At 36.5% G+C, this 121,896-nt stretch overlaps 4 protein-coding genes, 6 long non-coding RNA genes and 3 pseudogenes across 24 annotated transcripts in view; 5 read left to right on the plus strand and 8 right to left on the minus strand.

Moving 5' to 3' along the window:
- LOC137491529 (uncharacterized) overlaps nucleotides 1-2,819 on the minus strand; it is a 5,376-nt gene extending 2,557 nt beyond the window's left edge. Inside the window, exons 1-2 of the long non-coding RNA XR_015482892.1 lie at nucleotides 2,575-2,819; nucleotides 1,499-1,582 (exon numbers count right to left, since the gene is read on the minus strand). This is a non-coding gene — a long non-coding RNA (uncharacterized LOC137491529). The remainder of the gene's footprint in view (nucleotides 1-1,498; nucleotides 1,583-2,574) is intronic.
- Nucleotides 1-10,372, plus strand: part of LOC100536109 (pseudouridylate synthase PUS7L-like) — a 13,149-nt pseudogene extending 2,777 nt beyond the window's left edge. Inside the window, exons 2-9 of the transcript XR_015482889.1 lie at nucleotides 7,165-7,599; nucleotides 7,672-7,831; nucleotides 8,376-8,571; nucleotides 8,662-8,756; nucleotides 8,830-8,911; nucleotides 9,158-9,450; nucleotides 9,827-9,880; nucleotides 9,975-10,372. The product of XR_015482889.1 is annotated as a pseudouridylate synthase PUS7L-like (transcript). The remainder of the gene's footprint in view (nucleotides 1-7,164; nucleotides 7,600-7,671; nucleotides 7,832-8,375; nucleotides 8,572-8,661; nucleotides 8,757-8,829; nucleotides 8,912-9,157; nucleotides 9,451-9,826; nucleotides 9,881-9,974) is intronic.
- LOC141381602 (uncharacterized) lies at nucleotides 6,827-8,858 on the minus strand. The gene is made up of 2 exons (XR_015482914.1): nucleotides 7,979-8,858; nucleotides 6,827-7,934 (listed from the first exon to the last, which is right to left on the minus strand). It is a non-coding gene; the product is annotated as an uncharacterized LOC141381602 (long non-coding RNA).
- LOC137491528 (uncharacterized) lies at nucleotides 9,691-11,587 on the minus strand. 2 transcript variants are annotated; one of them, XR_015482897.1, is made up of 3 exons: nucleotides 10,397-11,587; nucleotides 9,935-10,131; nucleotides 9,691-9,839 (listed from the first exon to the last, which is right to left on the minus strand). It is a non-coding gene; the product is annotated as an uncharacterized LOC137491528 (long non-coding RNA). The 2 variants fall into 2 exon arrangements; XR_015482898.1 differs by having other exon boundaries at nucleotides 9,935-9,984; nucleotides 10,397-10,581.
- An 880-nt stretch (nucleotides 11,588-12,467) lies between these two features.
- On the plus strand, nucleotides 12,468-20,914 carry LOC147844668 (uncharacterized). The gene is made up of 6 exons (XM_087247693.1): nucleotides 12,468-12,616; nucleotides 14,610-14,799; nucleotides 14,929-15,002; nucleotides 15,343-15,371; nucleotides 15,711-15,778; nucleotides 19,480-20,914. The coding sequence occupies exons 1-6, from the start codon at nucleotides 12,468-12,470 to the stop codon at nucleotides 19,594-19,596; spliced, it is 627 nt and encodes a 208-aa protein (XP_087103819.1). The 3' UTR covers nucleotides 19,597-20,914.
- A 19,065-nt stretch (nucleotides 20,915-39,979) lies between these two features.
- Nucleotides 39,980-52,989, minus strand: LOC147844669 (uncharacterized). Of its 3 annotated transcripts, none has more exons than XM_087248131.1 (5): nucleotides 52,763-52,989; nucleotides 52,394-52,422; nucleotides 51,978-52,048; nucleotides 48,550-50,303; nucleotides 39,980-40,844 (listed from the first exon to the last, which is right to left on the minus strand). In XM_087248131.1, exons 1-4 carry the CDS (start codon nucleotides 52,873-52,875, stop codon nucleotides 50,187-50,189), a joined length of 330 nt encoding a protein of 109 aa, XP_087104257.1. In that variant the 5' UTR covers nucleotides 52,876-52,989; the 3' UTR covers nucleotides 39,980-40,844; nucleotides 48,550-50,186. The 3 variants fall into 3 exon arrangements, 2 of the variants coding, with proteins under 2 accessions (XP_087104257.1, XP_087104258.1); XM_087248132.1 differs by lacking the exon at nucleotides 39,980-40,844 and having other exon boundaries at nucleotides 48,680-49,751; nucleotides 50,133-50,303; XR_015482881.1 differs by lacking the exons at nucleotides 39,980-40,844; nucleotides 51,978-52,048 and having other exon boundaries at nucleotides 48,680-49,751; nucleotides 50,133-50,303; nucleotides 52,763-52,826.
- Nucleotides 52,990-53,053: 64 nt separating this feature from the next.
- LOC110439357 (uncharacterized) lies at nucleotides 53,054-59,458 on the plus strand. 5 transcript variants are annotated; one of them, XR_015482886.1, is made up of 6 exons: nucleotides 53,054-53,276; nucleotides 53,973-54,037; nucleotides 54,933-55,087; nucleotides 57,486-57,633; nucleotides 58,046-58,095; nucleotides 58,191-58,339. It is a non-coding gene; the product is annotated as an uncharacterized LOC110439357 (long non-coding RNA). The 5 variants fall into 5 exon arrangements; XR_015482883.1 differs by having other exon boundaries at nucleotides 55,004-55,087; nucleotides 57,899-58,095; XR_015482884.1 differs by having other exon boundaries at nucleotides 55,004-55,087.
- On the minus strand, nucleotides 57,664-63,634 carry LOC797403 (pseudouridylate synthase PUS7L-like; annotated as a pseudogene). The gene is made up of 10 exons (XR_015482878.1): nucleotides 63,571-63,634; nucleotides 61,755-61,857; nucleotides 60,415-61,441; nucleotides 60,183-60,342; nucleotides 59,452-59,640; nucleotides 59,274-59,372; nucleotides 59,119-59,200; nucleotides 58,580-58,872; nucleotides 58,150-58,203; nucleotides 57,664-58,055 (listed from the first exon to the last, which is right to left on the minus strand). The product of XR_015482878.1 is annotated as a pseudouridylate synthase PUS7L-like (transcript).
- A 2,464-nt stretch (nucleotides 63,635-66,098) lies between these two features.
- On the plus strand, nucleotides 66,099-67,818 carry LOC137491530 (uncharacterized). The gene is made up of 3 exons (XR_015482900.1): nucleotides 66,099-67,112; nucleotides 67,525-67,574; nucleotides 67,670-67,818. It is a non-coding gene; the product is annotated as an uncharacterized LOC137491530 (long non-coding RNA).
- On the minus strand, nucleotides 67,143-75,715 carry LOC100537541 (pseudouridylate synthase PUS7L-like; annotated as a pseudogene). The gene is made up of 10 exons (XR_015482875.1): nucleotides 75,658-75,715; nucleotides 72,287-72,389; nucleotides 69,822-71,980; nucleotides 69,590-69,749; nucleotides 68,905-69,100; nucleotides 68,731-68,825; nucleotides 68,576-68,657; nucleotides 68,059-68,351; nucleotides 67,629-67,682; nucleotides 67,143-67,534 (listed from the first exon to the last, which is right to left on the minus strand). The product of XR_015482875.1 is annotated as a pseudouridylate synthase PUS7L-like (transcript).
- Nucleotides 75,716-75,946: 231 nt separating this feature from the next.
- Nucleotides 75,947-111,804, plus strand: LOC103910420 (uncharacterized). Of its 4 annotated transcripts, XR_015482895.1 has the most exons (7): nucleotides 75,947-76,174; nucleotides 77,177-77,253; nucleotides 79,038-79,185; nucleotides 87,275-87,394; nucleotides 103,021-103,226; nucleotides 103,312-105,082; nucleotides 105,136-107,557. It is a non-coding gene; the product is annotated as an uncharacterized LOC103910420 (long non-coding RNA). The 4 variants fall into 4 exon arrangements; XR_015482896.1 differs by lacking the exons at nucleotides 103,021-103,226; nucleotides 103,312-105,082; nucleotides 105,136-107,557 and adding an exon at nucleotides 111,387-111,804; XR_015482894.1 differs by lacking the exons at nucleotides 87,275-87,394; nucleotides 103,021-103,226; nucleotides 103,312-105,082; nucleotides 105,136-107,557 and having other exon boundaries at nucleotides 77,146-77,253; nucleotides 79,038-79,891.
- On the minus strand, nucleotides 79,038-82,965 carry pus7l (pseudouridine synthase 7 like). Its single transcript, NM_001044957.2, has 9 exons — nucleotides 82,933-82,965; nucleotides 81,941-82,694; nucleotides 81,709-81,868; nucleotides 81,002-81,197; nucleotides 80,826-80,924; nucleotides 80,671-80,752; nucleotides 80,132-80,424; nucleotides 79,702-79,755; nucleotides 79,038-79,607 (listed from the first exon to the last, which is right to left on the minus strand). Exons 2-9 carry the CDS (start codon nucleotides 82,683-82,685, stop codon nucleotides 79,305-79,307), a joined length of 1,932 nt encoding a protein of 643 aa, NP_001038422.1. The 5' UTR covers nucleotides 82,686-82,694; nucleotides 82,933-82,965; the 3' UTR covers nucleotides 79,038-79,304.
- On the minus strand, nucleotides 83,791-98,209 carry twf1b (twinfilin actin-binding protein 1b). Of its 2 annotated transcripts, none has more exon segments than NM_001002304.1 (9): nucleotides 83,791-85,373; nucleotides 87,044-87,165; nucleotides 88,628-88,778; nucleotides 89,012-89,137; nucleotides 93,388-93,492; nucleotides 93,586-93,681; nucleotides 95,892-96,070; nucleotides 97,343-97,420; nucleotides 98,105-98,177. In NM_001002304.1, coding segments are annotated over 9 exon segments (1,050 nt in total). In that variant the 5' UTR covers nucleotides 98,130-98,177; the 3' UTR covers nucleotides 83,791-85,205.
- Nucleotides 111,805-121,896: the final 10,092 nt, after the last annotated feature.

Below are 121,896 nucleotides of genomic sequence, written 5' to 3' on the forward strand. Positions count from 1 at the left end.
GAATGAGAGGAGTTTCAAATGCAACGATTGCTGTGTATAAGAAGCTGTGGCCTAGTGGTTAGGGATTTGGACTTGAAATCGAAAGGTTGCATTCTCAATCCCTGCAGAGCTTGGATAAATCAAAAGCAGGTTTGAGTATGAGTAATCACTTGAAAGTACTCCACTTCATATATGTGCGTTATCAAACAAACAAACACAAATAAAACAAAACTTAACTTAATAAAATCTCAGACTCAATAGCTCAGCAAGAGTGGGATTTGAACCCGGGTCTCAAAGATTGAAAACTTGATGTGTTAATACTTGAGCTACTGAAGCTGTGAAGCTAAAAGAAGTTTTGAATGAGCATTTGTTGTTAGTTTTATAAATGTAAATGCTGTTTCTGAAAGCTGCCCATAAAAGAGAAGTCCAAAACATATGGGGAATCTGAGACTCAGTGGCTCAGAGGTAAAATCTTTGAGCTTTCATCTTGGAGACCCAGGTTCAAATCCCACAAATGCAGGTGTTTCACCCTATAATCGAAAACATTTTAACTATATAAATTAAAGCTTTCACCAAAACTCTGTCCAAAACCATATAAAGGCATCGGATTCAATAGTCTAGTGGTAAAATCTTTGACCTTTCTTCTTAAAGAAATGGGTTCAAATCTCACCATTGCAGGTATTTAACTCTGTAAACTAAACATTTTTGGTCATATAAACTAAAGCTTTCAACAAAACCCTGTCTAAATGCTTCCTAAGCTCCCAGATTCTATGGCCCAGCGGTAAAATCTTTAAATTTTCATCTTGGAGATCCGGGTTCAAACCCCACTATTACCAGTGTTAAAATCTGCAAGCTAAAATTTTTTTGTAAAATAATTTTTTTTTTATCAAAACCAGATTCAAAAGCATTGCAAGACTCCAGATTCAATGGCTCAGTGATAAGACAACTGAGCTTTCATCTTGGAGACCCGGGTTCAAATCCCACTATTGCTTTTATAAAACTCCTATACAGCTGATAAAACTGCAAAAAGAAACACATAAAGCATCAATAAACTTGTGGCTCAGTGGGAGAATATTCAGTTGTTAAACTCAACAGTATGGGTTCAACTCCCATGGAAACTATAATTTTTCTTTCTTATGCAAACTCAGAATAATGTATCACTAAATATACAGAAAAACACTTCACAAACTCCAGAGCTTCAGTGGCTCAGGATGTAAAGCACTAGGCTTTCATCTTGGAGACCCGAGTTCAAATCTCACTATTGCTTTGGTTAAATTGCCATCATTAAACGAAACAAAATGCGCCAAAAAGCAGGTGTCAATGTGAAAGCCAGGATGGCACTACTGGTAACACACGTTGGTTGCGGACAAGGTTACGGAGAGTCGTGGGTACGAAACCCACCTCGGCTGTGCGGAGTACACCAAAGACAATACCTGGGGTGGTATAACAGAACAGAGGGCGGAGCAGAGAGTGGCGACCAAAGGCACAAAGTGAAACACGGACCAGATCAGAAACATACCTGGGGTGGTAAGACAACTGAGCGGCAAAGGAAAGGACCATGCTGGGGCGGTAAGACAACACAGCGGTGATGGCTCGGACAAACCTGCGGCGGTAAAGCAGAAAGATAAGTTGGACTGAGAGGCGGAACAAGAGAAAGGTGAAGCAGGGAGAGGCGGAGCAGAGAGAGGAGTTGAAAAGAAAGACGGGAAAACTTTTTTTTTGGAAAAAAAACCCTTTTTTTTGAAAAAAATTCCCAAAACTAGTATCAGCGTGGTGATTTGAACCCTGGTCTGCTGCATCAGGCTTGGATCTCTAACCGAGAGCTCTGACCACTCAACCACCAGTTTCTCATACTAACAACTGTTCGTTTGTTGTATTTAAAGATACCACTCTTCCACAGATTTATATAAAAAAAAAAAAAGTGAAAATTGGATAAAAAATGTATGTTTTTGCAAAAAAAGTAAAACTACATATTTTCATTTTAAACATGTTCAATTGTTTAATGTAATTACAAATAAAGAGTCTAAAATATTTACAACTAATTGAACAACTTTAAATTATTTTAAGTATTTAAGTATTATATTAATAATATTTTAATAATTTAAAGACATATTCAGATTTTAAAAGTGTAACAAATGACAACTGACAAATTAATCTTCCTATAGACTGTTGAAAGTTCAATTCTAAATCATGGGAATAAATAACAGAGATTTTATATGAAAATAGCATTGCCACATAACACCATCAAATGATAACTGGTTTACAGTGCTTAATTTTAACCAATGCAGTTGTACAATTTAAACATGTATCATTATATATTTTAAAGTTTATAACATGAAACTGGACACACAAATCATTAATTCTGGATGAATCATAACTAGAAGCTTAAAAAATAAAGATGTCATGATGCTGTCATGCAGATGAAGACATGAATTCACTAGACTGCAGACAAAACAAACAGCACTACTGCTTAATATTATTATTCTACATGATAAACTTTACAGGAATCACCTCAATACAAACATAATTAACGATGAAATGCAAATGAAGCATTGCTTTATAATCCTTTAACGACACAAGTGTAAAGTTACTTACAGGTGATGGAGTGTCCAGCATTCCTGCACATTATCCAGTGATAGTCGCATTTTTTGCTTGAAAGGGCTGAAATGTGTGCTGATAAGTGACATTTAAAGGCTCTCACTGACTGTCACCTGCAGGAAATTTACTTTTATATCTTTAAAACGCTCAGAAAGGTTTGTTTTGACTGTGGTCAAGCGTCGTGTTGTTTACAGAGAGCCAAAGGTGAGCCTCGTGCTGATCGTGAGGTCTCTTGCGCCTCTAGCGGAGCGGAAGGAGAACTGCACACTTTCTACAGGACAGACTGAAAATGACTTCCAATTATCGACTGTCATTAAATATCTAGCTTGAATAGGCCCTCCTGCATATGACTGAATGTGTTTAGTGATTAACATTTTTTTCTAAGTAAATAAACAAATGAACAAGCAAACATTCTATCACTCATTGTATCTGCAGGGTCCCTCTTGTGGTCATCAAGTGTATCAATCAGTCTTCAATCAGAAGTGGCTGTCTGCTTTGCTCTGCTGCAGGTGAGTGTGCACCAATTATTTCTTCTTTATTTCTGGACTAATCTGTCAGTTTGTCGAGCATCTGAATTATTAGATGAACGTAGAAACTATCGGTGAAATATTGGTTCAGTAATGAGCTCTCAGAGGAACTGGAGTAATGGAGGTCGCTAATGGCCAGTGTTTAGAGTCATCTGGACAAACACAGACAAACAACACGAGACACAAGATCTTCAGCACTACTTTTGGGTGGTTTGTTTATTGTTGAAGTGTTGTGATTGACTTTTTGTACCCACATAAACATTGTTTTGTTTTATCTGTTTATTTATTTTTCGTTATTTTGTTTTTTCACGGCAAATGACATGACAGCGCGAAATGAAGGTAAATAAATACATTTATTTAATCGCTTACGATTGACTCAAAGCGGCAAAATGTAGCAATAATCTTGACTGGGGCCCATCTATTTAAATAATATATATATATATATATATATATATATATATATATATATATATATATATATATATATATATATATATATATATAGAGAGAGAGAGAGAGAGAGAGAGAGAGAGAGAGAGAGAGAGAGAGAGAGGTGTTGAACACTGATCTGTCACCAGCATGTGGTGTTCTGAGCACTTCTGTCTGTTTACAAAGCAGCTTTTCAAGAACATCATTCACACACATCATTTCAGTAAATTCTGTTTAACAGATATTTAAAAGTTTAATAGTTTAAAATGTTATCATTAATTAATTTAGTTTATTTTATAATTTAATTGTTTCATTGTCAATAAAAAATATAAAAAAATGCTTAGACTTGAGTTAAAATGTCTATGTTGTGCGTTTGTTTTAAAGGCCACCAATGTATGTATCAGTGCAAGTGTAGCCTGTATGCAAGGAATGTGTCAGCCATGGCTAAACAGGTTAGTTGAAGTGAAGTCGTAATGGATAAACTCAATGACCACAAGAGGGAACCGAAGCTCACCTGCTGTCGATGTTAGTGGAAGATAAGTTAGATGGGAAGGAAGGTACGGTAGATTTTAACTAGTCATAGTCATGTGCTTGTCCTGACCAGCTTAAACCAGCAACAAAGCCTGTACTTTATCAACATGATTTTTTCAGCAGGGGTGATAGATAACATAGATAAATTATTTTTTTCACAAATATATAATATTTATCACACAAAAAAACTAATAAAAAATAAATAAATAAAATCACTGTCTGGGTGAGATCTCATTGTAATGCAGGCCTGTAGCCAGGGGGTGTTTAAGTAGTTTGAAAGACCCATCCCCCACTTATAAAAGGTCCATTAATGTCCCATACATGAGCTCATTAGTCTTAATTTGACTGCTCCGTTAAATGCAAACAATTATTTTAACATTAACATTGCATTAACATCCAGCTGTGCAGGAAAACATATAATATGACAGAAGTGAAGTCATCTTTCACTATCATTATATTTTATGCAGATGCACAGGAAAAGACTTGATCATCGCAGTCAATCTAAATTAGAAAAATCTTTCCAAATAGAGCTGTTCAAATCATCTGGTGAAACTATATCATTATCGCAATATATATCGCAGCAAAACAAAATATCACCATGTCAATTTTTCCAATATCATGCAGCCCTAGTTTCTACTGTTGATAGAAATTCCCACTTAATAACATCTGCAGTTTGTATAATGTCGTTTGTCATAGAAACAATACGACTATGCTAAAAATAATCAATCATAATTACAACAATTATCAGAGCAAAAAATGTGATCTATGAAAGCATCTTGTGCATCAAAACAAACATTTTATGTTGTTATTTTACTTTGACTGATATTAAGAGCAGATGAATGTATAGTGTGAGATTATGAAAGCGCTAACAGGACATTTTACAATGCTTAGAGAGATAGTTTATCCAAAAACTAATGTTTACTCTACTTACTTTCCCTCAGGTTGTTCCAAACACAAAAGAAAGTATTTTGAGGAAAGCTGGAAATCTGTAACCATCGACTTCAATAGAGGAAAACAAATACTATGAAGACAACGATTCCAGGTTTTCAGCTTTCTTCTAAATATCTTCTAATAAACAAGTGAAGGGTGAGTAAATGATGACAGATTCTTCAGTTTTAGCTGTGGTGTGGGTGATCTAAAGCTGTTTTATTCACTGTGCTGTGATTTATGAAGTTACTCCTGCAATATACGTGTCAATGTGTGGAGATTTCTCACTTGTGTTTGTGCTGTTCAACATGTCGCTTACCATCATTTGCTTTTTGGAGGGTCACTCCTCTAGAAAGGGAATAATGAGAACCAAAACAACTGGGGAAAAAGCCGGTGAAGCAATTTTTTTGTGTCTTTTGTAGGCAAAAGCAAAACCCCTTCTGGACACAGTTCTGGATCTCAGGGAGAGACACCACCATCCCGTTCTCAAACACACCACAGCATTCACTCAGTGTGGAGATGTGCAGCCTGTGCTATGAAGCCAGATTAGTGGCTGGCTGGTTCAGTTTCAGTTTAGGTTGCACCAATTCTGGGTTTTAGGTACCATGAAGGAGCTCAGCTCTGCTCGGCTGCTCCATGATGCAAACAAAGAGTGAATAAAGTCCAGCTGCCTTCATGTTACCTAAAACTAGGCCTGCACAATATATTGATTCAGCATCGATATCACAATGTGCAAATCTGCAATAGTCACATCGCAGGATCTTCTGTGTTGAGTTGGGATTGTGATTAACCAGAAGACAGAGTTCAGTTCTGAACAGTTTAACCCTCACTGAGTGAAAGACTTATCAGGTCTGTATTAGACGATGAAAGATTTCAAGTGAATTTAAACCATTTGGGCACTAGAAATGATCAAATGTGTAGCTTTAACAAAGAATAATTGCATTTAATTATTTCCACAGTGAAGACTAAAATAGTCAATGTTTGAAGTGTATCACAAAAGTGTTTCAAAATGTTCCTAGGACAGGACGGGATGTTGTTAAATAGTGTGAAGATAACTTTAATGAAAGGTTTTCAATCTTATAAAGTGATATTCTACATTTGATCTTTTAATTTCTGTCCCTCAGTCCTGTTAGACTCTCCAGAAAGCCATAAAGCACAGTTTATATAACATGTATATTTCTTCTATTTGATTAATTTATGCTTGTTGTATGTTTATTATATTTTATGCAGATTCACTCCTCGACAAAATCATCGCAATCAAACTTATTCCAAATTCAAGTTGTTAGTCGTATTGTGAAATTATATTCCTATTGCAGTTTATATCGCAGAAAAACTAAATATTGCGATGTCAGTTTTTCCCAATATCCTGCAGCCCTACCTAAAACCCAGAACTTGTGCAAACTAATCTGAAAGTTAACCGTCCAACCAGCTAATCCAGCTTCACACTACAGGCCCCTGACTGGACTGCTGATGTGTTTATTTTAATGACTCTTAGGACAGAGGTTTAGTTCAGCTTTAATTTGAGTGATTAAACTGATGTGGCAAGAAAACATAGATCAATGTATTAAAACAAGTGGCCTGAGTTATACAGCATCATGAAAATGGCCAGTAAAATATATGATCAAACTTACAAATATCAATAATTCAACAGTTGAAATAAATTGTTGTTGTTTTTAATATTATCTGTGTCATAAACAATGCAGCACATCAGTCTGGAGCTTCTAGTGATGCTGAAGGTCTTGATTAGCTGCTGCTGCTGTTTTTAATCAGGACTGAAGTATAAGAAGAATTTCTGATACATTATAAGACATTCAGAGAGATGAAAAGTCAAAGAGCAAGATATTTATATACTTTATTACAAGATTCTGGATTGATATTTAGAGAACCTGATGCTGATTCATCATTTATTTGAGTTGTTTTTATTATTGTATTTATTAATATGTATATTTTTGTATTGTTTTAATTATTGTTAATGTGGAAGGACAGATTGTCATTGTAAATTGATTATTTCAGTCTTTTGTGTAATTTAAAAGTATTAATGCATTTCTGTTATTGTTCAAACATTCTTATTGAGTAACAAAATCAGTTTTGCAGCTAAACTCAGGAGAGCGGCTCAGCAGGATCAGGGAACTGGAGCATTTTACTAATAAACTGAAGGTGAAACCCTGTTCAGATGATCAAGAAAAGGTTGAACTGTTGTTGGGAACTTTTCCTGATAAACACATGAGAGCTGTGGTCCACAGAGCGGTTCGGTTCAACTTCCCCTTCCTCCAGACTCTGACCAATCAATCTGAGATCCGGGTCAGAGAAGATCCAGACTTCCAGGAGCTCGCCGGTTTGGCTTCTGAAGGAGAAGCTGAGGACTTTTTCAGGTTTATTGATGCCAAAACACCTGGTTCTGTGTTCACGTTCCTGCCCAATGACAGCAAGGAGCACCGGACATCAGTTCATCATTTAGTTAGCAGGCGTTTCGGGAAGCTTGTGGAAACCAGGAGCTTTGTGGACCAGCAGAAGACTTGCATTACGGTGAGACTGAGGGAGAGAGGCAAACAAGCCAAGAAGAGAACGATGGCGGACTGTCAAATGCAGGAGGAGAGTTTATACACGGGTGAGTGAAGAAGAAACATCTCTTGTTGACATGTAAAACCCAGCTTAGATGACAATCCTCCTTTCCTATCAGCTTTTACTCTGCGGAAGGAGAACCTGGAGACTCTGGAGGCCATCAGCTACATGGCTGCAGTACTCGGAGTGCTTCCCTCTGATTTCACTTATGCAGGAATTAAAGACAAGAGAGCCATTACTTACCAGGCCATGGTGGTGAAAAAGATCTCTCCAGAGCGGTAAACAGACCCATCACCTGATGTCTTGATTTCCCTAATATTTGTCATTTGTTTCTTTTACTTCATCGAATTATTTAGGGATTTTTATGTTATTATGAAGTACCTGAGAAGAGCCACAAGATGGTGCCAGAAATTAATTTTTAAAACTTGCAGTGTATATAGTGCAAAATATTCATATATAGTGATGATAGCTTATATAAAGAGCCTCTGAGTATAAAGCTTTACATTTTAGTCTAAAAAATTAAAACAAAAATAAAAACAAGTTTCATTCTAGTGTATTATGTGTATGCATATGTTCACTTTACATTCACCAATTTGATAAAATTTCTATTTGCTTTCTAAAACTTTAATCGTCAAATTTATTGCAAAGTATTTATTCTGTTTCATCAACAAGAAGCAATGTGCAAGAAAAGGATATGAATTAAAGTGCATGTTTTTAAAGATAAGATGGGGATGGGGTCTTTGGGATCCTAAATGAGAGTTCACATCATGGTCAACTTCTTCTTTACATTTGTAGATGCATATAAACACATTTGTGTGTCAGGTTGCTGGAGAAAGGCTCAGAGTTTGAGAGGAGGGGAATGCAGATCTCTTGTGTCCGTCCTGCGTTTGAAGCTCTTAAGATTGGGAGACTGCAGGGAAATCACTTTGAGCTGGTCATCAGAGACCTGAAGCATCATGGGAAACATGGTCTTGCAGAGCTGCCACAGCTTATAGAGGAAGCAGTGGAAAATGTGAAGGTAAATGTGTGTATGTTCATCAGCATTTCATGAAGAGATGTACTCACAGAACTACTAAATATTAGTTTTTAGAACAGTTTTAGTTTCCAGAACAAAGGCTTTGTGAATTATTACGGTCCTCAGCGGTTTGGAAGTGGTTCGTGTGTCCAGATCAAGTAGGGCTTGCGCTGTTGAAGGAGAATATGGTAATAGAGTCATTTCCATTGATCAGTTATATGTGATGCTCCGGCTTTTGTTAGAAACACTGTGTTTGAGCAGGAGGCTTCAGTTAAGCTGTTCTTCACCCCAGAGGATGACGATGACCTCCAGAACAAAGCTAAACGTCATTTTCTGCACACAGGTGAGTGCTGGGATTTCTCTGACAGCTAAAATAGTTATAGTTCAGCCACAGATGTATATTTAATCATTCAATCTTTATTTGTAAAGCACAATTAAACAACTAATGTTGAGCAATGTGCTGTAGAAAATAGATAAACATGAAGCTAAAACATATTATTGGGGATTTTCCAATACATGCTGATCATTGTTGCTTCATTTATTTCAGTTTCAGTGCATTCAAGAACGACTAACTGTTCTCTTCGTTCAGGGAATGCCAAGGAGAGCTTGGCGCTGATGCCAGCGTATAAAGCCAGAGAGCGGCTCATGCTGCGGGCGCTCCAACGGTACGGCAGTGGACAGGAGGGTTGCACTCGTGGCTGGCTCAGTTTACCCCACAGCATGAGGGTCTTCTACCTTCACTCCTACTGCAGCAGAGTGTGGAACCAAGCAGCCAAATACAGGCTGCAAAAACTGGGCTTTAAGCCTGTTCAGGGCGATCTGGTTTGGGCTGAGCATGTAAAAGGGCTCAAAGATGCCACAGTGGAGCTCAGTGCTCCACAGGTAAGGGTCTTGATTTAGTTACTGCTAAATAATAGCCAGAAACGGTTTGTGTTTAGATTGAATTGGGTGAAATAAATCATAAGAATAAAACAAACACGCACTTTATTCAGAGTAAATTTCAATCTAATAATATCCTAACATTTACCCTGAAATACAACTTTAAGAAACATTTGTTTGATTATTTGAGTCTACTTTGTAAAGAAGTATTTTAAAAATGTATATATAAATTAAACATGCATAAATCTTTCAAATAGTTTATTAAAGAAGAGTGTGTGTACATAAATGCAGGTATGTTGAATGATTGTACATTTGTATTATTGTTTCTTGTTCTTATTTGTGGTTTTCCATTCATTTTCACTTGTTTTCTGTGCTGTAGATCCATGTTGTGACTTCAGATGAGGAGAAGAATGAGGTTTTGTCATTAGATCAGGTACTGTTTCAGATGTCTTTCATTGCTCTGTATGTCTGCTACAGTAACTCTTACCCATCAGTCTCTTATTGTGCCTCTGTGGTTTTTCATCCAGGTGATTCTTCCTATGCCAGGAAATAGTGTCAAGTATCCAGAAAACCTTTTGGGTCAATGGTATCAAGACTGATTGGCTCAAGACGGTTTGGAGTCCTGCCGATTCAGAGTGACTCCCCTTAAACTCAACGTCCCTGGATGTTATCGACCCCTGCTCGCTAAGCCACAGAACATCACATATAGCCTGCAGACGAGTTCATCAGACGAGTCTAACACACACTGTCTGTCACTAAACTTTGACCTGGAGGCGTCCTGCTACGCTACTGTGTGTCTCGGAGAGATTATGAAGACTAATCTTTCATAGGTTACTCAATGACACTGATTAAAAGTGTTTAGAGACTAAAAAACGTCAAATATGAGGAGCTGTATTTTTATTAAAAAGTTTATTTACAATTGTCATGATGATTGTGTTTTTTACCTTACCTGCAACAATATTCCACTCATTTGTTTGTGAATGAGCTGTAATTTCAGCATTGAGCACTAGATGTCTCTCTCAGGTCCAGCTCAGAAGCAGTTAGACTGATGAACCCTAAAGGATCTGCCAGCTGTGTTCAATGAATCACACACTCATCTAGAAGTGATAGAAAAATTAGGATGGAAATATTATGCTGTACATCTGTAAAGGCTTATGAGGCGAACCATGAATTAAGAAATGTAAACAAATCCTAAAGTTATAACAAAAAACATTATTTTTATAACATTTCAAAATCCTCAGTCAAACGTCACGTTTAAATTCCACAATGTTTGTCCAAATCTAATGTCAAGCTCAATATTTCAACATAAAGTGATAAAAAGTTGTTCAAATCCACTTCTGCTCATCCACTAAATATTGTACATAAACTCCTAATTGAAAAAAACATGAATGAATGAGAGGAGTTTCAAATGCAACGACTGCTGATTATAAGAGGCAGCTGTGGCATAGTGGTTAGGGATTTGGACTTGTAATCGAAAGGTTGCATTCTCAATCCTGGCCGAGCTTGGATAAATCAAAAGCAGGTTCGAGTGTTGGTAATCATACTTGAAGATAATCTACCATGTATGTGCTTTATCAAACAAATAAAACAAAACTTAGGTCTAAACAACTCTCAGACTCAATAGCTGTGCAAGAGTGGGATTTGAACCCTGATCTCAAAGATTCAAAACTTGATGTGTTAATACTTGAGCTACTGAAGCTGTGAAGCTAAAAGCAGTTTTGAATGAGCATTTGTTGTTAGTTTTATAAATGTAAATGCTGTTTCTGAAAGCTGCCCATAAAAGAGAAGTCCAAAACATATGGGGAATCTGAGACTCAGTGGCTCAGGGGTAAAATCTTTGATCATACAACTTGGAGACCCAAGTAACCCAGGTTCAAATCCCACGAATGCTGGTGTTTAACCCTATTTACTAAAGCATTTTAACCATATAAATTAAAGCTTTCACCAAAACTCTGTCCAAAACATTTTCAAACCCATACATTCAATGGCCCAGTGGTAAAAGCTTTCAGCTTTAAACTTGGAGACCCATGTTCAAATCCCACTGATGCAAGTGTCTAACAAAAATACTGAACAATTTTGGTCAAATAAATAAAAACTTTCAACAAAACTCTGACCAAAACCATATGAAGCTGCCGGATTCAATAGTCTAGTGGTAAAATCTTTGATCTTTCTTCTTAGTGACCTGGGTTCAAATCCCACTATTGCAGGTATTTAACTCTGTAAACTAAACATTTTTGGCCCTACAAAATAATTTTTTTAACAAAGCCCTGTTCAAAACAACTGTGGCTCACTGCTTCAATAGCCTGGTGGTAAAATCTTTGAGGTTGCATTTTTTGAGACCCGGGTTCAAATCCCACTATTGCAAACGTTTAACTTTGTAAACTAAAAGTTTTTATTCATATGAAGTAAAGCTTTCAACAAAACCCTGTCCAAAAGCTTTCTAACCTCACAGAATTGGTGGCCCAGTGGTAAAATTCTTTGAGTTTTCATCTTGGAGATCCGGGTTCAAATCCCACTATTGCCAGTGTTTATTTCTGTTAGTTAAAATTTTTTTGTCATATAATTTTTTTTAATCAAAACCAGATCTAAAAGCATTGCAAGACTCCAGATTCAATGGCTCAGTGATAAAACCACTGAGCATTCATCTTGGAGACCCGGGTTCAAGTCCCACTACTACTTTTATAAAATTCCTATACAGCTGATAAAACTGCAATAAGAAACATGCAATGCGTCAGTAAGCTTGTAGCTCAGTGGGAGAATATTCAGTTATTGTGCTTAACAGTATGGGTTCGAATCCTGCAAATACTATCTTCTTTCTTTCTTATGCAAACTCAGAATGATGCATCACTAAATATACAGAAAAACACCTCATAAACTCTAGAGCTTCAGTGGCTCAGGAGTTAATCACTAAGCTTTCATCTTGGAGACCTGAGTTCAAATCTCACTATTGCTTTGGTTAAATCGCCATCATTAAACGAAACAAAATGCGCCAAAAAGCAGGTGTCAATGTGAAAGCCAGGATGGCACGACTGGTAACACACGTTGGTTGCGGACAAGGCTACGGAGAGTTGTGGGTACGAAACCCACCTCAGGTGTGCGGAATACACCAAAGACAATACCTGGGGCGGTATAACAGAACAGAGGGCGGAGCAGAGGGTGGAGATCAAAGGCTCGCGAGCACACAGTGAAACACGGACCAGATCAGAAACATACCTGGGGCGGTAAGACAACTGAGCGGCAAAGGCAAGGACCATCCTGAGGCGGTAAATCAACACAGCGGTGATGGCTCGGACAAACCTGGGGCAGTAAGACAGAGACGTAGGCTGGACTGAGCGGTGGAACAATGAGAGAGGTGGAGCAAGGAGAGGCTGAACAGAGAGAGGAGAAGGAGGAGTTGAAAAGAAAGAAGGGAAAACTTTTTTTTATGGAAAAAAAACCCCTTTTTTTTGCAAAAATTCCCAAAACTAGTATCAGCGTGGTGATTTGAACCCTGGTCTGCTGCGTCAGGCTTGGATCTCTAACCGAAAGCTCTGACCACTCAACCACCAGTTTCTCATACTAACAACTGTTCGTTTGTTGTATTTAAAGATACCACTCCTCCACAGATTTATGAAAAAAAAAAAGTGAAAATTGGATAAAAAATTCATGTTATTTTCATTTTAAACCTGTTCAATTATTTAATGTAATTACAAATAAAAGGTCTAAAATAATTACAATTAATTAAATGGCTTTAAATTATATAAATAATATTATTAGAACAGTTAATACTTAAATACTTAAAATTATTTAAAGACATATTCAGAATTTAAAGGTGTAAAAAATACTACTGACAAATTAATCTCACTATAGACAAATTCTTCCTATAGAAAAATTCAATACTAAATGATGGGAATAAATAACATAAAAATATATAATAAAACAGCAAACATCCTGACAAATACAAATGTTTCAACTGCTACAATGTGAAACGAAAAGAGTAAATCATATTTATGAACGCGTGAAAAGATGAATGGACAGCTACTGAAAAGAGCGGTTCAACCCGTATGTCTTTATAAGCCTGAAGGACGTTAATCAGTGGTGAAAAAATATCCACTGTGCAGAAAAAAATGAATAAATAAAATAACTTGATGCTAAATATTTTTCCATGTTCCAATAAGAATGACATGAGGTTGAGAAAGTTATCATCACTATATTTGTGTGATCTATTCTACAACACACATTCATCGAGTCTTCAGGCTTTTTAATAACAAAAAAAAAAAAACAGAAAAGTAGAGACAAATTACCTCAGCATGATGAGCAGATGACCATAATTACAGCGACTGACTGTCCATGCGTCCAAACACAAACTCTGCAGGGAAAAACATCAATAAATAAATTATTCCACTGTATTTTTGAAGTTAAGGAGAAATACATGAATCCATAAATAAAACTAAGAATCTCTGTTTGTATATTGCATATAATTACTATTACATTTAAAGTTACATTATTATTTTAGATCTATTTCATTACTTGCATGTCTATTTTGTTATTTTCATGCAGTGAAATACATGTTAAGTATTCAAGGCTATATGTATTACATGATTTTTTATCTATAGAAATATTTATTTCTATATTCTGTGTTTTTAGTACCATTTATAACATGATTTACAAGAAGAAAATAATATTGCCACATAACACAATCAAATGGCAACTAGTTTACAGTGTTAAAGCAGTTGTGTTGATGAGGAAATGTGTACAATTTAAACATGTATCATTATATTTATATATTAAAGTTTATAACATGAAACTGGACACACAAATCATTAATTCTGGATGAATCATAACCAGAAGCTTAAAAATAAAGATGTCATGATGCTGTCATGCAGATGAAGACATGAATTCACTAACTGCAGACAAAACAAACAGCACTACTGCTTAATATTATTATTCTACATGATAAACTTTACAGTAATCACCTCAATACAAACATAATTAACGATTAAATGCAAATGAAGCATTGCTTTATAATCCTTTAACGACACAAGTGTAAAGTTACTTACAGGTGATGGAGTGTCCAGCATTCCTGCACATCATCCAGAGATAGTCGCATGTTTTTACCTGAAAGGGCTTAAATGTGTGCTGATAAGTGACATTTAAATGCTCTCACTGACTGTCACCTGCAGGAAATGTACTTTTATATCTTTAAAACGGTCAGAAAGGTTTGTTTTGACTGTGGTCAAGCGTCGTGTTGTTTACAGAGAGCCAAAGGTGAGCCTCGTGCTGATCGTGAGGTCTCTTGCGCCTCTAGCGGAGCGGAAGGAGAACTGCACACTTTCTACAGGACAGACTGAAAATGACTTCCAGTTATCGACGGTCATTAAATATCTAGCTTGAATAGGCCCTCCTGCATATGACTGAATGTGTTTAGTAATTAACATTTTTTCTAAGTAAGTAAATAAACAAATGACCAAGCAAACATTCTATCACTTATTGTATCTGCAGGGTCCCTCTTGTGGTCATCAAGTGTGTCAATCAGTCTTCAATCAGAAGTGGCTGTCTGCTTTGCTCTGCTGCAGGTGAGTGTGCACCAATTATTTCTTCTTTATTTCTGAACGAATTTGTCAGTTTGTCGAGCATCTGAATTATTAGATGAACGTAGAAACTATCGGTGAAATATTGGTTCAGTAATGAGCTCTCAGAGGAACTGGAGTAATGGAGGTCGCTAAATGGCCAGTGTTTAGAGTCATCTGGACAAACACAGACAAACAACACGAGACACAAGATCTTCAACACTACTTTTGGGTGGTTTGATTATTGTTGGAGTGTTGTGATTGACTTTTTGTACCCACATAAACATTGTTTTGTTTTATTTGTTTTGTATTTCTTTATTTTTTGTTATGTTGTTCCTCACACCAGATCTGACGACATGACAGCGCGAAATGAAGGTAAATACATTTCTTTCATTGCTTTCTATTGACTCAAAGCGGAGAGAGAGAGAGAGAGATAGAGAGAGAGAGAGAGGTGTTGAACACTGATCTGTCACCAGCATGTGGAGTTTTGAGCACTTCTGTCTGTTTACAAAGCAGCTTTTCAAGAACATCATTCACACACATCATTATTTCAGTAAATTCTGTTTAACAGATGATATTTAAAAGTTTAATAATGTAAAATGTTATTATTAATTTGGTTTATTTTATAATTTAATTGTTTCCTTGTCAATAAAAATTATAAAAAAAATGCTTAGACTTGAGTTTAAATGTCTATGTTGTGTGTTTGTTTTAAAGGCCACCAATGTATGTATCAGTGCAAGTGTAGCTTGTATGCAAGGAATGTGTCAGCCATGGCTAAACAGGTTAGTTGAAGTGAAGTCGTAATGGATGAACTCAATGACCACAAGAGGGAACTGAAGCTCACCTGCTGTCGATGTTAGTGGAAGATAGGTTAGATGGGAAGGAAGGTACGGTAGATTTTTAGTGCTGGTCCTCACCAGCTTAAACCAGCATCAAAACCTATACCTTATTAACACATTATTTTTTCAGCAGAGGTGATTGACAACATTGTTACTTTTTTCACAAATATCTAATATTTATCACAATAAATAAATAAATAAATAAATCACCGTCTGGAATTCATACATACATACATTTAAACTTGACACAAGGGTGTTATCTGGGTGTTTATGCGCACAGAGTTTACATTCATATGTAAGAGTTTATGGGTGCTTATTGCATGGATCGAGCATATAAGTATATGCGAGTGTGTATAGGTGTGTTTGCATGGTGCAAGTTTATATGTATGTGCATGTGTTAATGTGGGTGTTTATGCGAGAATCGAGTTTATATGTATGTGCAAGTGTGTATAGGTGTGTTTACATGCAGCAAGTTTATATGTATATACACAAGTTTCATCTGTGTTGTTTTGAACATTCAGTAGTAAAGGTGTATATGCGAGTAATTTATAGGTGTATAGCAAAGTTTAATTTAAATCCTACACGGCACCTCATAGTAATGGATGAACTCAATGACCACAAGAGGGAACTGAAGCTCACCTGCCGTCGATGTTAGTGGAAGATAAGTTGGATAAGAGGGAAGGTACGGGAGATTTTAGCTGGTTTATTGCTGGTCTAAATATATAATATTTATCACAAAAAATTCAAATAAAATCACTATCAGGATGAGATTGTAAGGTCCAGCCAGTTGGTCCAATGACGGTATCCAATGGTGGATGAAGGTTCACTGCATGTTCGGTCTTTCCAGTGCACAATGTTGATCTATATTAAACTTAACTCATATCTGACTCCAATTTTAGTATGAGATGGTTTAGAATATTAATATGTTTATCCTCGTTTTATCTGACTCCAATTATAAAACATTGATAAGATTATTTTGTTTCCTTTCACATTATTTTAGATTATGATTGAATATTCTTTTGATTTGTTATTATACCTTATTTTCATTTACTCAGATTCCGATAGCATCTCGAGTCTTGCACCGGCCGGGTATACAATCTCTTACTACAAGCTTGTCAGTCTTGGTCATTAAACAGAGGCGATTAACCACTCTCCTAAGAAGGCAGAACACTACTTACTCAATTTAGGAGATTTTTATGTGGTCCCCATAGATCTGTTATCTACTAATTCAAGACAGAGTATTTTAATAATAATCGCGCAGGATTATACTATTGTAGATGAAGGCCTAAATATCCACATTTAAAGTAGTTTCAACAATATTTTGTTGTTCTAAATAGTTGGCCTTTTACAGTCCAAGTATACATGAAATAATGCCAATTTGTTAGTCGGATCTCTAACAACATTGAATAGCGTGCCACGCTGCTCCGTCTAACATGTTTTAGTCCGTTACTAACCTGTACAGTGGCTTGTAGTGCTATGGACAACAACATTTATCAGTGATAATAACACGAACTCTGTTTGAATCATTCAAAACATAACAATTTGTTAGTCAGGTAAATGTATTATGCCAATTCAATCAGTCAATTCATAAATGATCAATACAAAACATCAAATTATCAAAGATAAATCCAAGATGAAAAAGATGCATTCCTGACTTTGAAATATACATAACATGGGGCAGACCCCATGTTATGGGCTGATCTGGTTAGGCAGAATCGCGCTGAGTTTTTCTCAAACCTTGCCTTAAGTAATCCAAGAATTCCCTCAAGGAAGGGGGTGTGAACAAAAGGCATTCACACTTAGTGGCACACCCCTCTCAGTGGTTCAAAAGATGCCTGAAGTTATATATTTATTGTTCTGATTATGTCTATTTCTGAGAGAATGAGACCATTGTACCAATCACACTGAGACATTTCAAATGATATCAAACATGATAGTTAAAGTCAGTTTGGTTAATTCTAGAACATTCAAACATTGAAATGACCATATGTGTGAGTTGGGGGGATGAAGCAGACTCAGATGCAAATGCAGCAGGAACTGGTTTTTCCGCATTCCCCTTGCTGAGTTGTGAAGTTACCAGTCTCTGTTTTCAGCTCATGTTTTGAATTGTCAAAGATATCAGGATATTTGCAATATTTCAATTCTTACAAGATCTCATTGATAATGATGGTGATTCATTTCCATGTAATCCAGGTCTTGCTGGATTTCCACATTATTGGTCGCAATCACACAATGACAAACCACAGTTTATTCAGCAGTCAGTCATAAATCTCTATTGTAACATGTCTGTGTTTCTCTATGAAAGCTTAAAATGTTGATAGTTAGTGTACATGGACAAGAACACTCTGTTAATTGGAGTAAAAAAAAATGAAACAAAAAAAGAGAGAATTGTGTGAGAGAATCGCAGTCTCAGTTCCCATTGAGAATAAATGTGATGTGATCTTCAAACTGCATCATATCAACACTTAAGAGCAATGCTCAGACTCTTATGTGTGCTCTTAACTCTTCATTTCTATCAGCCCCTCATTTTATTTTCTCCTTATTTGTATGAATAAGTTCTTCTCCTCACTTTTAAAAATGTTTAGGATAAAAGCAACTGCTGCAGGATTATTTACTGTTTATTTATTATTATCTGCTACATGAATATTTTACCTGGCATGTGAAAGCAAGACATTGACATGTGGGTTATTTCCAAACTGATCTAAACCATCTGATTCTTGTGTGTCACTTAATAAATAATAAAATAATCTTACATTATCCTTATAACTTTCACTTACATAATCTGACATTTTTTTGTATGTGACAATATAGACAGAACATGTCAAGCTGGCATTGATACAATGTTTCTACATTAGTTAACATTCACACATAATAATAACTGTAATTTTCATAGGCCAACTGACTCTGAAAATAATTATTACAACAGTTATCATAGCAAAAAATGTGATCTATGCCAGCATCTTGTGCATCAAAACAAACATTTTATGTCGTTATTTTACTTTGACTGATATTGAGAGCAGATGAACGTATAGTGTGAGATTATGCAAGCGCTAACAGGACATTTCACAATGCTTAGAGGGATACTTTATCCAAAAATGAACATTTTAATGCTTAAATTAATTAGACATCAACATTTAAACATTAAATTAATTTAAGATTAATGCGTAAATGTTGAATGAAAATTTACTTCATTTACTCACCCTCAAATCCTCTTTACAAGTTTCTTTATTCTGTTGAACACAAAAGAAAGTATTTTGAGGAAAGCTGGAAATCTGTAACCATCGACTTCCCTAACAGAGAAAACAAATACTATGAAGACAACGATTACAGGTATTCAGCTTTCTTCTAAATATCTTCTAATAAACAAGTGAAGGGTGAGTAAATGATGACAGATTCTTCAGTTTTAGCTGTGGTGTGAGTGATCTAAAGCTGTTTTATTCACTGTGCTGTGATTTATGAAGTTACTCCTGCAATATACGTGTCAATGTGTGGAGATTTCTCACTTGTGTTTGTGCTGTTCAACATGTCGCTTACCATCATTTGCTTTTTGGAGGGTCACTCCTCTAGAAAGGGAATAATGAGAACCAAAACAACTGGGGAAGAGGCGGCGGAGCGATTGTTTAATGCACTTTTTTTTTTTGCAGGCAAAAGCAAAACCCCTTCTGGACCCAGTTCTGGATCTCAGGGAGAGACACCACCATCCCGTTCTCAAACACACCACAGCATTCACTCAGTGTGGAGATGTGCAGCCTGTGCTATGAAGCCAGATTAGTGGCTGGCCAGTTCAGTTTCAGTTTAGGTTGCACCAGTCAATGTTTGAAGTGTATCACAAAAGTGTTTTAAAATGTTCCTAGGACAGGACGTGATGTTGTTAAATAGCTTGAGGATAACTTTAATGAAAGGTTAAAGTGATATTCTACATTTGATCTTTTAATTTCTGTCCCTCAGTCCTGTTAGACTCTCCAGAAAGCCATAAAGCACAGTTTATATAACATGTATATTTCTTCTATTTGATTAATTTATGCTTGTTGTATGTTTATTATATTTTATGCAGATTCACTCCTCGACAAAATCATCACAATCAAACTTATTCCAAATTCAAGTTGTTAGTCGTATTGTGAAATTATATTCCTATTGCAGTTTATATCGCAGAAAAACTAAATATTGCGATGTCAGTTTTTCCCAATATCCTGCAGCCCTACCTAAAACCCAGAACTTGTGCAAACTAAACTGAAAGTTAACCGTCCAACCAGCTAATCCAGCTTCACACTACAGGCCCCTGACTGGACTGCTGATGTGTTTATTTTAATGACTCTTAGGACAGAGGTTTAGTTCAGCTTTAATTTGAGTGATTAAACTGATGTGGCAAGAAAACATAGATCAATGTATTAAAACAAGTGGCCTGAGTTATACAGCATCATGAAAATGGCCAGTAAAATATATGATCAAACTTACAAATATCAATAATTCAACAGTTGAAATAAATTGTTGTTGTTTTTAATATTATCTGTGTCATAAACAATGCAGCACATCAGTCTGGAGCTTCTAGTGATGCTGAAGGTCTTGATTAGCTGCTGCTGCTGTTTTTAATCAGGACTGAAGTATAAGAAGAATTTCTGATACATTATAAGACATTCAGAGAGATGAAAAGTCAAAGAGCAAGATATTTATATACTTTATTACAAGATTCTGGATTGATATTTAGAGAACCTGATGCTGATTCATCATTTATTTGAGTTGTTTTTATTATTGTATTTATTAATGTGTATATTTTTGTATTGTTTTAATTATTGTTAATGTGGAAGGACAGATTGTTATTGTAGATTGATTAATTCAGTCTTTTGGGTAATTTAAAAGTATTAATGCATTTCTGTTATTGTTCAAGCATTCTTATTGAGTAAAGAAATCAGAGCTAAACTCAGGAGAGCGGCTCAGCAGGATCAGGATCACACAGCTGTGTTTAAAAGTCCTGCTGATGTTTTCATGTGTGAATGCAGATAGACTTATTGTCCACAAGGTGGCGCTCATTAACACACTGATCTGCTCTCGTGTGTTCCTGTTATTCATATGTTTAATCAGTCTTTCAGCTGCTTTTCAATGTAGTCTCATGACCAAACTTAAACCTCTGAGAGCCTCAATCTCAGTGGCGCAGCAGGAAAGTCATCGCCTTCAGTCAACAAGACCAGAGTTCTGCTCTCAATATTGCTGATGCTGAATTATTATCAGTGTTCGCTAAACTAGACTTACTGACAGTAATAAAGAAGTAAATAACTGAGATGTCTGTGGCTCAGTGGATGATCGCTCGTCTGCGGATCATCAAAGTCTGATCTACAATCCTGCATTTTCACATTATTGTTTATCACAACAAATCTCTGGATAAAACTGAGACAGAAGAACAGCAGAAAGTGTCAGACTCAGTGGCTCAGCTGGTCAAAGTGATGTGTGTTTATCACAGAGTCCTGAGTTCAAGTCCTGCTGATGCTCATGTTGAATTATTATCAGTGTTGAAGCTGAACTAAACATTTAAACATCAAAATATAAAATCTTTCCAACGTCCTCTGTGGTGCATGAGATAAAGAGTTTGGTTTGCAATGCTTAAGTCCAGAGTTTAATACTCCCTATGAACAAAAAGCCCATGAACTGCATTACATGCAGCAAAGTTTGTCAAACAGCAACAGTGAGTGTGAAATTCAGTGTGGCTCCACTGAATAAACACACCCTACTAGAAGGGGGGCAGTGATTGAGTGTGGGTTCAAACACTGCTGCTGTATAAGTGTTTTGCTCTGTTTTTGTGATAGAGAATTTAATGTTTAGTGTGAAAATAGTTAAGCAAGTGATGTGAGACTAAAATATATTATTAGTGACTCAATCTGAAGCAACTTTAAGTGCACAAGTCAATTATAATGAGTAAAGTGCTGTTCTTCATCCGCTCCACTAGGCGGCAAAAGCGGCTTCTGGTTCAGTCTGACTCGCAGCTTCAGGTGTTTGTTTGACAACAAGGAAGAAGCGTGTGATGACAGATGACAGTCTCCAAAACAAATCACCTGCAGTTTGTTTTAAATACATCATTTGCAGATGACAGCTTAGCGACAGACTCTTAATGTGTTTAAACAGCACATATTCCAGCTCAACAGCAGATTAAAGCAGCAGAATCTGCGATCAAGTGCAGGAATCGACTGAAGAGACTCACCTGTAAGTATCAGCTCCTATAAAGTTCTCTTTCTGCTTGTGAAATGACTGACACGGGCTCTATAAACAGCTTTTGCTCTTTATAAAGAGCGCTGATTAATAGTGTCTGCTGTTATGAATACAGCTCGTCTGTCAGTTGATGTATATTTCTGTTGTGATGGATGAAATGAGTTGAACACTGTAAGAGTCTGAGCTGATGTTGATGCTGTCTTTAATCTTCAACATGTTCAACAGTGGAGTCTGACAAACAAGCATGAATGAAGCTTTCCACAGCTTTCATGAAGTATTATCTGATTGTTTACATGTTTCTTGCTAATGTCACTGATAGAGTTTATGTTTATAGTTTATTTGAGAGAGAATATTGTGATATTTATATTATAAAGCAGCATAAATCTGCACTTATCCTTGTTTAAAAGTCAATTAGTGAGCTTTTGTAGAGCTGCAGTCTTCAATATTGTAGCTGTCAATAGACACTGTACTGTACGTTATCTTGTGTTGCTGAACTCTGATCAATTCTGCTGTTTCAGATGTGTTTTTGTATTAAAGTCTTTATTTGTGTGTTTCCTCTCCAGAATGAAGCTTGTGTTTGGACTGTACAGCCAAGAGAAGCGGAGCTCTGGGACATTTGACAGCCGTGGACTGTAAGGACGGGCATCTGCTGCTGGACAGGTGAGACCCGCATCTTGTGTTTGAGGTTTGGTGTATCGGTTATTATCCTTTTCTTTCTGGAGGGTCGTCCCTCTGGAAAGGAAATGATAGTAACCGAAACGGGAGGAGAAGGGACGAGGGTCCAAATTTTTATACAGCTAAATTTAATTTTGTGGTAAAAAGCAGCATAACCCCTGCTGTACATGGCCCCGTAGGTCAGGGTGGGACCCGACCCATCCCACCCCTTCTTTCACACCACATTCACACATATCGCAGTGATCTGGCTGGGATTGAACCAGCGACCTCTTACCCTGTGAGGCATTGCTCTACCACTGAGCCACAGATCACATGAAGAATGATGTGCTGGAACTCATATTTGACTATTCAAGTGAACATGAAAACATTTAAAGCTTGAGTGGGGTTTGAACCCAGACCTCTTTGATGACCACACAATGCTCTACCACTGAGCCACATTTCTCATGATAAATCACATGCTGGAACTCATATTTGACTATTATTTCACTGATCTCTGTGTAAAAAAGACAGCAGAGCTGAGGTTTGAACCCAAGTCTGTTCAACAAGCTTCCCCACAGAGAGCATGTGTTCATCCAGTAGCGCCACTGTGGCTCTCACACATGCATGCAGAGTTTAGCCAAGTTTGTCAATTATTATGACATGTATGTAATGTTTGCAATAGTGAGATTAGAGTCCAGGTCTTTTTTATAATAGTGCAACTCTCTAACCACTGAGCCACAGATTTCTTAACTGAATACTTGCTGGAACTTATATTTCAACCAGATTTTACAAATATCCTGCCAGAACATCATCTGAAGTAGGATTTGATCCCATAACTCCATCATAAGAGAGCACGAGTTTAACCACATGCACCACTGAGGCTTTCACGTTCTTGAGTTGTGATTTGGACACTTTGTTGGATTTATATACATCTGTTTATCACAATCAAAAGTGGGATTTGAACGCTTTCTTGTATTTATTGACATCTTTCTTCACATTTAAATGTGAGATTTGAACCCAGGAATATCAAGAGTTGTATTTAAAAGTGAGGCTCAATTTCCAGACTTCAGTAAAGACAGTAAGAGAGACTTTAATACTCTTTTTTTATTCAGTTTGTGTTTCTGCATCTTAATAATTCTTAATTTCAGCTTTAGTTTAGTCAAATAAAGGTTTTCTTATTATCTGAATCTCAGAGTTTGGCATTGAAGCTTCTTGTTTGCTGAAAGTCCTTAATTAACAGCCTCAGGTGTTTCTAATCAGGTTGCAGGTGAACTGAAGTGGCTCTTCGGGATCAGGATTGTCCTAAAGGAAAGCTCTTTGTGTTTCAGTCTTCATGTGTTGATGCAGATCCACTGATTGTCCACAAGAGAGAACTGAAACACTGATCTGATCTACAAACTTTTCATTTATTTCAGTTCAGTCTTTTAAAACTGAGACCCTCCTTTGGTAAGTTATTAAACTGGATGATGTACCACTGAAGAACCCCACAGAAAACAATGATGTTAAAATAAAATAGATATACAGTCATTTTTAAACATTTTTAACAATAACAATGTTTTGTGTTGCACCACTCCAAACAAGCTTTAAAATACTTGTTAAATCTAAAATGAAATCAGCGTTTCAGTTCCCTCTTGTGGACAATCAGTGGATCTGCATCAACACATGAAGACTGAAACACAAAGAGCTTTCCTTTAGGACAATCCTGATCCCGAAGAGCCACTTCAGTTCACCTGCAACCTGATTAGAAACACCTGAGGCTGTTAATTAAGGACTTTCAGCAAACAAGAAGCTTCAATGCCAAACTCTGAGATTCAGATAATAAGAAAACCTTTATTTGACTAAACTAAAGCTGAAATTAAAAAATTATTAAGATGCAGAAACACAAACTGAATAAAAAAAAGAGTATTAAAGTCTCCCTTACCGTCTGCTGAAGTCTGGAAACTGAGCATCACTTTTAAATGTGAAGAAAGATGTCAATAAATACAACAAAGTGTCCAAAACTCCTGCTTTCATTCTGAAAGTCACAGTGGCACATGTGGTTAAACACATGTTCTCCAACCATGAAGTTGTAGGTTTAAATCCCACTTCAGTTGAAGCTTTAACAGAATATGAGTAAAATCAGGGTGAAATATAAGTTCCAGCATGTGTTCAGTCAGGAAATCTGTGGCTCAGTGGTTAGAATATTGAACTCTTATAAAGAAGACCTGTGTTCTAATCTCACTATTGCAAACATGAAATAAATAACATAATATTTGTCATAATAACTTTGCTAAACTGCTCATGCAAGTGTGAGAGCCACAGTGGCGCTACTGGATGAACACATGCTCTCTGTGGGGAAGCTTATTGAACAGACTTGGGTTCGAACCTCAGCTCTGCTGTCTTTTTTGCACAGAGATCAGTGAAATAATAGTCAAATATGAGTTCCAGCATGTGATTTATCATGAGAAGTGTGGCTCAGTGGTAGAGCATTGTGTGCTCATCAGAGAGATCTGGGTTCAAACACCACTCAAGCTTTAAATGTTTTCATGTTCACTTGAATAGTCAAATATGAGTTCCAGCACATCATTCTTCATGTGATCTGTGGCTCAGTGGTAGAGCAATGCCTCACAGGGTAAGAGGTCGCTGGTTCAATCCCAGCCAGATCACTGCGATATGTGTGAATGTGGTGTGAAAGAAGGGGTGGGATGGGTCAGGTCCCACCCTGACCTACGGGGCCATGTACAGCAGGGGTTATGCTGCTTTTTACCACAAAATTAAATTTAGCTGTATAAAAATTCAGACCCTCGTCCCTTCTCCTCCCGTTTCGGTTACTATCATTTCCTTTCCAGAGGGACGACCCTCCAGAAAGAAAAGGATAATAACCGATACACCAAACCTCAAACACAAAGTGCGGGTCTCACCTGTCCAGCAGCAGACGTCCGTCCTTACAGTCCACGGCTGTCAAATGTTCCAGAGCTCCGCTTCTCTTGGCTGTACAGTCCAAACACAAGCTTCATTCTGGAGAGGAAACACACAAATAAAGACTTTACTACAAAAACACATCTGAAACAGCAGAACTGATCAGAGTTCAGCAACACAAGATAACGTACAGTACAGTGTCTATTGACAGCTACAATATTGAAGACTGCAGCTCTGCAAAAGCTCACTAATTGACTTTTAAACAAGGATAAGTGCAGATTTATGCTGCTTTATAATATAAATATCACAATATTCTCTCTCAAATAAACTATAAACATAAACTCTATCAGTGACATTAGCAAGAAACATGTAAACAATCAGATAATACTTCATGAAAGCTGAGGAAAGCTTCATTCATGCTTGTTTGTCAGACTCCACTGTTGAACATGTTGAAGATTAAAGACAGCATCAACATCAGCTCTGACTCTTACAGTGTTCAACTCATTTCATCCATCACAACAGAAATATACATCAACTGACAGACGAGCTGTATTCATAACAGCAGACACTATTAATCAGCGCTCTTTATAAAGAGCAAAAGCTGTTTATAGAGCCCGTGTCAGTCATTTCACAAGCAGAAAGAGAACTTTATAGGAGCTGATACTTACAGGTGAGTCTCTTCAGTCGATTCCTGCACTTGATCGCAGATTCTGCTGCTTTAATCTGCTGTTGAGCTGGAATATGTGCTGTTTAAACACATTAAGAGTCTGTCGCTAAGCTGTCATCTGCAAATGATGTATTTAAAACAAACTGCAGGTGTTTGTTTTGGAGACTGTCATCTGTCATCACACGCTTCTTCCTTGTTGTCAAACAAACACCTGAAGCTGCGAGTCAGACTGAACCAGAAGCCGCTTTTGCCGCCTAGTGGAGCGGATGAAGAACAGCACTTTACTCATTATAATTGACTTGTGCACTCAAAGATGCTTCAGATTGAGTCACTAATAATATATTTGTCACACATACTTAAACATTTTCATGCTAAAATATTAAAGATAGACTTATTGTCCACAAGGTGGTGCTCATTAACACACTGTTCTGCTCTTGTGTGTTCATGTTTAATCAGTCTTTCAGCTGCTTTTCAATGTAGTCTCATGACCAAACTTAAACCTTTGAGAGCCTCAATCTCAGTGGCGCAGCAGGAAAGTCATCGCCTTCAGTCAACAAGACCAGAGTTCTGCTCTCAATATTGCTGATGCTGAATTATTATCAGTGTTCGCTAAACTAGACTTACTAACAGTAATAAAGAAGTAAATAACTGAGATGTCTGTGGCTCAGTGGATGATCGCTCGTCTGCAGATCATCAAAGTCTGATCTACAATCCTGCATTTTCACATTATTGTTTATCACAACAAATCTCTGGATAAAACTGAGACAGAAGAACAGCAGAAAGTGTCAGACTCAGTGGCTCAGCTGGTCAAAGTGTCGTGTGTTTATCACAGAGTCCTGAGTTCAAGTCCTGCTGATGCTCATGTTGAATTATTATCAGTGTTGAAGCTGAACTAAACATTTAAACATTAAAATATAAATTATCTCCAACATCCTCTGTGGTGTGTGAGATAAAGAGTTTGCTTGAGATTCTGGCGTCTTGGGTTCAAATCCTATTATTGCTTATATTAAAACCAATAAGGTGCATTACATCCATCAAAGTGTGCTAAACTGCAGCAGTGAGTGTGTAAGTCAGTGTGGCTCCATCGTTAAAAACACCTTACTAGTAGATTAAGTTGTCATGGGTTCAAATACGATATTTCTATTGTTATTTAGTATTTTTGCTGTTTTTGGAATAGGAAATTTTATATTTTAGTGTGAAAATGTTTTGAGCATGTGTGACTATTTTAATTAGTGACCCAATCTGAAGCATCTTTGAGTGCACAAGTCAATTATGAGTGAAGTGCTGTTCTTCATCCGCTCCACTAGGCGGCGCGAGCGACTGCACGTTCAGTCTGACTCACAGCTTCAGGTGTTTGTTTGACAACAAGGAAGAAGCGTGTGATGACAGATGACAGTCTCCAAAACAAACACCTGCAGTTTGTTTTAAATACATCATTTGCAGATGACAGCTTAGCGACAGACTCTTAATGTGTTTAAACAGCACATATTCCAGCTCAACAGCAGATTAAAGCAGCAGAATCTGCGATCAAGTGCAGGAATCGACTGAAGAGACTCACCTGTAAGTATCAGCTCCTATAAAGTTCTCTTTCTGCTTGTGAAATGACTGACACGGGCTCTATAAACAGCTTCTGCTCTTTATAAAGAGCGCTGATTAATAGTGTCTGCTGTTATGAATACAGCTCGTCTGTCAGTTGATGTATATTTCTGTTGTGATGGATGAAATGAGTTGAACACTGTAAGAGTCAGAGCTGATGTTGATGCTGTCTTTAATCTTCAACATGTTCAACAGTGGAGTCTGACAAACAAGCATGAATGAAGCTTTCCACAGCTTTCATGAAGTATTATCTGATTGTTTACATGTTTCTTGCTAATGTCACTGATAGAGTTTATGTTTATAGTTTATTTGAGAGAGAATATTGTGATATTTATATTATAAAGCAGCACAAATCTGCACTTATCCTTGTTTAAAAGTCAATTAGTGAGCTTTTGTAGAGCTGCAGTCAGGCCCGGCGCTACGGGGGGGCAAAGGGTGGCATTGCCCCCTCAGAAAGAGTTTGTGCCCCCCCAGTTTTCATAAGGGATTGTTCACTCAAACTGAAAATTCTTTCTGTCATTAATTATTAACACTCCCGTCGTTCCAACCTTCAGAACACACATTTAAATATTTTAAAATATATGACATAGCAATTGAATTATGAAAATGGTGAGATTAAAGCTAGTTCTATAGTCCAGAGATCCAGTCCCCGCGTCAGGTCAGGTGCGCCCGTAAATAGCCTTTAAAACGCGCACACGGCGATGGAGGCGCACTCAACTCACAAGGGAGAAAAGTGGGTGACATGATACGAGCAGCTTAATTCATTACATGTTTTGGTTAACTAATTATTTAAACACAACTCTCTTGAGCTCTAAAAGGAAAAAACACATAAGAAATTTGCTGTTAAATTAATTTTAGCAGAGACGCAACTGCCAGTCATTTAGCTATTAGTTATTCGGGAAGATGTAGCCTAATAAAAATGTTTTAATAAAAATAAATAGTTTGCTGCACAGTGCCACAGTAGGCTACACTATAAATAATATTTTAATTTATTTATTAGTATTATTATTAATATTATTACAATTAAGCTACAATTGACAAAACGCAGAACCATTTGAAAATTGCTTTCATTTTGCTAAAAAGCGCACTTTTACAGTTGTGTAGAGAAACATCCCATTATGCAGCAGCAGTCAAGCTATAACACATAATAAATGCCTTTTGGGTTTAAAGATGATCAGCCTGCGAAGTCAAGTTTGCAGTGTTATAAATGGAATAGGTATAGTGCTTAAGTGGATTTATCGCGGATCAACCGAGAAACCTCGTGCGCTGCAGGTAGGCAGAACAATAATCTTTTAAAAATATGTAATTTAGGCTATACTGCTATTTGCTCATGCAAAATTAAACAACATAAAATATATTGTAGATCTATTTTAAGAGCTAAAATACAACATATCAAGTAGTTTTGACTTGTAACTCATGACCCTAAAATGAAAATAACCTGAAAACAAGCTATTAAAAAAGGCTCAATAAATAAAATAATTAATAAATAAAATGACGGGTAGGCCTAGTAACCTAATGGTTTATGATGGTTTACAATATCACTAAAAAAACACACTTATGATAGCATAAGATAAATCTTTGTTTTTACATTTAAAATGATAAAAAAAAAAGTTATATAGCATATTGAGTTGCGTGTTATCCGTGCCAAAATTTAACCAATTTTCACGGTAATAACTGTGAATTTTGGTATCTTTTTTAAGTATTTTTCTGGCTACACTAATGCCTTAAAATGTAACTAAGTAATTGTTTTAAATCACATTAAATTGTAACATTTAGCTTTTCCCTAACACTGATGTTGGTTGGATAATAGGCTACGTGAAGCGGGATGACTCGGTTAAGCTGATTTCACTATATTTATTTACCGGTTACGAATAGTCTGATCGTGGGTCAGCTTGCATGTGTGGGCATAATTTGACGTCTTTACCTAAAACTTTAAACATTCATAAACCTGTTATTTGAAATAAAACGGAAATAAGGAGAATAACATATGATTTAAAGCACTCGTTTGTCACTGAAGCCATGAGCCGTCTGCATTAATAAGCGGTATGCATTACCATCGTTAATAAAATTCGTAATAGCGAAACTGCATATTGCTATTAATATTAAAACGTAGCCTATATTACTGCCTTAGGTCAGTAACTTATGCAGTAATGCAAAGTAATAATAAATGTGAATAAATAGCCTAAATGAAAGAAACAAGACACCAAAATCAGTCACCAGGTCTAGTGCCCCCCTATGGATTTAAAGTGCCCCCTCAGTTTTGACTTCCTGGCGCCGGGCCTGGCTGCAGTCTTCAATATTGTACCTGTCAATAGACACTGTACGGTACGTTATCTTATGTTGATGAACTCTGATCAGTTCTGCTGTTTCAGATGTGTTTTTGTAGTAAAGTCTTTATTTGTGTGTTTCCTCTCCAGAATGAAGCTTGTGTTTGGACTGTACAGCCAAGAGAAGCGGAGCTCTGGGACATTTGACAGCCGTGGACTGTAAGGACGGGCGTCTGCTGCTGGACAGGTGAGACCCGCATCTTGTGTTTGAGGTTTGGTGTATCGGTTATTATCCTTTTCTTTCTGGAGGGTCGTCCCTCTGGAAAGGAAATGATAGTAACCGAAACGGGAGGAGAAGGGACGGGGGTCTGAATTTTTATACAGCTAAATTTAATTTTGTGGTAAAAAGCAGCATAACCCCTGCTGTACATGGCCCCGTAGGTCAGGGTGGGACCCGACCCATCCCACCCCTTCTTTCACACCACATTCACACATATCGCAGTGATCTGGCTGGGATTGAACCAGCGACCTCTTACCCTGTGAGGCATTGCTCTACCACTGAGCCACAGATCACATGAAGAATGATGTGCTGGAACTCATATTTGACTATTCAAGTGAACATGAAAACATTTAAAGCTTGAGTGGGGTTTGAACCCAGATCTCTCTGATGAGCACACAATGCTCTACCACTGAGCCACACTTCTCATGATAAATCACATGCTGGAACTCATATTTGACTATTATTTCACTGATCTCTGTGTAAAAAAAGACAGCAGAGCTGAGGTTTGAACCCAAGTCTGTTCAACAAGCTTCCCCACAGAGATCAATTGTTCATCCAGTAGCACCACTGTGGCTCTCACACTTGCATGAGCAGTTTAGCAAAGTTATTATGTCAAATATTATGTTATTTATTTCATGTTTGCAATAGTGAGATTAGAACACAGGTCTTCTTTATAAGAGTTCAACGCTCTAACCACTGAGCCACAGATTTCTTGACTGAACACATGCTGGAACTTATATTTCACCCTGATTTTACTCATATTCTGTTAAAGCTTCAACTGAAGTGGGATTTAAACCTACAACTTCATGGTTGGAGAACATGTGCTTAACCACATGTGCCACTGTGACTTTCAGAATGAAAGCAGGAGTTTTGGACACTTTGTTGTATTTATTGACATCTTTCTTCACATTTAAAAGTGATGTTCAGTTTCCAGACTTCAGCAGACGGTAAGGGAGACTTTAATACTCTTTTTTTATTCAGTTTGTGTTTCTGCATCTTAATAATTCTTAATTTCAGCTTTAGTTTAGTCAAATAAAGGTTTTCATATTATCTGAATCTCAGAGTTTGGCATTGAAGCTTCTTGTTTGCTGAAAGTTCTTAATTAACAGCCTCAGGTGTTTCTAATCAGGTTGCAGGTGAACTGGAAAGTGGCTCTTCGGGATCAGGATTGTCCTAAAGGAAAGCTCTTTGTGTTTCAGTCTTCATGTGTTGATGCAGATCCACTGATTGTCCACAAGAGGGAACTGAAACACTGATTTCATTTTAGGTTTGATAAATATTTTAAAGCTTGTTTGGAGTGGTGCAACACAAAACAATGTTATTGTTAAAAATGTTTAAAAATGACTGTATATCTATTTTATTTTAACATCATTGTTTTCTGTGGGGTTCTTCAGTGGTACATCATCCAGTTTAATAACTTACCAAAGGAGGGTCTCAGTTTTAAAAGACTGAACTGAAATAAATGAAAAGTTTGTAGATCAGATCAGTGTTTCAGTTCCCTCTTGTGGACAATCAGTGGATCTGCATCAACACATGAAGACTGAAACACAAAGAGCTTTCCTTTAGGACAATCCTGATCCCGAAGAGCCACTTTCCAGTTCACCTGCAACCTGATTAGAAACACCTGAGGCTGTTAATTAAGAACTTTCAGCAAACAAGAAGCTTCAATGCCAAACTCTGAGATTCAGATAATAAGAAAACCTTTATTTGACTAAACTAAAGCTGAAATTAAGAATTATTAAGATGCAGAAACACAAACTGAATAAAAAAAGAGTATTAAAGTCTCCCTTACCGTCTTTACTGAAGTCTGGAAATTGATCCTCACTTTTAAATACAACTTTTGATAATGCTGGGTTCAAATCTCACATTTAAATGTGAAGAAAGATGTCAATAAATACAAGAAAGCGTTCAAATCCCACTTTTGATTGTGATAAACAGATGTAAATAAATCCAAGAAAGTGTCCAAAACACAAACCAAAAACGTGAAAGCCTCAGTGGTGCATGTGGTTAAACTCATGCTCTCTCATGATGGAGTTATGGGATCAAATCCTACTTCAGATGATGTTCTAGCAGGATATTTGTAAAATCTGGTTGAAATATAAGTTCCAGCAAGTATTCAGTCACAAAATCTGTGGCTCAGTGGTTAGAGAGTTGCACTGTTATAAAAAAGACCTGGACTCTAATATCACTATTGCAAACATTACATACATGTCATAATAATTGACAAACTTGGCTAAACTCCGCATGCATGTGTGAGAGCCACAGTGGCGCTACTGGATAAACACATGCTCTCTGTGGGGAAGCTTGTTGAACAGACTTGGGTTCAAACCTCAGCTCTGCTGTATTTTTTTGCACAGAGATCAGTGAAATAATAGTCAAATATGAGTTCCAGCATGTGATTTATCATGAGAAGTGTGGCTCAGTGGTAGAGCAGTGTGTGGTCATCAGAGAGATCTGGGTTCAAACCCCACTCAAGCTTTAAATGTTTTCATGTTCACTTGAATAGTCAAATATGAGTTCCAGCACATCTTTCTACATGTGATCTGTGGCTCAGTGGTAGAGCAATGCCTCACAGGGTAAGAGGTCGCTGGTTCAATCCCAGCCAGATCACTGCGATATGTGTGAATGTGGTGTGAAAGAAGGGGTGGCATGGGTCGGGTCCCACCCTGACCTACGGGGCCATGTACAGCAGGGGTTATGCTGCTTTTTACCACAAAATTAAATTTAGCTGTATAAAAATTCGGACCCTCGTCCCTTCTCCTCCCGTTTCGGTTACTATCATTTCCTTTCCAGAGGGACGACCCTCCAGAAAGAAAAGGATAATAACCGATACACCAAACCTCAAACACAAGGTGCGGGTCTCACCTGTCCAGCAGCAGACGTCCGTCCTTACAGTCCACGGCTGTCAAATGTCCCAGAGCTCCGCTTCTCTTGGCTGTACAGTCCAAACACAAGCTTCATTCTGGAGAGGAAACACACAAATAAAGACTTTAATACAAAAACACATCTGAAACAGCAGACCTGATCAGAATTCAGCAACATAATCCTTCATCAACATAAGATAACGTACAGTACAGTGTCTATTGACAGGTACAATATTGAAGACTGCAGCTCTACAAAAGCTCACTAATTGACTTTTAAACAAGGATAAGTGCAGATTTGTGCTGCTTTATAATATAAATATCACAATATTCTCTCTCAAATAAACTATAAACATAAACTCTATCAGTGACATTAGCAAGAAACATGTAAACAATCAGATAATACTTCATGAAAGCTGAGGAAAGCTTCATTCATGCTTGTTTGTCAGACTCCACTGTTGAACATGTTGAAGATTAAAGACAGCATCAACATCAGCTCTGACTCTTACAGTGTTCAACTCATTTCATCCATCACAACAGAAATATACATCAACTGACAGACGAGCTGTATTCATAACAGCAGACACTATTAATCAGCGCTCTTTATAAAGAGCAGAAGCTGTTTATAGAGCCCGTGTCAGTCATTTCACAAGCAGAAAGAGAACTTTATAGGAGCTGATACTTACAGGTGAGTCTCTTCAGTCGATTCCTGCACTTGATCGCAGATTCTGCTGCTTTAATCTGCTGTTGAGCTGGAATATGTGCTGTTTAAACACATTAAGAGTCTGTCGCTAAGCTGTCATCTGTAAATGATGTATTTTAAACCAACTGCAGGTGTTTGTTTTGGAGACTGTCATCTGTCATCACACGCTTCTTCCTTGTTGTCAAACAAACACCTGAAGCTGCGAGTCAGACTGAACCAGAAGCCGCTTTTGCCGCCTAGTGGAGCGGATGAAGAACTGCACTTTACTCATTATAATTGACTTGTGCACTCAAAGATGCTTCAGATTGAGTCACTAATAATATATTTGTCACACATACTTAAACATTTTCATGCTAAGATATTAAAGATAGACTTATTGTCCACAAGGTGGTGCTCATTAACACACTGTTCTGCTCTTGTGTGTTCATGTTTAATCAGTCTTTCAGCTGCTTTTCAATGTAGTCTCATGACCAAACTTAAACCTTTGAGAGCCTCAATCTCAGTGGCGCAGCAGGAAAGTCATAGCCTTCAGTCAACAAGACCAGAGTTCTGCTCTCAATATTGCTGATGCTGAATTATTATCAGTGTTCCCTAAACTAGACTTACTGACAGTAATAAAGAAGTAAATAACTGAGATGTCTGTGGCTCAGTGGTTGATCGCTCGTCTGCAGATCATCATAGTCTGATCTACAATCCTGCATTTTCACAATATTGTTTATCACAACAAATCTCTGGATAAAACTGAGACAGAAGAACAGCAGAAAGTGTCAGACTCAGTGGCTCAGCTGGTCAAAGTGTCGTTTGTTTATCACAGAGTCCTGAGTTCAAGTCCTGCTGATGCTCATGTTGAATTATTATCAGTGTTGAAGCTGAACTAAACATTTAAACATCAAAATATAAATTATCTCCAACATCCTCTGTGGTGTGTGAGATAAAGTGTTTGCTTGAGATTCTGGCGTCTTGGGTTCAATTCCTATTATTGCTTATATTAAAACCAATAAGGTGCATTACATCCATCAAAGTGTGCTAAACTGCAGCAGTGAGTGTGTAAGTCAGTGTGGCTCCATCGTTAAAAACACCTTACTAGTAGATTAAGTTGTCATGGGTTCAAATACGATATTTCTATTGTTATTTAGTATTTTTGCTGTTTTTGGGATAGGAAATTTTATATTTTAGTGTGAAAATGTTTTGAGCATGTGTGACTATTTTAATTAGTGACCCAATCTGAAGCATCTTTGAGTGCACAAGTCAATTATAATGAGTAAAGTGCTGTTCTTCATCCGCTCCACTAGGCGGCGCGAGCGACTGCACGTTCAGTCTGACTCGCAGCTTCAGGTGTTTGTTTGACAACAAGGAAGAAGCGTGTGATGACAGATGACAGTCTCCAAAACAAAACACCTGCAGTTGGTTTAAAATACATCATTTACAGATGACAGCTTAGCGACAGACTCTTAATGTGTTTAAACAGCACATATTCCAGCTCAACAGCAGATTAAAGCAGCAGAATCTGCGATCAAGTGCAGGAATCGACTGAAGAGACTCACCTGTAAGTATCAGCTCCTATAAAGCACAAAAGCTGATGTTGATACTGTCTTTAACACTCTGTACTCAAAAAGGGATATTTGTTGTTTAACAATTGAGCATGTATGAAGGTTTCCTCTGCTTCTGTGGAGGATTTTCAGACTTTGTTTACATGTTTCCTGCTCAATTCACTGTCAGACATTTAGAAGTAATCAATTGTTGGTTTTTGCTTAATATTTAGTTTTTGAGCATTTTGATATATTAATAAGAAGCATCAAAGCCTTTGTTTAACCGCACTGTTATTTTATTGCACTGAAAATTTTATTAAAATGGCTGTAGATGTGTCATCTTATGTTGATGAAGGATTATGTTGCTGAACTCTGATCAGTTCTGCTGTTTCAGATGTGCTTTTGTATTAAAGTCTTTATTTGTGTGTTTCCTCTGCAGAATGAAGCTTGTGTTTGGACTGTACAGCCAAGAGAAGCGGAGCTCTGGGACATTTGACAGCCGTGGACTGTAAGGACGGACGTCTGCTGCTGGACAGGTGAGACCCGCACCTTGTGTTTGAGGTTTGGTGTATCGGTTATTATCCTTTTCTTTCTGGAGGGTCGTCCCTCTGGAAAGGAAATGATAGTAACCGAAACGGGAGGAGAAGGGACGAGGGTCTGAATTTTTATACAGCTAAATTTAATTTTGTGGTAAAAAGCAGCATAACCCCTGCTGTACATGGCCCCGTAGGTCAGGGTGGGACCCGACCCATCCCACCCCTTCTTTCACACCACATTCACACATATCGCAGTGATCTGGCTGGGATTGAACCAGCGACCTCTTACCCTGTGAGGCATTGCTCTACCACTGAGCCACAGATCACATGAAGAATGATGTGCTGGAACTCATATTTGACTATTCAAGTGAACATGAAAACATTTAAAGCTTGAGTGGGGTTTGAACCCAGATCTCTCTGATGAGCACACAATGCTCTACTACTGAGCCACATTTCTCATGATAAATCACATGCTGGAACTCATATTTGACTATTATTTCACTGATCTCTGTGCAATAAGAAAGCAGAGCTGGGGTTTGAACCTAAGTCTTCATGACAGCTTTCACCATGGGGAACTTGCCTTTCATCAGGAGTGCCACTGTGGCTCTCACACTTACATGAGGAGTTTAGCAAAGTTTGTCAATTATTATGGTATTTATTTCATGTTTGCAATAGTGAGATTTGAATCCAGTTCTTCTTTATTGCAGTTCAACTTTCTTACCACTGAGCCACATATCTCCTGACTAAACACATGCTGGAATTTATATTTCACCCTGATTGTACTGATATTCTGTTAAAACTTCAATATTGGAAGGATTTGAACCCACAACCTCATTGTCAGAGAACATATATCTTACAGTGGGATTTGAAACCAGGTCGTTTTCAGAGCAGTTTAATATTCTAACCACTGAGCCACAGACATCCAGGCTGGTAATATGCTGGAACTTATGTTTGACTCTGATTTTACGAGTATCTTGTTAAAATTTCAACAAGCTTGAGTGGGTTTTCAACCCACAAATCCATTGTTACAGAATATGTGTTTAACCACATGCACCACTAAGACTTTCAGATTGAAAACTGGGGTTGTGGACACTTTGTTGTATTTATTGACATCTTTTTTCACATTTAAATGTGAGATTTGAACCCAGGAATATCAAGAGTTGTATTTAAAAGTGAGGCTCAACTTCCAGACTTCAGCAGACGGTAAGGGAGACTTTAATACTCTTTTTTTATTCAGTTTCTGTTTCTGCATCTTAATAATTCTTAATTTGAGCTTTAGTTTAGTCAAATAAAGGTTTTCTTATTATCTGAATCTCAGAGTTTGGCATTGAAGCTTCTTGTTTGCTGAAAGTCCTTAATTAACAGCCTCAGGTGTTTCTAATCAGGTTGCAGGTGAACTGAAGTGGCTCTTCGGGATCAGGATTGTCCTAAAGGAAAGCTCTTTGTGTTTCAGTCTTCATGTGTTGATGCAGATCCACTGATTGTCCACAAGAGGGAACTGAATAACTGATTTCATTTTAGATTTAACAAGTATTTTAAAGCTTGTTTGGAGTGGTGCAACACAAAACATTGTTATTGTTAAAAATGTTTAAAAATGACTGTATATCTATTTTATTTTAACATCATTGTTTTCTGTGGGGTTCTTCAGTGGTACATCAACCAGTTTAATAACTTACCAAAGGAGGGTCTCAGTTTCAAAAGACTGAACTGAAATAAATGAAAAGTTTGTAGATCAGATCAGTGTTTCAGTTCCCTCTTGTGGACAATCAGTGGATCTGCATCAACACATGAAGACTGAAACACAAAGAGCTTTCCTTTAGGACAATCCTGATCCCGAAGAGCCACTTCAGTTCACCTGCAACCTGATTAGAAACACCTGAGGCTGTTAATTAAGAACTTTCAGCAAACAAGAAGCTTCAATGCCAAACTCTGAGATTCAGATAATAAGAAAACCTTTATTTGACTAAACTAAAGCTGAAATTAAGAATTATTAAGATGCAGAAACACAAACTGAATTAAAAAAAGAGTATTAAAGTCTCCCTTACCGTCTTTACTGAAGTCTGGAAATTGAGCCTCACTTTTAAATACAACTCTTGATATTCCTGGGTTCAAATCTCACATTTAAATGTGAAGAAAGATGTCAATAAATACAAGAAAGCGTTCAAATCCCACTTTTGATTGTGATAAACAGATGTAAATAAATCCAAGAAAGTGTCCAAAACACAAATCAAGAACGTGAAAGCCTCAGTGGTGCATGTGGTTAAACTCATGCTCTCTCATGATGGAGTTATGGGATCAAATCCTACTTCAGATGATATTCTAGCAGGATATTTGTAAAATCAGGGTGAAATATAAGTTCCAGCAAGTATTCAGTCACAAAATTTGTGGCTCAGTGGTTAGAGAGTTGCACTGTTATAAAGAAGACCTGGACTCTAATATCACTATTGCAAACATTAAATAAAAAACATAATCTTTGTCATAATGACTTTGCTAAACTCCTCATGCAAGTGTGAGAGCCACAGTGGCGCTACTGGATGAACACATGATCTCTGTGGGGAAGCTTGTGGAACAGACTTGGGTTCAAACCTCAGCTCTGCTGTCTTTTTTGCACAGAGATCAGTGAAATAATAGTCAAATATGAGTTCCAGCATGTGATTTATCATGAGAAATGTGGCTCAGTGGTAGAGCATTGTGTGCTCATCAGAGAGATCTGGGTTCAAACCCCACTCAAGCTTTAAATGTTTTCATGTTCACTTGAATAGTCAAATATGAGTTCCAGCACATCATTCTACATGTGATCTGTGGCTCAGTGGTAGAGCAATGCCTCACAGGGTAAGAGGTCGCTGGTTCAATCCCAGCCAGATCACTGCGATATGTGTGAATGTGGTGTGAAAGAAGGGGTGGGATGGGTCGGGTCCCACCCTGACCTACGGGGCCATGTACAGCAGGGGTTATGCTGCTTTTTACCACAAAGTTAAATTTAGCTGTATAAAAATTCGGACCCTCGTCCCTTCTCCTCCCGTTTCGGTTACTATCATTTCCTTTCCAGAGGGACGACCCTCCAGAAAGAAAAGGATAATAACCGATACACCAAACCTCAAACACAATGTGCGGGTCTCACCTGTCCAGCAGCAGACGTCCGTCCTTACAGTCCACGGCTGTCAAATGTTCCAGAGCTCCGCTTCTCTTGGCTGTACAGTCCAAACACAAGCTTCATTCTGGAGAGGAAACACACAAATAAAGACTTTAATACAAAAGCACATCTGAAACAGCAGAATTGATCAGAGTTCAGCAACATAATCCTTCATCAACATAAGATGACACATCTACAGCCATTTTAATAAAATGTTCAGTGCAATAAAATAACAGTGCGGTTAAACAAAGGCTTTGATGCTTCTTATTAATATATCAAAATGCTCAAAAACTAAACATTAAGCAAAAACCTACAATTGATTACTTCTAAATGTCTGACAGTGAATTGAGCAGGAAACATGTAAACAAAGTCTGAAAATCCTCCACAGAAGCAGAGGAAACCTTCATACATGCTCAATTGTTAAACAACAAATATCCCTTTTTGAGTACAGAGTGTTAAAGACAGTATCAACATCAGCTTTTGTGCTTTATAGCAGCTGATACTTACAGGTGAGTCTCTTCAGTCGATTCCTGCACTTGATCGCAGATTCTGCTGCTTTAATCTGCTGTTGAGCTGGAATATGTGCTGTTTAAACACATTAAGAGTCTGTCGCTAAGCTGTCATCTGTAAATGATGTATTTTAAACCAACTGCAGGTGATTTGTTTTGGAGACTGTCATCTGTCATCACACGCTTCTTCCTTGTTGTCAAACAAACACCTGAAGCTGTGAGTCAGACTGAACCAGAAGCCGCTTTTGCCGCCTAGTGGAGCGGATGAAGAACAGCACTTTACTCATAATTGTGCACTCAAACATGCCTCAGATTGGGTCACTAATTATATATTTTAGTCTCACATCACATGCTTAAACATTTTCAGACTAAAGCATTAAATTCCCTATCACAAAAACAGAGCAAATCAATACCTAATATTAGTACAGAGATGGTGTTTGAACCCACAACCTCACCTTCAAGTAAGATGTGTTTATCCAGTTGAGCCACACTGACTTACACACTCACTGCTGCAGTTTAGCACACTTTGCTGGATGTAATGCACCTCATAGGTTTTAAACATAACTATAATAGAACTTGAACCCAAGACTCCAGAATCTCAAGCAAACTCTTTATCTCACACACCACAGAGGATGTTGGAGACAATTTATATTTTGATGTTTAAATGTTTAGTTCAGCTTCAACACTGATAATAATTCAACATGAGCATCAGCAGGACTTGAACTCAGGACTCTGTGATAAACACACGACACTTTGACCAGCTGAGCCACTGAGTCTGACACATTCTGCTGTTCTTCTGTCTCAGTTTTATCCAGAGATTTGTTGTGATAAACAATAATGTGAAAATGCAGGATTGTAAATCAGACTATCATAATCTACAGACGAGCGATCCTCCACTGAGCCACAGACATCTCAGTTATTTACTTCCTTATTACTGTTAGTAAGTCTAGTTTAGCTAACACTGATAATAATTCAGCATCAGCAATATTGAGAGCAGAACTCTGGTCTTGTTGACTGAAGGCGATGACTTTCCTGCTGCGCCACTGAGATTGAGGGTCAGAAGTTTGGTCATGAGACTACATTGAAAAGCAGCTAAAAGACTGATTAAACATGAATAACAGGAACACAAGAGAGCAGATCAGTGTGTTAATGAGCGCCACCTTGTGGACAATAAGTATCTGCATTCGTACATGAAAACATCAGCAGGACTTTAAGAACAGCTCTGTGATCCTGATCCTGCTAAGCTGCTCTCCTGAGTTTAGCTGCAACCCTGATTAAACACAGCAGCAGCAGCTAATAAAGGCCTTCAGCATCACTAGAAGCTCCAGACTGATGTGCTGCATTGTTTAAGACACAGATAATAATGATTATTTATGTACTTAAAAAACATTTCAATAAATAACTGCTTAATTATTGACTTTGGTATTAATTGTTATTTACACATGTATGTTTAATCATTTTGAGTTCGATCATATATTTTACTGACCATTTTTATAATACTGTATAACTCAGAGTTTCACACATTAATATATGTTTTCTTGCCACATCAGTTTAGACACTCAAAGCAAAACTGAACCAAACCTCTGTCCTAAACATCATTAAATTAAACACCTCAGCAGTCCAGTCAGGGGCCTGTAGCATGAAGATGGGCCGGTTAGACGGTTAACTTTCAGTTTAGTTTGCACCGATTTTGGTTTTTAGGTAATATAAAAGCAGCTCGACTTAAATCATTATTTATTGTCATGGTATCACAGAGAGGAGCATAGCTGAGCTCCTTTCATGGCACCTAAAACCCAGAATTGGTGCAAACTAAACTAACACTGAACTAGCTAGCCACTAATCTGGCTTCATAGCACAGGCTGCACATCTCCACCATACAAGTGAATGCTGTGGTGTGTTTGAGTAGGGGCCTCCCTGACCTCCAAGAAGCCAGTTCAGAAGAGCTTTTGCTTTAGCCTGCAAAACAAAACAAAACAAAGCTAGACAAAAAAGTGCAATACATTGCTAATGTAATACATACTAATTTAAGATTTCATCACTTGAGGCCTTTAAAATGTATAAAACACAATATTGTTTTGTACAAATGGCTGCTTTGATAATAGGACTAACATGAGTGGAGGAAATGAGCGCTGATAGTGTAGCTATGTGTTCAGACTCAGCTTTGAGAAGATTTACTGTAATACATGAGGTGTTCACACTTCTATATCAGAGAAAAAAGGAGAGACAATTGAGTTTTGCTGGATACCTGAAGATGAAGGAGTGCATGGGAATGAAACTGCTGATCAATGGGCAGAGAAGGCATTATAAAGTAACAGGATAGATGTTTGGGTACTCTTAGGAAAAGGTGAAATAAAAGAAGGAATGGCTAGGAGTTTGGGTTTAAGATAAGAAGGGACGACATTTATATCAAATTAAAATACTAGTGGAGACAAAGAAAAATGTGTGGTAAACAAAGGAAGAAGTTATAGTAAGTAGACTGAGGTTAGGACACACTAGACCACATTCAACATTGACAATAATGAGAGTCAAAGTAATGATGTATGCGAACACTGTAGAGTTAGAGAAATGGGAAACATCTTATATTTGTATTTATATATAATTAATACTCGTACTTCTATAATTAATTCCATATTGATAATGAACAGAAAGACAGAAAAGCTTTAATAATATATGATAACATATATGTTAGGGGCCTGGATGCCTACCTAGGGATGTGTTCCTGGCTTGTCCCACTGAAAGGATCTTGGGGGAAGAACGAGGACTCACTGGAGGCACTCGGCTTGCCTGGGAACGCCTCAGCCCATGGAGGATCTGGAGGAAGTGTCTGAAGAACTCACAAGTCCTGATGAAATGATTTTAGACAAACACAATATTATTTTAAAACTCTTAAAAGACCTTTAAATCGAAAAGCAACCAGAACTATGAACATACTATACAATATAAATATTATTATTATGTATATGTTTTTTTTTCTCTTAAGATTTGATGTGCTTTTGATTGTAAAATGTTCAGCATATATAAGAGAAATAGTATACAGCATAAACTATAAAAACAAACAATAGGTGCCGACATGTGCTTATGACACCAACCCACCAGAGAAAAAAAAGAAATAGAAATCAATCGCAGAAGCGCAGTTTTTCATCCGCTCCACTAGGCGGCGCGAGTGGCTTCTGGTTCAGTCTGACTCGCAGCTTCAGGTGTTTTTTTGACAACAAGGAAGAAGCGTGTGATGACAGATGACAGTCTCCAAAACAAAACACCTGCAGTTTGTTTTAAATACTTAATTTACAGATGACAGCTTAGCGACAGACTCTTAATGTGTTTAAACAGCACATATTTCAGCTCAACAGCAGATTAAAGCAGCAGAATCTGCGATCAAGTGCAGGAATCGACTGAAGAGACTCACCTGTAAGTATCAGCTCCTATAAAGTTCTCTTTCTGCTTGTGAAATGACTGACACGGGCTCTATAAACAGCTTCTGCTCTTTATAAAGAGCGCTGATTAATAGTGTCTGCTGTTATGAATACAGCTCGTCTGTCAGTTGATGTATATTTCTGTTGTGATGGATGAAATGAGTTGAACACTGTAAGAGTCAGAGCTGATGTTGATGCTGTCTTTAATCTTCAACATGTTCAACAGTGGAGTCTGACAAACAAGCATGAATGAAGCTTTCCTCAGCTTTCATGAAGTATTATCTGATTGTTTACATGTTTCTTGCTAATGTCACTGATAGAGTTTATGTTTATAGTTTATTTGAGAGAGAATATTGTGATATTTATATTATAAAGCAGCATAAATCTGCACTTATCCTTGTTTAAAAGTCAATTAGTGAGCTTTTGTAGAGCTGCAGTCTTCAATATTGTAGCTGTCAATAGACACTGTACTGTACGTTATCTTATGTTGATGAAGGATTATGTTGCTGAATTCTGATCAGTTCTGCTGTTTCAGATGTGCTTTTGTAGTAAAGTCTTTATTTGTGTGTTTCCTCTCCAGAATGAAGCTTGTGTTTGGACTGTACAGCCAAGAGAAGCGGAGCTCTGGGACATTTGACAGCCGTGGACTGTAAGGACGGACGTCTGCTGCTGGACAGGTGAGACCCGCACATTGTGTTTGAGGTTTGGTGTATCGGTTATTATCCTTTTCTTTCTGGAGGGTCGTCCCTCTGGAAAGGAAATGATAGTAACCGAAACGGGAGGAGAAGGGACGAGGGTCTGAATTTTTATACAGCTAAATTTAATTTTGTGGTAAAAAGCAGCATAACCCCTGCTGTACATGGCCCCGTAGGTCAGGGTGGGACCCGACCCATCCCACCCCTTCTTTCACACCACATTCACACATATCGCAGTGATCTGGCTGGGATTGAACCAGCGACCTCTTACCCTGTGAGGCATTGCTCTACCACTGAGCCACAGATCACATGTAGGAAGATGTGCTGGAACTCATATTTGACTATTCAAGTGAACATGAAAACATTTAAAGCTTGAGTGGGGTTTGAACCCAGACCTCTCTGATGAGCACACAATGCTCTACCACTGAGCCACATTTCTCATGATAAATCACATACTGGAACTCATATTTGACTATTATTTCACTGATCTCTGTGCAATAAGAAAGCAAAGCAGGGGTTTGAACCCAAGTCTGTTCAACAAGCTTCCCCACAGAGAGCATGTGTTCATTCAGTAGCGCCACTGTGGCTCTCACACATGCATGAGGAGTTTAGCAAATTTATTATGTCAAATATTATGTTATTTATTTCATGTTTGCAATAGTGAGATTAGAGTCCAGGTCTTCTTTATAACAGTTCAATGCTCTAACCACTGAGCCACAGATTTTCTGACTGAACACATGCTGGAACTTATATTTCACCCTGATTTTACTCATATTCTGTTAAAGCTTCAACTGAAGTAGGATTTGAACCCACAACTTCATGGTTGGAGAACATGTGTTTAACCACATGCACCACTGACTTTCAGAATGAAAGCAGAAGTTTTGGACACTTTGTTGCATTTATTGACATCTTTCTTCATATTTAAATGTGAGATTTGAACCCAGCATTATCAAGAGTTGTATTTAAAAGTGAGGCTCAACTTCCAGACTTCAGCAGACGGTAAGGGAGACTTTAATACTCTTTTTTTATTCAGTTTGTGTTTCTGCATCTTAAAAATTTTTAATTTCAGCTTTAGTTTAGTCAAATAAAGGTTTTATTATTATCTGAATCTCAAAGTTTGACATTGAAGCTTCTTGTTTGCTGAAAGTCCTTAATTAACAGCCTCAGGTGTTTCTAATCAGGTTGCAGGTGAACTGAAGTGGCTCTTCGGGATCAGGATTGTCCTAAAGGAAAGCTCTTTGTGTTTCAGTCTTCATGTGTTGATGCAGATCCACTGATTGTCCACAAGAGGGAACTGAAACACTGATTTCATTTTAGGTTTGATAAATATTTTAAAGCTTGTTTGGAGTGGTGCAACACAAAACATTGTTATTGTTAAAAATGTTTAAAAATGACTGTATATCTATTTTATTTTAACATCATTGTTTTCTGTGGGGTTCTTCAGTGGTACATCATCCAGTTTAATAACTTACCAAAGGAGGGTCTCAGTTTTAAAAGACTGAACTGAAATAAATGAAAAGTTTGTAGATCAGATCAGTGTTTCAGTTCCCTCTTGTGGACAATCAGTGGATCTGCATCAACACATGAAGACTGAAACACAAAGAGCTTTCCTTTAGGACAATCCTGATCCCTAAGAGCCACTTCAGTTCACCTGCAACCTGATTAGAAACACCTGAGGCTGTTAATTAAGGACTTTCAGCAAACAAGAAGCTTCAATGCCAAACTCTGAGATTCAGATAATAATAAAACCTTTATTTGACTAAACTAAAGCTGAAATTAAGAATTATTAAGATACAGAAACACAAACTGAATAAAAAAAAAAGAATATTAAAGTCTCGCTTACCGTCTTTACTGAAGTCTGGAAATTGAGCCTCACTTTTAAATACATCTCTTGATATTCCTGGGTTCAAATCTCACATTTAAATGTGAAGAAAGATGTCAATAAATACAAGAATGCGTTCAAATTCCACTTTTGATTGTGATAAACAGATGTAAATAAATCCAAGAAAGTGTCCAAAACACCAGCTAAGAACGTGAAAGCCTCAGTGGTGCATGTGGTTAAACTCATGCTCTCTCATGATGGAGTTATGGGATCAAATCCTACTTCAGTTGATGTTCTAGCAGGATATTCGTAAAATCTGGTTAAAATATAAGTTCCAGCAAGTATTCAGTTAAGAAATCTGTGGCTCAGTGGTTAGAGAGTTGCACTGTTATAAAGAAGACCTGGACTCTAATCTCACTATTGCAAACATTACATACATGTCATAATAATTGACAAACTTGGCTAAACTCCGCATGCAAGTGTGAGAGCCACAGTGGCGCTACTGGATGAACACATGCTCTCTGTGGGGAAGCTTGTTGAACAGACTTGGGTTCAAACCTCAGCTCTGCTGTCTTTTTTGCACAGAGATCAGTGAAATAATAGTCAAATATGAGTTCCAGCATGTGATTTATCATGAGAAATGTGGCTCAGTGGTAGAGCATTGTGTGCTCATCAGAGAGATCTGGGTTCAAACCCCACTCAAGCTTTAAATGTTTTCATGTTCACTTGAATAGTCAAATATGAGTTCCAGCACATCTTCCTACATGTGATCTGTGGCTCAGTGGTAGAGCAATGCCTCACAGGGTAAGAGGTCGCTGGTTCAATCCCAGCCAGATCACTGCGATATGTGTGAATGTGGTGTGAAAGAAGGGGTGGGATGGGTCGGGTCCCACCCTGACCTACGGGGCCATGTACAGCAGGGGTTATGCTGCTTTTTACCACAAAATTAAATTTAGCTGTATAAAAATTCAGACCCCCGTCCCTTCTCCTCCCGTTTCGGTTACTATCATTTCCTTTCCAGAGGGACGACCCTCCAGAAAGAAAAGGATAATAACCGATACACCAAACCTCAAACACAATGTGCGGGTCTCACCTGTCCAGCAGCAGACGTCCGTCCTTACAGTCCACGGCTGTCAAATGTCCCAGAGCTCCGCTTCTCTTGGCTGTACAGTCCAAACACAAGCTTCATTCTGGAGAGGAAACACACAAATAAAGACTTTACTACAAAAGCACATCTGAAACAGCAGAACTGATCAGAGTTCAGCAACATAAGATAACGTACAGTACAGTGTCTATTGACAGGTACAATATTGAAGACTGCAGCTCTACAAAAGCTCACTAATTGACTTTTAAACAAGGATAAGTGCAGATTTATGCTGCTTTATAATATAAATATCACAATATTCTCTCTCAAATAAACAATAAACAAACTCTATCAGTGACATTAGCAAGAAACATGTAAACAATCAGATAATACTTCATGAAAGCTGAGGAAAGCTTCATTCATGCTTGTTTGTCAGACTCCACTGTTGAACATGTTGAAGATTAAAGACAGCATCAACATCAGCTCTGACTCTTACAGTGTTCAACTCATTTCATCCATCACAACAGAAATATACATCAACTGACAGACGAGCTGTATTCATAACAGCAGACACTATTAATCAGCGCTCTTTATAAAGAGCAGAAGCTGTTTATAGAGCCCGTGTCAGTCATTTCACAAGCAGAAAGAGAACTTTATAGGAGCTGATACTTACAGGTGAGTCTCTTCAGTCGATTCCTGCACTTGATCGCAGATTCTGCTGCTTTAATCTGCTGTTGAGCTGGAATATGTGCTGTTTAAACACATTAAGAGTCTGTCGCTAAGCTGTCATCTGTAAATGATGTATTTTAAACCAACTGCAGATGTTTTGTTTTGGAGACTGTCATCTGTCATCACACGCTTCTTCCTTGTTGTCAAACAAACACCTGAAGCTGCGAGTCAGACTGAACCAGAAGCCGCTTTTGCCGCCTAGTGGAGCGGATGAAGAACAGCACTTTACTCATAATTGTGCACTCAAAGATGCTTCAGATTGGGTCACTAATTATAGGCTATATTTTAGTCTCACGTCACATGCTTAAACATTTTCAGACTAAAGCATTAAATTCCCTATCACAAAAACAGAGCAAATCTATACTTAATATTAGTACAGAGATGGTGTTTGAATCCACAACCTCACCTTCAAGTAAGATGTGTTTATCCAGTTGAGCCACAATGACTTACACACTCACTGCTGCAGTTTAGCACACTTTGCTGGATGTAATGCACCTCAAAGGTTTTAACATAACGATAATTGTATTTGAACCCAGGACTCCAGAATCTCAAGCAAACTCTTTATGTCACACACCACAGAGGATGTTGGATAGGATCCAAGGACAGAGGACATTTTGATGTTTAAATGTTTAGTTCAGCTTCAACACTGATAATAATTCAACATGAGCATCAGCAGGACTTGAACTCAGGACTCTGTGATAAACACACGACACTTTGACCAGCTGAGCCACTGAGTCTGACACATTCTGCTGTTCTTCTGTCTCAGTTTTATCCAGAGATTTGTTGTGATAAACAATAATGTGAAAATGCAGGAATGTAGATCAGACTATCATAATCTGCAGACGAGCGATCCTCCACTGAGCCACAGACATCTCAGTTATTTACTTCCTTATTACTGTTAGTAAGTCTAGTTTAGCGAACACTGATAATAATTCAGTATCAGCAATATTGAGAGCAGAACTCTGGTCTTGTTGACTGAAGGCGATGACTTTCCTGCTGCGCCACTGAGATTGAGGCTCTCAGAGGTTTAAGTTTGGTCATGAGACTACATTGAAAAGCAGCTGAAAGACTGATTAAACATGAACACACAAGAGCAGAACAGTGTGTTAATGAGCGCCACCTTGTGGACAATAAGTCTACTTGCATTCACACATGAAAACATCAGCAGGACTTTTAAACACAGCTGTGTGATCCTGATCCTGCTGAGCTGCTCTCCTGAGTTTAGCTCTGATTTCTTTACTCAATAAGAATGTTTGAACAATAACAGAAATGCATTAATACTTTTAAATTACTCAAAAGACTGAATTAATCAATTTACAATGACAATCTGTCCTTCCACATTAACAATAATTTACAAAAACAATACAAAAATATACATATTAATAAATACAATAATAAAAACAACTCAAATAAATGATGAATCAGCATCAGGTTCTCTAAATATCAATCCAGAATCTTGTAATAAAGTATATAAATATCTTGCTCTTTGACTTTTCATCTCTCTGAATGTCTTATAATGTATCAGAAATTCTTCTTATACTTCAGTCCTGATTAAAAACAGCAGCAGCAGCTAATCAAGACCTTTAGCATCACTAGAAGCTCCAGACTGATGCGCTGCATTTTTTATGACACAGATAATATTAAAAACAACAACAATTTATTTCAACTGTTGAATTATTGATATTTGTAAGTTTGATCATATATTTTACTGGCCATTTTCATGATGCTGTATAACTCAGGCCACTTGTTTTAATACATTGATCTATGTTTTCTTGCCACATCAGTTTAATCACTCAAATTAAAGCTGAACTAAACCTCTGTCCTAAGAGTCATTAAAATAAACACATCAGCAGTCCAGTCAGGGGCCTGTAGTGTGAAGCTGGATTAGCTGGTTGGACGGTTAACTTTCAGTTTAGTTTGCACAAGTTCTGGGTTTTAGGTAGGGCTGCAGGATATTGGGAAAAACTGACATCGCAATATTTCGTTTTTCTGCGATATAAACTGCAATAGGAATATTATTTCACAATACGACTAACAACTTGAATTTGGAATAAGTTTGATTGTTTGATTTTGTCGAGGAGTGAATTTGCATAAAATATAATAAACATACAACAAGCATAAATTAATCAAATAGAAGAAATATACATGTTATATAAACTGTGCTTTATGGCTTTCTGGAGAGTCTAACAGGACTGAGGGACAGAAATTAAAAGATCAAATGTAGAATATCACTTTATAAGATTGAAAACCTTTCATTAAAGTTATCCTCACACTATTTAACAACATCCCGTCCTGTCCTAGGAACATTTTGAAACACTTTTGTGATACACTTCAAACATTGACTACTTTAGTCTTCACTGTGGAAATAATTAAATGCAATTATTCTTTGTTAAAGCTACACATTTGATCATTTCTAGTGCCCAAATGATTTAAATTCACTTGAAATCTTACATCGTCTAATACAGACCTGATAAGTCTTTCACTCAGTGAGGGTTAAACTGTTCAGAACTGAACTCTGTCTTCTGGTTAATCACAATCCCAACTCAACACAGCAGATCCTGCGATGTGACTATTGCAGATTTGCACATTGTGATATCGATGCTGAATCAATATATTGTGCAGGCCTAGTTTTAGGTAACATGAAGGCAGCTGGACTTTATTCACTCTTTGTTTGCATCATGGAGCAGCCGAGCTGAGCTGAGCTCCTTCATGGTACCTAAAACCCAGAATTGGTGCAACCTAAACTGAAACTGAACTGGCCAGCCACTAATCTGGCTTCATAGCACAGGCTGCACATCTCCACACTGAGTGAATGCTGTGGTGTGTTTGAGAACGGGATGGTGGTGTCTCTCCCTGAGATCCAGAACTGGGTCCAGAAGGGGTTTTGCTTTTGCCTGCAAAAAAAAAAGTGCATTAAACAATCGCTCTGCCGCCTCTTCCACAGTTGTTTTGGTTCTCATTATTCCCTTTCTAGAGGAGTGACCCTCCAAAAAGCAAATGATGGTAAGCGACATGTTGAACAGCACAAACACAAGTGAGAAATCTCCACACATTGACACGTATATTGCAGGAGTAACTTCATAAATCACAGCACAGTGAATAAAACAGCTTTAGATCACTCACACCACAGCTAAAACTGAAGAATCTGTCATCATTTACTCACCCTTCACTTGTTTATTAGAATATATTTAGAAGAAAGCTGAATACCTGGAATCGTTGTCTTCATAGTATTTGTTTTCTCTGTTAGGGAAGTCGATGGTTACAGATTTCCAGCTTTCCTCAAAATACTTTCTTTTGTGTTCAACAGAATAAAGAAACTTGTAAAGAGGATTTGAGGGTGAGTAAATGAAGTAAATTTTCATTCAACATTTACGCATTAATCTTAATTTAATGTTTAAATGTTGATGTCTAATTAATTTAAGCATTAAAATGTTCATTTTTGGATAAAGTATCCCTCTAAGCATTGTAAAATGTCCTGTAAGCGCTTGCATAATCTCATACTATACATTCATCTGCTCTCAATATCAGTCAAAGTAAAATAACAACATAAAATGTTTGTTTTGATGCACAAGATGCTGGCATAGATGACATATTTCGCTCTGATAATTGTTGTAATTATGATTATTTTTAGAGTCAGTGGGCCTATGAAAATTACAGTTATTATTATGTGTGAATGTTAACTAATGTAGAAACATTGTGTCAATGCCAGCTTGACATGTTCTGTCTATGTTGTCACATTTAAAAAAATGTCAGATTATGTAAGTGAAACTTATAAGGATAATGTAAGATTATTATATTATTTATTAAGTGACACACATGAATCAGATGGTTTAGATCAGTTTGGAAATAACCCACATGTCAATGTCTTGCTTTCACATGCCAGGTAAAATATTCATGTAGCAGATAATAATAAATAAACAGTAAATAATCCTGCAGCAGTTGCTTTTATCCTAAACATTTTTAAAAGTGAGAAGAACTTATTCATACAAATAAGGAGAAAATAAAATGAGGGGCTGATAGAAATGAAGAGTTAAGAGCACACATAAGAGTCTGAGCATTGCTCTTAAGTGTTGATATGATGCAGTTTGAAGATCACATCACATTTATTCTCAATGGGAACTGAGACTGCGATTCTCTCACACAATTCTCTCTTTTTTGTTTCATTTTTTTTCTCCAATTAACAGTGTTCTTGTCCATGTACACTAACTATCAACATTTTAAGCTTTCATAGAGAAACACAGACATGTTTCAATAGAGATTTATGACTGACTGCTGAATAAACTGTGGTTTGTCATTGTGTGATTGCGACCAATAATGTGGAAATCCAGCATGACCTGGATTACATGGAAATGAATCACCATCATTATCAATGAGATCTTATCCTGATAGTGAATTTATTTAATTTTTTTGTCATAAATATCATATATTTAGACCAGCAATAAACCAGCTAAAATCTCCCGTACCTTCCCTCCTATCCAACTTATCTTCCACTAACATCGACGGCAGGTGAGCTTCAGTTCCCTCTTGTGATCATTGAGTTCATCCATTACGACTTCACTTTAACTAACCTGTTTGACCATGGTGGCTGACACATTCCTTGCATACAGGCTACACTTGCACTGATACATACATTGGTGGCCTTTTAAACAAACGCACAACATAGACATTTTAACTCAAGTCTAAGCATTTTTATATTACATTTTATTGACAATAATTAAATAATAAAATAAACTTAATTAATAATAACATTTTACATTATTAAACTTTTAAATATCATCTGTTAAACAGAATTTACTGAAATAATGATGTGTGTGAATGATGTTCATCTTGAAAAGCTGCTTTGCAAACAGACAGAAGTGCTCAAAACTCCACATGCTGGTGACAGAACAGTGTTCAACACCTCTCTCTCTCTCTCTCTCTCTCTCTCTCTCTCTCTCTCTCTCTGCTTTGAGTCAATAGAAAGCAATGAAAGAAATGTATTTACCTTCATTTCGCGCTGTCATGTCGTCTGATCTGGTGTGAGGAACAACATAACAAAAAATGAAGAAATAAAAAACAAATAAAACAAAACAATGTTTATGTGGGTACAAAAAGTCAATCACAACACTCCAACAATAATCAAACCACCCAAAAGTAGTGTTGAAGATCTTGTGTCTCGTGTTGTTTGTCTGTGTTTGTCCAGATGACTCTAAACACTGGCCATTTAGCGACCTCCATTACTCCAGTTCCTCTGAGAGCTCATTACTGAACCAATATTTCACCGATAGTTTCTACGTTCATCTAATAATTCAGATGCTCGACAAACTGACAGATTAGTCCAGAAATAAAGAAGAAATAATTGGTGCACACTCACCTGCAGCAGAGCAAAGCAGACAGCCACTTCTGATTGAAGACTGATTGATACACTTGATGACCACAAGAGGGACCCTGCAGATACAATGAGTGATAGAATGTTTGCTTGTTCATTTGTTTATTTACTTAGAACAAAAATGTTAATCACTAAACACATTCAGTCATATGCAGGAGGGCCTATTCAAGCTAGATATTTAATGACAGTCGATAACTGGAAGTCATTTTCAGTCTGTCCTGTAGAAAGTGTGCAGTTCTCCTTCCGCTCCGCTAGAGGCGCAAAAGACCTCACGTTCAGCACGAGGCTCACCTTTGGCTCTCTGTAAACAACACGACGCTTGACCATAGTCAAAACAAACCTTTCTGACCGTTTTAAAGATATAAAAGTACATTTCCTGCAGGTGACAGTCAGTGAGAGCCATTAAATGTCACTTATTAGCACACATTTCAGCCCTTTCAAGCAAAAACATGCGACTATCACTGGATAATGTGCAGGAATGCTGGACACTCCATCACCTGTAAGTAACTTTACACTTGTGTCGTTAAAGGATTATAAAGCAATGCTTCATTTGCATTTAATCGTTAATGATGTTTGTATTGAGGTGATTCCTGTAAAGTTTATCATGTAGAATAATAATATTAAGCAGTAGTGCTGTTTGTTTTGTCTGCAGTCTAGTGAATTCATGTCTTCATCTGCATGACAGCATCATGACATCTTTATTTTTAAGCTTCTGGTTATGATTCATCCAGAATTAATGATTTGTGTGTCCAGTTTCATGTTATAAACTTTAATATATAAATATAATGATACATGTTTAAATTGTACACATTTCCTCATCAACACAACTGCTTTGTTTAACACTGTAAACTAGTTGCCATTTGATTGTGTTATGTGGCAATATTATTTTCTTCTTGTAAATCATGTTATAAATGGTACTAAAAACACAGAATATAGAAATAAATATTTATATAGATATAAAATCATGTAATACATATAGCCTTGAATACTTAACATGTATTTCACTACATGAAAATAACAAAATAGACATGCAAGTAATGAAATAGATCTAAAATAATAATGTAACTTTAAATGTAATAGTAATTATATGCAATATACAAACAGAGATTCTTAGTTTTATTTATGGATTCATGTATTTCTCCTTAACTTCAAAAATACAGTGGAATAATTTATTTATTGATGTTTTTCCCTGCAGAGTTTGTGTTTGGACGCATGGACAGTCAGTCGCTGTAATTATGGTCATCTGCTCATCATGCTGAGGTAATTTGTCTCTACTTTTCTGTTTTTTTTTTGTTATTAAAAAGCCTGAAGACTCGATGAATGTGTGTTGTAGAATAGATCACACAAATATAGTGATGATAACTTTCTCAACCTCATGTCATTCTTATTGGAACATGGAAAAATATTTAGCATCAAGTTATTTTATTTATTCATTTTTTCTACACAGTGGATATTTTTTCACCACTGATTAACGTCATTCAGGCTTATAAAGACATACGGGTTGAACAGCTCTTTTCAGTAGCTGTCCATTCATCTTTTCACGCGTTCATAAATATGATTTACTCTTTTCGTTTCACATTGTAGCAGTTGAAACATTTGTATTTGTCAGGATGTTTGCTGTTATGTTATTTATTCCCATCATTTAGTATTGAATTTTTCTATAGGAAGAATTTGTCTATAGTGAGATTAATTTGTCAGTAGTATTTTTTACACCTTTAAATTCTGAATATGTCTTTAAATAATTTTAAGAATTTAAGTATTAACTGTTCTAATAATATTATTTATATAATTTAAAGTCATTTAATTAATTGTAATTATTTTAGACCTTTTTTTGTAATTATATTAAATAATTGAACAGGTTTAAAATGAAAATAACATGAATTTTTTATCCAATTTTCACTTTTTTTTTTTTTATAAATCTGTGGAGGAGTGGTATCTTTAAATACAACAAACGAACAGTTGTTAGTATGAGAAACTGGTGGTTGAGTGGTCAGAGCTCTCGGTTAGAGATCCAAGCCTGATGCAGCAGACCAGGGTTCAAATCACCACGCTGATACTAGTTTTGGGAATTTTTGCAAAAAAAAGGTGTTTTTTTTCCAAAAAAAAAGTTTTCCCTCCTTTCTTTTCAACTCTTCCTTCTCCTCTCTCTGTTCAGCCTCTCCCTGCTCCACCTCTTTCATTGTTCCACCTCTCAGTCCAGCTTACCTTTCTGTCTTACTGCCCTAGGTTTGTCCGAGCCATCACCTCTGTGTTGATTTACCGCCTCAGGATGGTCCTAGCCTTTGCCGCTCAGTTGTCTTACCGCCCCAGGTATGTTTCTGATCTGGTCCGTGTTTCACTGTATGCTCGTGAGCCTTTGATCTCCACCCTCTGCTCAGCCCTCTGTTCTGTTATACCGCCCCAGGTATTGTCTTTGGTGTATTCCGCACACCTGAGGTGAGTTTCGTACCCACGACTCTTCGTAGCCTTGTCCACAGCCAACGTGTGTTACCAGTCGTGCCATCCTGGCTTTCACATTAACACCTGCTTTTTGGCGCATTTTGTTTGTTTAATGATGGCAATTAAACCAAAGAAATAGTGAGATTTGAACTCGGGTCTCCAAGATGAAAGCCTAGTGCTTTATGTCCTGAGCCACTGAAGCTCTGGAGTTTATAAGGTGTTTTTCTGTATATTTAGTGATGCAGTATTCTGAGTTTGCATAAGAAAGAAAGAAGATAGTATCTGCAGGATTCGAACCCATACTATTAAGCACAATAACTGAATATTCTCCCACTGAGCCACAAGCTTACTGACGCATTGCATGTTTCTTATTGCAGTTTTATCAGCTGTATAGGAATTTTATAAAAGCAGTAGTGGGATTTGAACCCGGGTCTCCAAGATGAAAGCCTAGTGCTTTACATCCTGAGCCACTGAAACTCTGGAGTTTATGAAGTGTTTTTCTGTATATTTAGTGATACATTATTCTGAGTTTGCATAAGAAAGAAAGAAGATAGTATCTGCAGGATTCGAACCGATACTGTTAAGCACAATAACTGAATATTCTCCCACTGAGCCACAAGCTTACTGATGCATTGCATGTTTCTTATTGCAGTTTTATCAGCTGTATAGGAATTTTATAAAAGTAGTAGTGGGATTTGAACCCGGGTCTCCAAGATGAAAGCTCAGTGGTTTTATCACTGAGCCATTGAATCTGGAGTCTTGCAATGCTTTTAGATCTGGTTTTGATTAAAAAAAAATATATGACAAAAAAATTTTAGCTAACAGAAGTAAACACTGGCAATAGTGGGATTTGAACCCGGATCTCCAAGATGAAAACTCAAATAAATTTACCACTGGGCCATTAATTCTGTGAGGTTAGGAAGCTTTTGGACAAGGTTTTGTTGAAAGCTTTACTTCATATGAATAAAAACTTTTAGTTTACAAAGTTAAACGTTTGCAATAGTGGGATTTGAACCCGGGTCTCAAAAAATGCAACTTCAAAGATTTTACCACCAGGCCATTGAAGCAGTGAGCCACACTTGATTTGAACAGGGCTTTGTTAAAAAAATTATTTTGTAGGGCCAAAAATGTTTAGTTTGCAGAGTTAAATACCTGCAATAGTGGGATTTGAACCCAGGTCACTAAGAAGAAAGATCAAAGATTTTACCACTAGACTATTGAATCCGGCAGCTTCATATGGTTTTGGTCAGAGTTTTGTTGAAAGTTTTAATTTATTTGACCAAAATTGTTTAGTATTTTTGTTAGACACTTGCATCAGTGGGATTTGAACATGGGTCTCCAAGTTTAAAGCTTAAAGATTTTACCACTGGGCCATTGAATGTATGGGTTTGAATATGTTTTGGACAGAGTTTTGGTGAAAGCTTTAATTTATATGGTTAAAATGTTTTAGTTTATAGGGTTAAACACTTACATTTGTGGGATTTGAACCTGGGTTACTTGGGTCTCCAAGTTATATGCTCAAAGATTTTACCCCTGAGCCACTGAGTCTCAGGTTCCCCCTATGTTTTGGACTTCTCTTTTATAGGCAGCTTTCAGAAACAGCATTTACATTTATAAAACTAAAAACAAATGCTCATTCAAAACTGCTTTTAGCTTCACAGCTTCAGTAGCTCAAGTATTAACGCATCAAGTTTTGAATCCTTGAGACCCGGGTTCAAATCCCACTCTTGCAGAGCTATCGAGTCTGAGAGTTGTTTAAACCGAAGTTTTGTTTTATTTGTGTTTGTCTATTTGATAACGCACATATATGAAGTGGAGTCTTCAAGTATGATCACCCATACTCTAGCCTGTTTTTAATTTATCCAAGCTCTGCCGGGATTGAGAATGCAACCTTTCGATTACAAGTCCAAATCCCTAACCACTAGGCCACAGCTGCCTCCTATACACAGCAATCGTTGCATTTGAAACTCCTCTCATTAATTTTTTTTTTTTCAATTAGGAGTTTATGTACAATATTTAGTGGATGAGCAGAAGTGGATTTAAACAACTTTTAATCAGTTTATGTTGAAATATTGAGCTTGACATTAGATTTGGACACATTGTGGAATTTAAACGTGACGTTTGACTGAGGATTTTGAAATGTTATAAAAATAATGTTTTTTGTTATAATTTTAGGATTTGTTTACATTTCTTAATTCATGGTTCACCTCATAAGCCTTAACAGATGTACAGCATAATATTTCCATCCTAATTTTTCTATCACTTCTAGATGAGCTTGTGATTCATTGAACACAGCTGGCAGATCCTTTAGGGTTCATCAGTCCAACTGCTTCTGAGCTGGACCTGAGAGAGACATCTAGTGCTCAATGCTGAAATTACAGCTCATTCACAAACAAATGAGTGGAATATTGTTGCAGGTAAGGTAAAAAACACAATCATCATGACAATTGTAAATAAACTTTTTAATAAAAATACGGCTCCTCATATTTGACGTTTTTTAGTCTCTAAACACTTTTAATCAGTGTCATTGAGTAACCTATGAAAGATTAGTCTTCATAATCTCTCCGAGACACACAGTAGCGTAGCAGGACGCCTCCAAGTCAAAGTTTAGTGACAGACAGTGTGTGTTAGACTCGTCTGATGAACTCGTCTGCAGGCTATATGTGATGTTCTGTGGCTTAGCGAGCAGGGGTCGATAACATCCAGGGACGTTGAGTTTAAGGGGAGTCACTCTGAATCGGCAGGACTCCAAACCGTCTTGAGCCAATCGGTCTTGATACCATTGACCCAAAAGGTTTTCTGGATACTTGACACTATTTCCTGGCATAGGAAGAATCACCTGGATGAAAAACCACAGAGGCACAATAAGAGACTGATGGGTAAGAGTTACTGTAGCAGACATACAGAGCAATGAAAGACATCTGAAACAGTACCTGGTCTAATGAGAAAACCTCATTCTTCTCCTCATCTGAAGCCACAACATGGATCTACAGCACAGAAAACAAGTGAAAATGAATGGAAAACCACAAATAAGAACAAGAAACAATAATACAAATGTACAATCATTCAACATACCTGCATTTATGTACACACACTCTTCTTTAATAAAATATTTGAAAGATTTATGCATGTTTAATTTATATATACATTTTTAAAATACTTCTTTACAAAGTAGACTCAAATAATCAAACAAATGTTTCTTAAAGTTGTATTTCAGGGTAAATGTTAGGATATTATTAGATTGAAATTTACTCTGAATAAAGTGCGTGTTTGTTTTATTCTTATGATTTATTTCACCCAATTCAATCTAAACACAAACCGTTTCTGGCTATTATTTAGCAATAACTAAATCAAGACCCTTACCTGTGGAGCACTGAGCTCCTCTGTGACATCTTTGAGCCCTTTTACAGGCTCAGCCCAAACCAGATCGCCCTGAACAGGCTTAAAGCCCAGTTTTTGCAGCCTGTATTTGGCTGCTTGGTTCCACACTCTGCTGCAGTAGGAGTGAAGGTAGAAGACCCTCATGCTGTGGGGTAAACTGAGCCAGCCACGAGTGCAACCCTCCTGTCCACTGCCGTACCGGTGGAGCGCCCGCAGCATGAGCCGCTCTCTGGCTTTATACGCTGGCATCAGCGCCAAGCTCTCCTTGGCATTCCCTGAACGAAGAGAACAGTTAGTCGTTCTTGGACGCACTGAAACTGAAATAAATGAAGCAACAATGATCAGCATGTATTGGAAAATCCCCAATAATATGTTTTAGCTTCATGTTTATCTATTTTCTACAGCACATTGTTCAACATTAGTTGTTTAATTGTGCTTTACAAATAAAGATTGAATGATTAAATATACATCTGTGGCTGAACTATAACTATTTTAGCTATCACAGAAATCCCAGCACTCACCTGTTTGCAGAAAATGACGTTTAGCTTTGTTCTGGAGGTCATCGTCATCCTCTGGGGTGAAGAACAGATTAACTGAAGCCTCCTGCTCAAACACAGTGTTTCTAACAAAAGCCGGAGCATCACATATAACTGATCAATGGAAATGACTCTATTACCATATTCTCCTTCAACAGCGCAAGCCCTACTTGATCTGCTTGGACACACGAACCACTTCCAAACCGCTGAGGACCGTAATAATTCACAAAGCCTTTGTTCTGAAAAATCAAAACTAATATTTAGTAGTTCTGTGTGTACATCTCTTCATGAAATGCTGATGAACATACACACATTTACCTTCACATTTTCCACTGCTTCCTCTATAAGCTGTGGCAGCTCTGCAAGACCATGTTTCCCATGATGCTTCAGATGACCAGCTCAAAGTGATTTCCCTGCAGTCTTCCAAGCTTAAGAGCTTCAAACACAGGACGGACACGAGAGATCTGCATTCCCCTCCTCTCAAACTCTGAGCCTTTCTCCAGCAACCTGACACACAAATGTGTTTATATGCATCTACAAATGTAAAGAAGTTGACCATGATGTGAACTCTCATTAAGGATCCCAAAGACCCCATCCCCATCTTATCTTTAAAAACATGCACTTCAATTCATATCCTTTTCTTGCACATTGCTTCTTGTTGATGAAACAGAATAAATACTTTGCAATAAATTTGACGATTAAAGTTTTAGAAAGCAAATAGATATTTTATCAAATTGGTGAATGTAAAGTGAACATATGCATACACATAATACACTAGAATGAAACTTGTTTTTATTTTTGTTTTAATTTTTTAGACTAAAATGTAAAGCTTTATACTCAGAGGCTCTTTATATAAGCTATCATCATTATATATGAATATTTTGCACTATATACACTGCAAGTTTTAAAAATTAATTTCTGGCACCATCTTGTGGCTCTTCTCAAGTACTTCATAATAACATAAAAAATCCCTAAATAATTCGATGAAGTAAAAGAAACAAATGACAAATATTAGGGAAATCATGACATCAGGTGATGGGTCTGTTTACCGCTCTGGAGAGATCTTTTTCACCACCATGGCCTGGTAAGTAATGGCTCTCTTGTCTTTAATTCCTGCATAAGTGAAATCAGAGGGAAGCACTGCGAGTTCTGCAGCCATGTAGCTGATTGCCTCCAGAGTCTCCAGGTTCTCCTTCCGCAGAGTAAAAGCTGATAGGAAAGGAGGATTGTCACCTAAACTTGGTTTTACATGTCAACAAGAGATGTTTCTTCTTCACTCACCTGTGTATAAACTCTCCTCCTGCATTTGACAGTCTGCCATCGTTCTCTTCTTGGCTTGTTTGTTTAGTTTGCACAAGTTCTGGGTTTTAGGTAGGGCTGCAGGATGTTGGGAAAAACTGACATCGCAATATTTCGTTTTTCTGCGATATAAACTGCAATAGGAATATAATTTCACAATACGACTAACAACTTGAATTTGGAATAAGTTTGATTGTTTGATTTTGTCGAGGAGTGAATCTGCATAAAATATAATAAACATACAACAAGCATAAATTAATCAAATAGAAGAAATATACATGTTATATAAACTGTGCTTTATGGCTTTCTGGAGAGTCTAACAGGACTGAGGGACAGAAATTAAAAGATCAAATGTAGAATATCACTTTATAAGGTTGAAAACCTTTCATTAAAGTTATCTTCACACTATTTAACAACATCCCGTCCTGTCCTAGGAACATTTTGAAACTCTTTTGTGATACACTTCAAACATTGACTACTTTAGTCTTCACTGTGGAAATAATTAAATGCAATTATTCTTTATTAAAGCTACACATTTGATCATTTCTAGTGCCCAAATGATTTAAATTCACTTGAAATCTTACATCGTCTAATACAGACCTGATAAGTCTTTCACTCAGTGAGAGTTAAACTGTTCAGAACTGAACTCTGTCTTCTGGTTAATCACAATCCCAACTCAACACAGATTTGCAGATTTGCACATTGTGATATCGATGCTGAATCAATATATTGTGCAGGCCTAGTTTTAGGTAACATGAAGGCAGCTGGACTTTATTCACTCGTTGTTTGCATCATGGAGCAGCCGAGCAGAGCTGAGCTCCTTCATGGTACCTAAAACCCAGAATTGGTGCAACCTAAACTGAAACTGAACTGGCCAGCCACTAATCTGGCTTCATTGCACAGGCTGCACATCTCCACACTGCGTGAATGCTGTGGTGTGTTTGAGAACAAGATGGTGGTGTCTCTCCCTGAGATCCAGAACTGTGTCCAGAAGGGGTTTTGCTTTTGCCTGCAAAAAAAAAAGTGCATTAAACAATCGCTCTGCCGCCTCTTTCCCAGTTGTTTTGGTTCTCATTATTCCCTTTCTAGAGGAGTGACCCTCCAAAAAGCAAATGATGGTAAGCGACATGTTGAACAGCACAAACACAAGTGAGAAATCTCCACACATTGACACGTATATTGCAGGAGTAACTTCATAAATCACAGCACAGTGAATAAAACAGCTTTAGATCACCCACACCACAGCTAAAACTGAAGAATATGTCATCATTTACTCACCCTTCACTTGTTTATTAGAAGATATTTAGAAGAAAGCTGAATACCTGTAATCGTTGTCTTCATAGTATTCGTTTCCGCTGCTAGGGAAGTCGATGGTTACAGATTTCCAGCTTTCCTCAAAGTATCTTCTTTTGTGTTTGGAACAACCTGAGGGAAAGTAAGTAGAGTAAACATTAGTTTTTGGATAAACTATCTCTCTAAGCATTGTAAAATGTCCTGTAAGCGCTTTCATAATCTCACACTATACATTCATCTGCTCTTAATATCAGTCAAAGTAAAATAACAACATAAAATGTTTGTTTTGATGCACAAAATGCTGGCATAGATCACATATTTTGCTCTGATAATTGTTGTAATTATGATTGATTATTTTTAGCAAAGTCATATTGTTTCTATGACAAACGACATTATACAAACTGCAGATGTTATTAAGTGTCAATTTCTATCAACAGTAGAAACTAGGGCTGCATGATATTGGAAAAATAGACATGGTGATATTTTGTTTTGCTGCAATATATATTGCAATGATATAATTTCACCAGGGCCCGGTTTTTCAAAAGGTTTAATCCGGATAAAATTTATCCGGATTTAGTAATCCTGTCTTTGCGGTTCGTGATCACGTAATCCAGCTTACTTTTTGAGCCAGTTTTTCAAAGCAACATCGGATTGAACACCCCCTGCCTACAGACATGTCGTTACAATGAGATCTCACCCAGACAGTGATTTTATTTATTTATTTTTTATTTGTTTTTTTGTGTGATAAATATTATATATTTGTGAAAAAATTATGTATCAATGTTATCTATCACCCCTGCTGAAAAAATCATGTTGATAAAGCATAGGCTTTGTTGCTGGTCTAAGCTGGTCAGGACCAGCACAAAAAAAATCTACCTTACCTTCCTTCCTATCTAACTTATCTTCCACTAACATCGACAGCAGGTGAGCTTCAGTTCCCTCTTGTGGTCATTGAGTTTATCCATTACGACTTCACTTCAACTAACCTGTTTAGCCATGGCTGACACATTCCTTGCATACAGGCTACACTTGCACTGATACATACATTGGTGGCCTTTAAAACAAACGCACAACATAGACATTTTAACTCAAGTCTAAGCATTTTTTAAATATTTTTTATTGACAATGAAACAATTAAATTATAAAATAAACTAAATTAATTAATAATAACATTTTACATTATTAAACTTTTAAATATCATCTGTTAAACAGAATTTACTGAAATAATGATGTGTGAATGATGTTCTTGAAAAGCTGCTTTGTAAACAGACAGAAGTGCTCAAAACACCACATGCTGGTGACAGATCAGTGTTCAACACCTCTCTCTCTCTCTTTCTCTCTCTCTCTCTCTCTCTCTCTCTCTCTCTCTCTCTCTCTCTATATATATATATATATATATATTAATAGATGAGCTACAGTCGAGATCATTGCTACAATATTTTGCCGCTTTGAGTCAATCGAAAGCGATTAAATAAATGTATTTATTTACCTTCATTTCGCGCTGTCATGTCATTTGCCGTGAAAAACAAAATAACGAAAAATGAATAAACAGATAAAACAAAACAATGTTTATGTGGGTACAAAAAGTCAATCACAACACTTCAACAATAATCAAACCACCCAAAAGTAGTGTTGAAGATCTTGTGTCTCGTGTTGTTTATCTGTGTTTGTCCAGATGACTCTACACACTGGCCATTAGTGACCTCCATTACTCCAGTTCCTCTAAGAGCTCATTACTGAACCAATAATACACCGATAGTTTCTACGTTCATCTAATAATTCAGATGCTCGACAAACTGACAGATTAGTCCAGAAATAAAGAAGAAATAATTGGTGCACACTCACCTGCAGCAGAGCAAAGCAGACAGCCACTTCTGATTGAAGACTGATTGATACACTTGATGACCACAAGAGGGACCCTGCAGATACAATAAGTGATAGAATGTTTGCTTGTTTATTTGTTTATTTACTTACTTAGAAAAAAATGTTAATTACTAAACACATTCAGTCATATGCAGGAGGGCCTATTCAAGCTAGATATTTAATGACAGTCGATAACTGGAAGTCATTTTCAGTCTGTCCTGTAGAAAGTGTGCAGATCTTCTTCCGCTCCGCTAGAGGCGCAGGAGACCTCACGTTCAGCACGAGGCTCACCTTTGGCTTTCTGTAAACAACACGACGCTTGACCACAGTCAAAACAAACCTTTCTGACCGTTTTAAAGATATAAAAGTAAATTTCCTGCAGGTGACAGTCAGTGAGAGCCTTTAAATGTCACTTATCAGCACACATTTCAGCCCTTTCAGGTAAAAACATGCGACTATCTCTGGATGATGTGCAGGAATGCTGGACACTCCATCACCTGTAAGTAACTTTACACTTGTGTCGTTAAAGGATTATAAAGCAATGCTTCATTTGCATTTCATCGCTAATGATGTTTGTATTGCGGTGATTCCTGTAAGGTTCATCATGTAGAATAATAATATTAAGCAGTAGTGCTGTTTGTTTTGTCTGCAGTCTAGTGAATTCATGTCTTCATCTGCATGACAGCATCATGACATCTTTATTTTTTAAGCTTCTAGTTATGATTCATCCAGAATTAATGATTTGTGTGTCCAGTTTCATGTTATAAACTTTAAAATATATAATGATACATGTTTAAATTGTACAACTGCATTGGTTAAAATTATACTAAACACTGTAAACCAGTTATCATTTGATGGTGTTATGTGGCAATGCTATTTTCGTATAAAATCAATGTTATTTATTCCCATGATTTACTATTGAACTGTGAAGTGTCATTTGTTACACTTTTAAATTCTGAATATGTCTTTAAATTTTTAAAATATTATTAAAATAATACCTAAATACTTAAAATAAAGTCGTTCAATTAATTGTAATTATTTTACACCCTTTATTTGTAACTACATTAAATAACTGAACAGGTTTATTGGTAGTATAATATGTAGTTTGACTTTTTTTGCAAAAACATAAATTCTTTATCATATTTTCACTTTTTTTTTTTTTTATAAATTTGTGGAAGAGTGGTAACTTTAAATACAACAAACGAACAGGTGTTAGTATGAGAAACTGGTGGTTGAGTGGTCAGAGCTCTCGGTAAGAGATCCAAGCCTGATGCAGCAGACCAGGGTTCAAATCACCACGCTGATACTAGTTTGAGGAATTTTTTCCAAAAAAAAGGTTTTTTTTTCCAAAAAAAAAAGTTTTCCCTTCTTTCTTTTCAACTCCTGCTTCCCCTCTCTCTGCTCCGCCCCTCCTTGCTCCACCTCTCTCCGCCCCTCCTTGCTCCACCTCTCTCCTTGTCCCGCCTCTCAGTCCAGCCTACCTTTCTGTCTTACTGCCCCTGGTTTGTCCGAGTCATCACCGCTGTGTTGATTTACCGCCTCAGGATGGTCCTTGCCTTTGCCGCTCAGTTGTCTTACCGCCCCAGGTATGTTTATGATCTGGTCCGTGTTTCACTTTGTGCTTTTGGTTTCCACCCTCTGCTCCGCCCTCTGTTCTGTTATACCGCCCCAGGTATTGTCTTTGGTGTACTCCGCACACCCGAGCTGGGTTTCGTACCCACGACTCTCCGTAACCTTGTCCGCAACCAACGTGTGTTACCAGTCGTGCCATCCTGGCTTTCACATTGACACCTGCTTTTTGGCGCATTTTGTTTGTTTAATGATGGCAATTTAACCAAAGCAAGAGTGAGATTTGAACTCGGGTCTCCAAGATGAAAGCCTAGTGCTTTACGTCCTGAGCCACTGAAGCTCTAGAGTTTATGAGGTGTTTTTCTGTATATTTAGTGATACATTATTCTGAGTTTGCATAAGAAAGAAAGAAAGAAGATAGTATCTGCAGGATTCGAACCCATACTGTTAAGCACAATAACTGAATATTCTCCCACTGAGCCACAAGCTTAGTGATGTTTTATTTTTGTCTTATTGCAGTTTTATCAGCTGCATAGGAGTTTTATAAAAGCAATAGCAGGATTTGAACCCGGGTCTCCAAGATGAAAGCTTAGTGGTTTTAACAATGAGCCATTGAATCTGGAGTCTTGCAATGCTTTTGGATCTGGTTTTGATCAAAAATTTGTTTATGTGTCTAAAAATTTTAGTTTACAGGAGTAAACACTGGCAATAGTGGGGTTTGAACCCGGATCTCCAAGATGAAAACTCAAAGATTTTACCACTGGGCCATTGAAGCAGTGAGCAAGAGCTCTTTTGAACAGGGTTTTGTTAAAAATATATTTTGTTGGGCCAAAAATGTTTAGTTTACAGAGTTAAATATCTGCAATGGTGGGATTTGAACCCAGGTCTCTAAGAAGAAAGGTCAAAGATTTTACCACTAGACTATTGAATCTGATGGCTCTATGTGGTTTTGGGCAGAGTTTTGTTGAAAGTTTTAATTTATATGGTTAAAATGCTTTAGTAAATAGGGTTAAACACCTGCATTTGTGGGATTTGAACCTGGGTTACTTGGGTCTCCAAGTTGTATGCTCAAAGATTTTACCCCTGAGCCACTGAGTCTCAGATTCCCCCTATGTTTTGGACTTCTCTTTTATAGGCAGCTTTCAGAAACAGCATTTACATTTATAAAACTAACAACAAATGCTCATTCAAAACTGCTTTTAGCTTCACAGCTTCAGTAGCTCAACTATTAACACATCAAGTTTTGAATCTTTGAGACCCGGGTTCAAATCCCACTCTTGCTGAGCTATTGAGTCTGAGAGTTGTTTAGGATGAAGTTTTGTTTTATTTGTTTGATAACACACACACATGGTAGATTATCTTCAAGTATGATTACCCACACTCGAACCTGCTTTTGATTTATCCAAGCTCGGCCAGGATTGAGAATGCAACCTTTCGATTACAAGTCCAAATCCCTAACCACTAGGCCACAGCTGCCTCTTATAATCAGCAGTCGTTGCATGTGAAACTCCTCTCATTCATTCGTTTTTTTCAATTAGGAGTTTATGTACAATATTTAGTGGATGAGCAGAAGTGGATTTGAACAACTTTTTATCACTTTATGTTGAAATATTGAGCTTGACATTAGATTTGGACAAACATTGTGGAATTTAAACATGACATTTGAATGAGGATTTTGAAATGTTATAAAAATGTTTTTTGTTATAACTTTAGGATTTGTTTACATTTCTTAATTCATGGTTCGCCTCATAAACCTTTACAGATGTACAGCATAATATTTCCATCCTAATTTTTCTATCACTTCTAGATGAGCTTGTGATTCATTGAACACAGCTGGCAGATCCTTTAGGGTTCATCAGTCCAACTGCTTCTGAGCTGGACCTGAGAGAGACATCTAGTGCTCAATGCTGAAATTACAGCTCATTCACAAACAAATGAGTGGAATATTGTTGCAGGTAAGGTAAAAAACACAATCATCATGACAATTGTAAATAAACTTTTTATTAAAAATACAGCTCCTCATATTTGACGTTTTTTAGTCTCTAAACACTTTTAATCAGTGTCATTGAGTAACCTATGAAAGATTAGTCTTCATAATCTCTCCGAGACACACAGTAGCGTAGCAGGACGCCTCCAGGTCAAAGTTTAGTGACAGACAGTGTGTGTTAGACTCGTCTGATGAACTCGTCTGCAGGCTATATGTGATGTTCTGTGGCTTAGCGAGGAGGGGTCGATAACATCCAGGGACGTTGAGTTTAAGGGGAGTCACTCTGAATCGGCAGGACTCCAAACCGTCTTGAGCCAATCGGTCTTGATACCATTGACCCAAAATGTTTTCTGGATACTTGACACTATTTCCTGGCATAGGAAGAATCACCTGGATGAAAAACCACAGAGGCACAATAAGAGACTGATGGGTAAGAGTTACTGTAGCAGACATACAGAGCAATGAAAGACATCTGAAACAGTACCTGATCTAATGAGAAAACCTCATTCTTCTCCTCATCTGAAGTCACAACATGGATCTACAGCACAGAAAACAAGTGAAAATGAATGGAAAACCACAAATAAGAACAAGAAACAATAATACAAATGTACAATCATTCAACATACCTGCATTTATGTACACACACTCTTCTTTAATAAACTATTTGAAAGATTTATGCATGTTTAATTTATATATACATTTTTAAAATACTTCTTTACAAAGTAGACTCAAATAATCAAACAAATGTTTCTTAAAGTTGTATTTCAGGGTAAATGTTAGGATATTATTAGATTGAAATTTACTCTGAATAAAGTGCGTGTTTGTTTTATTCTTATGATTTATTTCACCCAATTCAATCTAAACACAAACCGTTTCTGGCTATTATTTAGCAATAACTAAATCAAGACCCTTACCTGTGGAGCACTGAGCTCCTCTGTGGCATCTTTGAGCCCTTTTACAGGCTCAGCCCAAACCAGATCGCCCTGAACAGGCTTAAAGCCCAGTTTTTGCAGCCGGTATTTGGCTGCTTGGTTCCACACTCTGCTGCAGTAGGAGTGAAGGTAGAAGACCCTCATGCTGTGGGGTAAACTGAGCCAGCCACGAGTGCAACCCTCCTGTCCACTGCCGTACCGGTGGAGCGCCCGCAGCATGAGCCGCTCTCTGGCTTTATACGCTGGCATCAGCGCCAAGCTCTCCTTGGCATTCCCTGAACAAAGAGAACAATTAGCCGTTCTTGGATGCACTGAAACTGAAATAAATGAAGCAACAATGATCAGCCTGTATTGGAAAATCCCCAATAATATGTTTGTACAGCACATTGCTCAACATTAGCTGTTTAATTGTGCTTTACAAATAAAGGTTCAATGATCAAATATACATCTGTGGCTGAACTCTAACTATTTTAGCTGTCACAGAAATCCCAGCACTCACCTGTGTGCAGAAAATGGCGTTTATCTTTGTTTTGGAGGTCATCATCATCCTCTGGGGTGAAGAACAGCTTAACTGAAGCCTCCTGCTCAAACACAGTGTTTCTAACAAAAGCCGGAGCATCACATATAACTGATCAATGGAAATGACTCTATTACCATATTCTCCTTCAACAGCGCAAGCCCTACTTGATCTGGACACACGAACCACTTCCAAACCGCTGAGGACCGTAATAATTCACAAAGCCTTTGTTCTGGAAAATAAAAAGTAATATTTAGTAGTTCTGTGTGTACATCTCTTCATGAAATGCTGATGAACATACACACATTTACCTTCACATTTTCCACTGCTTCCTCTATAAGCTGTGGCAGCTCTGCAAGACCATGTTTCCCATGATGCTTCAGGTCTCTGATGACCAGTTCAAAGTGATTTCCCTGCAGTCTTCCAAGCTTAAGAGCTTCAAACGCAGGACGGACACGAGAGATCTGCATTCCCCTCCTCTCAAACTCTGAGCCTTTCTCCAGCAACCTGACACACAAATGTGTTTATATGCATCTACAAATGTAAAGAAGTTGACCATGATGTGAACTCTCATTTAGGATCCCAAAGACCCCATCCCCATCTTATCTTTAAAAACATGCACTTTAATTCATATCCTTTTCTTGCACATTGCTTCTTGTTGATGAAACAGAAAAAATACTTTGCAATAAATTTGACGATTAAAGTTTTAGAAAGCAAAAAGATATTTTATCAAATTGGTGAATGTAAAGTGAACATATGCATACACATAATACACTAGAATGAAACTTGTTTTTATTTTTGTTTTAATTTTTTAGACTAAAATGTAAAGCTTTATACTCAGAGGCTCTTTATATAAGCTATCATCACTATATATGAATATTTTGCACTATATACACTGCAAGTACACTGCAAAAATCCCTAAATAATTCGATGAAGTAAAAGAAACAAATGACAAATATTAGGGAAATCATGACATCAGGTGATGGGTCTGTTTACCGCTCTGGAGAAATCTTTTTCACCACCATGGCCTGGTAAGTAATGGCTCTCTTGTCTTTAATTCCTGCATAAGTGAAATCAGAGGGAAGCACTCCGAGCACAGCAGCCATGTAGCTGATGGCCTCCAGAGTCTCCAGGTTCTCCTTCCGCAGAGTAAAAGCTGATAGGAAAGGAGGATTGTCATCTAAGCTTGGTTTTGCATGTCAACAAGAGATGTTTCTTTCTCACTCACCCGTGTATAAACTCTCCTCCTGCATTTGACAGTCTGCCATCGTTCTCTTCTTGGCTTGTTTGCCTCTCTCCCTCAGTCTCACTGTAATGCAAGTCTTCTGCTGGTCCACAAAGCTCCTGGTTTCCACAAGCTTCCCGAAACGCCTGCTAACTAAATGATGAACTGACGTCCGGTGCTCCTTGCTGTCATTGGGCAGGAAGGTGAACACAGAACCAAAGTCCTCAGCTTCTCCTTCAGAGGCCAAACCGGCGAGCTCCTGGAAGTCTGGATCTTCTCTGACCCGGATCTCAGATTGGTTGGTCAGAGTCTGGAGGAAGGGGAAGTTGAACCGAACCCCTCTGTGGACCACAGCTCTCATGTGTTTATCAGGAAAAGTTCCTAACAACAGTTCCACCTTTTCTTGATCATCTGAACAGGGTTTCACCTCAGTTTATTAGTAAAATGCTCCAGTTCCCTGATCCTGCTGAGCCGCTCTCCTGAGTTTAGCTGCAACCCTGATTTTGTTACTCAATAAGAATGTTTGAACAATAACAGAAATGCATTAATACTTTTAAATTACACAAAAGACTGAAATAATCAATTTACAATGACAATCTGTCCTTCCACATTAACAATAATTAAAACAATACAAAAATATACATATTAATAAATACAATAATAAAAACAACTCAAATAAATGATGAATCAGCATCAGGTTCTCTAAATATCAATCCAGAATCTTGTAATAAAGTATATAAATATCTTGCTCTTTGACTTTTCATCTCTCTGAATGTCTTATAATGTATCAGAAATTCTTCTTATACTTCAGTCCTGATTAAAAACAGCAGCAGCAGCTAATCAAGACCTTCAGCATCACTAGAAGCTCCAGACTGATGTGCTGCATTGTTTATGACACAGATAATATTAAAAACAACAACAATTTATTTCAACTGTTGAATTATTGATATTTGTAAGTTTGATCATATATTTTACTGGCCATTTTCATGATGCTGTATAACTCAGGCCACTTGTTTTAATACATTGATCTATGTTTTCTTGCCACATCAGTTTAATCACTCAAATTAAAGCTGAACTAAACCTCTGTCCTAAGAGTCATTAAAATAAACACATCAGCAGTCCAGTCAGGGGCCTGTAGTGTGAAGCTGGATTAGCTGGTTGGACGGTTAACTTTCAGTTTAGTTTGCACAAGTTCTGGGTTTTAGGTAGGGCTGCAGGATATTGGGAAAAACTGACATCGCAATATTTCGTTTTTCTGCGATATAAACTGCAATAGGAATATAATTTCACAATACGACTAACAACTTGAATTTGGAATAAGTTTGATTGTGATGATTTTGTCGAGGAGTGAATCTGCATAAAATATAATAAACATACAACAAGCATAAATTAATCAAATAGAAGAAATATACATGTTATATAAACTGTGCTTTATGGCTTTCTGGAGAGTCTAACAGGACTGAGGGACAGAAATTAAAAGATCAAATGTAGAATATCACTTTATAAGATTGAAAACCTTTCATTAAAGTTATCTTCACACTATTTAACAACATCCCGTCCTGTCCTAGGAACATTTTGAAACACTTTTGTGATACACTTCAAACATTGACTACTTTAGTCTTCACTGTGGAAATAATTAAATGCAATTATTCTTTGTTAAAGCTACACATTTGATCATTTCTAGTGCCCAAATGGTTTAAATTCACTTGAAATCTTACATCGTCTAATACAGACCTGATAAGTCTTTCACTCAGTGAGGGTTAAACTGTTCAGAACTGAACTCTGTCTTCTGGTTAATCACAATCCCAACTCAACACAGCAGATCCTGCGATGTGACTATTGCAGATTTGCACATTGTGATATCGATGCTGAATCAATATATTGTGCAGGCCTAGTTTTAGGTAACATGAAGGCAGCTGGACTTTATTCACTCTTTGTTTGCATCATGGAGCAGCCGAGCAGAGCTGAGCTCCTTCATGGTACCTAAAACCCAGAATTGGTGCAAATTAACTGAAACTGAACTGGCCAGCCACTAATCTGGCTTCATAGCACAGGCTGCACATCTCCACAATATGAATGAATGCTGTGGTGTGTTTGAGAACGGGATGGTGGTGTCTCTCCCTGAGCTCTAGAACTGTGTCCAGAAGGGGTTTTGCTTTTGCCTGCAAAAAACACAAAAAATTGCTTCACCGGCTTTTTCCCCAGTTGTTTTGGTTCTCATTATTCCCTTTCTAGAGGAGTGACCCTCCAAAAAGCAAATGATGGTAAGCGACATGTTGAACAGCACAAACACAAGTGAGAAATCTCCACACATTGACACGTATATTTCAGGAGTAACTTCATAAATCACAGCACAGTGAATAAAACAGCTTTAGATCACTCACACCACAGCTAAAACTGAAGAATCTGTCATCATTTACTCACCCTTCACTTGTTTATTAGAAGATATTTTGAAGAAAGCTGAATACCTGGAATCGTTGTCTTCATAGTATTCATTTCCGCTGCTAGGGAAGTCGATGGTTACAGATTTCCAGCTTTCCTCAAAATATCTTCTTTTGTGCTTGGAACAACCTGAGGGAAAGTAAGTAGAGTAAACATTAGTTTTTGGATAAACTATCTCTCTAAGCATTGTAAAATGTCCTGTAAGCGCTTGCATAATCTCACACTATACATTCATCTGCTTTTAATATTAGTCATAAGTAAAATAACAATATAAAATGTTTGTTTTGATGCACAAGATGCTGGCATAGATCACATATTTTGCTCTGATAATTGTTGCAATTATGATTGATTATTTTTAGCATAGTCGTATTGTTTCTATGACAAACGACATTATACAAACTGCAGATGTTATTAAGTGGGAATTTCTATCAACAGTAGAAACTAGGGCTGCATGATATTGGAAAAATAGACATGGTGATATTTTGTTTTGCTGCGATAATTTCACCAGGGCCTGGTTTTTCAAAAGGTTTAATCCGGATAAAATTTATCCGGATTTAGTAATCCTGTCTTTGCGGTTCGTGATCACGTAATCCAGCTTACTTTTTGAGACAGTTTTTCAAAGCAACATCGGATTGGATCAATCTGATCCGGATAGGAAGTTTTCAGGATCACTAAATCTGGATAACCAGTGCTCAAACAGGATAGGAAATCACAATGTAGAACTATAAATATGTAAAGAGCAACAAGTAGAATAGCCAGCGTGGGGTCAATATAACTTTATTTTTATTTGAAATGAAAACAAAGAAAATTTAATTATTAAAATAACAATAATAAATAATAAAAACAAGAAAAACCCCACCCCATCCTCTTCCAGCAGTCCGCTCATCTGAGACCTACAACACTGTACATTGAGGATATTTATAATAAGTTTCAAATAAAGATGTAAATAAAAAAAGACTTAATGTCAAAAACTCCACAATAATTTCAGACTTCCTCATCTGATGTAAAGAGACCAGCTTGTCTGAGCGTAGCCTTTAGGAGGCAGATCTCAAGTCATTGCCTTGGTTTGCTGCAGTTTGGTTAGAGTCAGTTGTTTCTCTGCCAGACGAAGCTGTGCTTCTGCCCTTTCAGTCTCTTTTTGCAATTGTTGAAAGAGATATCAAAAATCAGTCATTGCCATTCTTTGCATTTTTTTTTGTTCTGTAATCATTGCAAGCATCACTAATAAATATTCTAAAAAGAAAAATATTTTCCATTGTGATGAATATATATATCAATAGTGACAGATGAATATAAATATATATATACACATATCAATAGTGACAGAATAAAATTGATTGGTTTTGGTCAGTTTTGACAGCTGTTTGGGGGATTATTTTATAAGGCCAAACTCTCTACTTTGCTGGAGGCCTATACTGAAAGTCTGAATACGTTAAAGCCTATACTCACTATAGCCTGGCGGATGAACAAATAAAATTAAAACCTTATGAATAAATAGTTTATCTCGTAAGATACTGCATGATCCAAAATAGTATTATTTAATAATTTCTTTTAGTTTTCATTACATTTTGGGCATGAAATCCACGCTAAATCCACCCTTCTGATTGAATCAGTTTAATCCAGTTTTTTTTTTTATCAAAGTGATCTAGATCCTACAAAAATGGTCTGAAAAACCCAAACTAAAGGTTTGATCCGGATCAAAACCAAGATTGGATTACGTGATCTAAACCGATTATGTAATCTGTTTTTTTCTTTAAAAAAAAACAATTTTCAAGATTTGACCCAATTCCTTATCCAAAATCCTAGTGGATTACTTTTGAAAAACCGGGCCCAGATGATTTGAACAGCTCTATTTGGAAAGATTTCTCTAATTTAGATTGACTGGGATGATCAAGTCTTTTCCTATGCAGTGCATCTGCATAAAATATAATGATAGTGAAAGATGACTTCACTTCTGTCATATTATATGTTTTCCTGCACAGCTGGATGTTAATGCAATGTTAATGTTAAAATAATTGTTTGCATTTAACGGAGGCCTTCTTTGATGATTTATTTTTACAATTAATGATGGCATAGCAGTAAAAATAATGCAAATGAGCTCATGTATGGGACATTACTGGACCTTTTATCAGTGGGGTATGGGTCTTTCAAACTACTTGAACACCCCCTGCCTACAGACCTGTCGTTACAATGAGATCTCACCCAGACAGTGATTTTATTTATTTATTTATTTGTTTGTTTTTTGTGTGTGATAAATATTATATATTTGTGAAAAAAATAATTTATCTATGTTATCTATCACCCCTGCTGAAAAAATCATGTTGATAAAGTATAGGCTTTGTTGCTGGTCTAAGCTGGTCAGGACCAGCACAAAAAAAATCTACCTTACCTTCCTTCCTATCTAACTTATCTTCCACTAACATCGACAGCAGGTGAGCTTCAGTTCCCTCTTGTGGTCATTGAGTTTATCCATTACGACTTCACTTCAACTAACCTGTTTAGCCATGGCTGACACATTCCTTGCATACAGGCTACACTTGCACTGATACATACATTTGTGGCCTTTAAAACAAACGCACAACATAGACATTTTAACTCAAGTCTAAGCATTTTTAAAATATTTTTTATTGACAATTAAACAATTAAATTATAAAATAAACTAAATTAATTAATAATAACATTTTACATTATTAAACTTTTAAATATCATCTGTTAAACAGAATTTACTGAAATAATGATGTGTGTGAATGATGTTCTTGAAAAGCTGCTTTGTAAACAGACAGAAGTGCTCAGAACACCACATGCTGGTGACAGATCAGTATTCAACACCTCTCTCTCTCTCTCTCTCTCTCTCTCTCTCTCTCTCTCTCTCTCTCTCTCTCTCTCTCTCTATATATATATATATATATATATATATATATATATATATATATTATATATATATATATATATTAATAGATGAGCTACAGTCGAGATCATTGCTACAATATTTTGCCGCTTTGAGTCAATCGAAAGCGATTAAATAAATGTATTTATTTACCTTCATTTCGCGCTGTCATGTCATTTGCCGTGAAAAACAAAATAACGAAAAATGAATAAACAAATAAAACAAAACAATGTTTATGTGGGTACAAAAAGTCAATCACAACACTTCAACAATAATCAAACCACCCAAAAGTAGTGTTGAAGATCTTGTGTCTCGTGTTGTTTGTCTGTGTTTGTCCAGATGACTCTAAACACTGGCCATTTAGCGACCTCCATTACTCCAGTTCCTCTGAGAGCTCATTACTGAACCAATATTTCACCGATAGTTTCTACGTTCATCTAATAATTCAGATGCTCGACAAACTGACAGATTCGTTCAGAAATAAAGAAGAAATAATTGGTGCACACTCACCTGCAGCAGAGCAAAGCAGACAGCCACTTCTGATTGAAGACTGATTGACACACTTGATGACCACAAGAGGGACCCTGCAGATACAATGAGTGATAGAATGTTTGCTTGTTTATTTGTTTATTTACTTACTTAGAAAAAAATGTTAATCACTAAACACATTCAGTCATATGCAGGAGGGCCTATTCAAGCTAGATATTTAATGACCGTCGATAACTGGAAGTCATTTTCAGTCTGTCCTGTAGAAAGTGTGCAGTTCTCCTTCCAATCCGCTAGAGGCGCAGGAGACCTCACGTTCAGCACGAGGCTCACCTTTGGCTTTCTGTAAACAACACGACGCTTGACCACAGTCAAAACAAACCTTTCTGAGCGTTTTAAAGATATAAAAGTAAATTTCCTGCAGGTGACAGTCAGTGAGAGCCTTTAAATGTCACTTATCAGCGCACATTTCAGCCCTTTCAGGTAAAAACATGCGACTATCTCTGGATGATGTGCAGGAATGCTGGACACTCCATCACCTGTAAGTAACTTTACACTTGTGTCGTTAAAGGATTATAAAGCAATGCTTCATTTGCATTTAATCGTTAATGATGTTTGTATTGCGGTGATTCCTGTAAAGATTATCATGTAGAATAATAATATTAAGCAGTAGTGCTGTTTGTTTTGTCTGCAGTCTAGTGAATTCATGTCTTCATCTGCATGACAGCATCATGACATCTTTATTTTTTAAGCTTCTAGTTATGATTCATCCAGAATTAATGATTTGTGTGTCCAGTTTCATGTTATAAACTTTAAAATATATAATGATACATGTTTAAATTGTACAACTGCATTGGTTAAAATTATACTAAACACTGTAAACCAGTTATCATTTGATGGTGTTATGTGGCAATGCTATTTTCGTATAAAATTAATGTTATTTATTCCCATGATTTAGTATTGAACTGTGAAGTGTCATTTGTTACACTTTTAAATTCTGAATATGTCTTTACATTTTTAAAATATTATTAAAATAATACCTAAATACTTAAAATAAAGTTGTTCAATTAATTGTAATTATTTTAGACCCTTTATTTGTAACTACATTAAATAACTGAACAGGTTTATTGGTAGTATAATATGTAGTTTGACTTTTTTTGCAAAAACATAAATTCTTTATCATATTTTCACTTTTTTTTTTTATAAATTTGTGGAGGAGTGGTAACTTTAAATACAACAAACGAACAGTTGTTAGTATGAGAAACTAGTGGTTGAGTGGTCAGAGCTCTCGGTAAGAGATCCAAGCCTGACGCAGCAGACCAGGGTTCAAATCACCACGCTGATACTAGTTTGAGGAATTTTTTCAAAAAAAAAGGTTTTTTTTCCAAAAAAAAAAATTTTCCCTTCTTTCTTTTCAACTCCTCCTTCCATTCTCTCAGCTCCGCCTCTCCTTGCGCCGCCTCTCCTTGCTCCACCTCTCTACTTGTCCCGCCTCTCAGTCCAGCCTCTCAGTCCAGCCTACCTTTCTGTCTCACCGCTGCAGGTTTGTCCGAGCCATCACCGCTGTGTAGTCTTACCGCCCCAGGATGCCTTTGCCGCTCAGTTGTCTTACCGCCCCAGGTATGTTTATGATCTGGTCCGTGTTTCACTTTGTGCTTTTGGTTTCCACCCTCTGCTCCGCCCTCTGTTCTGTTATACCGCCCCAGGTATTGTCTTTGGTGTACTCCACACACCCGAGCTGGGTTTCGTACCCACAACTCTCCGTAACTTTGTCCTCAACCAACGTGTGTTACCAGTCGTGCCATCCTGGCTTTCACATTGACACCTGCTTTTTGGCGCATTTTGTTTGTTTAATGATGGCAATTTAACCAAAGTAATAGTGAGATTTGAACTCGGGTCTCCAAGATGAAAGCCTAGTGCTTTACGTCCTGAGCCACTGAAGCTCTAGAGTTTATGAGGTGTTTTTCTGTATATTTAGTGATGCATTATTCTGAGTTTGCATAAGAAAGAAAGAAGATAGTATCTGCAGGATTCGAACCCATACTGTTAAGCACAATAACTGAATATTCTCCCACTGAGCCACAAGCTTAGTAATGTTTTATTTTTGTCTTATTGCAGTTTTATCAGCTGCATAGGAGTTTTATAAAAGCAATAGTGGGATTTGAACCCGGGTCTCCAAGATGAAAGCTCAGTGGTTTTAACAATGAGCCATTGATTCTGGAGTCTTGCAATGCTTTTGGATCTGGTTTTGATCAAAAATTTGTTTATGTGTCTAAAAATTTTAGTTTACAGGAGTAAACACTGGCAATAGTGGGGTTTGAACCCGGATCTCCAAGATGAAAACTCAAAGATTTTACCACTGGGCCATTGAAGCAGTGAGCAAGAGCTCTTTTGAACAGGGTTTTGTTAAAAATATATTTTGTAGGGCCAAAAATGTTTAGTTTACAGAGTTAAATATCTGCAATGGTGGGATTTGAACCCAGGTCTCTAAGAAGAAAGGTCAAAGATTTTACCACTAGACTATTGAATCTGATGGCTGTATGTGGTTTTGGACAGAGTTTTGTTGAAAGTTTTAATTTATATGGTTAAAATGCTTTAGTAAATAGGGTTAAACACCTGCATTTGTGGGATTTGAACCTGGGTTACTTGGGTCCAAGTTGTATGCTCAAAGATTTTACCCCTGAGCCACTGAGTCTCAGGTTCCCCATATGTTTTGGACTTCTCTTTTATAGGCAGCTTTCAGAAACAGCATTTACATTTATAAAACCAACAACAAATGCTCATTCAAAACTGCTTTTAGCTTCACAGCTTCAGTAGCTCAACTATTAACACATCAAGTTTTGAATCTTTGAGACCCGGGTTCAAATCCCACTCTTGCTGAGCTATTGAGTCTGAGAGTTGTTTAGGATGAAGTTTTATTTGTTTGATAACGCACATACATGGTAGATTATCTTCAAGTATGATTACCCACACTCGAACCTGCTTTTGATTTATCCAAGCTCGGCCAGGATTGAGAATGCAACCTTTCGATTACAAGTCCAAATCCCTAACCACTAGGCCACAGCTGCCTCTTATAATCAGCAGTCGTTGCATTTGAAACTCCTCTCATTCATTCATGTTTTTTTCAATTAGGAGTTTATGTACAATATTTAGTGGATGAGCAGAAGTGGATTTGAACTACTTTTAATCACTTTATGTTGAAATATTGAGCTTGACATTAGATTTGGACAAACATTGTGGAATTTAAACATGACGTTTGACTGAGGATTTTGAAATGTTATAAAAATAATGTTTTTTGTTATAACTTTAGGATTTGTTTACATTTCTTAATTCATGGTTCGCCTCATAAACCTTTACAGATGTACAGCATAATATTTCCATCCTAATTTTTCTATCACTTCTAGATGAGCTTGTGATTCATTGAACACAGCTGGCAGATCCTTTAGGGTTCATCAGTCCAACTGCTTCTGAGCTGAACCTGAGAGAGACATCTAGTGCTCAATGCTGAAATTACAGCTCATTCACAAACAAATGAGTGGAATATTGTTGCAGGTAAGGTAAAAAACACAATCATCATGACAATTGTAAATAAACTTTTTAATAAAAATACAGCTCCTCATATTTGACGTTTTTTAGTCTCTAAACACTTTTAATCAGTGTCATTGAGTAACCTATGAAAGATTAGTCTTCATAATCTCTCCGAGACACACAGTAGCGTAGCAGGACGCCTCCAGGTCAAAGTTTAGTGACAGACAGTGTGTGTTAGACTCGTCTGATGAACTCGTCTGCAGGCTATATGTGATGTTCTGTGGCTTAGCGAGCAGGGGTCGATAACATCCAGGGACGTTGAGTTTAAGGGGAGTCACTCTGAATCGGCAGGACTCCAAACCGTCTTGAGCCAATCGGTCTTGATACCATTGACCCAAAAGGTTTTCTGGATACTTGACACTATTTCCTGGCATAGGAAGAATCACCTGGATTAAAAACCACAGAGGCACAATAAGAGACTGATGGGTAAGAGTTACTGTAGCAGACATACAGAGCAATGAAAGACATCTGAAACAGTACCTGATCTAATGAGAAAACCTCATTCTTCTCCTCATCTGAAGTCACAACATGGATCTACAGCACAGAAAACAAGTGAAAATGAATGGAAAACCACAAATAAGAACAAGAAACAATAATACAAATGTACAATCATTCAACATACCTGCATTTATGTACACACACTCTTCTTTAATAAAATATTTGAAAGATTTATGCATGTTTAATTTATATATACATTTTTAAAATACTTCTTTACAAAGTAGACTCAAATAATCAAACAAATGTTTCTTAACGTTGTATTTCAGGGTAAATGTTAGGATATTATTAGATTGAAATTTACTCTGAATAAAGTGCGTGTTTGTTTTATTCTTATGATTTATTTCACCCAATTCAATCTAAACACAAACCGTTTCTGGCTATTATTTAGCAATAACTAAATCAAGACCCTTACCTGTGGAGCACTGAGCTCCTCTGTGGCATCTTTGAGCCCTTTTACAGGCTCAGCCCAAACCAGATCGCCCTGAACAGGCTTAAAGCCCAGTTTTTGCAGCCGGTATTTGGCTGCTTGGTTCCACACTCTGCTGCAGTAGGAGTGAAGGTAGAAGACCCTCATGCTGTGGGGTAAACTGAGCCAGCCACGAGTGCAACCCTCCTGTCCACTGCCGTACCGGTGGAGCGCCCGCAGCATGAGCCGCTCTCTGGCTTTATACGCTGGCATCAGCACCAAGCTCTCCTTGGCATTCCCTGAACGAAGAGAACAGTTAGTTGTTCTTGGATGCACTGAAACTGAAATAAATGAAGCAACAATGATCAGCATGTATTGGAAAATCCCCAATAATATGTTTTAGCTTCATGTTTATCTATTTTCTACAGCACATTGCTCAACATTAGTTGTTTAATTGTGCTTTACAAATAAAGGTTGAATGATTAAATATACTTATGTGGCTGAACTATAACTATTTTAGCTATCAGAGAAATCCCAGCACTCACCTGTGTGCAGAAAATGACGTTTAGCTTTGTTCTGGAGGTCATCGTCATCCTCTGGGGTGAAGAACAGCTTAACTGAAGCCTCCTGCTCAAACACAGTGTTTCTAACAAAAGCCGGAGCATCACATATAACTGATCAATGGAAATGACTCTATTACCATATTCTCCTTCAACAGCGCAAGCCCTACTTGATCTGCTTGGACACACGAACCACTTCCAAACCGCTGAGGACCGTAATAATTCACAAAGCCTTTGTTCTGGAAAATAAAAAGTAATATTTAGTAGTTCTGTGTGTACATCTCTTCATGAAATGCTGATGAACACACACATTTACCTTCACATTTTCCACTGCTTCCTCTATAACCTTTGGCAGCTCTGCAAGACCATGTTTCCCATGATGCTTCAGGTCTCTGATGACCAGCTCAAAGTGATTTCCCTGCAGTCTTCCAAGCTTAAGAGCTTCAAACGCAGGACGGACACGAGAGATCTCCATTCCCCTCCTCTCAAACTCTGAGCCTTTCTCCAGCAACCTGACACACAAATGTGTTTATATGCAAATCTCTATATGCATATCTACAAATGTAAAAAGAATACCATGATGAAGACTGACAATTTAGAATCCCAAAGACCCCATCCCTATCTTATCTTTAAAATCTTGTACTGTTATTCACGTCCTTTTTCTGCAGATTTCTGCTTTTTGTTGTTAAAATTAATTTGATGATTCCAGTTTTATAAAGCAAATCGATATTACATTATATTGGTGACAGTGAATGTAAAGTGTACATTTGCATACACATAATACACATAGAATAAAACTTTTTTTATTTTTAGACTAATATTTAAAGATTAGTACTTTGAGGCTTATTAGGTAAGCCCCTGCTTACTATATATATATGGATATTTTGCAATATATGCACTGCAATACTAAAAATGAAATTATGGCACCATCTTGTGGCTCTTCATAAGTACTTCATAATCACATTGAAAATACCTAAATAATGAGATTCAGTAAAAGAAAGACTTAATCAGGGGTCTGTTTACCGCTCTGGAGAGATCTTTTTCACTACCATGGCCTGGTAAGTAATGGCTCTCTTGTCTTTAATTCCTGCATAAGTGAAATCAGAGGGAAGCACTCCGAGTACTGCAGCCATGTAGCTGATGGCCTCCAGAGTCTCCAGGTTCTCCTTCCGAAGAGTAAAAGCTGATAGGAAAGGAGGATTGTCACCTAAACTTGGTTTTACATGTCAACAAGAGATGTTTCTTCTTCACTCACCCGTGTATAAACTCTCCTCCTGCATTTGACAGTCTGCCATCGTTCTCTTCTTGGCTTGTTTGCCTCTCTCCCTCAGTCTCACTGTAATGCAAGTCTTCTGCTGGTCCACAAAGCTCTTGGTTTCCACAAGCTTCCCAAAACGCCTGCTAACAAAATGATGAACTGACGTCCGGTGCTCCTTGCTGTCATCGGGCAGGAACGTGAAGACAGAACCAGGTGTTTTGGCATCAATAAACCTGAAAAAGTCCTCAGCTTCTCCTTCAGAAGCCAAACCGGCGAGCTCCTGGAAGTCTGGATCTTCTCTGACCCGGATCTCAGATTGGTTGGTCAGAGTCTGGAGGAAGGGGAAGTTGAACCGGACCGCTTTGTGGACCACAGCTCTCATGTGTTTATCAGGAAAAGTTCCCAATGACAGTTCCACCTTTTCTTGATCATCTGAACAGGGTTTTACCTTCAGTTTATTAGTAAAATGCTCCAGTTCCCTGTTCACACTAAGACCCAGGATCAGATTCAGATCAAAACAATCCTGAATTAAACTGTCAGTGTCATCTGGTTTAGATGGTTTTAATTTACCAATCCTTTTGGTAGTTTGACACGGTCTTTCTTCTTCTTCAGTATTTACACTGTTAACAAATTGTCCATTGGTGTCTATCTCAATAACAACAAAATCTTGAGGTGAGTTTTTTATGGTTCCATTGAAGCCTTCATGGTCTGATATAAAGCAGGAGAGAGTGTTTCTCTCCATTACTGAGTCCTGTACGATAAAAAACCTTAGTGATTAAAGGCACTCGATCATCAGTGGTTTATTAACTTGGATATACATGTCGGTTTGCATATATAATGAAATCTTTTGATTTGAGGGTGTTTACGGTACGATTTTTATACTTAATAAACAATCGAAATATTATTTCAATTAATCGTGTGTTGTAAAACCGTAAACAAAGCAGATTTTTAACAAAAACCTAGTTTTGTTTTAGAATTTCTTTACTCACCCGCGTGCTGTTGTTATTGTCGGTTGTTTCCGCAACACGTGGCCCCGCTCTTAAAGGCGCAGTAGCGTAGAAGACAAGTGCAGTTATATGCGCTTATGTTGCGCCTTAGTTTTGTTTATAAGTTTGTTTATATATTGTCGATTAATTTCACTTATTATAATAAAAACCAGACAGACAATGGCATGTTATAGGCTATTATGTTTTTTTTTTTAAAACGTGCCAGTAAGATTCAAACATTAAAACAAAATTGTGCTATTAATACAATTTAAGATTTAAAAATTATTTTACACTTTGTTTACCAACATTAACTTTTAACTGTGTGTACTAATCAAAAACCATAAAACCTAAATATTGTTACTTGAATAAATTAATTAAAAATCAATTAAACAATGAATAGACAATTTAATAAATATTAACCTAACACAAAATAAAATTAGCCATTTAACAAAACTTAAAATAATATAAAATAACTAAGTTACATTATTTCCATTCACTTCACCTATAGATGTTGTGTGGTGAATGCACTGGCACCGTTGTCCTGTGGCTGCCGTCGCATCATCCAAATGAATGCTGCATGCTGGTGGTGGTGTGGCACGACCGTCCTTATGATTGTGAAGTGATTTGGGTGTATAGCCATACACCTTAAACGTGCTATATAAATACACATTACTTACATCCATTAAAAAGTACAATAGCCCCTTAAATGAAACCAAACTAATATAGTCCGACACATATCAGCCTTATCAATATTTAATATGTCATGTACTTATGGTAATTTAGAACCTATAACATCATCACATTACGCTCATCACAAACTCCAAACTCATAAAGACCAACAATAACACGAGACTCCAAATGTAAAGGTCTCTTCAAATCTTTTTTATTTTTCTCTCCCCTCTCTTTCTTATACAATGCATAGAAAAAGACATTTAAGACTATAATGATTCTGTTCCAGACTTCACAAGACCCCTACATAGGAGACACATCAATAGTGGTTTGCCTGTTGGGAATCAGCGGATGGAGGTTCGTACAGTCTCTTCCCTTATGAGAGGTTTCAACAGCATCCCAAGTGAACTGAACTCATGCATTAGTGTGGTTGCGGATGGCTTGAAATGGAGACTGGCCATTAGTTGACATGTAAAACATTGGTTCAGACAGACAGGATGGTCATAAACCCCTGAAGATGTTGAGACAACAATATCGTCTGGACAAACAGCTTAGAAAAATAGCATCTCTGCAGGTTTAGTCTAGCAGAACGTGGAAAATAGATGCGATTGTTTTGTGTTGTGATGGATTCTATCATAATAATGTCTAGAATTAATCTTCTTTAAAAAAATTATAATAATCAAAAAACAAATAATTAATACATTATAAAAGGGGTTTTCAGCACAATTTTCTTGGCAAATCCTTCATTGAAATAATCCATACAAGCTGCGAAAATACTGATACTGTTGAACTTGATTTATTTGGTCACTCTTTAAAGGGATAGTTCATCCCAAAATTAAAATTAACTCACACTCAGGTGGGACCAAAGGTGAGCTTCTTTGTGATGTTACATATATATATATATATATATATATATATATATATATATATATATATATATATATATATATATATATATATATATATAAACGTGGTATTTTGAAAAGTTTTAGAAACCATTAGCTATTGAACAAGCAAAGAGCGAGTCACAGAACCTTAATTCTTCGATGAATCATCCCTTTAAATTTTTTTTCTTTACCTGGAATCAATCACAAAGTTGATTAATAATGCCTCATAAAACATCTGACCTTCTTCAACACAAGAAAAGAACCTTTCTGTCCATGTTTTCCAAGCACAAATCACACTAAAACCAAATTCCCAGACAAATATTAATGCTAAAATGTAAATCTACCACAGAAAGTGCGGTTTATACCTGTACTAGATTACACGCATTTCATTTTTGAAGTTTTTCTTAAGGAAAATATAAGCACTAAATGGAGGATCTCCATCAGTATTGCACTCTATTGGCTAATATGCAGGTAAACAGCGTAATAGTGTAAAACTATTACCAGGAGCTTCTTAAAATACATTCTAGTGTACTTCTGTTTTCTTCAACCTAGCGTTTCATATTGCAAGCTACAAAGTGTCATTTCACAGGCCTTAGTGTTGTACTTTGTGCATAGATCAGTCTATAGCGCTGTGGTCTACATGAGTCAAGGTAAAAATGGGATTGGCTTGAGGACGGGATTCATTAGACTAAGTGTCAGTCGTGGAATAGGAAGAGGGTTTTAATCATCGTCGCCGCCGTCCCCTGGTGCCCGTGTGATTCGACGGCCTCCTCTTTTCCCTGTTGGCCCCTTGGGTTTGGCAAAAGCTTGCTTGTGCGCATGTTGTTTGGGGTGAACCTCTTCGTACATAAAGTCACTGGTTAGTTCGTCACCGTTGTCGATTTCCAGCTGAAAAGGTGAAGAAGCACGAAATGAGAAGCTGTAACATTAAATGCACGTTCATGCCTCAAGGAATTAAAGGGGCAGTTCACCACCAAATGAAAATTTGCTGGTTATTTATAAACTCTCAGGTCAGTCAAGAGCTTTTTCTAACGCCTGTTTCACACCGCAAGCGTCAGCGGCGCGTGAGCAGAGCGTGAGCAGTGCGTGTGTTTTCGGCGTCCATGTTAACAGATTAGAGCTTTCATACCGCACGCAGCAGCAGCGCGTCAGAGCGAGGCGTGAGCGTCGCCGAAGCAGCAGTGCAGCGATAGTTTCGGCGCTGGGTCTATTTTTGACGCGCTGATCAAGCTCAATTAAAGTGACAGTGCATTGAGAATGACCAAAACACATTGAATGACAGTAAAAACTAACAATTTTACCCAATAAATGCGTTAATAATGTCAAATGGTTTATATATAGTCATTCAAATGAACTTAAAACGATTAAAAACGGCAACAAACATTTATTTAGGCCCGAACTACAAAACCAAATGTAAAACTATTTTACTAACAGTTTTGCTTAAGTTGCACACTAGTGTTGTACGAGAGGGGAAATGGAATATTTACGGGATTTGTAGTCCATAGCGAAGTGTATTGTGGGTAGTGTAGTGCGACACGCATGCTGGATTATGTGAGCTCGCTGTGTTCTGTGCAGCTAGCAGAGCAAGAAAGTTTTAATCGGCTTTGTTTTATGTTCACTCGAATTATTCCTAACGGGAGCTGTTTGCACTGTGAATCTGACAACACGAAAATAAGTAAAAGAATGGCATGTATTGGTTACTTTTGTCCGTCTCATCATCTGCACGAGCATGAATTAACGAGCTGTTATTCTGCCGCTGGACAGCACTGAAGCTGAGAAATTAACACTAGTTTGATCATGTATAAATATCATTATAACTATATTGTATAAATATGATTATAACTAGGTCTACAGGAACCTGATAATCAAAAAACAAATGACATGATATCACAGGCGATTGTCTTCTGACTGTAGACAATTCTCATATAAGTTAGCTTTAGAAGCATACAGTACTATTTGATCTATAAAATTTGTAAAATAAACATTTGCAGGTTAATGAAACAGCATAGGAGGGGCCTTGGTACAGATGAAAAGTTTAAAAAGTGTATTTGTATATAGAGGGGTAACTAGATAGAATAGACAGAGATAGGTTGATCTCAGCAGCAGCTGCCGAAAACCTGCGCGCTGCAGACGCAGCTGGTGTGAAAGGCAAACGCCTGCGTGCTGCTACTGCTCGACATACGCGCTGCTCACGCTCTGCTCACGCGCCGCTGACGCTTGCGGTGTGAAACAGGCGTTAGTATAACAGTTAGTAATATTCACAGATTAATCATTTCGCATCAGAAGATCTCAATGTATTATCAAAAGCAACAAGTTTTAATTTAGTTTTGCCTGTATATGTTTGTAAGTGCTGATAGCCATTGGCTTGATTTTATGAAATCACCAAGCACCATAGTTTCAGCTAATACTATTATTTCATGTCCGCCTGAAGAATAAAAGTACATTTCTAATGGCCTGAAGTTGCTAAAATTTTGCTCATTTAAACATTTTTTTGAGTGAACCATCCCTTTAAACAGCATGGCGTATGCTGAACTTTATACTAAAGTAACATGCAATACCTTTTTGGCAATTTCAATGCCCAAGTTTCTCTCTACAGTGTCTATGAGAGGGTTCTTGCAGCTTGAATACAGCATTCTCTCCTTGATGCTGCATTTATAACCAGGCATAGAGTAGATGAACACTGCAGACACAAAAAGATTAATCATATTGGTTGTGTTCAGAGACGATCATTAGATGTTCATTCATTCATTCATTCATTCATTCATTCATTCATTTTCTTTTTGGCTTAGTCCCTTTATTAATCCGGGGTCGCCACAGCGGAATGAACAGCCAACTTATCCAGCATGTTTTTACGCAGCGGATGTCCTTCCAGCCGCAACCCATCCCTGGGAAATCATTAGATGTTCCTAGTAAGTAATTCATTTTATGTAATGTACCATTATTTATTATGCTTAAGCTGTTCTCTGTCAACATTTAATACAAATTCCAATTTAGATAAATCGGGAATATATTTAAATACATAATTCCATGACAATAATTAGATATTTCACAAAGCTGTATTAAATTGTGGCTAACAAAACACTTAATTTCATATAAATTCTCCTTTGCAGAGAGAATCCTTCCACCTTACATGTGTAGCATATCAAGATGCTGATTAGACAGCATGATTATTGCACAGTTGTGCATTAGGCTGGCCATCATAAAAGGCCACTCTAAAATGGGTGTATCATTTTTTTTTCCCTAGAAAATGCCACTGAAGACTCACAGTAAATTCAGCTTTAACCACAGGAACAAATGACATTTAAAAATATTAATATTTAACTATGTTTTAAATTGTAATACTATTTCACAATTATCCTTTTATAGTATATGATCAAATAAAAAGAATTATCTTATCTCACAGACACACATCGATTATCACTCAGCATAACATATTTATGTAAAAATAGACACATAATCACATTAATAAAATCAATTCAATAGATGTATGACGTAAAGCAGTAAAACTACATTTAATATTTTGATTCTTAAAAACATCTTACCACGTTTCAAAGGCTGCATTTACACTGCTTGGTTCAAGTGACTCAATTTTTTTCTTATCGGATATGACCCATGTATGTGTAAGCAGGAAGAAAAAACACATGGATTTACTCAAATCAGATTCAGGCCTTGTTCATATGTGTGAATTTATCAGATATGAATCGAATCCATGCCCTCGTGTCTCAGGTAGACCAGATTTTCACCTGTCACTGCAAGTTGCGCATCATTAAAAACCATAGCGAATGACATCAACTCTGTCGCTTTCATTTCAGAACAGACTTCAGTCCCAAACCTTAAACCTCATACATGAGGACTAAAACAGCTTTTATATTGTCATGTAGCACAAGTATTTAAGTAAGTATTTAAAAAGAGAAAGTGAGTGAGCGCAATATCCGCCATGTAACCAATAACAACGAATATAAAACATTTTCTGTCAAAGACTATAGTGAAAAAAAATGAAACAATCGGATATGAGTCACTTTTAAAAGATGATGCAAGCAGGTCATCAAAAAAAAAATCAGATTCAGTCACAAAAATCGGAATAAGCCATCAAGATCTGCAGTGCAAATGCAACCAAAGACTATTCGATGTGTGTCTCTTACCTGTGGACTCAAGGTAGTCTCCTTCATGAGAGTGTTTGTAGAGGAAAAAGTGATACCTAGCAGCATCTTTCGGGATCCTTTTAGGCAGATCTTTCAGATCCGTTGGAGCCGTACCAGATAATTTGATGGATTCATTAGGAAAATCTATTTCCTGTTAATAGAACACAATTAATTAATATCGCATAACAGCCCAGTAATAATGAACCAGATCTTTTTCTGTCCCATCACACGGAGGTCAACCCAACCAGTCTGCAAAGTAAACATAAAGATCCGGATATGATGCATTTTCAAATATACAGAGCAGAGCAGTTATAAAGGCAGGATAATATGCTATTGTTCAGAGCTGCCGGGAGCGGTGGAGGTAATAAAAAAGGCCTGAAGTACCAGCTGAACGTAGTTAATCCTCTTGTCCCTGAACTGCTCCAGAGCCTGAATAGCATCTCTCTGCATAGGGAAGGCCACTCCCTGAAGAGTCTGCTGCTTTGTGTCCACATGGACGTCTGTCTGCAACTGAAACGCACAGAACATCCTTAATCAAGGTCTGTGCATTTGGCCTGTAATCAGCAAAACGATCATTAAAAGGATAGTTCACCCAAAGAATTACATTTAATTACACAAACCCGTGTGGAGTTGATTTCTGGTAGTGGTAACCAGACAGTTGATGGTAACCATTGCTTTTTCATAGTAGAAAAAACATATACTATGGAAGTCAATGCTGACCACCAACGTTCTGGTTACAAACGCTCAATGGGCCCTATCATACACCCGGAGCAAGGCACGACGCAATTGTTGTTTGCTAGTTTCAGCTTGGCGCAAGAGTCGTTTGATGTTTTGCAGCATGCTGTTTAAATAGCAAATGCATTTGTGCTCATCTGTGCGCCCATAGGCGTTCTGGTCTAAAAAAGGAGGCATGTTGAGGCGCATTGCTGGCAAAGCAAAGCCGGTCTATAGTCCAGCGCAGAGCGCGTTAGTTGCGCGCCTCGCTTACACATTGCTTAAAACACAAAGGTTGTACAGCAATATGCAAATATCTTTACATTTGAAAAATAATTAAAGGATTAAAATATGACAAAAATTCTTATTTTCTAGCCTAGATAAATATAAAAACCACCGCCTCCATGCCTTCTTCATCTCTGGAGGCTTTTTTCAGTTTATTCATAACAATTTGCTTTTGTATAATGTTATTATTATTAGCATTATTATTTATTATATGCATATTTATATTCGTTTTATTAAAAACAAGCTTAGATTTGCGAATTTTTCCATTCTTAAAATAGCAAAAGTGGATTCTGACACGCCCTGAATGGATTTGCGCCCTGCGCTTTAAACTTTGCACATGGATCGTCAAAATAGAGCCCAATATCTTCGTTACCATTCAATAAGAGGAATAAACTTATATAGTTCTTTTCTTGTTAGATGGTTTATGTATTATACACTCTGCAATTCATGTTGTAAAATATAAAGCAGTGTATAAACGTATATTCAGATTTGACTATTCTGACATATCAAAACCTTTTTTGTTGTGCATCACTGAACTGATTTAATAGTCACCATTTAGCATAACATTTTTAAATTGCAGGCTTCAAAAAATTATTTTACACACATTAATGTAGCATAAAATGTATGCCAATATATTTATAACCATAAAACCACAATATATAATCTCTTTTAGTATTATATTTAATAAATGAAACCTTAAGACTTCTAATCTCACTTGCTTCCATTGAATTTAGCCCTTGAAATCAGCTTGTTATACTGCTTCATGTCACAAACATATATTAATAATACATTATTCATTTTTTTATGCATAACGTCTCTAAATTAGCATATTAGAATGACCTCTAAAGGATCATATGACACTGAAAATGGCATTAATGATGCTGAAAATAAAAAATATATATACAATTCTTATATAAAACAGTTTCTTTATTATAGTCAAATTGTAATAATGTTTTAAAATATTATGTTTTTACAGTTATTTGATTAAATGCATGCATAAATAAACATATAAACCCAAAAGAGTAAACTTAAATTAAATATTAGAGTGTACACATCAAAAACTGCAGGCCGCATTCTATAAAGCGCCCGCTGAATGAACTTCCTGCTCTGCCAGGATTGGGAGCAGCGTTTCATCCAGCCATCTACTCAATAAAAACCTCCCTTTCAACAAATTAATAAAAATAAAACACCCTAAAGCTGCTTTCCTCCTCGCTCATACATGTAGATTAGTGTAGCATTATCTTCCTCCCGCAGCTGCTTCTGCTCCGGGCGAGAGCAGTGAGCCGTTTGATTGGTTCATTTAACGGCCTGTCATTTAGAAACAGCCAATAAACTGAGCAAGAGTCTGCAGAAGGCAGGTCTGGCAGCATCCTGTACCAGTGGATCCAGAAGCTGCTTTAAATGAGAGAGCAGCGCACGAGACTCAGCTTTTCTATTTTTGGTCTGCATATGTTTGATGCTAAATATTACATGCGCTTATGTTTTTGGCACAATCTTTTCTTCCATAAATCACATTATTACAGTAGGCTTTTAGCATTAGGATGGCAAAAGGTTGTGTGCATGGTGATTTCTTTGTAAACGTATAACGCATATGGGAACTAAATACAACTAGTGCATTGTGCATTTATATTTAATGTGTACTGTATGTGATTTCAACAGCCAAGAATAATGATCAAAATGACCCATTATACAGGCCCGGATTAAGAATTCAGAGGTCCCTGGGCACAATGTCTTGTAGGGCTGCACCCCTATAATTAAATTAAAAATAAGATTAATATCATATTTTTAAAATAAAATTAACTATAATTTATTGCCCGGATTTTTAAACTAAATGATATACAGTACATAATTTACTAAATTTACTTAAAAAAAAACATTACTTTAAAAAAAATACTAAATACAACTAGTGAAAATTAATGGATTTAAATATACTTGTTTAAGTTGACTGATGCAGTACTAAAAATTATATTTAAGTGTATTTTTAATGTATAACTTATAATGCATATGATTTGGTTATAACACGTCTTTAATCCAGTTCTATGAATCGGAGTCCTCCATTATACACACACTTTTTAATGATTCCTACTTGTCTTCCTTGTAATGAAGTGTAGGCAAAATCTGATATGCAGTGGGGGAAAAAAGATGCCTGATTCGAACCGGGTTCATGATCGATCGCGTCAAAAGATGTTGCCATCCGCAAGCTAAGCCACTCCACTGCTGACTGTTGTGCTCTTTAGTAATATTGTCTCTGTCGATCAAACGGTGATGGGCATCAATCGCTTAACTAGTTGTTTTTGCACTAAGTCTATTTAGCCTAAATAGACACTCCAAAATCAGCATTTTCCCCCCCTCGCAAGGGCCCCAAGTGTGCACAGGCCCCTGGGCCTGTGCCCATAATGCCCATTGGTTAATCCGGCCCTGCCCATAAATATCTATTTATAAAATCAAAAGCATGTGTTTATATTGGATTTCATATAATATTTTTAATTAAAAAAAAGTATAATGTTATATTGTATATTTTAATACTGTATATATCAAAACAGTAAACATTCATCCATAATAAAAAAAAGTTTGGTTTTAGTTTGGTTTGGTATAGTTTTATTAAAATATGGCTGCTGAGCGTGCACCTTGGAGACAATGCCAATAAGCTTGGGGTGTCACATTCTCATTTCCGATGGAGACGCGCACATAGGAGTGACGTGCACATGGTGTGCAAGCAGCGCGCATGTAACACGCACATTTTCCAGGTACTCCTAGTGGAAAAACATCTGAATTTTCCGAATGCCCCAAACACTAGAACGAACCAATTTGCTTCACACAGTGTATAGAATATAAACATTTCAGTAATAATGGCAGACTAATTACCTCAGACAAACACACAAAGTACGCACTCATGTTTGTCATTTCAGATCACAATAACAACACACGAGAAAATGACTGCCGTATAGCAGCAGTGAGGAGATTGTAAATTTAAAAAGTATGTCACCAAAGTGGCTTTTTGGTTTCTTTTCTTGTGCATCCCAGCCACTAGCTCCCCATCTGAAAGAGTTTTTACCATAGGGGTAATGTAGTCATTCAACTTTACAATCTGTAATGTTGCAGTATATATTTGAATAATGATGGCTGGTTCCCTTCACTTGGAAGCTCAGATTTGATTATCATAATTTGTTTTGTTTGCAGAGTTTGAGGTTTACTGTATCTCTATTATTGACACCTTACAGATGTTGATCTGCCTTTACAATTACACACACTTTGTAACATTTTATTTATCATGTTTAAGAGTCTCTTTAACACTTAAGTTTATTTTTAATATAAAGAAATCATTTTGTTTTATGTCAAAAACATTTTGGTTTTTGACTATTAAAACTATTTGCCTTAGTAATGTTGGTAATTTAAAATAATATGGTTAAATAAATAAAAAATCCTACTATTCCTAAACGTATTGTTAAAAAATATTCAATAATTATCAATATCGAATGATATGAAAGATGAGAACGTGATCATTTTTTTTGCAATATCGCCCAGCCCTAATTAAAATGTATTGAAAAAAAATAATCAATAAAAATGCACAAATTGCTTAATTATTGTGGCTCACTAAACAGCGTTCTAAAGACCATTCCGGTTTCGTAAAGATCCATCATTGAGTTCGCCAGCTTAACAGAGAGGATTTTGCACATAATGTACTAAAAGCTTCAGCTCATGAGGGGACTGATGCTCACGGTGTCTGAGTGTTTGTGTGTTTGTGCTGAAGTCAGCTTTACCTCATTGAGTTTGATCTGCCTCAGCTCCTCCTCTGCTGCAGTCAAAGGCAGCGGCGCCGCCTGCGAGCTCAGGTACTTTTTATAGCCATTTAGAGAGACGTCGTCCTGTGCAGGGCAGACAGAGATGCATTAGAGAGAAACCTGTGGCTCAGATCTGTTCAGGAGAGCATTTGGCAGCTCAAGTGCAATATATCATACCTTCACTGTGCCAAAAATCTCCTCTTTAATGTGGCCGCCGCCAAACTCTTTCTTCAGCGTGGCCCTCGTAGCAGCATATAACATCTTTTGTCGAACCTGTAAAGAAAAGAAAAAGTTTTGCTTTCAAACTAGGCTTCTGAACCACAGCATTTATGAGCTGTAGTTGTTATAGACCATGAGGGATGTAAACAAAAACAATGGTCCCAATGTATTTCCTGTTATACATTTTTAATTTCTATGGCTTTTAAATATAAACTAAAGAAAATGAGCCACATATTGATAAATAATGTTATGATAGCTGTTTTACCATTAAGTTATAATCGAATTGCTTCTTGTTACAGATATGAAATAGTTTGATAACAAGCAGGAAATGTTCATAAGCCAATAACATTACCACATTGAAATGGTCTATAACATAATAGTAACCACAAACATGATCACAAATCAGGCATAAATAAATAAATAAATACATATTTACATATTACTTTACATATTACTTTAATCATTAAATGTTTTATCAGGGTTTGCTGCAGGTTTCAGAAAGTTAAATTTAAGACTTAAGACAATTTTAAGACCATTATGAATGAAATTTTAGACTTATACAGGCCTAAATGGTAAGGAATTTTTCGGATTGCCCAGTTGGAAAAGATTTTTATTTGCCCGACCAAACTTTTTAAAAATAATTTAATAAATGTTTTTAATATTTTTGTTAATTCGGAGCAAAATATTTTAACTATAGTCAAAACAAGCAAGCTCTAGTTATTTACATACACTTTTTTTCAACATAATCTATAATAAACTAAACGTATGTACAACAGTATGTCCAAGTCAGCTTCTTCAGCAGTAAATAATTGAAGAACTAGTGTTATTATAAGGCAAATAATTAAAACATGATGGTAAATAGAGTGAAAATCATATTTTTAAAGTTTTACTGAGATGGATTGTTGATGATTGTATGGGTGGTGGCCAGATTGGGTAGCTATACATGAAAAAGAAAAATTAAGACCTTTTCAAAAAAGATTTAAGAGCTACAACACATTATTACAGTAAATTTTCGACTTGTTAAGGCTTAAAATGTAGTTTTTGAGGCACTTGTTTAAGACATTTTAAAACTTTTGAAGACCCTACGGGTACCCTGTTTATATGTTTATAAAAATATATAAAGTGATATATTTAAATGTTTATTTTATAAAGCAAGACAACATATGGCAATAAAAATAGCAATTATTATTATTTTTTCTAGATTATCAAAGTTAACTTATTATAAGACATTGAAACTTTGTTGCAGATATTTTTAAAGTTTCAGTTCATTTAATATGATTATTATATTAAATGAGGACTATTGTTTATTATTAAACTGTTAAACACTTTAAATGATATTGATATCCACAATTTTAAATTAAGATAAATATATGGACGTAATTAAAGATAAATAATAATAACAAAACAAGCTATTTTTGCCCTAGAGTGAATCAGAAAAAAAGTTAATTATATTTGTATTGATTAAACCTTGATTAGCCCTTGTGCACTGTTCAAAGGCACTGTTCATAAGTTATGGACAAATTAGGACTCAAAAATGACCCCATGAAACGTACATAAGGGTTAATTCCTGATTAATTCCCGAAAAGCTGCTTTGACACAAATTGCACTGTATATAGGCTCTATAGAAAAAACATTACAATAAACTAAATAAAATGTAACTGAAAACATTTTTACAATAGTATTAAAATTAGAATAGCGTTTCACTGGTCCTAAAATGACATTTTAAGAGTAATGTTGTTATAGTAAAGCTCTTGGTCTTAATCAGCATGAAACCGTGACACATTTGGGTGTGATTGAGACTCATTTTTGTTTCCCTGTTTGTTGAACATTGAGGGAGAAAATTAGAATTGCAAATCTGTAGCACAGAACCACAACTGTCTGCTTTCTGCATCGTCACCGTGCTTTTCATTTAGAAAAAAAAATGCCCTGTGAAGAGTAGATTACCATCAAGAATGCACAATACGAGCTTATCTGATATCAATTCAGTGTGTGATTGATCACATCAAAGCTGGCTCTTCATCATCATCCACATTAACTTCAGAAATACAACAATATCCATAATGATCAGATCCACATAGTGCTGTGAAAACCTCTTATTATAGGCTGCTTTTCTATGGACGGGCTTAACTGGGAACCAGATATTTTAAAGAGCTTTAAACCAGAGCTACTATATATGGAGTGCATGGATTAAACTGCACTGAACGACGCCTTCTAATGATTTCCTTTGGCCTGAAAGAAGACGAAACAATGAACTTAATTTTTACCGGCGAGTGATCCGGAGACCAGGCCAGAAAGACCCACTCGTAGCCCTGGTTGTTGGTGGTGTCCAGCCTGAAGAGGAGGTACGAGGGCATGTCGTCCTCCACAAGGGGCAGAACGCAGCCGTCCCATTCCTGGTCCCATTTCTTAGCAGCTCGTTTGCTTCCGCCAAGAACTAACTTCTCTAAGCAAACACAACAGAAAAGAGGATGCGGGGATGAGATTCTTGTAATCAGAAAAGTGCATTGCTATTATTTATCTTAGAAAACAGTACTTTAGGGTTACGGTTCACTGCTGGAAACCCTGCTGCCAGTATTTTACAGTTAAATTACAGAAAAGACGTCATTTGGAAAAACAGTAATGAACTGTAAGATTACGGTTCGCTGCTGGAAATTCTGTTGTCAGTATTTTACCATCAAGTTAGAGAAAATCCGTAATTTGGATAAACAGTAATGAACTGAGTACGGTTCACTGCTGGAAACCCTGCTGCCAGTATTTTACCGTTAAATTACGAGAAATGTTTTTACAGTTATAAGTGTTTAAATATACGGTAAAAAACGGCAGCTGTGGTTGCCAGAATAATACTGTTACAAAATATGGTATAAACCTTGAACTAAAAAAATTACAGTAAACTACTGGGTTTTTTTTCCCATTATTTTGTAGAGTTAAGAACTAAAATCTAAAGATTTCACGTTTGTTACACTGACAAAAACACAACCGTAAGAATTTAGTGATGAGAAAGTCATATGGTTTACCCTACCATGACGACTTCTGTTACTGAGAAACCAGGAAATGTGAAAAGGGTCTATTAGATTTACACTTCTGTAAAATTATCATACTGAATATTGCAGGAATAGCTGAGGAAAGGTCACTTAATTATCCGAAACTTTATTTCATAATATCTTTTCAGAAAAATAACATGACATGCAGTAGACTGGACAGACTTGTAAAATTAAATTTCACTAATTAAAGCCTTTACAAAACATAAATAAGACATTTTGCCTTGACAGCAGTGAAATAACTGAACTAGCTGAATTATGATATATATATATATATATATATATATATATATATACACATTTTATTTGGAGTGTATTTCTACTAAAATAGCATGTTTATAAAACCATGTAGTAATAATGATATTAACTTTAAAAAACAAGATGTGAAATAACGACTAAAAAACAAGAGGGTAAACATATAGATGTTAAAAAAATTAACCTTAAATATTTGCAGTTTATCTAGATTTTTTTATTTCTAGTTTGTGTTTTTAAGGTTAATTCATTAAATGTTGGTTTTATTTCATAAATGTTAATGATAAATTAAAAATATTATAATTTAAATGAAATAAGTTAGATTAAACACAAAATAATAAAAGATTGTTTTTAGAGATGTTTATACACAATGTGTTTTATCGTCACATTTATAATTGATTGCAGTCTGATGCATAAAATCTCACCATTCTCAATCACTACTTTGATGAGCCGATATTCTCCATTCCGGGCCTTCGCAAAGATTTCTTTCACTTCCCCGGTAGCTGAGAAGAGAAAGCAGAGGACACAATGAGACCATTTATTCTGATGCGAAACAAAGCTGACCATCTCCTGACAACGAAATTGAAATTTGGCAGATGAACCAAAGCCAGAAGTCTAAAGAGGTATTGTTTGGGCCAGTTTTGAAGACTGCAGTCCATTCCTGCAGCAGGTTGCAAATTCACCCTGCAAAGTCATCATCTCAATTAAAACTTCAGCATTGATTCATAGACTTATTGTCATAGTAAAACCAACACCACTGCAGTAAAAGCTTAATGTAAACAGACGTCTATTGCATAACGCTTAGCAACACCTTTCAATAAAGGTGACACGGTTATTATTACAGATAGACCTTTGAAACCTGCTGCCTTCCTTATAAGAGCACAACCCTCAGCCTGACTACACACTGATAGTGACAGACTAATCGGAGTTTATTTGCATGACCATATTAGAGCAACAAAAGGCAGAGTAGAGTTGACACAGATTCACAGGCTGACTCTGGTTTGTTTACTGCAAGCGCTCAATAAAACTCCATAAGGTAATTCGGTCTCAGCGGCGGCGACCACCACAACAACAGGTTCTTCTGTTTACAAACAAGCACTAAATAAACAAACGGGCTCTAAAGCGACGCGACAGACTTGGTCTGGCGTATCTGAATCGACGGTAGACAAGATCGCGAAGGGTTTTACCTTGGATGCCGGTTTGATGAGACATTCTGGCTCTCTCGCGTCGGCCGGTTGGTTGATGGTAGTAGTGAAAGAACACGGAAGTCGGAGAATGAACTACAGTCATTTGAGATGCCTGTCATGTGATGTCATTACGTGGCCCCGCCCACTGCGGCGCTCTGTGCAATATAGTGTAAATATTGTGTGTATAGATAGCCTATATACACAAATACTTGTAAATATCTATGTTAGCTTATTATATATAGTCTATTATATATATATATATATATATATATATATATATATATATATATATACACACACACACACACACACACACACACACATATATATATATATATATATATATATATATATATATATATATATATATATATATATATATATATATATATATATATATATATAGATATATATATAGATATATATATAGATATATATATATATATATATATATATATATATATTCAAATTATATGTAAATATATTTCTTCTGTATCTTTTTGTACTTTTTTGTATATCATATTATTATTTAGTTAGTTTGGAGTCTGTGAAAATGTTTAGATAAAAACTGTAACAAAATAATTACTACAATAATAAATAAACAAAAAGCAGCAGTAATAATAATAATAAATAAGAAAAGTTAAACAAGTAAATAACAAATAAACCTATCACAGTATGATCAGTAGAAAAAAATCAATGTAGTGATGTAGCCTACTTAAATATCTTCCACATAATATCAATTATGACAATTTTTACACTATAAATTTGGTCTTTATATGCATCAATCACATTTTGATGTCTTCAACCAGTTAAATTTGGTACAATATTCTTTGGTAATTTAATTTTGGATCAATTATTGTTATGAGTGACATTTAATGGGCAATTTACTTTTAAATCATGTTAATGTTTAATAGTTGTTATTATTTGGTAAAAAAAAAAAACTAAACCAAAATTAAACGGCACATATGGTGTTGAAAAAAATACAAATACAGAAAAAATAAAAAATACAAATACATATGGTGAATATAAAATACATAATACACGTAAAATAGGGCTTTCCCCTTTATTTATGACAATATATACATTATATTTGACAATTTATGCGGGATAAAATTAAACAAACAAAATAAGTTGAAAATTATTCATATTAGTTTGCTTGCTTAAATTTAGCCTATATAAATTATTATACTTTCACATTTTGTAATATCATACCTACTGTATAATACGAAACAGTATAGACAGACTCTTAAATGTTAATATGCGGTCCTTCTGCAGCATCCAAAAGACAGAAAAGCCCTGCACTGCGCAGTCAATGCTGAGAGAAGCAGGCCACTGGCATTAAGCTGTGCACTCGGGACAAATCCTGGAAGCAGTGGAATTTCTCAAATGCAGGGTGGGGTTGCGAACATCCCACAGACATACTATATAAATATACTCTCTCCGACTATAGTGTTGATTCAGTTGCTGCGCCTGCATGCGTGTTAAATAAACCACAGACTCAGCAGGGAGGAGCCAGCAATACAGCAGCTCATAGTAAAAGTAGACTAAACCTTCTTTGTGAATTAGAGGTTACCGGGCCACACACCCTTAATCAAGATCCTCTGCAACAGTTCTCTGTATAATAATGCTCTCTATTTTAAGGAGGCACTGCTATTATTATAAGCTGCCACAGTTAATTACTAAAAAGCCCTTTTGCTTCTTACTAGCATTCCTTGGTATGCTCATATTTGCTATATTGTCATATTTCGTAGGGAAAGTCACTCGGTTTTTCTGCTCCTGTTTATCTGGTTATGCTAAGCACACAAAGGGCAGCTGAAAGTCACAGCTGTGAAATGCAGAGCGCCTGGATTTTCAGGACTACTTGCATTCATTATGTTCTAGAGGATCATTTATAATCAAAGCAAATGAGGACATACCAGTAATAAGACAAAAAGCTCAAGAATTCATATGCACAAATCAAAAGCTGTTATTGTAGCAAACAATGGCTGAACTACACACGTCAATAAACCTTTGTAATAACAAATGAAGTATGGTTTTGTAATATTTGAACCATATATTACACCAAAACATTTACTATGTTTGCTTTTTCACTATGATAAAACCATGGCCTTAATAAGCGTGAACAATTTGCAATGAAATTATTCATGGTTTTATTACAGTAAATATGTACACTACCTGAAAAAGTCTTGTCGTGGATCCTTGACTTCTAGTTGATCATTTGGAAAAGTAGCAGAAGGTGCCTTTTTCCAATGAATCATCTGTTGAACTGCATCCCAATCATCACTAATATTACAGAAGACATATTGGAACCCGTATGGACCCAAGATTCTCACAGACTCTGTCAAGTGAGGAACAATCATAGTTTGAGGTTACATTCAGTATGGAGGCGCACAAGAGATCTGCAGAGTGGATGGCAACATTAACAGCCTGAGGTATCAAGATATTTGCTGCCCATTACATTACAAACCACAGGAGAGGGCAAATTCTTCAGCAGGATAGCACTCCTCATACTTCAGCCTCCACATTAAAGTTCCTGAAAGGAAAGAAGGTCAAGGTGCTCCAGGATTGGCCAGCCCAGTCACCAGACATGAACATTATTGAGCATGTCTGGGGTAAGATGGAGGAGGAAACATTGAAGATGAATCCAAAGAATCTTGATGAACTCTTGAGAGTCCTGCAAGTTTCTTTGCCATTCCAGATGACTTTATTAATAAGTTATTTGAGTCAGCAGAGATGCAGTGCTCCAAACTCATGGGAGTCATACACATTAATGCTCATTTTTCCACTGCGCCATGACTTTATATTTTATACTGTACATTATTTCTGTTAAGTCAAGGCATGATCGTATTTTATTTAGCTAAAATAAGCATAATCTAGAGGCCTTTGTCTTTCATATAAGCCACTTCTGATACCAAATGATCAACTAGAAGTCAAGTTATTATTAAGTTGTTCCTAAAACTTAGAAATGTGACAAGACTTTTGTCAGGTAACGTATGTATCTGTAAACTCAAAATAACTGTTTGCATCACAGTTTTATAATTATAATAAATTATAATTACCATTATAATGCAATGGTCTGTGTTTCACAACCATGGTTAATTCGACAGCAACAATGTTTCAATCAAAAACAAATGTGTGATAAACTTGTTAATTATTGCAAGGGAAATATATGTCAAAATGTGCACACTTTTAGAAATAAGGATACAAGTGCTGTCACTGGGGTGGCACATATTTGTACTTAATGAGTTCATATAAATTTGGTACCTCGAAGGTATATACAAGTACCTCAAAATTTCAAGACGTACACTTTTGCACTTTTTAGATACTAATATGTGCCCTTGAGATTATTAATTCAATTCCATTCAGCTTTATTTTTATAGCGCTTTTACAATGTAGATTGTGTCAAAGCAGCTTCACATAAATGGTCATAGTAACTGGAACAGTGTGGTCCAGGTTTTAGTGTTTAAGTTCAGTTCAGTTCAGTTTAGCTCAGTTCAGTGTGATTTAATCATTACTGAGAGTTCAAACACTGAAGAGCAAATTCATCGATATGTAGCTCTACCAATCCTGAACCATGTGAGGCAGTGGCGACAGCGGAGAGGGAAAAAAAACTTCACCTGATGGGAGTGAAGAAAAAAAACCTTGAGAGAACATTCTTACACATTCCTTAATAAGGAATGTGTAGTCTAACAAGAAAAAATACTGTACCTCTTAATGTAATGCATTCAGAGTGTGATTTATTTAATGGAAATTAATCATAGTCTAATTATTGTAAATGTTAGCATGGTATGGTGCACTGAACACCATTTCCATACCATTTTACTACAAACACCATGTTTTTCAAAACAAATCTGAAGTAAAGCCTTGCCCTTTTTTTTTTTTTTTTTGCAAATAGCTTGATATTATCCAAACACTAGATCTACTATCTGAAATAATTAAGTTTGACATTATTATTATTATTGTTATTGTTATTATTATTATTATTATAGCAGGAATGCTAGCTTACCACAAGATGGCAGCATTACATAACAGTGTTTGGAGCTCCTCTAACCATGACCTCACTTATGTTTTTATACAAGTTTAGATTAAATCTGAAATCCAGAAAAGCAGTTGCATATTTACACTATTCGTTTCTTAAAGTTCTTTACTATCTTATTTAACAGACTTACTGGACTAAATGAATCACTGAAAGCCTCCTCTGAAAAAAGAAAACAAACCAAAACACGATTTAAATTCACAGGACAAAGTTAACAAGCTGTCGCGAGACTCATAAGCAGACTGTCAGCTAGCCTCACATAAAAGTACACACACACACAAATATATAGAAAATCCCTATACACACAAAACCCCCCAATACTGCCTGGTCTTCCAGTAATGAGAAAATAAATAGACCCATCCCAAGCTGCCATCAGGTGTTTGTCCAGCACTGAACGGTTATATCAAAATACATATAGGGCCCATAACTCAAGCTGTCTCATTTGTTTGAGTGTGTGTGTGTGTTGCTTCAGCATACACTATGAAAGAGAATGAAAATGTGTAGGCTTCTATTTTTTATTTGTGTGCGTGGGAGGCAGATGGAGAAAGGTAGAGAGCAGAATAGATCGAGCCTGAATAGATATTTCTGTTCAAGACTATGATATTAGCGTTCATAATTATGTATGTATGCCCACTCTTAACTATAATAGACCAAACTGTTAGCACCTTTCATGTGTCATTACTGAACACTATCACTACAGAAAAACCCCACTATTCATCTGCTTAGCCAAACAGAAAACTATTTACACCCCAAAGAAGATGTTGGAGCTGTGTGTGAAAGATCTGCAGGAAAATACACCGGCATTGGTCATGAAATGGATGATTTTTTGTTGTTGTTTTGTTTTATCGCTGCTGAAAACGTTCTTGCCTTCATCCGCCAGTGCACTCCGGGTTTGGCATCGGCTGGCTGCTTTATAGCTCATATCCAGATGGACATCACCAACTTTTGGTGCTAAAAATTTCATGACCTTCAGAGTGAGAGATTTACGGTGGCCGCACGACATCCGCTGCTACGTTTCATTTCACAATGCATTTTGTATAAGGAACCACTGAGTTAAATATTTTTTTCAGTTTGAGACATGCTGAGGTGTGTTTACATGAGATGTTATGACTTGTCTTATGGAATAATTTCACAGCTGTGATTTCTCTTTTTTTTTTTTTTTACTTTTCAGATATAAAACATGTGGGGAACACATTTTTTAATAATTCAAGAGCCTTCCTATAACATACTCAACATTCTCCTGAATTAGTTCTTTCTGAATGACTTCAGTTATTTAGCGATGTAGCCTTAGCTTGCATTTATGACACATAAAAACCATGCAGAAGAGTGGATTTTGTTCTGTAATGTCAACATTTAATGCAATCAAAGACAATACAAATTTTTTATATTTCTAGCAAAATTTAACACAATCCTAGCATGTTTTATCAGTTTCTTAATTCTAGTGTGATTTACCAGAATGCTGGCATGTTTTATAAGGTCGCTAGTATGTTTTTAATTATTTAACATACTAACATATTTAAACTTTGCTAGGATTTTAGCACATTGCTAAGCTCTTTCTAGCATGATTTAGCATATGCTGGCATGTTTTTTCATGTTTCTGGCATGATTTTTTATTTAACACTAACTACAGCACATTGCAAAGATCTTAATAGCAGAATTTAGCACAATCTTAGCATGTTTTATCAGGTTATCAGTAGGATGTGATTTAACACACTTGCATGATTTTGCACAATGCTAGCATGTTTTATCAGGTTGCTAGACTGTTTTTAATATTATTTAACACACTAACATTTTAACACATTGCTAAGATTTCAGCACATTGCTAAGATTTTTCTAGCAGGATTTAGCAGCGTGCTGGCATGTGTTAGCACATTTCGAGCATGTTTTTTTATTTTTATTTTTTTATGTAACACCCTAATTCAATTCAGCACAATGCTAAAATCTTTTCAGCATATTTAACTCATTTGTAGCATTCTATGTTTTAACAGTTTACTAGCATGGTTTGATTGTGATTTAACACACTACCATGATGCTAGCATGTGTTATAATTTGTCATGTTTCTTGTGTGAGTTTACACACTAGCGTAATTTTGCTGGCATGTTTTATAAGGTCGCTAGTATGTTTTTGATATTATTTGACACACTAACATATTTAAACGCTTTGGTAAGATTTTAGCACATTGCTATGCTCTTTTTTAGTACATGATGGCATGTTTTACCATGTTTCTTGCATGTTTTTTATTTAACACACTAACATACCACAGCACATTGCTAAGATCTTAATAGCATGGTTTAGCACAATACTAGCATGTTTTATCAGGTTGCTAGGATGTTTTAATACTATTTAAAACACTAACGCATTTAAACATATTGTTAAGATTTCAGCACATTGCTAAGATCTTTCTAGCAGGATTTAGCAGCGTGCTGGCATGTTTTATCACATTTCTTGCATGTTTATTTTTATTTAACACACTAACTTGATTCAGCACAATGCTAAGACCTTTTCAGCATAATTTAACACAATCCTAACATGTTTTATCAGTTTACTAGCATGTTTTAAAAGGTTTCTAGCATGTTACTTGTGTGATTTAACACAATAGCATGATTTAGCAGAATGCTAACTTGTTTATCAAGGTGCTAGGATGTTTTTAGTTTTAACACACTAATATGATTAACTACAACTACCTATTATTAAGATCTTTCTAGCATGATTCAGCACATACTTTAATCAAGTTTCTATTGTGTTAGTAGTGTAATTTAACATACAAGTAGGATTAAGCATAATGCTAGCTTGTTTAATCAGGTAATTAGCAAGTTTTTAGTATTACTTAACACACTAACAAAAATTAGCACATTGCTAACATTTAAGCACATTGCTAAGATCTTTCTATCATGATTTAACATAGTGCTGGTATGTTTTTTTAGTTTTCTTGAATGTTTCTAGTGGCCTTTAATACACTAGCATGATTTAGCACAATGCTAGCTTGTTTAATCAGATCAGGAGCAAGTTTTTAGTATTACTTAACATACTAGCAATAATTAGCACATTGCTAACATTTTAGCACAGAGCTAATAACTTTCTAGCATGGTTTAACACAATGTTGGCATGTTTTACTTATATTGCAGATATTGGCACTAAATCATGTTCAGCCAACTGTGTTGCTAATGATTTTAGCATATTTAAGAATGTTCTTTATTGACTTCATCTTCATTTGAATGTTCAGTAAATGTTTGAAGAATGTTACCAGTTCCAAGCTGTCTTCATTTCTATTTCTGTGTTCTTGTCCTTATTTAAACATGTTTACAAGATGTAAAATAAGTCTTTTGTGTCTCCAGATTGTGTCTGTGAAGTTTCAGGTCAAAATACCCATCAGATCAGTTATTACACCCAATTGAAAATGTCAATTTTGGGGTCAGATGGGCTGTAGATCTACAATTTTGTGCTGAAAAGCAACCTGTGTCTTTAAATTTAAATAAGCTGGTTCGCCCACTCACTCTTTGCTAGTTCGCTTTAGACAAGGATAATCAGGGTGAGATGACAAACAAAAAAAAAGATGATAAACACTCCAAGTCAGACAAGATCCACAGTCTAATAATAGCTAAGATAAACGAGCCACACACACCACAATAAGAGACTGCTGCTGTGTGTTTGAAGCATCCTCGTTTATAGTTATGTCCACTATGCAGCTTTGGTGATTCCACTGTTTACGAATTACATAGCTCAAAGCGTAAAGTTCAAAATGCTATAAAGAATACAAAGTGTAGCACTTACTGATTCTTAAAGTGCTGCTTGATCACAGATAGTTGGAACAGATCTTTTAATCCTAGTTTCTTTGCAAATCCTGTCTAGTGGATATGGTATGAGTAACTATGGAGGCATGTTACTACGCTTATGTCAATCAATATCATTGGATGAGGAAAACCACACTGCTATGTCATGTTGTGAAGGGCCCTAAAATTTAACTCACTCCAATTTGACTGTGGAAATACTGTACCTGCACACATTGCAGTCCAAACAGCTTCCAAAGAGTTGATTTCCCACCCTTTACAAAACAAACATCAAAAAACAAGCTACAAAGAAGCCTAAAATCAAGAGGCCCAATGATAGTTCATGCCTTTCTCTCAAAGAGCACATCCAGCTAACCTAATGACAGTCCACATTTGCTCTACACGAAACACAAGGCTGCCCCTGGGACGTGCAGCCGGCTTCCACCAATTCACAGCACTGACTTATCAATGAATCAAGATATGATGTCTGACAGAGCTCTGCCCCAGTGCTCCACCGTCCATTTTATTAAACTCATATTTTACACTTGTAGCAATGCTAGCAAACAGCTAGTGATGTGCGCACATTAGGAGCGACTCCGGAGGACAGAAGGACATTCCTCTTTGGCTTTCCAGTGTTTTCGGGGGGGCAGGGAACATGGTTTTGTAATCACCCCATCCATTACTCAGGTCATGAAGGGTGGAGGAGACATCAGTCACGGGACGGGGGAGGGAACAGCCAGATATCTCTCTCTCTCTCTCTTTGACACTTTGCAATTATCTTGTAATTTAATTCCGCTTGTAGTAGCAATATCAAATTAATCTGCTGGACCAGATGAAAAATAGAGAGGATTAAAAACCGTTGTTTGTGTTTGTGATGCTATGGATTCTGTGCCTGTTTTTGGGTGTAGTGAAGCTTGGAAATAAGACGAGTCCAGCTTTGACAGCACCGTCCATTAAGACACATCTCACCTGTTATTTCCCTCTTTCTTTCAGCTGAATAAACCCGGCTAAACCTTTCTAAAACGCTCTCTGTAATTTGAGGTCTTCATTGGAAGCAATCATAGACTCTAGTGAAGACCTGCACTCTGCTGTTATGTGTGTTTTAGAGATACACACTCAAGCAGAAGATATCCGCCGGTGTTTATATTATATCATAACCAAATGGATTTCAATCAAATGCAACCCAAAGACAGCTGAATAAAAGATTGTGCGAGTAATACATGTTCAAAAAAAGAAGAACGTTTGCACCATGCCCTTTCTTTCACCTCATGGTTTATTTTGGTGCTTCTATTAGACGATTAAATAAAATAAATTGTGATCTGCACGCATGAGAATAGTCTTCTTATGTTGTTTTATTTTACATTTGTGTACCGGAAAAGACAAACTTTTTAGCTCAAAGCCTTCCTCAGTGTTTAAAGAAAGTAAATCCCATAATGATTTCTTATATCGAGTATAAATGTTAAAACAAAGCATTACAAGCTCTTTTTTTGTGTGAATATAAAAGTATGGAAGATTTACTTAAAGGAATAATAATACCAACATTTACTAAAAATGTTTACAAAATATTACATTATATATTATAGAATACAATATTGTAGAAATTATAGGGTCATACATTACAATGATAGTCTGTTGAATTTAAGTTCATTGCATCTAAATGCAGTAGTTAGGGTTGGGGTTAGCGTTAGTGCAAGTTGACATGTACTTGCAAAATTTCTCATAGTCTGTTGAATGTCTGTTGAAGGAGCAGTATCAACAGATATTAAGCAGACAGTCTACTAATACTAGAATGGACTTAAATATTACTAAATACTAAACACTACATAAACTAAAAACTACAAAAATATAGTTTTAAAGACATTATATGAATATAATTACAAATGAAAACAAATCATAAGCATTACTATCCTCCCTGTTGTGTTCTGGTCAAATCTGAAGTATTTACAACTTAAAACAGTCACAGATATTGTTTTACATCTTACTTTTAGCTCCAAGGTCTTATGAGATCCTCCACTCTGTGCACTTGAACATTTAAAAGTGTTGATCACCTCTTTCGTTGAATTTTGAGGGTTTTGTTCAATTGTGTTACACCTGTGGTGTTTCTGGTCAAAAGTGACCATCATAGGAAATAAATGGGTATCCAGACTATATTCAACCATCAAACTGAAAACATCCACATCACACCACTCCAACTCACTCACTCTCTCAAAATTAAAAAAAAAAAAAACTAAACCAAAACAAACCAAACTAAACCAAATCAAACCAAGCCAAACCAAAAAAAAAACCTAACTAAACTAAACCAAGTCAAACCAAAACAAACAACAAACTAAACTAAACTAAACCAAGGCAAGCCAAGCCAAATAAAAACAAAAAAACAAAACGAACTAAACCAAGCCAAGCCAAACCACATCAAACAAACAACCAAACAAAACCAAGCCAAGCCAAGCCAAACAAAAACAACAAACTAAACCAAAAAAAAAAACAAACTAAACTAAATCAACTCACTCACATGTATGCACATTTCAGACTGGACAGCATCTTTTGTGGGCACACATCTCTTTCCCATGCTTATGTGCCAATCCTCCCATGTGATTACCTCCATGATATTACATGTTCATTTTGTAATACGGTTTCAGTGCCTATTTGTATTTTCACTGCGATTATTTCATGCCTAATTATATAAATTCATGTTAATCACTAGTTTGACACATTGTTTACAGCTAAAAAATATTGAATAAATCATTTCTGTAATAAATATGGCTGTCAAGCCAGGATCTTGATGGTTTATTGTGGGTTACAAAATCTGTGTTACAAGTTAAACAAAAAAATATTAAACAATTATCAATTATATTTTAAATTAAAATATTTTTTGTCTTGCGTTTACATTAATTTTACATTTAAATAGCCAAAATTACAAGTTTCAGTATTTTAAATGTGATTAATCGCGATAATTTTTTTAAAAAAGGTGCGATTAATTAGTTAACTTTTTTTATCGATTGACAGCACTAATATATATATATATATATATATATATATATATATATATATATATATATATATATATATATATATATATATATATATATATATAAATTACATGTATACGTTGAAATATACATAAACAATACTACGATATTCCATACGATAGTGCTTAAATATATATAAATATAAATAATGAAATAAATAAATTTGCCATTTTATTACCTTTAACCTTTATTACCTTTTTATACAAACAGTAATGAATGTCTGTACCTGTTGCTTATTATTTATAAAGCACTTAATGAGATTCAGTAAAATCTTTAAACTGTATTTAAGTGTTATTGTAGTTACAAAGCATTCATTGTCCGACATTCCAATAATTGCCCCCAAAAAATTGCTAAGTAATTATCCATGTATGTAATCAGCCTAACCCTATACTTGTCTCTCATTACGACGGCACATTTCCCCCCGATTGTAGCTGTTTTCCCTCATCTCCTATAAGGGCTTCTTCCTCTGTGAGCAGCAGATGGCTGTGCTCTTACTACTAATGAACTGGCTTAATTGTACAGAAATGTATTTGACCGTGAAAATTCCAGTCATAGCGGTGAAAACGCTTCTCTCAGCATGAATAACTCACGCAGATTCAATTAACATCACCTCAGTTTACACACCGTCATTTATCAAGTGTGTGTGCGCGTGTTGTTAGTGGTGCAGAGGGATTTATTTAGAAATGATCTATTGTGAGGGGGATTTCGAGGCAGTAAATGTGTTACACTGAGAGGCCCATTAGAAACGCCTGCTTAGCCGGATTACAGCACACAGATCCAGTTCACTTCTCCATCGCTCTCTTCTTTTTCATTGTCTTCTTTCCTCCCTCTGTTTGACCCCATACATCCTTTCTTTTTGCTTAGTTGCTTAATGATGGGTTGTAAAATTTGAATTGGCATATGATGCTTTTATAATTATGCTGCATTATGTACTGTTCAGAAATGGCTGTTCTGTATGGACAGTTTGTTGTTCTGACATTTTATTGTCCTCAAGTGAAGGATAGGGTTTGAGGTATTATTTATGTTCATACAATAAACTGTGTTGAATGTGTTGCTTTTTAATTGAATATTATATATTATATATAAAAAAGAAAGAAGAAAATCTGCTAAATACTGTAGGTCACATTGTACTGTATTAATAAGAAAGATTTTTAATATTAATTTTTACAGGAGTTTAACTTGTGTTTTGAATTTTAAATTGCACTGCATTCTATTATAGAGATAGCAGACATGTCTGTAAAAATAACGTCTTTACAGTAAAGTATTAATCCATATTTAAAAAAAGACCGAAAAATAATGGTCGAAATGAAATAAAATAAAATGAAATAAAACAATAAAATTATTGTCTTATGTTATTCATGTAGTAAACCTTTATTATGATTTTTTAAAGTCCTTTTTTACTAACTTTGTTTAATATTAATTTTAGTCACATAAAAATGATTACATAATATTTCTAAGCGTTATGTTAAAATATAATTACACATAGAACCAAAATAAAACACTCACCATTTTACCATTGTTTAAATAAATGAATAGACAGACAAATCAAATTAAACCAAATTAAACCAAACCAAAAAAAAAACCAAACCAAGCCAAGCCAAAAAATACAAGCCAAACTAAAACAAACCAAACGAAGCCAAGCCAAACCAAACTAAACCAAATCAAGCCAATCCAAACTAAACCAAAAAAACAAAACCAAACCAAACCAAAAATAAACCAAGCAAACAAACCAACCCAAACCAAGCTAAGCCAAGCCAAAACAAAAAAAACATAACAAACCAAAAAGAAAACAAGCCAAACCAAGCCAAGCAAAGCCAAACCAAAAATAAAAACTAAACTAAACTAAACCAAGCCAAACCAAAATAAACCAAGCCAAGTCAAGCCAATCCAAGCCAACCAAAACAAACCAAGCCAAGCCAAGCCAAACCAGATCAAAAAATATATATTTATATAAAATAAAATAGACCAAGCCAAACCAAACAAAACCAATCTCAACTTAACCAAGCCAAGCTAAACTAAACTAGACTAAACTAAACAACTCAACTCAACTTGAACCAATATCCAAGTAATCCTAAATGAAGTTATATCAACTTGGAAAGTAAAATTTGCCAATAAGGCCAGAAATATATTTATGTTGTCCCTTTTAATTAACTATATTTCATATTCCATTGCTTGATCTTATTAAGTCTTTTTAAAAGCTATTTGTTATTTTTCAATTGTGAACTCATTTAACTTTCAGAAAAAAAATCATCATTGGAATTTTGCTTCTCAAGTACATGCATCTGGGTGTAAATATATTTAGATATTTGCATTGCATATATGTACATAAATTATTATTATTTAGATTTTTCCCAATCTTACAGTCAACACAAAACCTCTTCCTCTGAGATTTTTCCTCTGATTGCAGTTTCGGCTGTCTGTGATCTGCACTGAGGCCCATTGTGTATTCACAGGCTGATCCTCACAGTCAATCTGTCCGGAAACTAAGGTGTAATGAAGAGCCCAGGGGTCCCGCTATCAGACTGATGCATGACCACATCTGAACGGACACCTTTCCCCACTGAAAAACCATTTAAAGTGACCCCACAGCCTGCTAATGATGTTTCTACAGGCCGTCCCGAGCCGAGTGCACATAAGAGGAAGGGGGGATTAAGGAGGAGCTGTTTAATGGATGAAGGTGATGCTGTTCATGACCGTTTGATGCTCTTCAGTCTGAGCCAGTGCTGGGGCGAACTCACTGACTATAGAGGAGGAGCGATCAGCTCAACAAATGAATGAAAACTGGTGTCTATGCATAGTGAAAATAGAAGAGCGCAGATACTATGTTATTAACAAATAAAATACATGTAAAATAAAAATAACTGATAATGGAAAAAAGAAAAATGTTTAAGTATCTGGGTTCTGATTTATGCATATTTGCCTTGCACAGGAAAATACAATTTAATTACATTTTTTAGTAAAAAAAATTATACTTAACGAACTAAACTATATTATAAACCATAAACTATTGACCTTATTCTAAAATGCGGAAGTGCGCCTGTTTTCGCGATTGTTTTAGAACTTCCGATTCAGTCGCCTATGGGAGAAATGACTAGGAATAATAAACGGCAGAAAAAGGTCAAACTACTGGCTCTACAAACAAATGTTTGCATGACTATACAGACCAAGTAGAATAATATAATAAGAAGATATCAGTTTGCGACATCAAACAGCGAAACGAGCAGTTTTTAATGTCTAAAATTTAATGGAAGTGAATGAGACCGGAAGTCTCAAGCCAAAAGATTCAAATGGCTGCGCCCGCTCGTCGGCGAAGAATAAGGTGAATACTAAACATTTCTTTCGAATAAAAAATATCTTATAATAAAACTTGAGAAACAAAAAATCTTAATCAGGTTTCAGAATAATGTATTAGAGTAAAATGTTTTAAAGTGTACTTCCAGTGGCAACACAATATTTTTATTGAGCAATTGTAATCAATGTAATGTTTATATTACTTAAATATATTGTATATAGTTTTATGTATATATTATTTAAATACTATATAATGTTCATTTAGTATTAAATTATTGTTAGTTTTGCTACAGCAATTTTTACTTTTTGTATTAGTGGTATACACATTTTTTGTATAATATATTTATTACTTTTTTAGTTTGCATATCACAACAGATTACACAGTTACAGAAAAATAATCCTGTAGACACAGCAAACATTTTACACCCTATTCTCCCTCCCAGCAACCTGTTTTCAATTTTAATTTAATATAAAATATTTGCTAATATTGGTGCAGTCATCACATAGCCAAAATTTGTTTTATTTTATTTATGTAAAGTCATTGTATTATTTTGCTACTCAACATTCATTAAAATAACAAATTAACAATAAACAAATAAAACCATATTGTTGTATGTATCCAATAAAAACCTATAGAAATAAAAACAAAATCAAATAAAAATCTAATTATCTTTAAAAGAAAACATTTGAGAAGCAAGATTGTGTGGTATTTCTGGTTTAGAGTAAAAAAAAAACACCTTGGACAAAATGTATCGTTCTTACACAACTCTCAATAAATAAACAAATAAAAATAGATCAAATCAGAGTTTACCAAGGTTACTCCTTCAATAATATATGAATAGTTCAGATGCAAAAATGTAAATTTTTTCTCAGGCTCCTGTGTGTGCAGTAAATTTAAATGAATAGTTTATTTTTTTGTTCCCTTTAATGTGGAATAATTGAACATAAACATAAGAGACATGTGAAAAATGCTTATTTTTGAAGAATATTTCAGATGGCACTTCTTTTGCATCTGGACTCTTCGTATATCTGAAGTTTTAAAAGATTAATTTAATGTTTAGCAGATTCATGAAAGATTCTATATTTGCATATTTCTGCAAATAACCTTTGATGCCGTCACAAAATCAATATCAGTAACAGAACATGGAAGGCTCTCATGAGGAAATCTGACCTTATTTGTGATGTGTCCTTTAGGACAGGGCGCTCTCCTAAGCCTGAGGGGGTTTTTTGATTGGGGAAGCAGAGCAGACAGTAATTTAATGACGAATGCTGTTCACAGGCTCTCACTGGAGCCTGGATCTGCTATTGCTTTAGTATGATAATAATGCCTTATGGGGTCCCGAGCTGCAGCCGGTGGATCCAGAACACCTGAGTCAGGGACGGAAATGAACAGGGCCTGTGGCTCAAAAATACCTCAAAATGAACAATTTGTGCCACAGATTTAAGTTGAGGGAGCAAAAAAAAAAATGCCCCCACACAGTTAAATCGGCAATGAAATCCAAATGTGAAAAGGAACATGCTAAGATGCAGCATTACATGGGCTTGTTTCTTTTATTTTGCGCAGCAGCCAATCTATTTACTAACATGAATTAATAAAAACAATACTTCTTCCGCATTTATTAATCCTAGTTCAACATTTACTAATGCATTATAAAAATCCAAATTCATGCTTATTAATATGAACTAACAATGAACAACTTTATTTCCATTAACTACCATTAATAAATATGAATAAATACTGTAATAAATGTTTTGTCCATGTTTGTAAATGCATTAAATAATACAACCGCATTGTAAAGCAGAGGTCCTCATCCCTGTTTCTGGAGATCTACCTTCCTGCAGCTCCGACCCTGATCAAACACACCTGAACCAATTAATTAGGAAAACTGAAGCGGCACTTGATAATTACAGACAGGTGTGTTTGATAATTGCTGCATCTGAAATCTGCTGTAAGGTAGATCTCCACCAACAGGGTTGGTGACCCCCGTTGTAAACCCATGCCATTTCTCCATAATTTCTGTAAATATGCTGTATTCACATACATATTCTGTTTATCTGTTTATTGATATCATAACATTGCAGCCAGGTTAATCTCTCTTGGTATAATTTACATTTTAAACAGTTCGAGTTTTTTTTCTGTCATTGGTAACTGATAATATTTTGACTGATTAGAGTACTGCATTAAGTATTTGACAAAGACTATAAAATCTTTTTTTCTACCATTGAAAATTTTTTTTTCTTACAATTAAGAGTTTTCATCATTTTTTCCCCCCTAAAACTTTTTTATTTTAATTGTTTAACTTCCCAGGTTCTGCAGGTTCCAATGACCTGAATTTTGTTTGTCAACCTTAAGCCAATTGTAATTGTTTGTTTTGATTTGGAATTCCCGAAACCAATCGCAAAGCCCGGGGGACGAGAGTGAGTGCTTTAACTCGCCTGGCATTTTAAAAATACCTCACATTTCCTCACATTGTAAAAAAATGCAGGGTTCCACACAATTCAACACAAACTAATTAAGTAAATAACGATTTTGGGTAGAACATAAAAAAATTAAGATTCCCCCATAGACTGTAATAGATATGGACGTAGTATCTGTGACGTCACTCATAGGTTTCTGAAGAGCACAAATGAGGCTACAAGTGGGCGTGGCCAACCTTCACCATTTTGTTCCGGGGGTGACCAAATAAGGGCAACAAGGTGGTGGAGCTACAAACGCCTGCTAGTATTTTACTTAGGCTTTTTTTTTGGAGAAACGCTTAATACTTCATTACCTGCGACTCGTTTGTGTTCTGACCACATGTGGTTGGTTGTACACTATATCAATAAAGTGTTTAGACTTTTAAAAACACTGTTGTAACACACTGAGCCACTACGCATTGTTATTATGACGTTTTTCTACAGGAGGAAAACACAAATTACTTCAAATATAGTCTGTGTTACTAAATGCAAAGCTATTTATGAAATTCAGGCACAAAACTGTATGACAACATTTCAGATGACTGCTTTATAGCCTACAGCTAATCAATCTGTCAGATTCTGGAGTGCTTTACAGGTCTGAAGAAAAGTATAAATGATAATTTATCTTAAGTAAAACAAATACATTTACAGAGATGGTATAAACGTATATCATTTCACTCACCTGGGAAATGGAGACAACTTGAATGGATTGTGAGCACATTTAAGCGCACACAGCATGGCAAAAATATCTGATAATTGTAGGAAATAATCCCAAAAGGAAAGTGACTGTGTAAAGCCACATAAAACTAAACAAAAATACGATATATATGCCGAGTTCAGCGGCTAATCAGCTGGAATTATCCGAGGTGACGAGCGGCGATCAGCGAGACCTAGCTGTCAGTTTTATAAAAACAAAACTTATGAGTTATAAAAAATTTCACCCCCTCACAGTTCTCATGAAGGGTAATATATGCTGTATGCACCAAATCGAGCTTTTGTACCAGGCTGTAAACTTGTTTTTATCAGCTGCAAAGTTGGACAATTTACATTGCAGTCAGAGAACATCTGGATGTCCTGGAGCCAGCCCCCCAAAGGCCAGTCGATGAATTGCAGTTTCAGTTACTTTCGTATTAGGTTGCTGCTTGGTTTCTCCCAAAAAAATCTCCAGAAAGGTTTCAAGCTAATTTTAAATAGGTTGTTTGACCATGCAGGAAAAATATTTATATACTTTGAACTGTACTTCACAACTCACAATTGTTAGTTGATATTTGCCAGTTCTACCCATTTTGTCCTAATAATTCTGACTTTTTTCCTCAATTCTGCAATCCATTTCATGGATCACCAAGGACCACAGTCTCTCCTAAAACCTTCTTTAAATATTCTCCTGAAGATAGAAAGTCACCTAATATTGGACAGCCTGAGGCTATCAATAAAATACATTCATTATACATTTCTGGATAAACAATCCTTTCAAAAGTGAGTGACTGCAACAATTACCAGTACACAAAGGAACTGCGCTTCACTAAATAAATATTCAATACTAAATTCCAACTCGAGCATTTGTAACATCAAACATAACTCTCCAACTTCACTGAAAAACTTCTGACTTTTGATATTTTCTTAGCTTGAGTCTTTCTGAAGTCTGTTTGAGAAAGTGCGAATCTATAATCTTCCATCTTCTCCAGTGCTGCAGATGACAGCGGGAGTCTCCCCCTCTCTCTCCAGGTGTGTGCTGAGGAACAGATGCGCACCACAGGTGTCCTCAATGTGTTTTTTGTATATATTCATGAGCGTGCCGATGACTGCATGAATGTGGGTCCCCTCTGATGCTAAAGCAAGAGCCCAGCAGGAGCATCCAGTTTGTATTTCACAATCGCTGCCACCCACACAAACTCATAATTAGCAGCAGTCCACTAAAATGGCTAATGAGCCTCGGAGGGAGTTCAAAGATGAACCCACTCTTGCAGGAGAGGACCCGGGATTTTATGGCCACACCGGCTCTGACAGGTGTCTGACGCTCTGCCTGTTTCAGATTTAGCATACATGAATAAAGCATGCAGGAGGAACAAATGCTACATGATTGACTGAATGATTTTGCAGTGTTGGAAATCAGCATGTGCGAGCAAATGTGAGCCCTGTCTATTTTTGCCATGCTCCACATGGTAGAGAGATATTAGAGATTTTAAAATATATTAATATATAAAATTACTCTTAATATGAAACTATTGTTAGTTTTGCTGCAGACATTTTACTTTTATAATATTATTATTATCATTCAATTTTAATTGAATATAAAATATTTACTACTATTGGTGCAATCATCACATTTAGCCAAATATATATATTTTTTATTATTATTGTACGGCTGTCTGGCATACTTGATTCTGACTGGTCAGTGTTGCATTCCAGAGCTGAAACTAATTTCTGACCAAGTGCATGACCCGGGAACATTGTCTATCCGAGGAGTTCTTGTGGAATTTAAGGGCGTGAATGAAAGACCCACCAGCACTGCCACCACTGAGGGTTAGCTGCAACTGGACTCATCTCAACTCATCTCTACTTTGGCCCATCAGTCCACTAGCTCTGCGATTCCCAACAGGGGGGCTCCCGGCCCAAAAGAGGGCTTCAGCGAGCTATGTGGGGGGTCACGTCATATTTTAAATTTTATTTTAGCAGTGGACAAATCATGTTGCCTTAATTTATTTCATCCCCTGGCTGACCAAAACAAATTGACAAATTTGTAATTCGTCCTCCAGAAAAAAAAAAAAGAGTCTCGCTGATTCACCTTCAGCAGCTAATAGTAAGCATACTGGACCCGGGTGAGGAAGCTCCAAACATTTCAGGTCGGAGCACTAGCAATACTGGAAACACGAAATGCAGGAAATACTAAGATAGTTACCTGAACTATGGTTTTATTCCATTTTCTCCAAGCAAAGAGTCCCTGACGCAGCCACGGTGCATTATCTGCAGCAAAGTTCTTGCTAACGAATGCATGAGACTATCCAAATTAATTAAGACATTAGCAGACAACTCATCTCCAATACCGTGACAAGCCCAGAACATTTTTTGGCGCAAATGCTTACGTTTTTTTTGTTACAAATGGCCTACTGATGCTTTGCTTTTATAGTTTAAATTAGGCTATTATTTGTACATATCTAGATATAGACATACAGTTTCTTTGAAAACAACATTTTTTGTCATCCTTACTGCAAACTTATATAAGCGATAATATCTTTAAATGTTAAATCTTCTGCGTTGAGTGATCACTGTGACCAACGGCGCATGGTTTGCACAGTCATGCATTTACTGTATACTTCCGCGATCTGTTTGTGTCGCTCTGTAATAACACTTTAGAAACGCTAGTTATGTTCCTCTGTGCGGGTGCTTTGTTAAACCTGTAATGCTACCTAAATGTACAAGTAGCTCAAACTCGCTCATTTAGAGAAAGGAATCATCGGATGTGCAACAACAGTAATCATAAGGTAAACACAAAACAAATGTATCCATATGGAGCTCCTCCACAGGACTCAACACTTGTTAAAAACTCACTCCAACGGGCTCGCTGGTCTCCTGATGCTCTCAGCCCTACTCATTAACGCTTGCGCTATGCGTTATTCCAATGCAATCTCATGGCATTTTGTAACGATTTGATTTAGTGGCTAATTTATATGAATTTGTACGATCTAATTCGTACAATTTAGTACAATTTGCTCATCAACCAATAACGATTGGGTTTAGGGTGCGGGGTTGGGTGCCACACCTCCTTTTTAAAATTTTCATATGACTGAACTCTTAGCCTCTAAAATGACAAAACGTAAAATTCTTACGTTTTCTCATGAGATTAGGCTGGTCGTTCTGACGTGTAGTTACAGTTTTTGAGAGATGTTGTTACGGCCCAAACTCAAAACTGGCTCGAATAACAACAACATTTAAGGTTTGAGCCGAACATATGAAAGACACAGACGTTTGAATTAATAAATTGACATTCCGTCAATACGTTTAATTTTCATAAATCATAAGTTTTCAAAGGAGACACAACATTAACAAAAATCAAGTAGACAGGTAGGGTAGCTAAGGTAAACAGGTCTCTGACTATACTGTTTTAAATGGACAGATCTTACCTAAACTCCCATTAAAGGAATAAAAATAGGTCAGTCTTCCGGGCCACTGCTTACCTTCGCTAAACTAAATAAATACCAAAACGTGACTATGAAAAATAAACCACTGCCTGCTACAAAACAAAGTATCAAAATAAACAAACTAGTTAACACATCACGAACTAAGAATCAAAAGGTTAACAGGAACAAAACACTAAATGGAGCGGCATTTAGATGGATGATCGCCTGGCTTGTGGAGCACCAGACTGCCTGAGCGCAAGCCACCACCAAGCTGAGGGAGGGCGAGAGACTGCAAGACAGAGAGAGAGAGAGACTGAGCCGCCATTGCTATTAGCCTTATATACTGGGAATCCCCAGTGACGTCACGGGCATCATCCAATCCTGGATAAGCGGAGTAGAAACACTCCACCTGGAACTCGATCGCAACAAGCACAAACCGGCAATAAATAAATAGATTAATTAAATAACACCGACCCACGTAACAGATGTGCTTCAGCATCGCTATCAGCCACAGCAAAGAGTATACGACTGCGCAAAAGCTGTGCAGAACTATCCGCGTATACTCGATGTAGAAGTATAAATCAGCCTTTAGTCAGGCTGAATCAATGAAAGCAGTTAAATCTTCTGTTTATTGAACAACTGTTATGGGTATTTGCTGGGCTTCTTCTTGGCCGTTTGGAATTTCCACACACAAGAGCGCCCTCTGGCTTTCGGAGGAGCTTTACTACTGATTAAACACTCGTGCTTGCCAGACAAGATGTGCGCGAGTATATCATTTTGATAGATGGTGCAGCCTCAATGCTGTTTAATTTGACTCGCATGTTAGTAAACTTAGCAGTTGCTGTGTCTAGAATTAGAAGCTACATAGCAGAGAATATATTTAAACAATCTGTTGATGTGAGACAAGGTGAGCCCTGAATCTCGAACACAATTAAATTTCCCACAAGACCGCCCACGGTCATTTCAATTGTACGAGTATGACTAAACAAACACAACCTCCATAGGTTTTATGTCAGGGAAAAATCAATTGGGAGCTGCTCTAAAATGTGATTTTAATGGATTTTCGGATATAAACCCCAATATTGAACAGCAAAACCCCTGCTCTGGAGCGATAACACAGCAGTGGCCCTCTCTCTTGGCACTGGAGGAGGACGAGGATCAGGTTCGAGACTCGAGAGCTTCCCGGGGCCGCTGTGGCTTTGACAGACGATGGCGATCTTCAGGTCTAATGAGCTGTGGAGGCAGAGAGAGCAAAGGAGAATATTTCCTGCAGCGAGTCGGGCCAAAAAACCATTTAACAAAAGGAAATATGCAGGAGGTCCAGCAGCGAGGGGCTTTTCATTTTCTTCCCGCTTTCTTCTCTCAATTTCCTTCCTCAATTTGCCAACTCGAGAGAGGGGATATTGAGAATAGGAGAGAAAAATGCTTTCAGTCTGCGAGGAATCGGCGTACGATGTATGTGTGGGCTGCAGCAGCTCGCCGTGTTTTGACATGTTTGATATGGAATAAAATAACTAGGCGTTGAGAATCAGGCAGGAGTGAATTTGTATCCGAAGTCGATCATTTAGCTCTCGTTATGGTTCATATTGAGTGAGCGCTGTGACTGTGGTGTTTGTGCCAATCATTTACACAGCGTTTGTACATTACCTACACCTACACGAGTAAACCGACAAGATGTAAATGATTTCAGTGAACCATGAATTCAGCATAACCCGAGCGGTATTTATAAATACGGATATTATGTACAGTAGCAGTATGTGGGTAAGAGATGAGGCAATATAACACTGGTTTGAATACTTTTCTATAAAGCATTAAACCCAAGTGTGTTATTAGTGCTTTGCTTTTTGAATTTAGATGTACATAGGTGTAAAAAAAAAAATTTGAAAATAAGAAAATATAGCATAACATTTATTAATTATGGATTTCTTTTTGCTTTACAGGCAGTGTATACATTTTTTTTAAAGAAAATATAAATAAATAAATCACATGCTCTATTCAGATTTTGACTTGCCCTGCCAAAATTTTCACTGGCCCCACCAAAAACAAAAAGCAATTAGCTATTCCTTAGTCACATGTTTTAAATAATGTGTCAAAAGCCAAACAAAATTGTAACACATACACATTTTATTCAGCATAATTTTTCTTTAAATACAACTGACAATTAAAAAAAACTACAATTGTGATTTAACTAAATTGGATTTAGATATTAGAAGCGGAAATGTGCACTTTAATTTTGACACCCACAAATATTGTCACCAAATATAAATCAGAGACTTTGTCATACATAGCCTCATCTCAGCTGTCAAGTTTGTAAAAATCTATCAATTGAATTAGTCAATCTATTAAAAATAACGTTGGCTAGAATTATGCATTATAGGCTTAAAATATAGAGAGAAATAACAGATGAACCGACACTGCAGTCAGATCATAAAGTGCTCATAGCAGTGCGATATGGCTGTATATCGGCACTGGTGGGGGCACTGAGGCACTCGGCCTGCGGCCTCGTGCTAACGCACGCCTCCCACCAGTGCCGATATACAGCCATATCGCACTGCTACTCCTGTGATATTGCTCATATATATACATACATACAAATATACATACACGCACACAAACAAACCTCCTAGTTTTTGCGATATTGCGATTGTTGAATCCAAAGCAAAATTATTAGTCACAATTTTCTGTGATCCTGCAAAATTTTTAATTTAAACGCAAAATAGTCACAAAAAATGTAAATAATCTCATAAAGCATTTTATTCTAAAGCATATAATCAAATTATATTTCTTTTAGTTTGCAATTAATTGTTTTACATGACTTATAGACGTTGCATATGCAGCGCACGGGATGTATTTGTGATTTACAAGTGAATAAAGATGGGATTGAAAATCTTGCAAAGCAAATCGAGTGAATGACATGGCGCGAATTGGGGGTTTCCTGCGTTAGACGCCCTTCAGACTGCAAAAGAAAGTGGGAGCAAACATCTAACAAACGGAGTAATGAAACAGACAGAAAAGCAAGCAGCTTTCAATGATGGAGATTGGTTCAAGGGTGACGGCAGCTGCATGTGAACAAATTGAAGGACATTATTATTGCTTT

The sequence above is a fragment of the Danio rerio genome, chromosome 4 (assembly GCF_052040795.2).
Source record: "Danio rerio strain M-AB ecotype USA chromosome 4, GRCz13ab, whole genome shotgun sequence".
NCBI classification, from domain to species: Eukaryota; Metazoa; Chordata; class Actinopteri; order Cypriniformes; family Danionidae; genus Danio; species Danio rerio.

Bases quoted from the DNA above. Each gene is read 5' to 3' on its own strand.
- LOC147844668 (XM_087247693.1), top strand. From the start codon at position 12,468: ATGGCACGACTGGTAACACACGTTGGTTGCGGACAAGGCTACGGAGAG. The intron at 14,800-14,928 runs GTCATTAAATAT...TTGTATCTGCAG, and splicing joins ATGACTTCCAGTTATCGACG to GGTCCCTCTTGTGGTCATCA. The intron at 15,003-15,342 runs GTGAGTGTGCAC...TCCTCACACCAG, and splicing joins TCTGCTTTGCTCTGCTGCAG to ATCTGACGACATGACAGCGC.
- LOC147844669 (XM_087248131.1), bottom strand. From the start codon at position 52,875: ATGAACAAGCAAACATTCTATCACTCATTGTATCTGCAGGGTCCCTCT. The intron at 52,423-52,762 runs GTGAGTGTGCAC...TCCTCACACCAG, and splicing joins TCTGCTTTGCTCTGCTGCAG to ATCAGACGACATGACAGCGC. The intron at 52,049-52,393 runs GTAAATACATTT...TTTGTTTAAAAG, and splicing joins CATGACAGCGCGAAATGAAG to GCCACCAATGTATGTATCAG.
- pus7l (NM_001044957.2), bottom strand. From the start codon at position 82,685: ATGGAGAGAAACACTCTCTCCTGCTTTATATCAGACCATGAAGGCTTC. The intron at 80,753-80,825 runs GTAATAGAGTCA...GTGTTTGAGCAG, and splicing joins CGCTGTTGAAGGAGAATATG to GAGGCTTCAGTTAAGCTGTT. The intron at 79,608-79,701 runs GTACTGTTTCAG...TTTTTAATCCAG, and splicing joins AGGTTTTCTCATTAGATCAG to GTGATTCTTCCTATGCCAGG.